This window comes from Pogona vitticeps, chromosome 1 (genome assembly GCF_051106095.1).
Source record: "Pogona vitticeps strain Pit_001003342236 chromosome 1, PviZW2.1, whole genome shotgun sequence".
In the NCBI taxonomy this organism is placed as follows: domain Eukaryota; kingdom Metazoa; phylum Chordata; class Lepidosauria; order Squamata; family Agamidae; genus Pogona; species Pogona vitticeps.
Window position 1 is genome coordinate 306,336,794 of NC_135783.1, and position 144,179 is coordinate 306,480,972.

The following is a 144,179-nucleotide window of genomic DNA, read 5'->3' on the forward strand; positions in this document are numbered from 1 at the left end:
GATGAAGACTGAAGGAGGAACAATTGCGCAGGACCTCTCAGCAATTCTACACTGATGTTGTGTAGCATTCAATCATTTATGTTGAATGTTATAAAAACTCCATCAGCGTTTGGTCACCTGTAAACCAAGATATGAACTAGTTTCCTCTTAGCTCCCCCCCCCTTTTCCATGCCTCCTTTGACTATCCCATATGGTGAACAGCTGGTTGGATAGCTCTGTGGTTGAGGTTTTTGGCTGTAGAGCCAGAGATTGAGAGTTCAGTTCCCCTCTCTGCCTCTTATGAGTAGAGCCAGCCCTGTGTGGCCTTGGGCAAGCTGCAAAGTCTCTGGGTATCCCTAGAAGGGAATGGTAAACTATTTCTGAGTGTCCTCTACCTGGAGACCCCTGAAAAGGATAGCCATGTCAGAAGTGACTTGATGGCACATGATTATTATTATTATTATTATTATTATTATTATTATTATTATTATTATTATTATATGGCAACAACTTCCAGCAAGGACAAGGGCCACTTGCATGGGATAGTTTTATTGTTTCTCCTCAACTTTTTGACAAGATAACTTCGAAATTCAACATGATAAACAAATGTTTCTCCTTTCCAAAAACATAGGTTTTTCAGAAAGGGTCTTTTTTTTGGGGGGGGAGGGATGGAATAATACCAAAACACAAGATGGAATGATACTAAAACACATGGTTGTTTAGTGTTTATGTCACACTAGACTAGGTCCACTGAACAGTGGAATTTGGTAAATCAAATTGAACACAGGTTCAATTTATTCAGATGGACCTTTGCAACTTACTGTACTGTATGTACAGAAGAGTTGATTCAGCAACTCCATGCTGATTCACTGGCCTACACTGGTAAAACATATTGTACTAAGCAATGGGATTTTGGCTACAGAATATTAAATTTAACATAACAGATTTTTGTTCTGCAGCATATATAGCAAATTCACTTTGCCACACAATGTTAATACTTCATAATTTTGAAAAGTACCCTCCCATAAGTATTTTCCTCAACTCCTTCCCCAAGAAGCCATAATAAAGGAAACAAAAAAACCTGTGACAGCTTCCTGTTTAATTTCATGATTGTTTTAATCAGGTAATTTCAGGAAACAGTGAAACTTAAAACTGTTGTATGATATTATCCAGTATGTCAACTTACAAAGGGTATGAGAACAAAACAGTTAAACTTGTATGCATATTTACATTATGTACTCAAGGTAACCAGCTATATTCATATACATAGAAAGAAATACGTCTAAGCATGGAATTAAAACTAAAACCTACAATCTTTAGTAGAGAGTTATAACAATTAAAATTTTCATGGAAATAATATACAAGTGAGGCACTTTTTGAGGTCAATAGGGGGGAAAGCAAATGGCACTAAGCAAAGTAAAGGGCAATTGCCACAAAGAAAAGATATTTAACCTATATACAGGTTACGCTGCAGCTCCCAATATCAAGTTCCCCTCTCCTTTTGGCCTTTTTCAATTCTCAGAGTTAGCCACAACTATTGCAATCAAGCTTTCAAGGAGGAAAATGCCATTTAATACTATTCAAACACTGCTTAATCAGTGCACCAAAAAGCATAGGTTTTAACCAAGCTGTAGATCTTAACAGTACTAATTGGACTATGAAATCATTTCTTTTATTCTTCTTTCACATGAGCATATGTACCACTGTCACTTCACATACAGTGTCTTATATTTGCTTGAGAATAAAATGCTAACAAAAACAATCTGCATTATTTACATGGGAACATAAGGTCTTCCTCAATGTTCACAAGGAAAAGAATACCCAACAAAGGGTTAAGAAGAAGAAAAATGGGAATGTTAAGTTCCAGCATGTAAAGTGTGTATGTGTATTCAAAACAGCTGTTATATGACTCTTAGAAAGGTCAAGAGGGAAGGTGGCAGAGTCCACTCCATCCTGGGCTCTAGATCAATGTTTCTCAGTCTTTTTGTACTTCAGCTCCATTTACTGTATTTTCAGATCACTGCGGCAGGAATGATCTGTTGTTCCACAAGTGGGAATGAAGGTACTATTTAGATAATCAAATAGCTGTTTATAAAGATGCATTCATCCATTCATTTGATTTGGATAATGGAATAAGATTTCTCTAGCTCTTTCAAAAATCACACACAGAAGAATATCATAAAAACAAAGCAACAGTTCTTTCTGAGCTCCCTGGTTCCCAAATCACACAAAGTAGCCAATATTCCTATGATTCCTGAACCTCACCTACTTCAAGTTCTTACAGCTTCAAACTAAATTTCAAATTTGACCCATTAAAGGCCTTAATAAACAATTGGTTTGCATATTTTTACCCGAATAGACTATTTTAAATTGATTTTGTGCATCAGTAAACAAATACAGCAGTTTTAGGCAGTTGTGCTGGGTGCACAAAATAATTTGAACTTTGAAGCACAAAGCCATAACTGCAAGACAGTAAATGTGTTTAAAATGAAACTTAACAATACTTTCATTTTAGCTTGAAATACTTGTGTTTCACCATTACACAATACTCAGGATAGCTCATTTAATATTGGATTTCCAACATAACACACTTGTTTATAATTCAGTGGAAAGAATTGTGTATAAAACTTACCCAAATAGTAAAAAGAAAGGGTTTTTACTTCCTTCCCCTCTGAACTAAATTTGTAACCAAATACCAGAACAGAATGTAGCTTAAATTTATGTTGGCTACACTTTGGGTTATCCCTTATGATCAGATTGGGTGGACATTAGATTTCCAGGTTCTATTTTATTTTATTTTGCTAGCTTAATATCCAATTGTCACAAATAAAACCTGAATCCAACTGTTAGCCTCAACTATAGTGGACTCTGAAAATCAATGGAATCTTGGTTAAGTCAATATTTATTTACATAATGATCACTGAGTTATTTACACATAAAATGTTATGTTCTAATAACAGATTAGACAATTATACCTGTGCTTAACAAAACATTGGCCATTCAAGACTACCGTAATTAGTATTTCAAAAGTCACTGATTCAATGGGACTATTCCAGCAATTAGATTTTCACCAAAATTAAGAAACAAGGTGCTATTGAGAACAAGTTCAGCTGAGGAAATCTTTTTAGTATCTGAGCTGGAAGTTGCAAAATTGCACACAATATAAGTTTATGATGTTTCCCACAAACTTTCTTGACTAATTTAGGAAGGGTAAAAGTCTTGTTATCATTTGGAGAAGAAAGCCATACTCATCTACTGCAAATCATGATTTAATTTCTGCCCACCACTGCTGGATGGCATAAACAAATGTCTGAAGTGTGTTAGTCAAGATTTCTAAATCATGTCCGTCCAGCAGATGGTGCTAAAGTCTTAAACTGGCCTGCTTGTGAGACCTAGCCCATTGATGCCCACATTGAAGATTCCTTACACTGGAAATGGAACAGCCTGTGGCAATTTCTTCTACATAAATTCATAGGTAAGGTATTCTGTCACAGTACCTCTTAAAATATATATTGAATTTATCTGTGTTACAGTCAATCTTAATCTGCTTTAGTTTTTAATTTCAGAAAAGAATGGAATTAAATATAAAATACTGCTAGAAGCCAATTTGGAAATACACATATTTAATCTCACTGAAATCTGAGATTAAAACAAACTTAAATTCCATGGAAGAACATGCCCAGATATAAGAATTAGTGGTTTGAATAGTAAAGATCCTATGGTCTATTTAAGGGGGAAGAGGCCATATCACATCCCAAGTTTAATGCCTCGTATTTCCATGAACACCCAACTACTACCAGAAAATCTCAGGTAGCAAAGTTGGGAAAGACCTCTGTTTAGAATCTTGGAAAGCCTGTGTAGGACCACTTAGTACTGAACAGCCAATGCTGGGATAGATGCACCAGTCTGTAACAAGGTAGTTTTGTATATTCACTAGACATGCGAGTTGCCCACAGTTAGTTAAGTTATCCTCCTAAAACACACAAGTAAACTGGTACACAAATGCAGGCATGTGGCTGACATCACACAAGCCACATAATCAGATATTGAACCAACATAATTATTTCAAACTAGTTCAGTGGAAACCTCCCCCATCATACCCTAGTATCCATATTAATTTGCATTTAAAAACAAAACAAAATAGGAATAATATTTATTCAAGAGTAAAGGATAGTTAATGTTTAGCAGCAAAGTGATTAAATACACATCAAAAATAGCAATGTACACATTCAGGAAAAATATTAAAGCATATAGGTTTTAATAGGAAATACGCTACAGGAACCAGGAATTGCACTATGTGGATTAGTGCTCTTAAAGAAATGGTTAGACTTGCTTCTTCTCATAGTATGTACATACATATGTGTGTGCACACGTGCACACATACACATGTACAAACACATGTTTCAAAGGACTTTTCTGTACAGCCAGCAAGTTCTTTTCTTGGGTTACCATGCTATATTTTTAATTAAAAGTAGAAGGTTTTAATAATTGCTATTCACAAGATGCAATTCCCACATCACCAAATGGAACGCAGGTTATTTCTGTTTCTTTTGTATTTGCTTTTCTTCCTGGGGGTAGGTGGGATGTTAACAGTCTATCTAGGCAACCAAGTTTAACTGAATATGTGAAGCATGAAAATTATTTCAAGTAGCAGCTTTCAAATACAATATAAACAATAAAAACAAAGGACTGCTGCTACAGTGTCATATTTGCTGATATAGGTTTTCCATTCAGGGCTTTTTAAAAGTACAAAACTAGAAAGAAGCTCTTTAACTTCTATACTTATCAATATATTTGTCTTCTTTTCAATGTGAAATAATACTTCAAGATGATCTATATACACAATGTCAGTTCAAGCTGTCATATAAATATAAATGTTTTCTTTAAAAAAGTATTTACAGATAGTGTTATATACAGTTGTTCAGTTTGATACCTGGGCTCTGGAAAAGGGTGGTGTGGAGTGGGGATTTCTAACGCTGAACCTAGTCTTAAGAATAAAATAAAACCAATACATATTTTAGCAGAAATGAATGTGTAGAAATTAAAAAAGATAGTGTAATATTACGTTAATAGTAAAGCACATTAATAAGTATTTTATTCCCTTCCCTTCCACTCATTAACATCCTTTAATGAATGACTGGTCCACTGCTTTAGAGAGTTTTATTAATAAAGTCTGTATGGTTAGCTATATGGTTATATCATGTAACGAATGACATTTAGGAATTCCTCAAAGCTGGTATTTAAAACACACAGCCAAATATTAAGTTAAACATTCATCATTAATATGCTAACAACAACTGAAATACGAGAAACTCATTTTCATTCATAAGAAATTAACTTGGGCTTTTTTTCTTTACTTGGACTACAGTCTGTCAAACAGAATATACTTTGCTACATGAATAAAATTAAATTAATGGAAACATTATTTGCTCCCTTAGAAGACTGAAGAAATAAGGGCTACCAAACTGAACAGGATGATAAATACCTATGTTGCAACAATTATCTTGTGGTAATTTTCCTTCCCAAGCATTTGTCATCAACATTTTTGGAAGGAAACTCAAGAATGAAAAAAAAGTCATTACACTGAAACCAAAGTCATTTGTATATAAAAATAAATGTTATGTTTTCATAGGAGCATTAGACAATTATACATGTGCTTAACAAAAACACTGGTCACTCAAGACTACAATAATTAATATTTTAAAAGATTTCAGATTACTAGAATGTACAGAGGAACTCAATACAAAATGTAATCAACGGGTAACAAGTCTGAAAGTATTGATTTGTCCATTTTGAAGAGAACTACTACGTCAACTAGTTAAATATTCAGAAATACTACCATGGAATGTGACTGGTAACATGGTCCAAAATTGCTTTGCAACTGGAAAGGAGAAGGAAGATTTAATAATTCGTACCATATATAGTCAGTGTGGTGAAGTGGACAGAATGATGGACTAGGACTCAGGAGGCTTGGGTACAAATTCCCCCCTTAACCAATGGAAACCCATTAGGGGTGTGGAACTGGTAGAATCACTCCTTAAATATCTCTTACCTAGAAAGCCCTATTAGGGTCACTATAAGTTGGTTCCGATTTGACGGCACGTAACAGCTATATACTTAGTTAAATATAAACATTTGTTATTTTTACATAAATTTGCCTCCAAAAGCTATTTATAAGCAAGTTAGTTGCACTTTAAATCAGTGTAACTTCTTGCAGTTGCCAAGTTATTCACTTTCTTTAGTTATAAATCAGCTCTCACTAGTACAGTTTTAGTTATATTTCCCACCAAAAAGATTATTTCAAAAAGCCTCCCACCACCTAAATTATAAAATGTACAAATTGCTGAAGTTGATCCCTTATAGTATGGACTGTGGTTCATACTAATTTTAACCGCCAATCATAAGAAAATGCTTTCCTTTTCACCAGAACTTCTTTGCAACTTGCACCACGCACTTAAAAGCAGATCATCAGGTGCGGCAAGCCTTCACAACGCAGCAAGTTTGGAGGCGTCTTCCACAGCAGACCTTTCATGTATGAGAGGTTTCCCTTCTGCTTGCCAGACGCTTCTACAAATTAGGTATTTCCCCAAAACAAAGACTTGTCAGCCCAAATTAGGCACCAGACTACTTCATCCTGCAGCTTTATGCTTTCCTCCACAGCATCCACAGAGCTCACCGCAGTGGTGGCATGCTCTCAAGGGGAGGTAGCAGCACATACAAGGTGCAATGAATGACAATGTGACAAGAGCTAGCCATCGTAAGCAGAACTTGTCATCGCTAGTGTCGCAGGAGCAGGGGTCAGAGAAATCTCCCTCTGAGTCTGACATGCAGTGATACAGCATGCTTTCAGCACAAAGCATGCAACTAACTTGATATATGCATCTCCTAATTGGGTCTGGTGCATCCTGGCATTTGCCCCGGCCATTTTCTTCATGATTAAATCTTTCTTGGCAGTATACACAACGAGAGCGTTCCCCATCTTCTTTCCTTCTTTTTGATTTTTTTAACTTGAATGATGATGGCTGTGTTTTAAGTACCACAGAACCTTTTGAATCTTTAAGAGAATTCAACTTAGTCCCATCTCCAGAGGGGGAGAGATAGTCTGATTTTTTATGGTCTGTCTTAGGATACTGCAGCGAGGAATCTGCTTCATCTCTATCCAAGTCATTTTTCCACATGTCTGGATGCCTATAGTCTGCATAGCGTCGTATTAAAATTTCACGAGGGTTTATTCGAACAATTTCTTCCTCATCCTGAAAACTGACATTCCTGATCGGTTTGGGGGGTATCTGAAAATGAGAGAAGTAATTCGTGTTACATGGAAGTGCAACTAGAGATCTCAACATAAGTTTCTGATTCACTACTTCAAATAAACTATCAAATCATACATTTTATTGTTCAAAGGGTACATCTTTGTTTTAAATGAATTTTAAAATTCTGCAGAGTTTGTGACAAAGGTGTTTAAGAAGTGCTTTTTCCCACCTAGTGTTTACCAGGAACCATAGACGTTTAAGCATTATATACAAGATTATTTACAAGGGAATCAACTCCCTATTTTCACATTCCATGTGGTGCAAGATGCACAAAAAGGAGAGAAGAGCAATCAACAATTGAAGGTACAACACTAAATCCACATTCATGAAAACCATCAGACAGGAATAAATCCACATAGAAAGTGAATTTTTGAGGATGCTTTGAAACTTTTTAATACAGTCTTTGAGTACTTCTAGATGACTGGGTAAAGTCATTTAGAAGTACCATCTAGAAGTTTCTGCACAGCAACTGTGACAGAATTCTACTATTTTAAGTACCATCAAATCTACCCTAAAGAATTATGGAATTTGTAGTTTGGTGAAGACCTTAGAATTCTATGCCAGAGACCTCTAGTGCCCTCCCCTGAACTACAGGAGACAATTCTAAGTACCTTGGCAAACTATAATTCCCAAGATTCCTTAAGCTGGGGCCTTGATACTTAATGTTGCATCAAACTGATGCAACTGTGTAGTCAATAAACTTTTGGACTGAAAGGTAATTAATGACATGCGGTGTTGCTTCCCTTCTAATATTAAGACTGTGGAAACAACAGAAGGTTCCTCAAGGTAACACTAGGATGGTTGAAGATGAACAAGCTTGTTTGGATGTATATAAAATCAGGGATGTCAGTGAAAAAATGGATTTTAACTCTCAAGTCTGCATTAAAATGCATAGTGGGGTTTGTAAAACAAGATCAAGCCTCCTGAAATCGTTCAGAAGTAATTAGTTCTTAAATGTAGGTGAGATTAATCAGTTGGCTTCCAATGACCAAAAGGAAGAAAGAAGGAGCAGAGATGAGAACCTTGAGCAATTCTTGCTTATGAAATCTTGGCAATAGCTGAACCTTTAAAAGCATGAATTTTAAATGAAATTGCAAAGTAGATAAGGTATGTTGCAGGCACAGAAACAAAAACCACTCAATTCTAAATAATCTCAAACTGCTTTTTGAAGGAGCAGTCCTTGATTACTGAAGTACTTGCTTAATAAATACATTAGCACTTGTGGTGGGAACTTGTAACCAGAACTAAAGAAGCTGTTCACTTTGCTGGCACCCAATGGAAATCCACAAAACCGAGACAGAAATAACTTTTCCATAACCTTCTAAAGGATTAGCTTTTGATGACAGAAGCATCTTTCACTATTAATGAAAATAAGTTTGCTATAAAGTTTTACTTTACGAGCAAAGATTAAAAAACAAACAATCCTTTCCCATCTATGCCAAGAGCAAAAACAAGACACTCCATTATAGGCTAGAGCAAACGTTTGCTGGAATATTTGAGATTCAAGATGATTTACTTGGCTCAAAGCAATAAAAATTGTAAATGGTCACCCTTGCCAGTGTTTAAAGCAGCCTAAACAACCAGAGTAGCCTAAATAGGGAAATCCTTGAAATCTAAAGGGAAGATTTCAATTAAAAACAAAGCAAAAACTACATTCTGAAATTTAAATGTAGGTGCCATGCAGACACCTACAATGCAGAATTGCAGGAAAGGCAAAGTTCAGTCTGTATAGTCAAGGAACATGCTGCATATTATTTCTTTCTCTATGCAGGTATACAGAAGTAGCAGTGTCGGTCAGTAATAGCAATTTGTGGCCCTCTAAATGCAGGCCTATAATTCCACCCCAAACCTGAGAGATTTAGCGGGCCAACAAATCTAAAGGGCTAAAAGTTACCCATCTCTAGTGTATACACAAAAGTATATCCCAATGTCAGCTACCACATGCTTAAACTTTTGAAAAGGTACCTTGCTAATTTAAATACAAAGAGGCATCTTAGTGTTCACCCTCTAAAATCACAATTAAACACCATAAAATCAAGGATCTATAGGTTCAATTTTTTCTTGCTTCTAATCCGTAATAATTTACATATACCTACACATTGTTATAAACCAAATGAAGAAATCAGAAGTATCTGTTCTGCCTTAAAACAAGCAAAATTTCCTCATTATGGTTGAACTGTAGAATTGCTGGTGGTTTCAAAAAGGCAGGTGCTCTGATCCTCTCTGCTGATGTGCAAAAGTGGGTATTTTTAAATGTGACTCTTGTCTTAGTATCATAGCAGGAAACAATGGGTTCTCATTATGTCCCAACGAGGACAATGAAATATAATCATGTGCTATCAAGCAGATTCTGATCTTTTCCAGGGTATTTTCTAGAGTGCACTATTCACCAGTCCTTTTCTTCTGTGAGTTCTCTGAAACTATGCAACTTGTCCAACATTAACAGACTGGCTCTTCTCCCATAAGGCACAGCGGGGAACTGAAATTCTGACTTCAGGCTCTGCAGTCAGATTCTTAACTCATTGAGCAATCCAATGACCTAGGAAATTGAAACACCTGACCAAATTTATGGCAGCAGTTTTGAAGATATATTATTTTGGAGCAGTTTTTCTTGTTGAAAATTTATTACCTGGTTGGAGTGGCTGTGGAAGTAGGATCTTCTTGAGTTCAAATCCTCAAAGGCTGAAGGCCTAATGATCAAGCTTTTGTAAGGATCACTGCTTACTACTGGTTCAGGCTGGAAGTGATGATCTTTCATTAGCAAACTTGATGCATTTTCTGGAATTGCCTGGAAAGGGCAATAGATTCATTATATATGTGTTTGTGTATATATATATATTGCCTTGCTTCCCCCCCCCCCAGCTAAGCTTCTCATCTGTTGCAACTTTGGTAGTATCTTTGGTTATTAGAGTATGGATTTTTAAAATAAAACAAAATAAGCTTTTCAGGTTAATTATTCAGAATAACATATATAAATAACATATATTGTCCTTTTAGAAATTTTATTATGAACAAGTATCTTAAAGTAACTAGTCACACCTATTTTGGGTCAACGTATATTTTTTGTGATTACAAATGGGTTTGAAGGTAGTAATCCATATAGCAAGATATTTAATGTACCAGTGGGAGAGCCAAGCTAGCTAATGGAAAAACAATAGCCACCCAGCCCTACAATTTGCATGATTCCACAGTATGCATATGGGACTACAAAAAAGTCACCTAATATTCTTCAGATGGTTTTATATGTAGAAAACATAGCTACTGTGGACTGTATGGTACCCGTTTTTGGAACAATTATTGTCACTAAAACAGCTGCTTATAATATAATATAATATAATGTATTGTCATTGTAAGTATATACACAGTATACCCATACAACGAAATTCACAGACACCCAGAGACCAGACACATGCACACACATAACATTCCCCAAACACTCCCCACTCACTAGAAGTCCCCCTGCTTAATTCTGAGCAAAATCTTAAACACAACAGAACAATTAGCTGAGTGTAGAAACAGAATGAAATAACTCTTTCAATACTTCTAACCTTAAAAAGTCCATGCAACAAAGTAGCAGCCATTTTCATAGTTTGTGCAAATAATAATTATTTCCTTTTTGTTTTATTGGTAACAAGAATAATTTTTTAGTTCTTGGTCTTCATCTGCAAGAGTAAGATACATGCTGATCTACTTCCCTGCCCCAAAGTTGTGTATCATAGGCATTTTTTGTAATCTTGCAAATATAAGGCTGTAGGTGGTGACTGCACCTCACTCTGAAACTAAGCCAAGCAACATATCATACTCATATGGCATCTAGTCTAGTGCCAATCTTTGCTCCATGGATTGTTGTATAATGCATCTATATCATTCTATTATTCAAACTGTACCATTCCATGCAGCAAAGCAAACTGAATACCAAATAAAACTTTTCAGTGACTTGCAAGTAGGGACAAAGAGAATTATTACAATAATCACTGCAAGGCTACACAAGAAAACAAAATGAGGGGGAAACCTGGCTGGTAACTTATGTTACTATGGTTCTTTGAGTGGTGATCCATGTATTCATACAAAATGGGTGTGTATGCCTACACCACACTGCTTTGGAAAATTCCAGAGCCTCAAAAGGAAAAGTGCCTCAGCATATACCACACAAGTGCAGCCCCAATTTCCTCAGTTCCAATTGTCCACTGCAAGAAAAAGAAGGGTGGGACAAGAGGGGAGGTGAGCAGGATTGTGTGGATATGTGAATGATCACTCAAATAACCATAGTTACATAAGTAACTGTAACAAACCCAGACCTACTGGAGGATGCCACACTTTCACTAAGCTGCCACCAACCATTCCCTGTAAGGAGTCACACAGACCAGGAATGGATTTTTAACAAATAAAGGAATAAGGTTTATTTAAATTACACACAGGGAAAATAAAATGATCAAGTGAATAAGATACAGTAACGTGGCTTAGTCTCAATCATACATACACCAGTTTGGTTCACACAGAACACCTTTAAATCAAGCACAGACCCTGAACCTATCAGTTCTGGCTAACCATACAGACACCTGAACCTATCAGGTTGGTACTGACTGACACACAGTAGTACCCTGTCTGACACACAGACTCCCCCACCAGCTTCTTCTTCCCAGCTGCTCCTTCTACTAAGCTTCTCCACACAAGCTCCACATATATATACAGTACAGCCCCTCCTCCTGATGTCCCGCCTTCCACTCCCCATAGGATGGAACTTTCCCTCCAAACCCATGACAGACAGGTAACATCAGTGCTGTATGTAACAGTAACTAAGTCTTTTTCATGGTGTTCATGTATGCACACAACATGGATGACTAGTGAACTATACCTTGAAGGTAGGAGTTATGTCAAAACTGATGATAAGACAGCTCGTCCAAACGCATCATCTTTTTGAGCTCTAAGATCTAATCTATAGTGTGTGGCAAAGGTTGTCAGATGGGACCAAGTTGCTCCCTGGCAGATCTCTTGGATGTCCACATCTCAGATGAAAGCTGCGGAGGAGGAAATTGCTCTTGTGGAGTGACTGTGGAAGGTCTGAGGTAGGGACTTGTTTGCTAGTTCATAAGTCTGTGTGATAGCCTGAGAAATCCATTTATAAAATCACTGAGAAGAGACTGGTTGTCCCTTTCTAGGACCTTGGTATGAGATGAAGAGTTTGGTTGTTTATTTAAAATATTTTGTTCTGTTTAGGTAAAAGGTCAAGGCTTGCTTGACATCCAGGGAATGAAAGGACCATTCAAGGTCATTCTGCGATAAAGAATAAGAGACAAGTAAGATAATGGATTGAGAAATGTGGAAAGGGGACCACCTTGGGTAGGAAGGTAATGTCCATGTGGATAGTAACCTTGTAATGAGAGATGAGGAGGTATGGCGAGTCACAGTGAAGGCCTATATGTTCTGCAGCTGGGCAAGCCAATGTGAGGGCCACAAGGAGGTCCATTGTGGCCAGTAGTTCGAAGGGGTGCCTAGTGAGCTGTGACAGAACTAGTAAAAGAAACCATGTGTCATGGGGGGGGGTGTTTCACATCTGGGTAGGCATTCTGGAGGCCCTTGAGGAACTTCTTAACATTTGATATTTGAAGAGTTCTGAGGATGGGTGGTTAGCTGGTTGATGCACCACTATGGCTGCCAGGTAGATTTTAATAGAAGAGATGAAAAATTCCTTCTGCTTGAGTTGGAGCAGGAAGATAAGGACAATGTAAAGAGCTGCTGATGAATGCGGCTGACCTTAAGCTAACACTTAAAGTTGGAAACGTCTCCACTTGTAAGCATATAGGCGGTTAGTGGAGGAGTGTTTTGCCTGTCTCAAGATATTCGCAAGGAAGGGGATATCCTCCAGGCAATGAGCTTCAGATAAGTAACATCTGGGTGAACTACTGTGTCATGGTGTTGTGAGAGGAGATCTGGGTGTGGGGGCATTCACCCACACCCAGAGGATGTGTAGGTCCAAGATGGGGCGTAGCCCTCTATCTCTTCTGAGTACTGTAAAGTACTGGGAAAAGAAAACATCCAAGGTAAGGTGGAGAAGTACTCTTGAGATGGCTCCTTTTGCCAGGAGAGTATGGATTTCTTCCCGGAGGAGGGAAAGGGTGGAGTGCATCAGATACAGCCTGTGAGTTGAAATATGTGTTTATGCCCATTTTCTTTGCAACTGTCTTCTTTCTGTGAAGGTCTTGAATGAAGTCATTAGTTTTATAGTTGAAGAAGCCCTCTCCGTTGAAGGGGAGGTCCTCAATGCAGGACTTGGGAGTCATCTGGGAGGCCCACAGAGCAAAGCCAGGTGTGTCTGCGCAGAGTGATGCTCATTGCTGTACTTTTAGCTGCACAATCTGCCACATGCTTGGTGGAGTGTATTTGTTGCCCAACCAGAGCATAGGCCTCTTGTTGAAAGGAGATGGCCAGAGACTGTCTGGGGGCAGGGCGGTGATGATGTTCTGCAATTTTTCCCAGATGAACTGATGGTAAGCACCCATTGTGGCTTGATAATTAGCTGTGCGCATGTGGAGTGGTATTGAAGAATAGATCTTGTGAGCAAGCAAGTGTAGTTTACAACTTTATTATTTGGGGTGTCATGAGCAGAACCCTTAGATCGCGTTTGGACAGTTTGGACAATGGCATAGTTCGGTATCGGATGTTTAAAGAGGAACTCAGCTTTGTCCTGTTAGACCCAGAAGTTCTCAATTTTATGGGATGCTGGTGGAATTGAGGAAAGTTTCTGCCAGGACTTGCTGATGAAGTCTGTCATTGCCATATCAATAGGGATGTTTGCCTTTCTGTGGATCTGGGCAAAGACTGATACTTTAGCTGGGGGTACTGGTTTAAAGACGGGGAGTTGCAATGATTTTGCCATTCTCTCTATCAGACCATTATATGAAGAGGGGGAAAGAGGGCCAGCATCCTGGACGATGGAACCAGAGAAGATCCTGGAACATGGACAGAGTCCTTCCCCCCTCCCTATCAGAATCGTCAGAGTTGTCATCCGGTTGTCTTTCTCTTGCAGGAAGAGAAGAAATTGCCAACAGCTGACGTGAGCCTGGTGGTAACTGAGAGGTAAGTAAGAAGTTCGGACTAAGAGGAGGTAGCAAGACCTCAGATGGTGGGCTGGAGAGCTAAGGCTTGAGCAGAAGCTGGGGGGGGGATCCCCAGTGGAGGCTCTGGTTTCATGGAAGGCAGAAGGCAGCGGAGTGCTGGGCCAGCCAATGTCCCCATACATGAAGTGGGGAAGACAAAAGAAGGGTGATTAATAAGCATCCTCACGATATCAAGAGTTCATTGCTGAAGATCCTGAGTAGTGCGGTCAGTATTGACAGGGTGGCAATCATAAGAAGAATTCCTACTCTTCCTATCATAGTGTCCTGGTTCTGGAGTCTGTTGAGTGAGGGAGCGGGATCTTGATTTTGATCATTGTTCATCCTCAGACAGTGGAAGCAAGGATTGTTCTTGCAGAGGACTCTGAGACAATGGTGCTCTTGGTGAGGTGGCAACACTGCACAGAGGGGCTCAAGCATTCACCCTCCGAAACTGAGACTGTATACTGGCCATTGGTAGTGTGAACAGAGTTAAACTCTCAAACCGATAACTGCAAGTTCAAAACTTCCATGACAATGATGGGGTCTACAGGCTGCCGCTTCTTCTTCTTCTTCAGCATGTCAATATCAGGGGGTGCTGGACGTTTATAGATGCTATGCTCTGATTTCTTTGTCAGTTTCAATGGCAGTTTCAAAGAGGATGAAGTGATGGACTCTACATCCAAGGGTGTCTTTGAAAGAGCTGGTTGATCCATCTGGGTGGTCGAAATCGTCCTGGCTCGGAGGGATTGTTCCCAAAGGAAAGACTGAAGCCGAGACTGATAATTCTTAAGTGTAAGGGCTGTAAAACTTACAGATTTTGCAGGATTGAACCAAATGGGCTTCATCTGGGCAAAATAAGCAGGTATTATGCCTGTAGATCCTGAAGCTGAGGCTCCAATACTTTGGCCATATCATGAGAAGACTCCCTGGAAAAGACGCTGATGTTGGAAAAGTGTGAAGGCAGGAGGAGAAGGGGACGACAGAGGATGAGATGGTTGGACAGTGTCATCGAAGTGACCAATATGAATTTAACCCAACTCTGGGAGGCAGTGGAAGACAGGAGGGCGTGGCGCGCTATGGTCCATGGGGTCACGAAGAGTTGGAACGACTAAACAACAACATGCCTGTAGGACTGGAGAAATTTCTTGGCACACTTTTTCATTACAGCTAAGGCTATAAATTGCTAGAAAAAGGAGATGACAGAGTCATGGAGGGGGACATGAGAGTAAACCCTCTCTAATCTCTCTCTTGTTTAGGTAGAGGAGAGCAAAGGAAGGAGAAGGAAAAAGGAAAGCAGAAAACTTATTGGTAAGAAGGAAGATAAAAGAAGTGAGGCTCTGGAGCAGTCCTTCATGGGCTGTTGCAGTGGCAGACAAAAAGGGACTGAGGAAAGTGGGGGAATGCTTGTGCGGTATAGGCTGAGGCCCAAGCATACCCCCACTCTGGAACTTTCTGAAGCAGTGTGGCACAGGCACGCACACACGCACACACATGGACACCATGAAACAGAAACAAGAGCTTTACATAAGATCCAAAAAATAAAAGTAAAATTTAAACCTAGACCAGGGATGCTAAAAGATCAGCACAAGAATGTATTATCTGATCAGGATGAAACAATGACGAGAGGGAAACAACATGCTAAAGAACTATACAGAGATATAGTCAATAAGATGACCGATTCTGTCAAAGAATTTTTAAATAAGAAACTACAATTCTAGAAAGTGACATTCAGACATTGAACTAAAATCCTAACAAGAATATGTCAATGAGTATAGAAAAAAAAGCAATGGCGTACAAGCTGAAAACATTCAATATACATGTACAATTCCAAAGAAAGGAGACAACAAAGAGTGCTGTGACTGTAAGACCCACACATTATTTCCTATGCAAGCAAGTGATGCTCCTGATTTTATCACAAATATTTTTCCCATAATGGAATGGCGGCTACAGATTGGAAACATTCAATTCATATTTCATCCCCAAGGAAAGAGAAAGCAGTTTGTGCAGCGACTATAGAACTATTGCATGAATTCTCTATGTAAGCAATGATGCTCTAGATTTTACAACAAAGATTTGTTTACCATATATGGAGCAAGAAATATTATGCTAGATCTAGAAAAGGAAGAGGTACTAAAAATCATACTGCAAGGGGGCAGATTAAAGAATTAAAAAAAAAAAACACTGCCTGTGTGTGGTGGAATGCCCAAGTCACTCCTGTCCATCATATGGAGCTCAAATGCAGGAGCCTATGATAGGACAAGAGGGGCGGTGTTAGAGTGACAGGTAGACAGAGAAAAAGGGAGAGAGATAGGAAATGGAAGTGAGAGAGTGAGGACATTGAATTGAGAGAGAGGTAAGACCGAGACTGGACAGCTGGAGTGTTATAGAGAATAGGAAAGAGAATAGATAGTCAAAAGAAAATTGTTAAAGTAGTTATTGTGAATAAAAGCAAATACAAGCAAATGTGTAATCAAATCCAATTGAATGAATGCTCCTCCACAACTGTGATTTACATCTGTGATTAAAGATCAATAAACCTGTTGATCAGGTTTATTGGCAAAAAACTTGTTGGCAGCCCGTGTCTGAGATATATTTGGTGGAGTGTGGATTAGATCCACTGGTGGAAGAATGAAAAGAGGAAATGAATCCAGAGGATGGACCTGTGTTTGGGGAGAAAAAACAAGGGATACTGAGGGGACGCGACAAAGTGGTGGCAAGCGATGGGATGCGATTAAAAGTCCAGTAAGTCAAAGTAAAAAGTAAATTTTCTGAGCCTAAGGGACCTGTTAGTCTGGGACTGTCGAGAAGGAGTGGGAAACCCTCTAGACGAGTTCTTAGTGAAAAGCTTAGAAGGGACTCCTGATCGCAGACCTGGGAAAAGACTAAGGACAGGAAAAGGCTCTGAGGAAAATTCAGTAGTTTAAGGTTACCTCACGCTTTAAGTAAAAGACCAGTAGGCTAGCTTGAGATCCCAAGCTCTAAGAAGGGAGCACTGAGAGGACAAGTGGAAGCCAGGGTCATAAAGATAGCTAAGGTGACTGGAACCAACAGAGGCTTGAATAAAGTAAATATTTCTGAACAATTTCGGTGTCTGGAGACAAAAAGAGAAACAGTGTCTCAGACCAAGGGACTGGCTGGATGCCAGAAGAAATATAGTAACAATCCATGGCTGCCAGTGGGGAGCTACAGAATAACTCTCTCTCTAACCCAGAAAAGGAAAAAAGTGGTTTAAACTGAGGCTTTACTATTTATATCAGTAGAATAAACCAACTTATCCAAATAAATTACAAATAAACATGCCTTCTAACAGAGGGAAGAAGGTAGCAATGGAGGTATCAGATCCTCTAGAGTTACCTCACGAAGAGGGGAGCCCTCTTGAAATAACTGACCAAGATGAGACTCAGGAGGAGGATGCCTCAAGAGGAGAAACTGGGTTAACCTCCCAAGAATTTGAAAGATGGAGGTTGCAACAAGAATTTAAATTAAAAGAGTTAGAAATAAGAACTAGGGCTGAGGCCAAACAATTAGAAATGAGAGAAAAAGCTGAGGCAGAAGTGAGACAATTAGAATTAAAAGCCAGAGAAATGGCAATGGAACAAGAAAAGAGACAACTGGAAATGAGAGAAAAAGAAATGGAGTATCAATTAGAAATGAAAAGATTTAAATCGGCATCTCTAAATAATAACAACAACAATAATGAAAATGTAAAAATAGGTCTTAAGAAATTCCCTCAATTTTGAAAGTGTGATTGCCCAGAAGCATTCCTGATCTCTTTTGAGCAAGCGTGCTCGGACTTTAACATAAAAGCAGAATAATGTATTCTGTATTAAGGTCCCAGATAAGTGGGGATTTAGCAGACATTTATTCCCAAATGCCCTTAGATCAAGCCAGAGACTATGAGGCTTACAAGAAATTGGTTTTCTTGAGGTTTGGGATCAATGCTGAACATTTGAGGCAAAAATTTCCAGCACTGATTAAAAAGCCTGATGAATCATTTTCTCAATTGGTGGCAAATCTAGTCAGATACTTGGAGAAATGGCTAGAGCAAGCTAAAGTTGAGACATTAGAAGATATGAAAAATATTATAGAGTTAGAACAATTTTATTTGGTTCTGCCAGGAGAACTGAGGTACTTAGTCAGAGACAAAAAGCCCAAGAATGTACAGGAGGCAAGTGAAACTGCTGATTGTATTATAGAAATAAAGAACCCCAAATTCTCTGAGGTGAAATTTGGTGGGAAAAGTTGGGACAACAGAAAGTCCATAGAACCTGCTATGGTTGCGGAGGGAAAGGGCATTTTATTGCCCAGTGCCAGACCTCCAGGAATAGGGAGCTGGGTCAGCAAAAATGCAGAGGACGTCAGGCCAAGAAAGTGTACTGTGTACAACAAAAGAGAGCAACCACTGAGGCAGTGGAAATGGGCGTCATAATCCCAGTAACTGCTAGAGCAGAAAGCTAGGAACAACAACAACCACCACTTCCTTTGGCAAATGTTCTCCAAGCTATTTACATGAATGATACTAAATATCTGGCTCTAAGAGACTCATACTCTCAGGTGACATTGTGCCATCCTGATATAATGCCTCAAGAAAATATTTTAAGAAATGAAAGCATCACCATAAAAGGGATTGGGACAGAGCTAATTACATTACCAGTGGCTAAAATACAAATAAAATATCAAGGGTGAAATGGAATGTGGAAAATAGGCATTACAGATCAAATTCCTACCCCATGCTTGATAGGGCTAGATCTCTCTGAGCACGTTAGGAGTGTTCTGGTAACTACTCGTTCCCAGAAACAAAAAAGGGAAGCATCTGAGGAAAAATATAAACTCTATAAAGAAATAATAAGAGGAAATGAAGCAGATGAGACAGCTGATTTAGTGGTTATATGGAATCCTCATGAGAATACTTTCTCCTCATGAGAAGATTCAACCCTAGAACAATGCTTTAAGATGGTTAGAGAAGGACCAATAACCCCTGAGAATCCCGAAAGGTACTTTGTGGAAAAAGACCTATTATATAGAGAGGTCTTAGTAGACTGGCTGGGATGGGAATTGGAGGCACTGTTTTACAGTGGTTCCGTTCCTACCTGGCTGATCGAGTCCAGAAGGTGGTGCTGGGGGACAGTAGCTCTGACCCATGGCGGTTGCATCATGGGGTTCCTCAGGGCTCTATACTGTCCCCCATGCTGTTCAATATCTACATGAAACCGCTGGGGGAGGTCGTTAGGAGGTTTGGGCTGAGGAGTCAGCAATATGCTGACGACACCCAGCTCTACCTCTCATTTTCTACCAATCCAGGTGTGGCAGTCACTGTTCTGAACTCGTGCCTGGACTCGATAATGGTCTGGATGAGGGTCAATAAACTGAGGTTCAATCCAGACAAGTCTGAAGTGCTGCTGGTAGGTGCCCCGCCAGATAGGTTAAAGGGCCATTTCCCTACTTTAGATGGGATTACACTCCCCCTAAAGGACAGGGTCTGCAGCTTGGGGGTGCTCCTTGACCCCAGTCTGACTTTGGAAGCCCAGGTGGACTCGGTGTCCAGGGGTGCCTTCTTAGAGCTGCAGAGAATATATAAACTTCGCCCTTACCTGGATGAATGGAGCCTAGCAGCAGTCACTTATGCACTGGTAACAACCAAACTGGACTACTGCAATGCACTATACATGGGGCAGCCTTTGAAGATGGTCCGACGACTGCAACTGGCACAGAACCGGGCTGCACGGCTGGTAAGTGGTGCCGCCGCACGGACTCATATCACGCCGGTTTTGAAAAATTTACATTGGCTGCCGGTTGCTGCTCGGGCCCAATTCAAAGTGCTTACTTTGATATATAAAGCCCTAAACGGCTTAGGACCTGGTTACCTAAAGGACCGCCTTCTTCCATATGAGCCTGCCCGTCCTCTAAGATCAGGCCAGGAGGCCCTTCTGAAGGTGCCATCCCTGAAAGAGGTGAGGGGGATGGCATGTCGAAATAGGGCCTTCTTGGCTGTTGCCCCCCAACTCTGGAATGCCCTCCCTAGAGAGATCCGCCTGGCTCCAACACTCTTGGCTTTCCGGCACCAGGCAAAGACCTTTCTGTTCAGCCAGCATTTTAATTAAACAATATCCCCTAGCTGGCCATATGAGCAGCAGGACTTATTAATTTTAATGTTTTAAGAATTATTTTAATATATGCTATTTTATATTGTCTTTTATAAATGTTTTAATGTTTTTAAGTTTTAATGCTGTACACCACCCAGAAGCCACTGGCAATGGTGCGGCTAAAAATATTGTAAATAAATAAATTAAATAAATAAATCCTAAAAGGGGAGGGAAAAGCCTTAATAAACAACAGATGATCCCTATTAAATACAGAGAATGAATAATAGAAAAGAGACATATATACACTTTTGCTGCTCATTTGGGGATCACACACACTAAGCAGAGAATAGCTCAGAATTTTTACTGGCCTGGGATGGGGAAGCAGATAAAATCATATTGTCAAAGCTGTGACATATGTCAAAGGCAGGGTACTGGTAACAATAAAACTAAAGCCAAGTTGTGCCCTTTACCTATTATCTCAACCCCTTTTCAATGCATAGGGTTAGACATTGTGGGACCATTACCTAAAGTTACCAGACGGGGAAACAGGTTCATACTGTCTATAATTGATTATGCCACCTGATATCCGGAAACAGTTCCCTTGGAAAATATAGAAACAGAGACAGTGGCAGATGCCTTACTGAATTACATGTATTGTATGGGCTTCGCTTCTGATTTGGGAACTTCATTTACATCTAGATTAATGAAAAGGCTGTGGCAACTTTGTGGCATAACTCACATTACATCGTCCCCATATCATCCCCAAACTAATGGATGAGTGGAGAAATTTAATGGAACCCTCATGCGTTTGATCAGAGTTTACACTGCAGAAAACCCCAATGACTGGGATCACAAAATGGCCACATTTACTGTATGCATATCGATCTGTGCTCCAGGAAAGCACTGGATTCAGTCCATTTGAACTGTTATTTGGGCAGAAAGTGCGGGGACCCCTAGATTTACTACTGCAAAATTGGGAGGAACAAATACAGTGATCCAGTATATAGATAATCGAATAGACTCCTTGAAACAATCTCATTGAGTTAGCAGCAGAAAACTTGCAGAGCCAGCAAGGGAAGCAAAAGCTATGGTATGATAAAAGAGCCAGTGAGAGAACATTCAACCCTGGAGATGAAGTGTTGATTTTAAAACCTATTAAAGGGAATAAACTGCAATTAAATTGGGCAGGTCCTTTTAGAATAGTCTTCAAAATGAGTGAAGTAAATTATATCATTCAGGAGGAGGAAGAAGCAGGTCAAAGAGTGGTCCATGTAAACATAATCAAGCCTTACTATAGAAAGAAAAACGTCTTATATGCCATGAAAGAAGCGGATAACGAAAGACAGGAATTACCCTACTGGGAAGGGAGGGGCAAACCCAAGTATAACCCTGAAGAGGTTAAAATCAGTCACACAGTATCCACAGAAAAACAAAATGAAGCAAGAGCCTTGCTGATGAAGTACAAGCAGGTCTTCTCAAACAAATCCGGTGTACAAAGGGAGTAGTGCACAAAATTGATACAAGAGATGCACCTCCACAAGCTGGCACACCTTACAGAGTGACGGGGCCATATGTAGCCAAGGTTTGCCAGGAACTAGATGAAATGCTTAAAGAAAAAAAATCATTGTTCCTTCATCTAGCCCAGTGGTTCTTAACCTTTGTTACTCGGATGCTTTTGAACTGCAACTCCCAGAAACCCCAGTCAGAACAGCTGATGGTGAAGGCTTCTGGGAGTTGCAGTCCAAAACTCCTGAGTAACCCAAGGTTAAGAACCAGTGATCTAGCCCATAGGCAGCCCCAATAGTATTAGTAGACAAACCTGATGGCAGCATCCACTTTTGCGTGGATTATTGAAAACTAAACCATGTCACGAAGCCTGATGCTTACCCAATACCCCGGTTATACGATTTAATCGAAACTCTAGGAGGATGTCAGTTTATATCCAGTTTAGAACTGACTAAGAGGAAATGCATCCAGAGGGTGGACCTGTGTTTGGGGCGAACAAACAAGGGACACAACACTGTGCTTTATAGGTAACAGTAAAGCTTTTCACTGTAAAGACTATGGATGCTCATTTGCACTGAAATTCAGATTTAGAATTTGGAATTACAGCCCTTTGGATTCATTATTTTTAAAATGTGGAATTTCTAGGTACCTGGAACTCCATTATAATCAATATAAATACTACATAGTATATTCAATATTTTTCCCTTTAAAAAAATACAAATAGGCAAAGTATTTTAAAAGGATTTGCCTATGTCCTCTGATGCTTTCCCAGTGATTGTGACAAACAAAAAAAGTACACATCAACAGCCAGCAGTGCCTAGGTATTGGGAAATGACTAAACTCTCAACAGTGTGAATGCCAGAAGAAAATTTATTTATTTAAAATATTTTACCCTGCTTTTCTCCTTTAAAAGGACCTAAGACAGCTTACATAATTAAAAGACAACATTGAAAGCTAAAAGCAGCACCAATTTATTTATTTATTTATTTGTTTGTTTGTTTATTTATTTATTTATTAATTATCCCGCCTATCTGGTCTTGCGACCACCAAAAACACATGCAAAGCATTAAGGTACAACAATCTATTTAAAAACCACACTCAGGCAGCCAGTCACAAAGGGGAGGCTTGCCTGAAAAGAAATGAACAAACACAGGTCCACCCTCTGGATGCGTTTCCTCTTAGTCAGTTCTAAACTGGATATAAACTGACATCCTCCTAGAGTTTCTGCAAAGATGGGGCCTGCCTGGCCTCCTGTGGGAGGGGAGTTCCAAAGTCCCCAGAAGCATTGGGGAAACAGGACAGGTCACACTGGGAAGCAGACAAATATCCTGGTCTGCACTGCCAGGCGTAGTGGAATAGCAGCTAGCCTGTAGTGCAGATGTGGGCAATCAATTTCTATAGGGGGGCAACATGAAAAATCTGAACTGTGTTCGGGGACCGAATCAACTTTACTCAAAAATAAAGTGAAATAGTGATGTTATGATTGTTTTTATGTCAAACTTGTTAATCTTCACAAATACTAAAGAGTTTTTTTTGCGGTATGTTAAAGATAAGCAACTGATCAACTTTAGACAAAAAGCTATAAATGGTTTTGATGTTCCAAACTGTCTGTGGGCCGGACAGGAGCGGTTTGCGGGCTGCATGTGGCCCTCGGGCCACACTTTGCCCGGGTCTGCTGTAGTGGGTGGGAACTGACAACAGCACAGGGCATGGCACAGTTGAGTAGGTGAGCAAAATCTTGGGAGTAGCAGTTGAAAGAATGACAGAGACAGAAGCAAAGAATGAAAGAGACAGCAGCAAACTTAAGCGTGGCATAACTAGTACTGTGAGCAGAGGGTATCTTTTTCTCTTTTACCGAAAGGGGACTTCAGGAAAGCCCAGCAATGGCAGGTTGACCTTAAGGAAAATAAGTTTTTTGACAGATCCAGGCACGAGTGGTGTGGACTGACAATGTCCTCTGCCTGAGAGAATACTACTCTCCCACTGGCCACACTAGCTGGTAGGCAAGGCAGCATTCCCACTGCCACCTTGGCTAGACCTTGCCAAATAGACTCCTCAGCTCAGTAAGTCAAGAGATTAGTCTCTTTTGGCTTGCAGGATTCTTGCATATATGCCTCTTCCTTGCCACGTCCTTCCTGTGGGGTGGTGTCTCTGGAGAACAGCCCATTGCCGTGAATGTCAAGACAGTGTCCCAAAAGCTTGCCATGTTGTTGCAGGGGTGAGGGACTTGTACTCTCAAATACATCTGCTGGCACTGCTGTTTGAGGTGCTATGAACATTGCTGTGTGACCCCTCAGTGCTAAGCACACCTTTTTAAATTAGCTGCTGCTGCATGAGAAGGAAAGTTGGGTGGCATTACCACCACCCCTGCTGTTGCTTAATATCTACTGCCTGCTTAATTCAGGGATCCAAGAGAGTTACTAGAACATACTTGTTCTTCCACAAGGAGACAAACCTGTAGTGACACAGGTCTTTTAGCTTGCTGGTGAGGGCCACCACTTCAGGTCAGGAAAAAAAAAACTTTTCTTCCTCTGTAGAATCCCCCATCCACCTAGATTATCCCTTCATTTTGCCTTCCATCTTGCCAACCATGCTGCAAGACATTGGGATCATCTGGTTAAGGATGACTATATCCCCACTATGTTGCATTCCCAAAGCTTTGGAGGACATAGGCCATTTGACCCACTCTTCTCTACCTAGAGGAACAATGGTAATCTCCAGTGCCAAATTGCAGTGTCCTTTGCTGCTCTATCACTATTTGAAGCAGGTTGAAAGTGAAATTCCATCAAACTGCCCCATCTTGGTTTTGGTGGTACAGTGGCAATCTCAGTTTTTCTTGATGCGGCCAAAATACCTCACTGCCCTAGACACTATGGTGAAAATACACTGTCCTCTTTTTGGCCCACTTAATTAGATTAAGTATGTATGTGTCTTCCATAACCTTGAAAACACTCTGAACTACTGTGTTTTCCCGAAAATAAGACAGTGTCTTATATTAATTTTTGCTCCAAAAATGCATTAGGGCTGATTTTCAGGGGATGTTTATTTTTTTCATGTATAACAATCCACATTTATTCAAATACAGTCATGTCATCTTTTTCTGGTTTCTGCACAATGGTGGACGGCGGGGATTCACTTAATTGGGGCTTATTTTTGGGGTAGGGCTTATATTACTAACATCCCGAAAAATCAAACTAGGGATTATTTCCAGGTTAGGTCTTATTTTTGGGGAAACAGGGTACTAGGTAGAGAATGTAGACCACATATTGCATCCCATTCATTTTTGCAGCCTGCACTACTGCCACAATGTTTGTCCCATTGTTTGTGACAATCAGATCTTCTTGCTAATGTTCCCTCTAATTTTCAGCCCCGCTGGGTGGGACTTTGCCCCTCACACTTGCGACTCTGTCCCCTCGCAGGATTCCATCATGACTGGAAGCAAAGCGCTGGAAACTATCGCTGTGGGATGAGAAATGCTGTGCAGATGGGGGCTGAATCACGCTTGCGCAGAAACACACCTTAGAGCAGTGGTCCCCAACCTTGGGCCTCCAGATGTTCTTAGACTTCAACTCCCAGAAATCCTGGCCAGCAGAGGTGGTGGTGAAGGCTTCTGGGAGTTGTAGTCCAAGAACATCTGGAGGCCCAAGGTTGAGGACCACTGCCTTAGAGGGAACCTTGGACCTTGCCTTTCTGTAGTTAAGACTTCAATGCTGCAGTATGTCCATCAGAGCCTCTTGAATGTTGTCAGCTGTGTGGCTGCCCTCCATCACAGCTACATTCAACAGGGCTCACTTGTATCCTGCCTTGTGTGTTGCCCTATCTATGCCTGATGCCTTCACCTTCCACCAGTGTAGTGTCAGGGAGATATAGGCATGGAATATACCTGTATATCAAAGAGAATATCTCACTGTTAAATGCTCATTTATTACCAACCAGCCAACCAAAATCTCTGTATTTTGAGGCAATGTATAAATACTTGTCACATCATATTTCTCTCTCTTATTATATCTGAGGAGGTGGACTTGTCCATGAAAGTTCACATTAAAATGTAACAGTTAAAATTGAAGAAGCTACCACATTTTTGTCTTTTTATCTGTTTTTTACCTATAATCTTACTATATCACTGTATCATATAGCTTCCAATTTTTTTGTTCTGAAGTACTAATGAAAAACATCTTGTATTCACAATTAAATCACAGAATGTGTCTGTTGTGCAAACATCAGTTTTTCATTTATTCATTCAAAACACCCCACTGAATGGGAAGAGCCTGATTTTTTTTTTCTGAGACTGTGCAGCGAGGCATCCACTACTTGCTTACACAAGTGTAAAGTCTGGTATTCTGATGGAATGATCTTGCAAAACAACAAACCAGACATTTTGTGGAATGTTACTTTGGCAGGACATTATCCTCCATAATCATACACTGACCTTAGTATTTCACTATGGCTCTTCGTATGTTTCATGACTATGCCATGTTTTAATCTAGTGTAATCTTCCATGGATTGGTTACTAATACTAAGCAAATACATTGAAAACAAAAGAGGCCCCCTTAAAAATGGCAAAATGCTATAAGACTGAATGGAAAATAAGACTGAATGAAAAATATTTCTGCAACAGATGAATGTGCTACATTTATTTACTTACACATATGCACGCAGACTATCTCGCATAAAACACGCACACAGAGAGGCACAAGTCTCTACTTTTCTACTGCTAAAGCAATTATGCACTGCTCACATTCAATAGGTTTCAACCACAGGCCTGGCATAGGCTAGCCAATATCATCTGTAAAGTAACCTACGCCAGTTTTTAATGCACAACGGAAATCTGGTTTGCTCCCAGCTGCTGGTATAATAATTACTGTCCTATGGTTGCTAAGAGATACTCTGACTTTTTTCCAACACTATTAAAACATTTCTGTGTGCACAAGCAAAAGGATGCTGGGTAAAAGCAATAAAGTGACTCTAGCTGTAGCAGCCCAGTAGAACTCAAAGCCAGATGACAGCTGTTGGGAAAATGAAAACCAGACTGAGATTTGCTCTTCTTCAAAGCTTCTCTCATTGTTTTTCCCAAGGACAAAGCTTGAGGAGGAGAATGCTGTGCTGCTCTTTTGCAAGTATCATTAAAACAATTCTCTAATAAACGATCTGACAAAAGGAGTAATGTGACTATACTTTCCACTTCACTCTATTATATGTATTTTCTAACCTATTGCTCATTAGAATTCTCCACTGGACTTATATTTAGACAAGGTGCCTTCCACTTTACATTTGAATTACAAATACAATGGTGCCTCACTTGACGATTACCTAATTAGACGAGGAAATCACTTGAAGATGAAGTTTTTGCAATCGCAAAAGAATGTTTTAATAGGCAAAAATTGCTTAACAACAATCAGTTCCCTGCTTTGAGAACCGATTTTTCGCTTAACGACTATCTTTGTATAGTCGGGTCTTCAGAATGCCCACCCGCTGTTTAAAATGACTCCCCACTGTGTTTTAAGATGGATTCCTTGCTTTACAGTCACTGAAAATGTCCGCCCTATGGAGGATCTTCGCTGGACGCTGAGGTATTTCGCCCATTGGAACGCATTGAACCGGTTTCAATGCATTTCAATGGGCTTTTTCGTTTCGCTTGACGAGGATTTCGTAATTTGAACGGAATGAATTATCCTCGTCAAGCAAGGCACCACTGTACAGGCGTAAAGCGCAAAACAACCTCTATTTTAAAGATTTTCCAAAATAGAACAATTAATTCAAATTATAACAGCTATTTCCCTACTATTGGTTGTATACTTTCTTCCTTGTATCTGAAATATCTTTCAGAGGCAGGCTAGAGTTTTCTAGACATCTAAGACTGAATGTTTTGCATATAAAGCACATCCTAAAAGCACAGCTGAATTTTGATACAATGGTTGAAATCCAGTGGTCAGTCACTACTAGAGTGGGTCCATTGAATCAGTGGGGACATGGTGAGTCAGCTCCCTTGTTAAATTCTACTTATTCAATGAGTCTACTCGTGACTTACTACTAGATTTCAGCCAACATTTCCCTTTTTTAAAAGATCTCAAATCAATACCAATTATCAAAGCAAAACAAGCACAAAATTTATTTTGAAGCAAAGCAAAAAAGGGACATAGGCTGCAATCCTTATCCAGTTCATTCCCAGTAATTATAAATATTATCAGTTGATAATATTTTTTGGAATAAGGATAGCCAACTTCAAGGGAACATGTGAAACTGCAGTTCAATGGTGTGTTTGGTAAGTTCAGTCAGCAACATTCTACAAATATGGACAAACTTTTTGATTCTGAAGAGCAGTGACTAAATACCGACTTGAACTGCCTATAACAGTTGATATAAATATGGAAGTACCATCACACTGTATGCCAATTTACTCTGTCATTATGTTTTACAGGCAGGAACTTGCTTTAGGAAGCCTGAAAAATGTGCAACACCAGTGAACCTGCTCTCTAAGGCAGAGGTCCCCAACCCCCGGCGCGGTGCCAGTCCACGGCCTGAGCCGGACCGGGCCGCTGAGACAGACCTTCAGCCCCACCCCCCCACGCACTCATCCCTGCACTGCTTGTTTGTGCCTGCATGCGTGCTCCAGCACGCCTGTGCGAATGCTGCGCCGCCGTTTGTGCATACGCACGAGTGCAAGCAAACCCAGACAAGTGTGTGCATGTGCACGAACGTGGAGGTGCCCCGCCTTCCCCTGCCGGTCCGTGGACCAAAAAGGGTTGGGCACCGCTGCTCTAAAGAACTGTGACATGCTTTTAGGGAAAAATAGCAAAAAAATTTACCTCAAACGTTACTGAAAATATCAAGACCTAGAACAGTGATGGTGAACCTTTTTGAGCCTGGGTGCTCAAACTGAAAAAAACAAACAAAAAAGAAAAACCCAGCGGGCAGTGATGGAAGGGGGAATCCCTGGCACGGATGTGCCTCCAGATCCCACTCTGGATCCGCGTCCACTCGTGCCCGACCCCACCAGCACCAGCTGCTCTGGATCCTGGCCCGCCGTCAGTTGGAGAGCTAGCACCGTGGCTGCAGCCGCCTCCTCAGGTTTGGCTGCCAAGGCTAGCGATCTGGTGACTTATGGCTCACATGCCCACAGAGAGGGCTCTGTGTGCCAGCTGTGGCACATGTGCCATAGGTTCGCCATCACTAATCTATAATAAACACTGTTCTGGCCCTTGACTATTTATGTAAAGGGACTTTCTTCCCTTCCTCAAAGCCCAAAAATTAGTTGCAGAAAGTTTCCTTGCCCTTTAGCTTATTTTGAGCTAGAGGGGTGCAGAGGGGTGGATTGTTTCCCTTGCTGGGTCTATCCATCATATATAGCTTCTAAGAGGTCATAAACCATGTAATCTCTCTACCACAACAACAGGCACCATGATTTCTTTTCTTTTATGGAACTGTGAATAAAAATGCAAAAATACCCTTGAGAATTAAAAGTCCTATCTGTCTACAACAAAGATAAGCCAGTCATTAACACAAGCATTTTATTGATGTATTTTGGCAAAAAATAACTCTTGGGCCAATTCCTTAGAGGAAATCACAGAAAAGCGCATCCTTTTCCTTTCATGGTTTCTGTGCCAAATCTCTACAACAATGCAGCAGAATGACCAGTAATTTTACTCAAACTGTCCATTATATTCTGAAATGGATTATGGTATTAGTTGTCCCTATTTGGGCATCACAATCAAGTGGAAGGACAAACACGCTCATAGCTCCAATTCATTGTAACCTATATGGGAGGAGGAGCATACTTCCGGTGCAAAACCTGCCTTATTAATTTAGCCTGCCCGCAACCTGGCATAAATTTGATTGTGTAAGGTTCCACATCATGAGGGTAGGATAGGATTATACAAAGTTCCAAATCATGCAGGATGGGCTGCCGGCTATATTGACAGCAGGACCAGCCATGTGACAGCAGAGTTGAGGTTTGAAGGCATTGCCCTGCTTCTTGTGACTTTTAATCATGGGATCTGAATATTTCAATACGCATATTGCTGCTTCCAAACATGAGCTAGGGAGGAAAAAGAACCATAAGTGTCAATGTACAATTACAGAACATAATTTGTAAATAGTCTTACGAAAAAGAGTTGCCAAAATATCTTGACTTGATTATCGGATAAAGAGATTAAAGTTCCTAATTAATCCCTCTACTTTTGTTTTAAAGTTCTTAATCAGTTTAGTTACACCAAGTATTTTAAAAACCTGCTGCTCAAAATCCTAGGGAAAGGATTTTCTTTTCCCAGTGCACTGAAATGCTTATAACAAATCATAAGCCTTTTGGGTTTTGATGACAGCTTCCTCCAGCCACCTTTCCGCTGCAATAGCAGAAAGTTTGCAATGCTTAAGTTAGAGCAACAGACCATAAATGGTGTGGCACTGTACTGTGTATGGATTGTTAAATAAATACCAAGGGAATTTTTAGAAAACAATTATATTTTATGCTAGATAAGAAAATTCTTTCACCTGTCCAGCTACTGAAAGTACAGGGGAAGCGCTGCTTTTAATTTCTTCATCAATGCAGGTCATGCCTGCTAAAGCATCATGTTCTTTAAGATGGTGTCTTCACTTGGGAAACATCAATCTTCCCAAGAAAATATTTGCCAGACACAGTCTATGGCAATAGTTCTCAAACCTGGGTCCACAGATGTCCTTGGACTGCAACTCCCAGAAATCCTGGCCAATATAGCAAGTGATGAAGGCTTCTGGGAACTGCAGTCCAAGAACATCTGGGAACTCCAGTTTGAGAACCACTGGCCTATGGGACCCTTATAAAATTAACATAAACACTTATTTACTGAAGGCCTTCTACTGCTATTGAGCTAAGTGCTTTATTCAAACTGTGAAAATGATTTTGATTGTTCGTTTGTGTAAAACAAACTTCTGCTCCCTATGTAATGAACAGAGGTAGTCATAAGAAGTGATAGAACATTCTGCAGAAGTCTGCATAAGTAAACTTCCATTCACATAAAGGAACATCTTTTCCCCGGCCCCCATAGCCCTCTTTCCACTATGTTCCACAGGGTTCCTAAAATCTCTGGAGTAGAGGTGGGGAGGGAGTGTGTGAGAAAGAAGGAGCTGTTCTGTTTCTGATGGTGGAAGCCTTCTGTCAGTGGACTAATATTAATAGCCTTTCGCCCATTATTTGCTGTCCTGCTCTCTAGACAGATGATGGTTGCTTCCAGATAAGTCTTCAGCTGAAAACAAAAATGTTTCTTATCAGTGCAGCCTTCTACTTGGCAGGACTTAGTTTCATTCCATTTCTATTACTTGTGTAATTTCCCAATCCTTTTGCTATATTAATAATGATTCCAAAACTAATGTAGTCTTCTCGAAGGCTCTTTGTTTCAGAATTCCTACTTCTCTTTAAAATGTTTTAAAATATTTAAATCTTTAAATAAAATCAGAACTACGTAGAACTAATAAATGGGAAAGAAGCATCTAATGAAGTTTGACATTTCTTTCAGCACAATCCTTTAGCAGCACAATTGTAATCAGTTTTTGAGGTAACTGTTTTGATTTCCATCTTTTTTCATTTTATTTACTGTGGCAGATTTTATTTTATAAAAGCAGTAACTTATTTAACTAACAATTCAATTAACAAATATTACTTAACTATTTGCTTCCACATTTTATGTATTCTTTTCCTTTTTTGCTTCAACTTTCAAACCAGGCCTCAACATAAGAACAAAAAACAGTCGGAACGGATTAATCGGGTTTCAGTGCATTCCTATGGGAAATGCTGATTTGACTTACAAACGTTTTGACTTACAAACATCTTCTGGGATGGATTAAGTTTGTAAATCAAGGCACCACTGTATTTTTAATGCTGAGGTAAGAACTATTCCCTTATTCAGGCTTGTACCTCATCTTAACATACAAAGTAATGAAACCACATAACTAAGCAATACTGATCTACATGCATGCACTTAGTGCATTTATACTCATCAAGACTATTGGGTCTTCCCCAAAGGATAAAGATGAAATGAAAAGATAGCACCATCCACGTTCAGGAATGTCATAAGTGACATGATATCCCTAGACCAGTGGTTCTTAACCTTTGTTACTCAGATGCTTTTGAACTGCAACTCCCAGAAACCCCAGTCAGCACAGTTAGTGGTGAAGGCTTCTGGGAGTTGCAGTCCAAAACTCCTGAGTAACCCAAGGTTAAGAACCAGTGCCCCAGACCATGGGCAAAGAACCTTCAAATTCACCACCTGGTTTCTAGTGTAATCTGCAAGGAACTATGATCAATTTAATAATCTAGATTAAACTGTTACAATTTATGATACGTTGCATGTGTGATCGTAATGACACCATTTTCTAAAGTTCTTCATGATGGACAACTCTGACAGTAGACAAAATACTATATTAACCATTGGCCTGAAGAGTGAAACAGACATCACTGGGTAAGTTAATTTGGTCTAAGTTTGCTATTAGTTCAAACATATACATTTGATACTCATGTTATAGGAAAGGAAATAATCATGCTAACCTGATCCATTCTAGCAATTATTATTATTATTATTATTATTATTATTATTATTATTATTATTATTATTATTATTATTATTATTATTATTATTATTATTATTATTATTATTAATTTATTAATTTACTTACTTACTTACTTACTTACTGGCCAGGTATGTAAACCATACCCGGAATTTAATATGGCTGCCGGCCACACTTAAAAACACTACACATGGCCACACTTAAAAACACTACACACACACACACACACACCATAAACAGTGAATACACAAGACAATAAGAGCAAATTTCTACAAAAAACCATTTGCCTCAACTCCCAGTTGCGTCAGATAGTTACAAATTCAACAATTTGATGGCACAGGGAAAAAAGCTATTTTTGTGCCTCGATGTTTTAGTATATAGCGTCTTGTATCGCCGACCAGAGGGGAGAAGATTAAACAAGTTGTGACCAGGATGCCGTGGATCTGCTGCAATCTTTTCCGCTCTCTTTTTAACCCGTGCAATGTACAACTCTTCCATTGATGGCAAATCAGCTCTGATTATTTTTCCAGCAATTCTGACAGTCCTTTGAAGCCTGTTCTTGTCCAGTTTGGTTGCCGAACTGAACCAAACAGTTATGGAAGAACAGAGGACAGATTCGATAATGCCTCTGTAAAACTGGACAAGCAGCTCCCGAGGCAGATTGAATTTCCGAAGTTGTCGTAGGAAGTACAGACGCTGGTGAGCTTTTTTAATGATGCCATCGATGTTAATTGACCATTTCAGATCCCGAGAGAGTACAGAGCCCAGGAACCTGAACGACTCTACTACAGAGACCGTGCTGCCTAAGATGGAAAGTGGGAGTATACAAGGGGGGTGTTTACGAAAGTCCACTACCATCTCCACCGTTTTCTGTGGGTTGAGCACTAAGCTATTACTGTTGCACCATGCGACAAGATGCTCAACTTCCTGTCTATATGCCGACTCGTCACCGTTCTTAATAAGTCCAATGACCGTCGTATCATCTGCAAACTTTAGAATCTTAACAGAGGGATTCCTAGAAATACAATCGTTCGTATATAAGGAGAAAAGCAATGGGGAAAGTACACACCCTTGGGGGGCTCCTATACTAATTGTGCGGATATCGGATGTTATTTTCCCCAGTCTCACTTGCTGTTTCCTATTTATCAGAAAGCTATATATCCATTTACAAACAGAGATGGGTACCTTTAGTTGAATCAATTTAAGATACAATTTAGATGGTACAATTGTATTAAACGCGGAACTGAAGTCGACAAAAAGAACCCGTGCATAAGACCCTGAGGAATCCAGATGTTGTAGGATATAGTGCATAGCCATATTGACAGCATCATCTGCTGATCTGTTGGGCCGATATGCAAACTGAAGAGGGTCTAACAAAGGATCAGTGATGTCCTTCAAGTGGGTCAGCACCAATCTCTCAAAGACTTTCATCACTACAGATGTTAAGGCGATGGGTCTGTAGTCGTTCAGTCCGCTAATAGAAGCTTTCTTAGGTACTGGGACAATGGTGGAAGTTTTAAGACATATGTGACCTACCATACAGAATCTGAACAAATGCATATGTTTTTATATAGAACTGAAACACCCATTTGAAGAAGTGGTTGCACAGTTATACAAATTTCCAAACAAGTAGACAGGAAGGAAGCACCACTCACTGTAGATGAAGGAAACACCAATCAAAAACATGTAGGGAAAAATACCACTCTAAAACTACAAGGATAATTTGCCTGCTAGAGGTTTCCTTTATAAAGTTGTCTAGAAGTGTTTTAGTGGTAGCTTGTGGGAAACTGCTATAAAAGAAAAGGCACTAAGTCTTAGTTGTGGTGGAAAAATGCTTTATCATTCTTCACTAGGTCTTTGTATTGTAAGTTGTGTCACAGTTGAATCAACTGCCCAAGTGTTCTCTAGTCTTCAAGGTCACCTTTCAAAAATATTTATTTTGTGCAAAGAGCAAGACAAGGAAGTCTGTTTGCTTCAAAACTATTTTATCTCCTTCTGGTTGACCTACCCAAGGTAGTTCATACAATTAATACTCACTCTTTGAAACTACCTCATCAGAAAACCTTTGTCCTTGTTTATGAAGGCAATTTTGCACTATAAGCTCCATCCAGGACTCCCCTGAAATGATTGCTAGCTGGTTTGACAAAATGTGATAAATGTAACAGTTTAAACCCAAATTTCTAGTATTTTGAAGACATCAGGACAAAGAGAAGTGGCAATTACAGGAACAGCCCACTGAACAAGTTGAATCGTATAAATATTAATAGAATTATTTTCACAATTCAACAGAGGGTGGCCCATAGAAATTTTTCTATTTCTATGCTTTATATTCTATGTCTGCAAGCTATTGTTCACTTTTCTCTTTCCCAGGGTAGTATTTTTATATCTACTGTCATTCAGGTTTCAGTTAATGGACCACTCATTTGCTGCTCTCTACAGAGGCACTGCAGGCTACTTTTCTCAGTGAAATTTGGAGCTCTCCAAATTGCTGGGAATGTTTCAACATAAGTAAACCTACTACCTCATCACTTCCTTGATTAGTCTGTCCTGTTCCTCTAAAATACTGTCTTTGTTCCATGCCAATTAATACCCTTATTTAACATTTACAGATACATTTATTTCTTCTTAGAAGAAAGCTATTTTATTAAAGATCTTCAGAGTTTTCCCCAGCATATAGTTATTCAAAACACACATGAAAAACCTGAGTTTAGAAAATGCCAGTCATGCAGATTGTAGTGAAATTCAATTTCATTCTCTAATACCAGTGAAAATGAATCTTTTAATGTGCACTTTAAATTGGATTTTTTAAAAAATAATTCCATAATAGAATGCTTGCTCTTTTCCTTAACAGGGACATTTCCTATTACATCAGATGCATTTCTACATGATTTCAATTTTGACAGTTCATATATGTCACTTCCTTAATAGTAAAACTCTTGAATACTGTTAATACTTGCCTTCCCAATTCCTGCCTGTGATGGCCAGCCAAGTAGGAAGAAAGCGGAGCTCTGGGAGCCATTGGCAGGATGAAAGGGACAGTCGTTGCAGCAGGACATGGGAGTGGACGGTCCAGTCCCGGTGCCTGGACCCTCATTAGCGTCAGCTGCAACAGGGATAGTCGTATTCATATACGAATATCCTCATTTCCATTCAAAAGCCAGAGCCAATTGCTAGTCTCAACCAACTGCTGAATCAACACTTGTGCAAACCCCACTGATTCAACTGGATTACCAATTGGTGTGAGCCGCCAAAACACCATTTCCAAACTCTGGTCTATACACAGAGAGGTAAATAAGACATATGGCTCCTGTCCATACTGTCTACATAATTATGAGAAATGTAGTCCAAAAAAGTAACTTTTCCACAGTTTTTGCTGTTACTGTGTTTTCCTGATCCACACAAATATGCTCTGGAATAGGCACCAAACACACAGTTAGAAAGATATGAATGCTACCGCTGTCATTTCATATGTAGTGGGACAATTCCAATTCTTGAAACCAGTTCCAGATCTAAATCCTGAGGAAGCCTGCCAGATATTAAGCTCTGTATTCAGCACATGATCAACGGCTCTATTCTTTCTGACTGTTCCTTTTCAAGTTTGCTTTGCAATGAGTCCTGGCAAAGAGCAATTTCTTTGCAGGACTTAACCACTGCTCAAATTAGAGAAAATGTGGGAAAAGCAACTCACTCACTCACTCACTCACTCACTCACTCACTCACTCACTCACTCACTCACTCACTCACTCACTCACTCACTCACTCACTCACTCACTCACTCACTCACTCACTCACTCACTCACTCACTCACTCACTCACTCACTCACTCTATCTATCTATGCCACCCACTCTACCCAAAGGTCTCTGGGCGACTTACAACTATTCTTATTCTTATTCTTATTCTTATTCTTAGGACTATAGAGGCTATGGTGTCCAGAGGGGTTTGGGAACCTATAGGCCAAACAAACAACTTTCAAAATCTAGAAATGAGGAAATGAGGCTGAAGCTCTCTCACTATGACTCATGCTCAGATTCACTAAAGCAGGAAAATGAAATGTTATTCAAAACTTAAAATGTTTTACAACCCTGAGAATAAAACATGGCCACCCCATAAAAACAAAGTCAACTAGGCCAAACTCTTGATTCAAGTCAGTTAGCTATACATTATCTTTTCCAAGGACGAAAATCTCAAAATGTCTTAATGAATCCCTAACAAGCCATGATGGGGATGTATAATCCCCAGGCTTAAAAGGAAGGTACCTCCAATTGCCAGAGGAAGCGGAGGGGTATCAGGAGATAGGTATCTAGTTGTCTTGAGTGCTCCCAGAGGCATCTGGAGGGGCCACTGTGAGATACAGGAAGCTGGACTAGATGGGCCCTTGGCAGGGCTCTTATGAATGCAAGCATGACCTCCTTCAGTATCAGGTAGTTCTGTCATTTCCTCCAACATAATTAACATAATCAAAGCCTAAAGCACTTACTGGAAAACCATCTGCAGGCACTTCAGTTTCATCTTGTGATGTCAGGCAACCTGTAGAAGAATAAGACAAATGAAAAGAGAGGTTACTTACCTGTAACTCTGGTTCTTCGAGTGGTCATCTGCGAAGTCACACTAATGGGTTTCAGTGCACTTGCATAAAGAATCTTAGAATATCCTAGAGCTTAAAATGCATGTTGCTAGGACTTCCCTCACATCGCCCTTGGTTCCACCCATGGCACCAAGTGCCTCAGTTCTGAAGAACAGCCCGCCACTGCCCAGCATGCAAAAAGGCATACATGACAGAGGGGAGGATGGGTGGGAAGTTTGAATTCACAGATGACCACTTGAAGAACCAGAGTTACAGGCAAGTAACCTCTACTTCTTCTTTGTGGTCCCTGTGAATGCACACTAATGGGTCACTAGCAGCTGACTTTCCAGGAGGCGAGATATCATGATAAAGCAGAAGCCAGCACAGCAAGGCCAAAAGAGGCGTGAGCCTTAGCACGGACATCCAGCTGATAATGGGTTGCAAATGTAGATGGCACAGCCCAAGTGGTGGCTTTGCAAATGTCAGTCAGTTCCACACCTCTGAGGAATGTCGTAGAGGCTGCCACAGCTCTGGTTGCATGGGCCCTTACAGAATGTGGTAAATACATTTGAGCTAGCTGCTAGTCCATAAGCCAAACAAGTGGTGGAAACAATCCATTTGGAGATGGTATGACAGGTGACTTGGGAACCTCTGGATCAAATCTCTGGATCGACCATGACAGCTGAGGAAAAGCTTTTGAGACTTAGAAAAAAGCCGGAGCGTGAAACATAAGCCTGATCGCGTCTAACATCTAATGAATGTAGAGAACAGATGAAGGTGAAGGGAAGAACATAGGTAGGAAAGTTGGCTGCCCCAGGTGAAAATTGGAAATCACCTTAGGAGGAATGTGAGGTCAGGATAGTGTGTGACTGAGTCAGGGTGAAACTGAAGGAAAGGTGGATCCATGAAACGGGCAGAGAATTCACTAGCTCTGTGGGCCGAGATGATCGCCACAAGGAAAACAGTCTTTAGAGTTGGCAGCTTTTCTGATAAAGTTGCCAAAAGCTCAAAAGATGGCCGCATAAGACGGCTGAGTACGAGCTGGAGAGACCACTGTGGAGTAGGAGTCTTATATGCAGAACGTATATTTTTAAGACCACGTAGGAACTGCTTAAGCGTGGGATGTCGAAAGAGAGATGTAGCTTCCGAACCTTGAGGCTGATGGGCTACTATTGCTGCAATATAAGCTTTCAAGGTGGAGTGTGGAAGGCCACGATGGAAAAGATGGAGGAGTAAATGGAGAATGACCTCCAGTGAAGTAGGAAGAGCAGGTAAGTGATGGGTAGATGCAAATGTGGTGAAAACCTTCCACTTATAGGTATAAAAAATGTCATGGAACACTTATGTGCCTGATTCAATACTTCCATTACTGTGGGGGGATCCTCCATGCAGTGAGATGCAAATTGTGAGGGTCCGGGTTGAACATCGTGCCCTGGTTGAGGGTTAGCAGACGAGGAAACATTGGAAGGTGGAGGACGTCTATGGCTATGGCCCAAAGGGCTGGAAACCATGGTTGGCGAGGCCACCATGGAGTGGATCAAGATGGTGTTCAAACTGTCTTGGCAAAGTTTGATGACAGTTCTTTGCAAGAGTGGAATGGGTGGGAAGAGATATAGGAGGCTGACAGTCCAGTTGGTCATTAAGGTGTCTCCTACTGAGTGATATCCGACTCCTGCTCGTGAGCAGTACTGATGGCATTTCTTGTTCGCTGAGGAAGCAAATACGTCCACCTGTGGGGTGCCCTAATGCTGGCACAGAAGGCAGAATACATTGTTGTTGAGAGGCCACTCATGACTGCAGGAGCGCAACCTGCTGAGGTAATCTGCCAGTGTGTTGTCCTCTGTTGAGATTTGCATCACCACAGGGAAAAAATGTGATGGGCGTAGCACCATTCCCATAGGTGTACTGTCAGGTATAGCAATGAGAGGGAGTGTGTCCCTCCTTGCTTGTTTATATAGAAGAGGGCTGTCATGCTGGTGGCAACCTGAGCTGCATGTCCTGTGATCAGTCCTTCAAAGGCCCAGAAGGCCTTGATGCCAAGAAACTCCAAGTGGCTGATACGAAACCTCACTTCCAAGTGGGTCCACAAGCCATGTATGGTAGCATTGTTGCAGTGGGTGCTCCAGCCCATGAGTATTTCCCCACCATGTCAACTGGGATGCCAACTCTTCCGATACATGAGCATCTTTGACAGAACATGAATCAATGGGTTGAAGAACGCAAGGTACCAAGCTTGTAACGACTGCATCTTTAGGCGAGCATGCTGGACGATTGCCTTTGTAGAACCCATAAGAGATGCTGGATCAGGTGAGCAGAGATGAGTGCACTCAGTAGGAAGAACTGAAGCATCGAACAAAGCTTCTTCCTTCTCTCCTCTGGTAGAAAAGCCTCAAACAGAGTCGAGGACTGCTCCTATGTAGGTGGACTTGCTGGGTTGGTCGGAGAGTGGATTTTGAATGACTGACTTTGATAATAGGGAGCGAGTTTGTTTGACATCTTGTTTTGCTTTGGTTCCAGATGGAGTTACCAGAAGCCAGTCGTCCAAATAAGGGAAGACAGTGATGCCTTGGAGGTGGAGATATGCTATAGGCATGAGACATTTTGTGAATAAGGAGAGAGTAGGCCCAAGGGAAAAAAAGGGCAAGAAAGGCCATTAGTGGTTTTCTAGTCTGCCCCCCCCCTTTTTTTTTTACTCACAGAGGAAGGTCCGTTAACCTAGTGATTCCAAGCCAAGGTCATAATGCCAAAAAGATTGAAGAAAGTATAATTTCCAGAAGGAAAAAGAGAAGCTCCAAAACTGGGGTGCTGCTGCTGCAACGGCAGCAAAAAAGGAAGTGAGGCATTCAGTGCCATGGGCGGAGCCATGGGTGATGTAAGGGAGGTCCTAGCAACATGCGTTTTACGCTCCAGAATATTCTGAGGTTCTTTGTGCAAGCGCACTAAAACCCACTAGTGTGCATTCAGAGACCACGAGGAAGAATCTGAAGTTTCTTTATGTCTGGCCAAAACAATGTACTAGGATTCCCATTAACTCTGTCACCTTGATTTTTGCAAGGCATAGTATTTACATCACACATGATTAAACATAAAGTAACACAATATTTGAGACACCACTTTAGGGAGCAGCAGACTATATTTTTGATACTACTCCCCGGTGTTTATAGAAAACAAGTGTGACAGTTGAGTACACTGGAGATGTAGAAGTGTCTCTATAAGAACCCCATTCTATCAATTACTGTATTTTTCCATGTATAAAATGAATTTTTTTCTAAAATAATAAGAGGAAAAATTGAGGGTTGTTTTATACACAGAAGGCAGTAGCAGGAGGCAGAGACTGAGGCAAAGGAGCAGCAACGCTCGCCACGTCTTGCGACTGCCCACTGACTGCCGCCGCCACCGTCCGATCAACTCCTCCTGCTGCCAGGGCTTACCTCCGGCTCACGTCGCCGCCTTGCCCCCTGCTTGAAGGAGATGACTGCTGGAGCAGATGATCTGGTGGCAGCGACAGCAGTCAATGGGCAGCAGCGAGAGGTGGCCGAGTGCGGCTGCTTCTTTGCCTCCGCCTCCACCTCCTCCTCCTGCTGCTGCAGTCTCCTCCAGTGCCACTTGTGGACTCAGCAGCAGCAGCAGGAGGAGGAGACGGAGGGAAAGGAGGAGTCGCGCTTGGCCGCCTCTTGCTGATGCCCGTTGACTGCTCCTCCGCCTCTGGCAAGGGTAAAAATTAGGGGGTCATCCTATACATTGGGTGGTCGTATACCTGGAAATATTACCAGCCCATTCTATCAATTCTGAATGGCAATGGCTTTTCATTGTTCTCAGGCAGAGATCTTTCACATCATGTTCCATCTTCACAAACTTTCAATTGGAGATTCCAGAGACTTTTTGCATCCAAACTAGTGCTACATTTAGTACATTAGGAATGAAACCTCTTCCCAAAAAATTATGTCCTGAAAACCCTTCAATGCTATGCTTACAGAAACTCGGAAAGACAAGTGATCAGTGATTTAAGAAAGAGAGTGAACTTTTTCCAGTGGGAGATTCTAGATTCTCTTTGGTCACTCTGGAAGAGATTTGCCATCTCTGTTATAACCACTGTTCACTAGTTCTTTTCCACAGTGTTACAGGAACTCTCCAATGTACTATTTTACACCCATTATTTAAAGAGGTACTTGCCATTTACATTTCAGCGCAGAAGAAAATATACATGCACAGTAGCTATACTTCTTTTCTCCATTTTCTTCACTGGCTATAAATATGTGGTGAGGATTTAGCAGTCAAAGGAGAGATTACATCCCTCCTTCCACCAAAAAAGGAGGTGTCATTAAGTAACTAGGGAAAGAAATGAGCAAGCAGCCCCTTAAAAATGTCATCAACTCAGTTGTCCCCAACCTAGGGCCTCCAGATGTTCTTGGACTACAACTCCCAGAAGCCTTCACCACCACCTCTGCTGGCTAGGATTTCTGGGAGTTAAGTCCAAGAACATCTGGAGGCCCATGTTTGGGGACCACTGATCTACACAATTACAACAACACTATATATGAGCGGCACTTAAAAAAAATTTTAAGTAACTGAGGTGCATACCTTGAGAAATATCTTCTACTGCCCTGCGGATGCCTCTATCAAATGCTCTTGCATCAGCAGGACTCTGAAATGTGAGGCCAAATTTTTTGTCATCAATCTTCCAGTGGTGAAAAGTTGGTGTAACCTTATTGTAAATGAGGTCCTTCTTTAATGTACACTCCAAAACCACCTGAAAAGTAGCCAAGTTAAAGAAAAAATTTAGCATAAGGGACTTCTGTATAAGCAACTTGTTTTAAAAACAAATTCTACTCTCAAGCATTGTATTTAAGATTTTTTTATCATGCCTTTTAGATCTAAAAAATTCTCTCAACAATGCCAGCAATCTGGAAAAAACATATATATAAAGTGATAGCACTGAATTACTGAAATCATGAGTAAAGTATCCAACATTAAAATTATCGACATAAACCCAAAAGCTAAAAAAGCATAAAATGCATCATATTATCAGACTAATAACCAACCAAAACATTCCAAACAAACAAACAACAGTTATTTAACCAAATGCAGACTGAAACAGAGTTTTCAGATTTTGTATCTTCAGAAAATAAAGGAGCCAATTACATTTCACTATAGAATGAGATATCACTGATAATGCTGCATACTGCATCTATTGATGACTCTGTTAAGTGGGACCTCTGTAGGGATCAGTAGACAGAAGTGAGAGACAGATCTGTATGTCATCTGCACACTGCTGACAATTTACCCTAAATCTCCAAATCTGGTTCACTCCTATTCATATAAATGTTAAACATATAATCACATAATCATAGAATCATGAAGTTGAAAGGGCCCGTAAGGCGATCAAGTCCAACCCCCTGCTCAATGCAAGAATATTAATCAAATAATGGTCAAGATCTGGTCTCACTCCATCCCTGAAGTATTCCATTTATTTATCTGAAATATACATCCTATACTAAATAAGAAAGAGATCCCAAAGCCCCCCCTTTCACCCCTGAAAGCAAAAAGTTATGCAACTGAGGCTGTCATAGTTTGAGCACATCATGTGAAGACAAGACTCACTGAAAAAGACAATAATAATAAGAAAATCTGAAGGCATGACGAAAGACCAAATATGAGATGGATTGACTCCATAAAGGAAGTTATAGACCTGAGTTTGTAAGAGCTGAGCATGGCTGCTGGGGAGAGGACATTCTGAAGCTCACTCATTTATAAAGTTGACATAAATCGGAGGCAACTTGGAGGTGCATAATAATAACAACAGCAGTGAAGAGCAGATCTCCCAGAGCCACTGATTATGTTCACCTCTCAGAAAGAACCAGAACCATCTTGGCAGGGAGGACCAGAGAGCCACTTTGTCTCCCAAACCCAATCTACCTGAACAGTCAGAGGAATACCTATAAAATGATTAATTATATATTAAACTAGTGCCCTGCTTGTGGGATCCCCATAGGTATCAATATGGCCACATGTGGGAAAAATGCTGGAGCTGGACTAGATGGCCCTTCAACTTGATCCAGCATAGCTCTTCTTTTGTTTTTAATGTTATTTCCCCAAATCAAGCAATTTCATGAGAATCACTATTTATATACAATATTTGCTGGTGTATAAGGCAACTGGGTGTATAAGACAACCCCCGAACATTCCCACTCAGAATGTAGAGTTTGTTATATACTTGCTATATAAGACTACCCCCTCTTCCGCCTGCGTGATTCTGCTTTGGCTGCATCATGGGGAGAGTTCCTTTTGCCCCTTTTGGTTCCTTTTCGGAGAGAGCCAGGGTTTGCTGGAAGAAGGAACAGCAGAGAGGCGGCAGCCATTTTGGAGAGGCGGCAGCCATTTTGAGAGGCAGCAGCCATGTGGTTGCATCTCAAAATGGCTGCCGCCTCTCTGCTGTTCCCGACAGTCAGCTGTTCAGTGCTAGAGTCAGGCTGTTCCCAGGCTAGGAGCAGGGCTCTACTCGGTCTTACCACCAGGTAAGTGACTTCGCTGGGAGAGAGGGTTTGCTAGACATGCACCCGGCGTACAAGATGACCCCCCCCACTTGGAGGCATGTTTTTCAGGGCCAAAAAGTCATCTTGTACGCTGGCAAATACGGTATAAATCATTTGGAAGAAATAGAGTTTCTGTTTTCTTCAGTTGTCACTAAATCTAGGCTGGATTAAAAAAAGTTAATTCATTTTACCAGTTAAACTGTCTGCACAGTTAAAACAAGTGAGGCAACAGCAACTCAGTTATCGATAACAGATTGATAATATGTGAAATCTATCACTTCATGCTTGTGCCTTATTCCAGAACAAATTGATAAGTTTTACTTTTGTTGTGTATATACCAACTACTTCCATTTTATGCTCAAACAAATCAGAGAGGTTAAAAAACAACAAAAAACGACCACTGGTTTCTTTGGACATATGCATGTGCAATGGAGCTCCAATTTGTATTCTTGAAGGCTTTCACGGCCAGGATCTGATGATTGTTGTAGTTTTTTGGGCTGTTTCGCCATGTTCTGGACCAAAACAAGGCCAAACAACCCGAAAAAACTACAACCATCAAGTTCCAATTTGTTTTATTCAAATAAATCAAATTCTAGAGAAGGAAATGGGAGACCAGAATCAGTATGTGGTTTGTCTGTGCTTGCTCTTTTACCAACCGTTCTATGTCCCATGCTAGCCTTCTGCAAATTGTTTTTTTCTTTCAGAAGATTCCAATAATAATCATATGCTGTCAAGTCAATTCTGACCTATGGTCACCTTTCCAGGGTTTTCTATGTAGAGAGTACTCAGTAGTTGCTCAGTCCCTCATTCTGGGACTGTGATCCTTGTCCAAGGTTACATAGGCTGGCTTCTCTAGGAGGCAAAGTAGGGAATCAAACTCCTGACTTTTGGCTCCACAGCCAGAAACCTAATTCACTGGGCTAGGATTCGAAACACTACTCCATTTTCCCTAACTTTAAATAATATCCAAATATGTAGATAGCATTCTGTCAGCAATCAGAGAAGAACAGACTATGCCTTTCAATGAACAAGGATTGTGGCTTGTATCTTTTTCAGCTTAGCTAAGTCCAATTTCATTATTTCTTGCTTTTTCTTTAAGGAGTTCAAAGCAGTATACACAATTCTCCTTTAACCATCCCAACAACCTTATCATATGAGATATGTTAGACACAGAGAGGGTTACCAGGGAACTTCATACTTGAAACCAGTCTTGACTGCACCTCCCTAGTCCTAGAACAATACTCAAGTTTATGCTCTTCTCTTCTTCCTTATTGTGTCAAGATTCCCAATTCCATGAAAATTTGCACTTTGGAAGGGGAATGCTGACAATCAAAGAAATGCAAAAATATAGTGTGGGTAATTTTTTAAAACAGCTTTTGCTCTGAAAGCCCTAATTAATGCAGATTTTCCCATGTCTTCTGACTTTATTTGCCCTGCTGTGGTTAAGCAACAATACTAAACAATAAGATGTGCAACCCTCAGTTAAGTGTCTCTTTATTAAACTAGACAGCAGAAGAAATATCAGTTGAAAGTCTACAACATTTCAAAAGCTAAAATACCAAACCTTGCATGTATGCATAATACCACATATTAAAGGAACTCTCCATCTATGTTTACATAACTTAAAACAGCAGCAGACCTGTCCAAGTTAGAATGGAAGGTAATTGTTCAAACTAGACTGGCTGGAGCCAGATCTTGGAAAAGAAGTATAATAAAGGAGGAAGTGTGCAATTATGTCAAGGGTGCTTTGTGAAGAGAAAGGAAAAAATTGTTTTACATTCCAACAGAGATCTAAACAAGCTGGGTAAACAAGTCCAGAAATAGTCTCTGTCACTCTAAAGTGAAATCCATATCCTGGGTGCTATCACTTTTCAAGTTATCTGACAGGCTCTTTGTCAGTAACATGTCAAGCAAGCATTCTTATTCATGAACTTATATCCTGTCTTTTGCCACAAGTATCTCCAACTAAAATGAAGTGTTTAATGGATTTTACTGTATGTCATAACATGACATGTCTTCCAGGCTGGGCAAGCAAATCTTTTGCCTAATTTTCTATTTGCTTCCTTCCTAACATAAATCCTTCATAAATGTCCAGAAGCTTATACTAGGAATCAGCTCACCTTATTTTTGGCCTTATTTTTCTTAAAATGTTTTCAGCTACCATAATGACAAAGAAAAGTCAGGTTACCTACATGTAACCATGGTTCTTCTAATGGTCCTCTGTGAATTCACACAAATGGGTTTATCCTGCGCCTGCACAAAACATTCGGAAGATTCTAGAGCTTAGAAAAAAAGAAACAATTTAGTTCCCCCCCCCCAGGGTATAGGCTCTGCCTTCTTCACCTTCCTTTCAGTTCCTTCGTCTGCCATTACCATATGGAATAGGTATTAAACAACGGCATTGTGACGAACAGCGGGGAGGAAGGGACGGATGTGTGAATTCACAGAGGACCACTAGAAGAACCATGGTTACAGGTAAGTAACCTAACTTTCTTTGTAGTGGTCTCTGTGAATGCACACAAATGGGTAAATAGCTAGCAGTACTCACCGGATGGAGGGCCGTCACGAAAGAAGAAATGACAGGATTACCCTTCCAAATGCAGCATCATTCTTGGCCCTGACATCGAGGTGATAGTGCTTTGCAAACATCAAGAGGTTTGACCAAGTAGCTGCTTTGCAGATATCTTGTATCTGGACACCTCTGTGTAGAGCAGTCAAAGTGGAGACTGCTCAAGTAGAATGGGCCTTCAAGCATTCTGGTATTGGCTGACCCTCAAGTTGATATGCCAGCTGATACGGTTTGATATCCACCTTGATATGGTGTGTGGAGAGGCAGGGTTACCCATACTGTATTAGGTCCATGGTAGCAGAGGAAAAGACAAGGAGAGCTTCGAAAATGCCTTGTCCTGTCAAGACAGAAGGCGAGAGTCCTCCTAATGTCCAAGGTATGGAGTTTACGTCCAAGTTGTGTGGACGGTAAGGGAAACAACGTTGGCAGAGATGAAAATCCGACACCACTTTGGGAAGGAAGGACATGTCCAGCTATAAAGTGACTTTGTCGGGATGGACTTTGTAAGTATGGAGGGTCTGATCTCAACGCCGAAAGTTTGCTAGCACGCTGAGTGGATGTTATGGCCACAAGAAAGGCAGTTTTAAGAGAAAGTACTTTCTCATTACAAGTTGCCATCAGTTTGAATGGTGGTTTGGTAAGTGCTTCAAGTATCAGCCGAAGTGACCACTGTGGCACAGGTTGCTGCGAGGGCGGTCTGATGTTCTGCAAGCCCTTCCGGAACTTGACCGTAGGATGAGAAAAGAGTTTGGCAGAGGCCGAATGGGGAGGTTGGTGGGCAACTATAGCCGAGATATATACCTTAATGGTTGAGTGTGCAAGTCCCAGATTAAAGAGATGCAGTACTAAGTTAAGTACGGTCGAGAGGGAGGCTGGGACTGGAGTGAGTCCTTTAGCAGAAGCAAACTAGGAGGTGGGGCTTTCCTCCTTAAATGAGGGTGTGCATATGAAAATTTTTGTAGGATATATATTGATTAAGGTCTCTCAGGTCCATGATGGGTCGGATGCCCCCATCCTTCTTGGGGACCGTGAAGTATAGAGAGAGAAAAGCCCCATACGAGTCAGCAGGTGGAACTCTAACTATCACCCCTTTAGAAAGTAGGGACAGTATCTCCTGTTGTAACTGTGTGGAGAATGGGGTAGCCGCGATTGAGTTCAGCGGAGGGGGGTTTGCAAAAACTCTATTAAATAGCCCCTCTCGACAATGGAGAGAACCCACTTGTCCATAGTGATTCTGAGCCATTCCAGAAGGAATGGAAACAACCTAATCGAGTTTTGAGGGTAATTAGGAGTATTGCTTACCCCTATGGATAGGCTTGGGAAAAGGCTGTTTCGACCCTTGATATTGCTGTTTGGTGAGTGGAGGGTTCAGCTGCGACAGTTGATAGGACTGGTCGTGTTGGTGCTGTCTACTGTACCAAAAGGGCTGGTACCGGGAAGGCGATTAATACGGTGTTTTCTTGTATGTCAACCTTTGGTACCGATACGGCTGGTATGGTACATACTACTTGGCTGTCTTCCTCATTTTATGGATATTTCCATAATATCCTCGGTTTTGGAATTGAAGAGACCTGTAGCATCAAATGGGAGGTTTTCGATTTTAGCCTTGGTATAATCAAAGATGTTAGCAGCCCTAAGCCATGCATGTCGCCTGAGGGCTATGGTCATCAGCATGGATTTAGATGCGGTGTCAGCTGTGTGCTTCGCTGCCACCCTTTGCTGTCTGGTGAGGGTGTTAGCCTCCTTGTAGGTACTGAGCACTTCGGCTTTTGAAGGGTCAGGGAGAGATTGTAGCATAGGGAAAACCTTGTCCCACAGGTGCTTCTGGTACACACCCATCACCGCTTGATAATTCAAATTTTTTAGCAATAGTGCAGCTAGTGAGTAGAGTTTTTTAGCAAGGAAGTCAGTCTTTTTTCCTTCTTTGTTAACTGGGGTTATTGTGGATCTGCTGTGAGACCTGTATTGAATGGCCTCAACAACAATGGAGTTAGGCATAGAATGTTTAGTAAGAAAATCGAAGTTTGATCCGTGAGTTTTACAATGATGTTCAATTTTGAGAGGGACTTGGAGAGTAGAAGGAAACTTGTCCCAAGAAGTCCTGACCAGTTCGAAAAGCGCTGGTATGAGGTTCAGGCTGGGGGGAGAGGACTTGTCCTGCTCCATATCATGAAAAATAGTCCTTTTCTTGTTGTGGTATCTGTGCATCGAGGAGCAGAGTTTTTGACATTCTGATGATGAGTTGAGCATAAGACAAAGTCCTCCGTTGGGACTTGGGAGGAAGTTCCTGCAATGCCTTCGTTGGCAACATCAGAGTCAGTGGAGACTGAAGAGCCATCATCATGAAATGACTCAGAGGCGAGAGAAGGAGAGCGATGAGACAGTAGGTCTCTCAGTACCGGTTCAGCATCAGATTGAGTTGACTGAGAGAAGCGTTCTGTATCGTGCCCTTCAGGACCGGAGTACAGTGTAGTGGTTTGTACCATAGGATGGCCCCTACTATGTTTAGTGCACTTCAGAAGCAAGGAAGGCGCTGCGGATGATGGTCTTTTCCTAGAGGGAGGGACTATAGATGTAGGTAGGATCCTTGATGTCTCGAGCATACGTCTGACGGTGGGGCCGTGGAAGGGTACCAAGACGGATGTAGGCAAGCTGATCCACTGTAGTTGCCAGGATATCCGTATATCTGGTATGGATAGGGCTGGTACGGAGTGAAGAATGGGTGGCTGTATGGTGGTGAGCCTTGTGGATCCTCAATGTGCTGGTAAGGGAAGACATGCTCGTGTTTCTCCATACACTTCTGAGGAGCACCTGAAGCGAACTCCTGTTCCAATTGAGTCTCCGTATCTGCCCGTCCTGAGGATCGAGGGCTGAGAGGGGCAATGGTTGCTGGAAGGTTCAACAGCCCCAAAACAGCCTGAGCTTGGTGACATGTTCACAATATCTTGAGACATTTGAGCTGGAGGAATAGCCTGTTCCTCCACATCTGAAAGCCCGACACCCTTTCTCAAAGAGTCATCCAGCAGTATGGGAGCTACGGGGAGAGGCAAATGAGTGGATATGGATGTTTTCTAAGGCTTCTTAGCCTTTTCCTTGTCTCTTTTCTTCTGAGTAGGAACAATGGTCCGCGATGGAGTCTTGGTAGAGACAGACTTGGCCAGCAAAGGAGCCGAGGTAAGGTTGTTCGACCATACTGGGAGCAGATTTAGGCGTCTCCGAGTGTGGAGTCGAAGCAGGGAGAGTAGCAGCTTCCATGGTAAGAATCTTTTCATAGAGAAAGGAACGAAGCTGCTGGAGCTGAAGTTTAATAGCCTGTTTGGAGAGGCTCCTGCACGCGGTGCACGACTAGGTGTGGTGGGATTCCCCCAGACAAAACAAACACTGGTCATGCCCGTCTATTAATGGTATTTTTCTTAAACAAATGGTGCACTTTTTGAAGTCTCGAGGGACCACTAAAGGAAAAGAAGAAAAACGAAAGGCAAAAAGGAGAAAATGGCGGGGGAATCCGTTGCGGGGGGGAGGCGGGAATTAGTCCGCACCCAGTTCTAACGCTCAAAAAGGAAAGGATAAAAAAAAAAAACCAAGGATTTTTATGGAAAAGAAAGCCCAAAAGGGCTAAGAACTTTCCTTAAATTTGCTCTAACTATTCCAAACGTCCTACTGAAATGGCAGAAAAAGAGGAACTGAAAGGAAGGTGAAGGAGGCGGAGACTATACCCTGGGGGGGGGGGAACTAAATTGTTTCTTTTTTCTAAGCTCTAGAATCTTCCGAACGTCCTGCGCAGGCTCAGGATAAACCCATTTGTGTGCATTCACAGAGACCATTACGAAGAACGCTTAGATATGTAATGTCAGGCGTGTTTGAAAGTCTCAGAAGAGAAACAGCACTCCTTAACTAGCTAATGATTTTGAACATCTTAGGCTACCTGCAAGGACAGAGTGTTTAGTATACTTTCTCAAAGCACAAAGGTGGTTTATCTTATAGATATGCAGAAAATTTATATACAGTATTGGACAAAACTGTCACTCACATTCCAATAAGACTTATAACAAGTCTAGCAAACAGGGCTTCAGAGAGTTGCATCCACTGAGATGTCCACAGTGGTCTTATGAAGCCTCAATCTAAATCACCAGCCCACCAGCTTCCTTTCTGTTGACAAAAGGATAATGAGAAGGGCTGCTTAAATCACAAACTGTACAACAGAAATCACCTATTCCTCATTACTTAGTTTCTCTCTTGGTCCTTTTGATAACCTAAGCTGGGAAATTGTAAAAAGCCTGAGACAAGCCAGATTTGTGGGTTTGGACTTCTTGATAGCCTATGGTTTAAACAAGCCAGAGTACAGCAGCTCCAAACATGGGTTCAAATGGTGGTCCGTGGCTGGTTAAACAGCCATACTGTATTTGATTAACAGGCATAGATTCACATATCGCAACACATAGGATTCAATGAAAGACACGAAAGCTTGCTTTAATGCATAAGCATGGCTATTTAATGCAGATTTAGATCAATTTCATATGGGAGAGGCAACTGCCAATAATGTTATTTTTATGCTGTTCTGCTGCTTCAATAATCCTTTTGGCTCACAAGCTTTGGTAAGTACTTCTAAGAGCATTTGAGAATTGAAAAGTGGTAAGCAGATACAGTAAATAAACAAGGAAATAAATACATGTGGGTGGAAGTCTGGTTAATTCACCCTGTATGACTTAAGCAGTCTTCAGGGCAGTGTAAGCTGCAGCAGATGGGATGGTTTATGTCAACTACAAAGGGTGGGAAAACAAAACAAACACAAGTGATCAGCTGAGCTTCCACATTATCCCTTTTTTAAGGTCTTTGGTCCACACCTTTTTGTGCTACTTTGTTCTGGCTGTTCTGTGCCTCTTAGCGCTACTAAGTCCCAATGACTGCATTTCTTTGTGAGTTTGCATGCATGCACACTATCAGAAAAAATGAGAACTGGAACAACAGCAACTACAAGGCAAAATAAGTGCCCAGACAAGGCTGTGGCCTTGATGGCAGAAGGCATATGTGATAGTTTGAGCTCATCTTAATCTAAAAGTTTGCTCTAGTGGTAACAATAAATAATATTTTCTAGGACAGTGTGATTACATTTTAAGAGTGAGTGGCACATACTCAAAAGAACTGATAAATTACAAATACAGTATACAAAAATATGCTGTCTAGAACATATCAGGTATGCCTGGAATAAATCTTCAATTTTGTTATTATCATCATCTTCATAATGTTCATCATCATCATGGTCTGCGGTGAATGGATTTGTTAAGTGTTATCTGGAAGGCATACACAGTTTTGCTGAGCCCCACATCTCAGCACGGAGAGAAGCTTTAACTGTTTATCCCAGATACCAGCAACATCAAAAAGGCCTTACATCAAAAGTAACCAAATAACTGCCCCAGCTCCTCCTTTTGTGGGTGCTCCATTTTTCTTTGTGCTTCTCACAATTAGCTGTTCACGTAAGACAAACTACTTCCAGAAACAAAGAAAATAATGAACGAGGAGAGGGTCCTCCTTGTTCTTCAGACTAGAAGAAGCAAAATGCTGCTACCTAGGGACTGTGAGATAACACTCAGCTGAAAGGAGTGGACTTTGTGGAACATTTTGGCTCACTGGTTGTGTGCACAAGTTGGCATTCATCCTGGTCTGGGAAGCTGTGGATTGCCAGGGGACATTAGAAGGAAGGCATCTAAGATGGTGACCAGCCTCCTTTGTGCAGTGTAAAGGTAGAAATCATGGACAGTGGAGATCACTACAATTATCCTGATGGACTATTAGGCTGGCATGACTGGAGGGAAAGTTGAACTTTCATAAGTTGACATCTGCTCAAGCTCAAAATGAAGATTGTCCCTGGTTTGGTCTTTCACCTGGCATTGGAATTGCTTTGTCTCCCTGTAATTTATCTTTCAATTTATCTTCCAATTTTATTTTTTAATTTATTTGGTATAGTGCAGTCAATTCTTTTTGGTGTGCGCGTAAGTGTGAACTGCATAATCTCTTCTCTTGGGTGGGGGGTATTACTATTTGCTATTTGGGTTTCTTATTTATGCTTCGTGGGGATTGTTTTTGATGTAGTGGGAGTGTGGGGAGGGTATTCTGTGCTGCCTTGTTTATATTCTATTCTTCTTGCCTTGTTTACATTCTATTATTCTTTTTTCCTGGAGTGTGCATATTAGAATTGCTCAGGAATTTTAGCCTTAATTTTTGTATTATTTTTCTTATAATTGTTATTATTACTATTATTATTATTTGCTAGGGACCTTTTTTGAATATTAGTGCAACCTGGCAGTTTGGTTTATATCTATTTATTTTATTTTTGTTTTTCCGTCCGTGTAGGTTTGGGTCATTGTAGGTGGAAGTCTTGTCTCAATGAACAACTGTGCCATTCAGGTGGTGTTGGGCCGAGAAAGCACGCTGTGGGAGGCAGGGCCTCTCATTACAGGAGACCATGTGCCAGGCAACTGCTGCCTGTCACGTGCTCTGACCTTGCCATCCTCCAACAAGTGGATGGGAACCAGCTCGGCCATGCCACCAATCTGACTCTCCTACTTATTAATGCCAGTCTGCTAATAATGAGTTCCATCTGATCCAGGACCTCATGGAGGAAGAGAATGACCTGGCCTGTATCACGGGGACCTGGGTGGGCGGTCTGAGAAGGGTGGCCCTCTCTCAGATGTGCCCCCCCAGGTTATACTGTACAGCATCAGGGCAGATTGGAGGGGAGGGGTGACAATAGAGACTCTATATATGCCAGTAGTACCACCTTGCTTTCGAGCCAGTGCCTAGAGTGTTTGCACCTTACTCTGGGGCATAGAGGTAGATCTGGAGTGGTGCTGGTGTGCCGTTCTCCCCGTGACCCAGCAATAACCATGCAGGGCTGGCTGAGTTCACTGTGGCCGCGATGTTGAAGTCACCCAGACTATTGATAGCCGGGGTCTTCAACATTCATGCAAAATTAGAACTATTTGGCCTGGCCATGGAGTTAATGGGTGCCATAACAGTCATGTACCTATCTCAACATGTCATCTGCCCTACACATTCAGCTGGCCACACTCTGGACCTGGTGTTCTTGACCACAAAGGTGGATAGTTATCTAAAGGTAGACACTGTGAATTGCCACCCTCTGTCATGGACAGTTCACTTCCCATTGAGATTCAACCTGTCTATCGCGACCCCCCATGGGGAGAACGGTCGGGCAGAAGCCCTCCCAGAATGGTTCCAAGAGACTCTGTGAGGGCTTCTGGCCGACCTGATAGATGACCTTGTTGAAGTCCAGGTCAATAGATGGTATCTGGAGACGACCCAGGCAGCTGACATGATTGCCCCCAAATGCCCTCTTCACTCCAGAGCTTGCACTGTTCCTTATTATACTGAGGGACTGTGAGCTATTAAGTTATCGAGATGGCTAGAGAGCAGGCAGAGAAGAGATCAGTCAGCACAAAGCAGGACTACATTCAAAACTATGGCCAATAATGCCATTAAACAGGCAAGAAAGACTTTTAACATCCAGAGGATTGGTGAGGCTGCGAACCAAAAAGTGGAATTGTTCCAGGTGGTCCATGACCTTCCCAGTTCTGGCCATTCAAGGCATTGTTTTGAGTTCACCAGTGATCGGTTTGCAGCCTTTTAAAGAACAATATTTATTTATTTATTTATTAAATTTATACCCCGCCCATTTAGACCCAAGTCTACTCTGGGTGCCTAACAATAAAAAATGGCATAAACGCGATAAAATAAAATAGAGAACAACAATAGTAATATCGTTCAAGATGGGGCCATTCGTGCCGATCTTGACTCCACCAGCAGTTTAACTGATCCAGGGGTGACCATTGCTGCCCCATTTCCCATTGCCCAGTTGGTTCAGTCTGACCCTGTAGTAAAGGAGGAAGCGTCCAGGGTGATGGCCCACCACCTCCTCGCTGGACTCTTGCCCAGCATGGCTGATCAGAGCCATGAAGGGGGCCATGATTGATTGGGTTATGAACATTATTAACTCATCACTGAGTAAATGCTTCCCTCCCATTTAAAAGAATAGTCCGACCCATCATCAAATGTCCCCAGTTAGTGTTGGAGAACCTTAACAATTTCTGTCCAATTGCTAACATACCATTCCTGGGCAAAGTGACTGAGAAAGTGGTGGCGAATCAGCTGCAGTCATACTTGGAGGAGCAGGTTTGCCTTGATTCATCCCAGTCTGGATTCAGGCCAGGACAGGGTACTGAGACATCACTGGTCGCGCTGCAGGATGACCTTTTAAGGCAGTGGTCAGAGAACAGGGGTAAATTGCCCCAAATGGGGTAAAAATGAAAATCCTGGGGGTAATGAGGACAGTCGCGGCAGGCATTTTACCCCCAGACATTTTATTTCCGACAATGCTGTGTGTAGGCGGGCATTCCATCACAGAGACAGCGAGCCCTGGCGAGGAACTGCACAGGGCACCCAGTTGTCCTCTTCGCCTCCAAAGTGAGGGGGAGGGTGGCGTACCAGGCCAGCTGGACTCTTTGCCCGGCAGAGCCCTAGCCAGGGCTCTCCTTCCTGTCCGCACCCATCTGCCCAGTGCACTGGTGAGGAGGCCCCCTTCCCACCCTGCCTCACCTGAGCTCATGGCCAGTGGACCTGCCGGACCTGTGGCGCCCGCCTCCCCTCGCCAAGGACGCAGTTTCCCAGCAGTGTGGCAGCTCCAGACTGGCTGCCTGGAAGGTGGCCACAGGTCCCGGGCGAGCGCAGAGGCGGGGTCGGCCACAGACGGCAAGAGCTGGGAGGGGGGGTAATGTCAACGTAAATAAATTTTTTTTTGGGGGGGAAGGTAAAAAAGTTCCCTGACCCCTGTTGTACAGTTGTGTTCAAAATTATTCAACCCCCACTGAAATTGAATGTTTTGGCCATTTTGACATTGATTTTGATCATTCAGTCATCTTGCTTACATTTACATGAAAGAGGCACTTGTAGGTCAGAGAAATATAACCTTAAGTTTATAATGAAATAACCACAAATGTCTTTTCTGTGCTCACATCATTATTAGTTTTTATTCAACCCCCAAGTGACATTCAATCTTAGTACTTAGTACAACATCCTTTTACAGTTATAACAGCTTTTAAACGTGAAGCATAGCTTGACACAAGTGTCTTGCAGCGATCTACGGGTATCTTCGCCCATTCTTCATGGGCAAAAGCCTCCAGTTCAGTCAAATTCTTAGGCTTGCGCACTGCAACTGCTTTCTTTAAATCCCACCAGAGGTTCTCAATCGGATTTAAGTCTGGTGACTGCGATGGCCACTCCAAAATGTTCCAGCCTTTCCTCTGCAACCATGCTCTAGTGGACTTGGAGGTATGCTTGGGATCATTGTCCTGTTGAAAGGTCCAACGTCTCCCAAGCCTCAGGTGTGTGACGGACTGCATCACATTTTCATCCAATATCTCCTGGTACTGAAGAGAATTCATGGTACCTTGTACACGCTGAAGCTTCCCTGTACCTGCAGAAGCAAAACAGCCCCAAAGCATTATTGACCCTCCGCCATGCTTCACAGTAGGCAAGGTGTTCTTTTCGTCATATGCCTTGTTCTTCCTCCTCCAAAAATAGCGTTGATCCATGGGCCCAAACAGTTCTAATTTTGTTTCATCAGTCCACAGAACAATATCCCACAACTTTTGTGGTTTGCCCACATGACTTTTGGCATACTGCAGTCGACTCTTCTTATTCTTGTGAGACAGCAAGGGGGTGCGCCTGGGGGTTCTGGCATGGAGACCTTCATTACGCAGTGTGCGCCTTATTGTCTGAGCTGAAACTTCTATACCCACATCTGACAAATCTTTTTTCAGTTCCTCAGCAGTCACACGGGGACTTTTCACCACTCTACGCTTTAGGTAGCGCACAGCAGTCAAAGTCAGCATCTTCTTTCTTCCACGACCAGGTAGCATTTCAACAGTGCCCTTTGCCTTGAATTTGCGAATGATGCTTCCTATGGTGTCTCTTGGTATGTTTAACTTCTTTGCAATCTTCTTATAGCCATTGCCCTTCCTGTGAAGAAAAATCACCTCTTCTCTTGTCTTCCTGGACCATTCTCTTGACTTCACCATGTTTGTAACCACACCAGTAAATGTCTAGAAGGAGCTGAGTATCACAGTCATTTTAAAGCTGCCTAATTGGTGCTTATTATGCTTGATTGGTGCTCGGTGACATCCACAGGTGTTTTCAATACCTGATCGAAAACACCTGAATGAACCTCTCTTCTTCAGAGTGGTAGTCTTTAAGGGGTTGAATAATTGTGGCAATGAAGAAACCACAAAAGAAACATTTACTACTATATTACATAAACAACTGATGTTATTTTAGTTGCATTTGGTTCTTTAAAACGTCCTTGTAGGATTTCATTCTGAATACAATTCCAAATGTACACTATAGTCCCTAAACCCCTTTACAGCATTGGGGGTTGAATAATTTTGAACACAACTGTAAGGGAAGCTGACGGGGCAGATTCACCCTGTTGGTACTCCTAGATCTCTTAGCAGCTTCTGATACCGTTGACCACAGTATACTCCTGGACAGTGTCCCTGAGGTTGGGATTAGGAGCTTAGCATTGAGCTCGCTCTGATCCTTCCTCGAGGACTGTGTCCAGAGAGTTTGGCTAGGGCAGGTGATGTTGGCATCCTGGGCTATTCAATGTGGTGTTCCTCAGGGATTGGCACTATCCCCAATACTGTTTAAGCCATTGGGGGAAGTCATCAGAAGTTTTGGAGTAAGGTGTTATACTATGCTGATGACATGCAACTCTATCTCTCCATTACCACCTCTGCAATGGATGCCATTTGGATGCTGGAGCATTGCTTGGTTGCAATACTGGAATGGACAAGGGCTAACAGGCTCAAACTGAACCAGGACAAAACAGAGATTTTGCTGCTGGGAGGGAACCTCTGATAGGTTGGGGGGATGGTCCAAGTTTAGAGACCAAGTGTGTAATTTGGGGACTCTTCTGGACCCGGCTCTTTCTTGGGAGTCCCAGATTGCAGCCATGTCCAGATCAGCCTTTAACCAGCTTAGGCTAAATGCCCAACTTTGCACCTACCTAGATGAGGACTCCCTCAGGACTTTGGTGCAGGCCCTGGTCATCTCTTGGATTGACTACGGCAATGCCCTTTATGTGGGGCTCGCCTTGAACCTGATCCAGAGACTTCAGTGGGTCCAGAATACGGCAGCCAGACTGGTGGTTGGTGCAAGCAAAATTGACCACATCACTCCAGTTTTGGCTCGCCTCCACTGGTTCAAGGTTCTGACACTCACATACAAAGCTTTCCACAGTTCGGGCCCATATTACTTGTAAGAGCATCTCTCTTTAATGTCATCTGTCTGACCCACTAGATCATCCCAGTCGAGGCTCCTCTGCGTGGCTCATATATCCTCTACAAGAGACAGGCCCTTCTTTGTGTTGGCTCCAACTATGTGGAACCAGCTTCCAGAGGAGCTCTGGCTAGCCCCCTTCCTGAGGACTTTCAGGAAGCAATTAAAGACACTGCTTTTCAGGGAGGCTTTCTACATTAACCCCAGCTGACCACTTTCTTCATCTTCTTTTCTCTCCCTTCCTCTTCTTCCCTACCCTCTTTTCTTCTATCTGCTTTGAAATTAGTCGATGCCATCTGTTTTTTTTTTAGGGTTATTGTTATCAGTTTTAATATTTCTGTTTTCATTTTTCCCCTATTTTAAGAGTTGTAACCTGCCAAGAGTAGTGCTGTGACACTAATGGCAGCGGGATACAAACTGAACGAACGGACAAACAAACGATAGTGGGAACAACACTTGCTGAATGCACAAGTGTTGGAAATGGTGCTTAGGTAGCCATATGTGAATGCTAACCAAAATCAAGACAAAGAGTGGAGCAGAAAGATAAGCCTGTATTCTCTCATAACATGAGTGTGGAAGCCAACAGTATCAAGGAGGGAAAAAAAGCTTATTTTTAAAGAATGTCAAATCCTTGATTATTACCTCATATCATCTCTAAATACACAAGACACTGTCACTGGATGGCATGGCTTAATCACTTATTTCATTGTTCCCATGCTAAAAAGGAATCTTTTTATATCTATATTTATAGAAGTTTTGCTTCACATCATGGGACTCGATAAGCTACTCATTCAAGTATCTCAGAAGAAGTTTAGCATGAATACAAAAATGACTAAAACCATATCCATGTAAAGATTTTATCATTTAGCTGAAACCCAACCAACAACATGAACACAGGAGAAAGTTTCACTAAACTGTCCGTATTACAATGAAGATGTATACACCTGTTTTTAAGTTGCCCTGAACATTTTTTGGGGGTAGAAAGACTGGACATGGATTTCACAAACTATTAATATTTATCCTACTTAGAATAAAGTTATATAGAGCTGAAATAGTTAATTCTCCCATGTGCTGGGATTAAAGTCTCATTGTTGCATTGGCCATGCCTCCTCCTTGCACAGCTAACACTAAATGGCCCAACTACACAGGTGGGGACTAGCAGCCAAGTTGAGATTCTGTAGTTCGGATTTGTATGTTTTGCCCTGGAATCTGCAGTGAGACTTCTTAAATGTAATCTTAGCTTTGGGTGAGTACTCAGAGAGAAGTGGCTAGGATAATATTAAAAAGGCTCTTGGTTTTCTAGCAATTTTATGGGTAGCTGTATTTAACTGGGGTAAGTACAGTAGTAAAATGTCCAAGGAAATGTTACCAGGGTCATACTGAAGAACAATTCAATATTAAAGCAACATTTGGCTGGGTGAATTTAGGGTACTACTAATTTCATATTTTATTCTGGCACAAAGTTTGTTTCTACAATTAATGTCACGTTTATTCACTCCTTCCCACTATGTACCATTCTTAAAAATGGGGATTATTTTAAAGTTCTCCAAAATTATCAAAACTCAACTTGGAGGGGCTTAGCCTTAAAAATCTAACATAATGTAACACTATTCTAGTTTATCATTACCTTTGACTATGTTCCATTCTTTTTCTTATTATTCATGTTTGTTACTGTGATGACTTTTATAAGCCATTTTGGAACATTCTAAGGGCTGTGAATTGAGAGATAAATGTTTCAGGCAAGTATATTCTATACAAGCTATTCCTTGCATTCATGATTGCTTCTCTTTTCTACTTAAAGAACAGTAATATGGATTTTCATTAATGCTACAATACAGATACATTTGTTTTTACCGTTTTATCCCTGAGACGCTCCCCATGTACAAGAAAATCAGGACAGCCATTTTCTTCCTGGTGAACGACTTTGAAAACGGTGACGCAGCTTAGTCCACCCCCTCCAAGTGGTAACCATCCACCACTTGAGTCATCACGGGTCATCACCACAGCTCGCACACAGGCATAACTATTACTGAAATAGATAAAGGAGAAAAGATAATTAATATCTCCATTCATTTAGTGTACTTTTTACCTAAACCAAGTCACAATGTAGTCATTTCCATAGTTCAAACTATTCTGAATGTTTTATTTGCATACCATAATTATCCACAGAAGATTGGTTCCCAATCTTGGGTCCCCAGATGTTCTTGGACTACAACCCCCAGAAATCCTGGCCAGTGCAGCTGGTGGCTTCTGGATGTTTTAATATACGAACATTTGGAAACCCAAGGTTGGGAATCACTGGCTTATACTTTCCAGGAAATTTCCTGCACAGCATTCCTAACTGGTCCAAAATTGTTTAGGAAAGTTCTGTGACACTGTAGTAAGCCCACAGCTAGACAACTAGGTCCTCAAGAAGACAACGGGTATTGAGAGCTGAGGCCCAGAGATAGTGTCAGGAATTACGAATGATACCAATTTGACAATGGATGCCAGCATGAAAACCACGCCATTTACTGACTGAGAAAAAGTTCAAATTTAACAAATCTTGTCTTCCCAAATTCAATGCACAAAGTTGGCTGTGATAGTCTCACATCAGAATGTATGGCAAGAGAGCAATGTTCAGTTCTGGTAACCATGACAACACTTCAGCTGAAATACTCCTGTTTGCATTCAACTGTATATTCTCCAGTTTGGTGAGAAAGGAATCGGCACGGACTGGACAGCAATACCCTACTACGGAAAAGAATAAAGTGATAATAATGCCCACTCATTTGCTTTTTAAGAAGATCCACTTAACTGCCCAGCAAATGTGTGGCTAACTGTTATGAATTTTTCATTAAGTGATTATGGAAGGTCAATATTCAGGGAAAAAAATTAAACATCACTTGGATTAACATCTTATTTAGATTCTTTCCCTATGACAGGTTGATATCAAGGGCCCACTGGAAGGAATTAATGATTAGATGAATTCCTTTCCCCCATGGCTGCTTTTGAGCCACACAGCCTGTCAAACTCACTGCGAATCCTATTCGCTATGCCAAGATGCGTCTCTTCAGCTGCCTTGCATTTGGAGGTGGCCTTCAATCGGTGGAATGTCAAGCCTGGTTGCATGCATTCCGATTCTGGTTGAAGGTGGTATATGCTCCCACAACCAGTTGGTATTTAAACTATTTACAAAAAGATGCCTTTACCAACTCATGGCACAAGGGATTTACTGACAAATTACATCTCTTAGGCTTCTCTATGGACTTCTTCCTGAGTCAGCCTTACGACAACATTAAGACAATGCTTGTGCAACGCATTAAAGACATAGATCTCCAGTACTCACTAGCAGGTGCAGACAGGACTTGCTCACCAACGTACTTTGGTATAAATTTTAACTTTCCAAAGTTACCAAACTATCTATATCAAATCAATGTACCAAGGTATCGTTTTGCCTTCTCAAGGGCTAGGTTCAATTGCTTTCCCTCAGCCTTGTTAAAAGAGCGCTTTAATAACATTCCTTATGGAGAAAGGATATGCCCCTGTGGGGAAGAAACAGTTGAGTCCCTGGCACACACCATTCTACAATGTAGTTTATATGAGTCTGAACGTACCCGTTACCTCTACCCAATAATGTGTAAATGCATTAGTATACCTCCTGCAGACTACCTTAAGTTTCTGCTGTCCGGCGAGAATCAATAAATATCACAGTCAGTGGCTAAGTTTCTGTTCTCAGTTTTAAGAATTCGTAAAGTGTTGTGTTAAGACAGATGCAATTCAAGTTTTATATTCCTCTTATCTTCTAATATCTAACTTATTTTGTATATTTTATGTAATGTTTTTTATTCTTGTATTTTTGGGTCTATGACCGTACAATAAACTCAACTCAACTCAACACTTAACTTGAACGTCTTATTAGGGTTGCTGTAAGTAATTTCCGACATGATGGCACATTACAACAACAGGGACTCACATACAATGCATGGTTACAGAGCGGTTTCAGTATCCTCTGACAAAATGCTGTGCTTTGCATGTGCCTCTGTCACAATAAATCTAAGAACTGCTGAACAATCCATAAGAGCAAAGACATGAATAACTGAGCCAACTAAACGTTGAGGGCTTTTTCACTACTAAAATCCTACTAACTAGACCCAATACTATGTTGAATTAGTTTCCTCTTCAGATTTGTGCTTCCATGATGGGAAAAAATCCACATATTCTCCTGTCATTTATAAATAAATAAAATGAAATGATCTATAGTAAAATTTCAAAAAATATCTGGGATTGGCAGGACAATTAAAAGGCCAAAAAGAGTTACAAACTAGTACAATTGCTTGGTTGAGCTTTAAAGAAAATTCTAATTTATATTGAGACAATGAACCCTATGTGGTCATCGCAAATTTCCTTTTGCTTTACTTGTCAAAGAAGAAACTATTTTCTGTTCACCTGGCTTCTTCTGACTTCTATATAAACCATTCCAAATTGTGAAAGATTGTATATAATAAATCTTGTATATAATAAATCTCTCACAGTGGTTGAGAGATTAATTACCATATTGCCATAATCAACTACTTTCAGCTATATTTTCAAAAAAGTCCCTCCCCTTCCCAAGAAAGAAGCTAACTAGAGATGGAAATGAACTGCCAGTTTAGCAGAGAGCCAAACATATCAAAACAGGTGTTCCATGGTTTGAAGCCCCAATGTATTCTTAGGGCAACCTCTTCTATTAAAATGAAATAGCATAATGCTACATTTTTCAAAAATTACAGCTGCAACAAATAAAACACATATTTTCAGTTGCCTTTAAAGCCCTGTTAAAATTAGCCAAAAGGAAACCAGCCATATCTTATTTAGGAGAGACTTCACTGTGGTTGGGGTGATTTCTGAGAATGTTCATCCTCTAGTGCTTGCAAGCCTTTTTAATTTTAGTGGCAGTCAGAGAGAAAGGCTTCCAAAGATTATACTAAAATTCACAGAGACCATGAAGAAGAACCAGATTGCATTTAACAGGGCTTCTCCAGTTTCCCCTCCCTCAATCTGCTTTTGGAGGACTGCTGAAAAATAGGGTAGGTAGCACATGGTATTAGGAGCTGAAGATGCAAAGCAGAGTTGGCTAGAATGGACATGTTGCATACCTGTAACTGCAGTTGTTTGAGTGGTCATCTGTGAATTTGCACATGGGAGTTCATTCTGTATCTGCACAACCACCCTCAGAATCTTTTAAAGCAGTGGTTCCCAAGCTTGGGTCCCCAGGTGTTCTTCTACTAAAACTCTGAGAAGCCACTAGATAGGATGGTTGGGAATTCTGGGAGTTGTGGTCCAGGAACATCTGGGGACTCAAGGTTAGGAACCACCAAGAATGTTATGTGTTATGACACACCTTCTCTACTATGCATGTTCCCCACTGGTATGAACTCCACAGCATAGTCCTACTGGACTACAGTCAAGACTCAATTGATGTTGGTGATGGTGTGCCAGGTGCTGATCTATGGCACTAATCAAGTGGTGTTGAAATGCTGAAGAATTATAGGGCAGTAGATCTTAAGGCTGTGAAAAGTCAAAGCTGCTGCTTGGATTTCTTATCATCAGAGTGCTTAGAAATATTAGTTTATCTGTATCTGGATTGTTGGGCAGACTGTCTAATGTACAGAATGATGTGGGAGGTGGCTTTTGTCCATCTAAGGAGTATCTGGTGGATGTTGAAAGGTATGGACATCTCCAGTAGGGATGGTAGGGCCTTTGGTGAGTTTGTGAAAAAAAGACCATACATTTATCTAAAATATCTATAATTCTTTTGTTGTAGAAGCTATCCATGATATTGTTAGTCCTGGTGTTCTCTAGCCTCTGAGAAAAACACCTGAGATGTTCTCTCAGAGGTGGTTAGAAGGCAACTGAGGGTAGCCCTCAGGGCAGGGAATATTTGTGTGTCCTAACACTTCTTTAGGCTCTAGAATAGAGATGAAGATATTCATATTTGCATACAAATATTAATATCCCTGTGGAGCTGGACACAATGAGGTCTGATTGTCCACTCACACATCTTGCTGCAGCGCCATGCTTCCAATAGTGCCTGGAGACTTCTCTCTTCCTACTTGGCTGGCCACTCAGCAGCTGTGCAGAAGACTTGTCCTCCCACCCCCTGCCTGGAGTGGCCAGCCAAGAAGGAGGAGAGTGGAGCTCTGGGTTCCATTGGAAGGATGAGCAGGACTAGCGCCACAACAGGACACATGAGTGGATGGTATGGTACTAAGGGTCGGACCTTCGTTAGGTCCAGCTGAGTGGGGATATTGGAATATAAATATCCCCATCTCTATTCTAGAAAATTCTGAGGACTTTAATGAAAGTGCATAACGAACCCACATGTGTGATTTCACATGTCCCTGCTTGCATGGAAGAGAAACTAATGCCCAACCCGTAATAAATAGAAAGGAAAAATAATCAATGGTCAAAATCCTGTAAACTGGATTAAAAATAAACCCACTGAATCAATATGGATTTCACAAATCAAGTCCTTAGCAGTGGTCGCCAACGTTGGACCTCCAGATGTTCTTGGACTACAACTCCCAGAAGCCTTTACCACCACCTCTGGTGGCCAGGATTTCTGGGAGTTGGAAATCCAAGAGCATCTGGAGGCCCAAGGTTGGGGACCACTGCTCTATAGGTTCCATTGATTAAAATGGATCTACTCTGAGATTTACTTTAGCATAGCAAATGTAAACTAAGCAAAGCAAAAGGATTTAGCCAAACATTTCCTTACAATCTTGGCCTTGTTAGATCAACTGGATTTGTCGGGTTATTTTCTTTCAGGTTACAAACTTGTTACGCTCTTAAATAAAAATAAAATAAAATAAATAAAAATACATTTTTGCTATTATTACCACTATTCTGTAACACTCACAGTGTTAAAATTGATTATATATAACTTGGACATTTTAGCTTATTTGTCCTCACCCACCAAAAACTGTCAATTACATTAACTTCAAAATGCTAATGTGAAAGCCAGTTTGACGCAATGATTAGCGAAATAGATTTGGATTTGGGCACTGTTCTGAGTAGCGTTTGTGACAGACTCTTTAAAAGCATTTGCCTAGTCTCATTTCCTTATCTGTAAAATAGAAATGACAGTCACTTAACTCTCAAGACTGGTCGACGAGCAATTAGATAAACAATTTCAGTATTTAGGACATTAATTTGCAAAATGTACAAGGTTGTATAGAACAACATTCAATTCCCAATACACACTACTCACAGTTCCTCATTTTAATATTGTTCAAGTCAACTAAGTCAAGTAAGATGTTAAGTCAAGCATTAGTGCTTATCAAGCCATTGCCAAAACATTTGTTTCCTTAGAAGCTGATCATGTATGAAGAATGGTCTCACATGTAATACAATGCCAAGCCAGCATTTCTGTTTTTCAAAAGTGAGCATGCACCAGCACACCTGCATACACACAAGTTAATTTATTTTTCTCCTAACAGTTCCAATACTCTGGGTATCATGAAAAGCTACCTACAGCTATTCAACTCTGAATGTTTTGCTAAAGAAATCAGTAAGCCACCATGGGTAGTCTTCTTCTAGTTTTCAATCTATACAAACCACCAAGAAAACCTTTTTCCAATTACCTGTTTGCAGTCCTGGATCACATGTTTGTAAATCCATGAGCTTCTGTATCACTGGTGTTTATCTCAATAAGACAGTTGCTTTCAGGAGCACTGTGAGTGGCAAGGATTTACTGTATCAAACAAAACACCACTTGCCAAGTTAGGCAATATAGTTTCTACCACATAATGCAAATGCCCAAGATGTTATCTTCAGTAGGCAAGTAAAACAGACCAATGTACACACCTTAGCAAACATAGATCTGCAATCTTGAAACAGTTAAAAAGCACATAATTTCAGAAAATCATAGCCTATCTGATGTGTTCGTTATTGCAACAAAATGCCATCTGATCCAAGAACACTGGACACAAGAAAGTCTATATATTCACTGTGACTACACTACAAAGTTACAGCAGTCTGACAACATTTTAAATGTCATCACTGCACCTTAAGCAATCCTAGATCCACAATACAGTGAGATATTTAGAATTCCCATGGCGTAGTTTAGGGGAAAGCACTAGAACATAATTCATTGAATTATAAATCCCACAATTCCTTAGGATTCAGCTGAAGCAGTTATGGTGGAATCAAACTGATATAGCTGTGTCATGTAGGTAAACACAATACTTTAACGTCACATGATTTTAATCTGGAAGATAACACCTGATATCACTTCTTCACAATAAATGCCAGACTTTGGCTCATTCCTTCCATTCTGTTCAGTTACACTATCATTTTATGCACAGTATAACAGCTGAAGAAGGTTGTAGCTAAAACATCTTACCTTTAGGTAAAGGTAAAGGTTCCCCTTGACATTTTTAGTCCAGTCGAGTCTGACTCTAGGGGGCGGTGCTCATCCCCGTCTCCAAGCCATAGAGCCAGCATTTGTCCGTAGACAGTTTCCGTCATCATGTGGCCAGCGTGACTAGACACAGAACGCCGTTACATTCCCACTGAGGTGGTACCTATTTATCAACTCGCATCTGCATGCTTTAGAACTGCTAGGTTGGCAGGAGCTGGGACAAGCGACAGGAGCTCACTCTGTTGCGTGGATTCGATCTTATGACTGCTGGTCTTCTGACCCTGCAGCATAGGCTTCTGCAGTTTAGCCCGAAGTTACCTTTAAGCCTTCAATATTCCATTACATAGACTTTTTTTCTCTCTGCATCTACCCACATATTTTTAACTAGCTTATGCAATGGTAATGTCAGCTCCATAGTAGCTGACATATAGACCAATTCCTGGATGCCTTGAGGCTCTTTTTACTATACAGTCTCTCATTTTGTATTGTTCCATTCATTTCTGCTCTTAGGTTGCATTCCAGCCTGTACTTACAAGGTTTTGGTAGCAACCTAACTGACAAGAAATCACGGACTATTTTCTAACCTATCCATGTAGGACTTAGAGATTTGATCCTGCTCAGGTTCTGCACTGAATCTATACTCCATACAGACAATTTTTGGATATGTAGGACATAAGCAGACTTCCAGTCCATCCTAGGCAAAATACTGCAAATTAAAATCAAGCAAACTGGTCAAGTACAAGATGTTCCACTATCTGCAGACCAAATGTACTTGCCAAAGAGAAATTCTAACCTCTATTCACATAAAACAATGTCCTAAGAGCAGTCAAGATAAACAAGTCTACTTTTATTTAGGGAAACAGGAACTTTATTTAAGCAAGATGAAGGACTCACTCACTGCCAGCCTGCACTAAGGGATGTAAGGTTACTTAGAATTCCATACCTTGGAACAGAAAATCTTTGTCTTGTGTGTTAGACGGCAAACTGTTGACAAATGAATTCTTGCAGAGGTTTTAGTGCAACATCATATGTTTTATCACTAATTTCTTTTTAAAGAAGTTGCCATGATTCAATCACATTCTAGAGCAGCGATGAACCTACTGAACACATGCCACAGAGGCACGCGTAAACCTTTCTGCTGGCACCGAGCTATAAGTCGCCAGATCGCTACTCCCCCCCCCCCCGCACAGCCAAACCTGAGAAGGTGGCTGCAGCCACAGTGCTGGCACTTTGGCAGGCAGATCCGGAGTAGTTGGTGCTAGCAGCGGATCCGGAGTGGGGTCTCAAGGCACCTCTGTGCCGGGATTCTCTGTTCTGCCGCCACTTCCGGTTCCGCCACCACCACCTGCTGTTTGGTTTTTTCCTGTTTGGGCATGCAAGCCCAAAAAGGTTCGCCACCACTGCTCTAGAGTGGGCATTAGCAACAGAACAATGGGCTGAGCTATGTGACAATGAATAGGTGGGCCTCTGCTCTTGTACAGAAGATTGCAAAAGGACCAGGTAACATTGTGTCAGATGGGGACACACATCCGAGGGAGCAAAACCAGAATTATCAAGTTCAAGCTTCCCATAGTGGATGTGAATTTCTACTTTTATGTCCAGCTCACATTAATAACTGACTACCCTCATTCCTATAGGAAAGGTACTGAAGGAAGGGTGACCTGTGGTGGTCAGAGGGACCTAACAGGTTGTGCCACAGATCTAATTTAAATACTGAATTTCACTGAAATAAAATGCAACCTCAGGCAGATATTTGCTATTAATGTTCCCTTCTAAGCCACATGGGATTGCGACACTCCATTAGGTACACACAGCCGAGCAAGTGTATCATCCGCCCATTTGCTTTCGTTTCCGGCTGGAACACCAAGTGCAGAGGGCAGATCATTCGTGTAGAGCTCCAGTAAATTAGAGGCAACATTGTTTCCTATATGGAGAAGCAACTTGGTTTTCCTGAAATGGCTGTGTTTTGGTGGTCTGCAATTACTGTTTGCTCTTTCAGAAGCCTTATTTCTTTCTGATTTTAAAAAGTTAATATTTTCTATCTAAATCTCCTATAGTAACATGTCTAATTGCCAATGTAACATACAAGAACTAAAATTATCTGTGTTACCATCAAATGATAAAGGGCTGCAATTTTTACTACTTTTCTGAATTGGAGAAGATGATATAATTATGAATAAACACACTGAATAAACACTGAATCAAAATGTCAGTATAAATCTATTATACGTATTGATCAACCAATTAAAAGAGTTCTTAAGTAACAGTATGAGAAATTTAATATACTTTCATTTTAGTTAGTCTTATTTGTAGGCTGCCTTTTCCTCAACAAAAGGACTCAAGGTGCTATTATTTTATATTTGAAATAATTAACATTAATATTAATAATACTAATATCAATCATAACACTGATACCAGTAACAATGACTCCCAGAAGGGAAGCTGTGTTTGTAGTCTATTACAACAAAATCAACTATTAAAAAGTAACTATCAACCAGATAGGTGGGGCATAAACAAAACAAACAAACAAACAAACAAACAAACTAGTTTTATTTGATACAAGATTCGTGGTTAGTCTTTACAGTGCCATATGACTTTTCATTGGTTTTTGTCACAAACAACTATGTTGATCACTCTGAAGGCTAAAATCCTCTTACTGTGGTTAACAACCAATAGCACTCGCAGGATGATATTCTACACGGGATAATTAAAACACCAAGAGCATGTCCTATAAGAAGACTCAGTCCTTCTCCCTACTCCCACATTCTTAGAGTATATCTGTGTACTTAGCTGGCTGCATAGTGGTTTAGCCTTCTAGGTGTGGAGCCAGCAGTTGGGAGTTCAATTCCCCACTGTGCCTCCTGTGAGTAGAGTCAGCCCTGAGTATCTGGAAAACTCTGAAATAGGTTGTTATAAGTCAGATTGTCTTGACAGCACATGATGATGACCTATATTACATAATTTTAGCACTTCGATGCCACTTCAGCCACTGTCCTGAGAACTTTTGGGGTTCTCCCCAAAAAGGCCACCTTGGGTTCTTTTGGGGAAAAAGGCGGGAGAGAAATATTTTAAATAAATAACTGGGATTTGCATTTGGTAAAATACTTAGAATTTTGCACTTGAGGCTCTGCTGCTGTTGTTAAGGGAAATGGACAAGATCTTTCTGGTAGGGAATTTTAAGTACCTCATCAAACTACAAATTTCTAGAATGCCCAGGATGAAGCTACAATAGTTGAGGTGGAATCAAAGTGCTGCAACTTAGTCCAAGAATCATAATACCCAGGTCAAAAATAGCATAGGACATTAAAGTCATGGCATATGATAATGTTTTTAAGCAGGTCACTGTAATGGCATTTCCACTATCTGCAAGTTTCATATCACTTAGATATGTCCTTATGGTGAAGCACCTGAGCCCTGTTCAGGCATCATAAACTCTGACAGTAGCAATATGTTTAGCGTCTCGACATGTCTCCTCTCCCATTTAGCTTCTTCATGCCTTGCCTTCAGTGCCAAGTTTGAAAATGAGAGGTTCCTGCTTGTGATCAAAAACTTGCTTCTGATTTAAAAAAAAAACAACAACTAGGAACCCAGCCCTTTCAAACCTCACAATGAAATCATAAAAAGTGACAACAGAGAGAAGAGAGCTAGGCACTTCTCTAGAATCGTGTTCACGATGTCAGAGTTTGTGATGCCTGAATAAGGCTCTGGATAAATTTAGGGCTATAATGAAGAAAAGAAAACCTATCATAAATCTTTTGTGCACACCACATAAAACAGCAGAGATTTATGTTTTTGTAGTTTTCTAAGTATGTAACTTTTCCAGTCAATTTAGAAAACCTGGAACAAGCACAACAAAGTATCGTTAGGCAGACTTCACTGAAACAAAAGAAACTTAATGCTTAAAAATGTAATCAAAGTACACACAGCCTGGAAAAAAACCTGTACAGTATTTTCTAAAAATATAAAATAATGATATATAGGATGTCAGTTGTTTTCCCTCTCTGATTCTTAAAACAGGATTCACAGCAAGTTACTGAATGCTGGCTTAACACAAAGCAAGTTTTCAATTAGCATCCATTCATGAAAAGGTAAGTTTTAGTCATTTATAATTATTTCTTCCCATACTAGAATCAGGCATAGCAGGAAATTCAAAAGCTCTCTATCCCTTAAGTCAACTCCTCCCTGATGACAGAGCATAAAGTCCTTAAAATACTCAATGAAAGTTGTTTGACTACTTGTTCAACGAATGCATTTATAGCCTTATTTTAAATTTACTTCAGTATGATAGCCACTCTGATTCCACAATACAAAAACACAGAATAGAATAGTAAGTCAAATTAAAAGGGGCAAAAAATTTAAGAGAAGTAAAAAAAAAGAGGAGGAGAAGCCAATCAACCAGAAACAGCTTAGAAAAAGTTTTCGAAGAGGTGTTAGTATCTTATGCCATGTTAGTTTGTGCAAGCCTATCAGGCCAAAAGCAAAACAAAACAATAAAAAAATGAAGACAAAAATGTGGCACCTTTAAGACTTACTGCTATATTTTATTGTGACTGGTCTGAGGAAGCAGACAGTGGCTCACATTAAATTATAGCAGTTAGTTTTTAAGATGTCCCAATTTTTTTGTCTTCTTCATTTTTATTGTTTTTGGCCTGATACAGCTGGGAAAAATACTACTTTCTCAGGAAAAACTTTGGTACCTGTGTTGTGGTACGTATAAAGGTTATGGTCTAGTAGGCAGTATTTTACTAACTAACCGGAAGGGGTAGCCTTGGAACTTGTTCAGCAATGGGCAAATTAGGTCATTCCTGATTTGTCCATAAAATGGGGAGTATAAAAGCATATGCGCAAGAAATTTAGGGGATCTTTTTCCACATGAGTGGAATCTTTCTTGGCATTGGATTCCCTGAAGTCTGCCCTGAAGTTTTTCCTAGCTGCAATGCGTAACAGGGCGGAGCGGAGTTTGTTCTAATTACCAAAATCTCTCAATGAACCTATCTCCCCGTAATCCCTCTCATTGTTCTTACTTTACACTCTTTTTCTGTATGGGTCATATGACCGTAATAAAATTATCTGTAACTTTTTGTACTTTTCTGTATTTCCCTGAGCCCTATTGTTTTGTAACAATTCATTCCTATGCAAGGACATCAGTATGTGACAACAGAAAGGGTACAGCTACACCACTGTGCAATATCACTGCATTTGCTGCACTGAAAGCTTTTGTAACCTGCTACTTTCCCTTACATTTTGTAACTTCCTTAAGGTATCATCAAGCTGCATGGATTTGCCTATGAACAACAGTCAGCTTTTTCCTCAGATCATAGCAAAACATGCAGAGGTTGGGGAGGGAAGTTGAACCACAAAGGATGTGAAGTCCAAGGTGGGGGCAAGGACCTCTCCTGTTCTAATTACTAGGAGGCACTTCATAGAAGTAATGCATACACTCTTGCCATTCTTCTGCCAATACTGTTTCACTTCCTTTCCCCCCACTTATGAGTGCTGTAGAGCAGTGGTCCCCAACCTTTCCTGAGTTGTGGACCAGATGGGGGGTGGGGCACCCCCATGCTCATGGGTAGGCGGGCCCCACTCTGCGGAGCGTGCATGTGCTCGCTTGCAGAGGCAAGGGGTGCACTCGCAGGTGGGAGGGGCACCAGTGCATGCAGGGGGTGGGTCGTGCATGCGGATGGGCGGCGGGAGATATGTCTCCGTGGCCCAGTCCTGCCATGGCCAGGGACCAGCACCGGGCCGTGGACTGGGGGTTGGGAACCTCTGCTGTAGAGCACCAGAAATAGATAAGCAGTAACCAGTAACTAAATAGTTCTAAAGGCTGAAGATATATGCTTATTTATTAGATGTATATCCTACTAATTTGTGTAAGGTCTTAAACAGATTATACAAATTGAAAAGCATGTAATATATATCATGGAGAAGGATTATGTTTATCCAGTTGCACTTCTTCTGGGGCTAGTTATTAAGGGTGAGCTATCTATTTTTTAACCTCCATAAGTCACAGAGCAATTGCTTGACATAACAGTGGAGCTGGAAGGGATCTCTGAGACCACCTAGTCCAACACTCTGCCAGTGCAGAAACTGACTAGAATATTCCTGATAGATGGTCATTTAGCTTCTCTTTACAAACCTTCAATAAGGAAGGTCTAACACTTTCCAAAGCAATCCATTCTATGAAAGACAGCTGCTTCTTACTGTTAAGAAGCTTTTCCCAATCTTTAGTCAGAATCTCTTTTCTTGCAATCTGTGGCAGCAGAGTTATTACTGGCTGATTGCACTGCTGTTTCTAGTTATTTCAGAATTGTACTTCTAAAAGAAGCAGACATTTAATCCCTATCTTCTCTGTCCCTCCCCCATATTTATTTTATTTAGTTGTTTATTTAAAATATTTTTACCTCGTCCTTCTCCCTAAAAGGACCCAAGGCAGCTCTCATTGAAATCAGCCACCCGGCCGAGGAGGAAGCAGCAGCTTTTAAAAGTAGAGAAGTGGAGAGGGCAGGGTGCCAGCAATGGGGGCAACACCAAATGGGGAATTGCCCTTTGGAGGAGATGCCTGGGCTGGGCTTTTTGCATAAAGGTACTCATTTTTTATTTGCCTGTCTGCTGTTGTCTATATGATTTGCATTAAGTATAATTTTTATATTGATAAGCTTCACTGTCTGTGTTGGGAGGCATGTATTTTTGAAATAGGGAGGGTGGCAAGGGGGAGCAAGGAGCTGCCACTGGAACAATATAGGGTAGAGGGAGATACAGAGAGGGGAGACAATTAAGGGAAGAGTGGGGGAAGGAATAGGATCCTGGTTACCCTAAATTGTCTCCCAATTCATACAGCCTGGATAGCCCTGGTAATAATCCGTCTGAGTTAAAAATGCTGCTGCTGCTGAATGAGAGCCCAGTGAAAGAGAAGCATTAGCTATCGAGGACTTGATCCTGGATGAACATGCTAACCTGGACTGCATTACAGAGACCTGGTTGTAAGAAACTAGGTCAAGCAGTTTTTGTAAGGAAACGACCATGGGAGTATGGAAGGTGCTCCGAACACCTGAAAACAACTAAATATGGTATGTCATACTTCTCTTTTTCCACATGTCAGCCTTGCAAAGCCTGCCTACCTAACAGTAGATAGTAATTTCCTATTAACTACTACATGATCCAAGTAAAATGTTGGCTGCCTGTTGCTGGCTTGTCTAGGCAGGCTCCCCCCCCCTACACAAGTGAGCAAGATAGGCTGCTACAGGGAAAAGGAAGGTGTGAAAAAAGAAAACAAAGGATTAATATTGCTTTACTTTTAGCACAGAAGTAGATGCGCAAATTGTCAATATTTGTGCAGGGTGGGGGAAAAAGACATTTAGAAATGGGTGGCAAGAGTTAAATAGCCTGAGCAATACAACTTGGCTCAATATTTGAATACTGACACTATTACTTATGCAAATTGTTTAATCTCCTCTAGTAATTTAGACAAATGTACAGTGGTGCCCCGCTTGACGCTTACCCCGCATGACGTTGAAATTGCTTTATGATGAGGTTTTTGCGATCGCTATTGTGATCGCAAAACGATGGTTCCAATAGGGTTTTTTTGCTTGACGTTGATTAGGAGCCTGCTTCGCGAACCGTTTGTTCACTAAATGACAATTTTTCCGGCTCTGCAAAATGGCTTCCCTTTGTAAAATGGCTTCCCTCCCTTCTCAAAATGGCTGCTTTCCAGACCCCTGCTTCGGAAGACAGCGTTTTTAAACAGCTGATCGGCGGTTCTCTATGGGCAATCTTCGCTGGACGATGAGGTATTTCCCTATTGGAATACATTGACCATTTTTCAATGCATTCCAATGTTTTTTTTTGCTTGACGACATTTCACTTAACAGCGATTTTCCTGGAATGGATTATCGTCGTCAAGCGGGGCACCACTGTATTTTATATGCAGATGTCAAGGAAGCATAACATTTTAAGGATAATCAGGTGCTCTGATTTAATATATTTCTGTAACTTTTTGTTTACAGAGCTTAAATCACTCTTTGTATGAACTTCCCACACACCGAAAAATATGTACCATGCCGAGCAGCTCACTGCAAATAATTACATGTAAGAAGGAATGACAAGATCATAATGTCAGCACCTACTGTGGCAGCGATTACAATTATGTCATGTACTTAGTTAAAATAGATTTTAGAGGTCCTACAGATGAACAATTCAATGGCACAGCACATGTTTTTCACATACTGTAGCAGACTGGGGCTGGGAAAGATGACAAGTATCTGAAACTCTGGAGAGTGACCGACAGCCCATCAGTATGTACAGACAATTCGGTCCTACATGAGATGGTGACCAGACTCTGTAAGCACCATCCCACATTCTTCTGCATTTACAGTGTAAAATTTAGGTGTATGTATAGATGTATATGCATAAATTTATGCTGAGTGGCTCATGGAAACTCTTCAATCACTTTTTAGTAGAGTTTATCGGATTTATAAAATCCATTTATGTACTTTGTTTAAATGAAATACAGAAATACAAGGAAATGGAATGGGGCTGTGACTCCAAGTTCCTACTCCAGAATTCCATATTAAGCAGGAAGATCTGCAGGGAACTTCCAGTTACATTTACCTGAACAAAAGCAGGAGCTGCTACACACTCAGTTTATCTGCTTTATTACACTTACACTCAATGCAAATATCTCTGGGCTAAACAAGGAGAGGGACTTAGAAAAGGATGGGGTTTATATACAAAGATGTTGAGGATTTGGACAATCACACACAGCGCTGTGTACCTGGAGATTTAAAGTCCATTCTGAAGCACTACAAAACTAGAACTTCATTGTAACCCAATAGTTGGTGAAATTTCTCTGCATAAGTGTAGCAGTGAAAAACAAATATACAGTGTAATGGCAAAGAGTATAAAGTATGAAATCATGGCTAGATCACACACCTTTCCATAGACAGATCTTGTGGCACAGTGGTTAAACTACAGTATTGTAGTGAATGCTCTGCTCTTGACTTGAGTCTGATCCCAGGCTGAAGGCTGATTCAGCCTTCCATCCTTCTGAGATTGGTAAACTGTGTACTCAACTCACTGGGAGGGCGGGGACGCAATGTGTAGCCTGCATAATTAACAACTGTAAACTGCCCAGAGAGTATGTAAGCAATATGTACTGTAAGCAGAACACTTTGCTTCGTTACCTTGTTACAAAATCTATCCAAGAGCAACTCCCTCAGCCAGCACTGTTAGTGGAGTTGTAGTCCAAAAACCTACCTTTTCTAGGCTCTGGCGACAGAAACAAGTAGGAGGTCACCTCACATGAAGTCAGGGCACTGACTCAGCTAGCTCCATATTGTCCCAATGGACTTGTACCAGTTTTAGACGGCCTAAACTAGAAATACTAGCAATAAAATCTGGGTTTCCTTGGCTGCAAAGATTGGGTTCTATTTTTTAAAAAACTGTGTTCATCTTCATTTGCCTCACCAGGCAAATCATTTATCGTCCCTGACCCAGTCTCGCACTTAACCCCTCAAAGGGTTTATTTTTCCTCGTAGGCGAAGACTAAAATATGTTTTGTAAAACTAATTTTGTCTATCAACTCTAAATTCTATATGGTTTTGAAAGTAGGTATTGGCATTTTATTAGGGACTTGGTGGCACTGCGGGTTAAACCGCAGAAGCCCCTGTGCTACAAGGTCGGAGGACCAGCAGTCGTAGGGTCGAATCCACGTGACGGGGTGAGCTCCCGTCACTTGTCCCAGCTCCTGCCAACCTAGAAGTTTGAAAGCATGTAAAAATGCGAGTAAATAAATAGGTACCACCTCAGATGGAAGGTAACGGTGTTCCGTGTCTAGTCGCTCTGGCCATGTGACCATGGAAACTGTCTTCAGACAAACGCTGGCTCTACAGCTTGGAAACAGGGATGAGCACTGCCCCCTAGAATCGGATACGACTGGACTAAACCTTTAACTTTATTAGCATTTTATACATCTGCAGATAGAATCTGCTATCCTGTCCATAATTTAATAATTAAAAGCTATAGGCTGTTGAGAAAAGCACAATGATGTCTATGTAGCCTAGACATTACTCCATCTGCATTTAGTTTTGTTATTTTGCAGTGTGTCATCTTCTCTAAAAAGAAGATATCACTTCACTTGTATAAATATACTGCATGGGCCACCACCAGATATCCTGAGGATGTTTTACTACAGTGTATCTACTATTTCAGCTGGAAACATGTTATGTATTACAGTGGTGCCTCGCATAACGAGCGCACCGTTTAACGATGAATCCGCATAGCGATGCGGATTTTGTGATCACTAATGCGATCGCACACTGATGTTTTAATAGGGCGAAAATCGCTTTGCGATGATCGGTAAGCATTTCGCTTACCAATCTTCGCATTGTGATGGGGGAACAGCTGTTCGGCGGTTCCAAAATGGCCGCCGGAACACCCAAAATGGCCACCGGAACACCCAAAACGGCTGCCGGAACACTAAAAATGGCCACCGGAACACCCAAAATGGCCGCGGCTGGATGGGGAAACATTGCAGAACGGTGAGTTTTGGGCTTTTCCATTCCGTTTAGCGATGTTTCCCCATAGCGAAGGTTAATCCAGAACGGATTAACCTCGCTATGCGGGGCACCACTGTATACAGGAGTAAGGAAGGAGCTGAATATAAGGAGTCTGCGATTCTGAATTTCAAAAACATAAGTGTCCAAATGCGAATGTAACTATTAAGACATACAGTGGTGCCTCACATAGCGACGTTAATCCGTGCAGCAAAAATCGCTGCTAAGTGATTAAATCGCTATGTGATTTTAAAAAGCCCATAGAAATGAATTAAAACCTGTTTAAAGCGTTCCTATGGGCAAAAAACTGACCTTAAAGCGAAGATTCTCCATATGGCGGCCATTTTTGCTGCCTCTAAAGCGAGGAATCCATCCCTAAACACAGCGGGCGGCCATTTTTTTTAACCCGGTGGCCATTTTGGAACCGCCAATCAGCTGTTAAAAAATCATTGCTTTGCAATGATGGGTAAGCGAAACAGGGAACCGATCGTCGCAAAGCGAAAAAAACCATTTAAAACATCACAATACGATCGCTTTTGCGATCGCAAAATCTTCATTGCTATGCGGTTTCGTCGCTAAATGGAGTGCCTGTTAAGCGAGGCACCACTGTATAGTTATGAAGAAACCATAAAATACAGTACTTGTTTTTCTTTTTTTCTCTTGATGCAGTGAAGGCTAGAAACAGATGCGAGAGGTAGCCTGGACTGGAACAAGGAAATTCTTCACAAATGTAAGAACCTGAGTGTCACTGCATAGCTTCTTTAATACCAGGATTATGCAAATAAGCTTGCTTTATATGGTGACTTCAGTACAAGATTCATTTGATTTCCTCTGAGTTGTCAAACATGAAAAAACTGCCTTAACCACCTCCCTACAACTTTAAGGTGCTTTCAGCTCTAATTACAGGCTACTTTCAACATCTGTTTCTAGCCAAAGCAAGGTAAATTAGGTGTATCAATGTATCAAGTTCTGGAACAAAGGCTGTCTCAATTGCTATGGTGGATGATCTTCTCCAAGAGATTATTCAAGTCCTATCAGGCCATGTTTATCAACATATTTGGAGAGCAATTCTAGTCCTGCCCCTCTGTTGCCATTCCCTCCCCCACATTCTTTGAGTCAGAAGGTAACACATGTAGGCTTAGTAACAATCCAGATCAGTAAGGGTTGTTGCTCACGTGTAGAGCATATACAAGAGCAGGAACATCTGTTTTTCAGAACTGTGGTTGACTGCATAAAAAAAGTTAAAATGGAGGAAGCAGTACTCGCACTCCCTCTATGTGTATTGACAAACCCAGACTCTATCATAACTGGGTAGGACTTGAATGTTAGGACATACAGTATTTCATCTCCTTGGTAGTTTTTAATACCACTAACCATTGTCTTTTTTGAGTTGCTGGAATGCAAAAAGTGTGGGGTTAATTTCCAAAAATGATTTCTGTTGTTCTTGGAGGACAACTCTTGGAAGAGATAAAAAGGGTGCCTGAATAAATATTTTTAAAATATAATTAATCAATTAATTATTAAAATTTGCCTCTTCAGTACTATTTGTGGCTGTGCTTTCTTTTATCTGAGTTACTATCTTAAAGTGCACTTCAATTTAAAGAAGGGCTAAATCCTAATGTTAGTACCAGCTAGAGCAGACCTGTTAAATAAATGACAAGTTTCGTGATACCTTCATTAGACCACTAAAAAATCACATCCAAAAGCCAGCTTGGTCTGCCCAGACTTTGGAACTCCCTCCCACAAGAAGCCAGACTGGTCCATCTTTGCTGTCCTTCCACAAGCAGGCAAAGACCTTTCTCTTCAGGCAAGCTTTCTCTGAGTGACTGGATGCCAAGTGGGGTTTTTAAAATGGATTTTTGTACCTTACTGCTTTGAATGTTTTGGTGTTGCTTATATGTTTTGAATATTTATTTGATTCTTTTAAGTATTTGTATACTCACTGTTGCTAGCTTGTATATTATCTTTTAATACAGTGGATCCCTGACTTACAGACGGCTTGACTTACAGACTTTTTGAGTTACAGACTTCTCTGGCTGCAAAATTTAGGTTTGACTTGCAGCCTGAGATTTGACTTACAGACCAGAAAAAAACCAAAATGGAACAAAAACGGCCTGTTACGGGATTAATCGGTTTTCAATGCACTGTAGGTCAATGGAGACTTGCCCTACAGACTTTTTGACTTGAGAACCGCCTTCCAATACGGATTAAGTTCTCAAGTCAAGACCCCACTGTAATGTAAGCTGTCTTGAGTCCTATTAAGGAGAAAGATAGAGTAAAATATTTTAAACAAACAGTCATCAGGATAGGCATCACAGAGGTGCAGAAAAAAACATGAAAATCATGGAAATTCCAGATATGCATTCCAGGCTGCTTTTTTCAAAAGCTGCAAATGTGACTGCAAGTCTCAAGTCAGAGGTGGGGGATTCAGATCTGCTGGTGCTGGATTGGAAAGTCTCTCCTAATCTTGTTAGAGAGAGGGTTGTCAGTCATTCAGCATTCTCCTTTCTCAACCCCTGCCCTTGCCCTATATTGATTCAAAACTTTGGCTCAGAGCAGTGGTACACAGAAATGTGGCGAATGCCTTATCAGGTAAATTGGAATAAAATTTAGTCTACACACTAGGTGTGCCAATTACAGCAAAATTAATGAAATTATCTAGTAATTTGGAGGAATGTTATAAAAGAATTTACACTCCATGGCATATATATCTAATAAGTTTTGTTTTTTACATGTCTGTGCTTAGTTGTAGAAGGTGTTCTGCTTGGCTATTCAGAGAATCTTCTACAGTTGAACAAGAAAGAAAAAGACTTTGGAAGGTACACTTAATAGCTGACTAGAGCACCATGTACATGTAAGCATAGTTTTTTTCTTCATTTTTGAAATATCATAAATTCTCCATTGAAAAACTTTGCCATTAGCCATGGAAGTTTTTAATGTTTTGGACTACAAACAACACAACTCTCCATTCTGGGAATTCTCCAACAGACCCACACCTACAGACACATGATAAAAAGCCTAGATGAGAAGGCCTCGGGACCTAGTTCCTTCATAGCTTCCTATGTTGAAAGGAAGTTGTCCCAGCAAACTGTCTATGTGCCGCTGCTTCCTGTCTCAAGACAAGGAAAGGCAGCTCCACAACCCGGATGATACAGACACCCAAGTAGTGTTTCTTCCATACAGTAGGTGCAAGTTTTGCAGTGGTAGGGGGGAGGAGTTCCTTTTATGGGTACTCCCATGTGGTTTGGGGCTTCTCAGAGTACCCTCTTGCACTAAGAAGAGGTTCTATAGCAGTGCCAGCATAAGTACCAGTCCCCAGCGAGTCTAATGGCCTTGAAGTACCCTTTGTGTACGAAATAAAAATAGGCAACTATTTATATACATGCAACTAAAGAAAAATACTGTTACAGTGGGGTCTCTACTTAAGAACGTCTCTGCTTAAGAACAATCCAACTTAAGAACAGCTCCATTTGCTAAATTTTGTTTCTACTTGAGAACAGAAATCCAAGATAAGAACAGGAAAAAAAAAAAACCTTTCCTGCTCTTTTTTTAAGGTCATCTTAGGTTAAAAAAAAATTCTCCCCCTAGTGGTAGAGTACGTATTAACCAGCTTTGCATTAGTTCCTATGGGAACTAATGCTTCAATGTACGAACGCACCTCTACATAACAAAAAACAAACAAACAAACAAACAAAAAAAACACCAAACAAACAAACAAAAAAAAAACAGCCAGAACGGATTAATTGGTTTTCACTCCATTCCTATGGGAAATTTTGCTTCAACTTAAGAACGTTTCAACTTAAGAACACCATTCCAAAACGGATTAAGTTCTTAAGTAGAGGTTCCACTGTAGTTTCTATGGACGGAAAAGAGCAGATACAGATTAAATGGTTTTCAATGCATTCCTATGGGAAATGCAGATTCAACATAAGAACTTTTCAACTTGAGAACCACCTTCCAATACGGATTAAGTTCTTAAGTAGAGACCCCACTGTATGTTTCTACTCATAACAGGAGTCAATTACTTTCTTATTAATACATAAACTGAATAATGGTATGATTATCAAACTGAAACCAATGATAATAATCACACTGTCCTTCTCTGGGCCTTCCCAGCCCCCCCAAAAAACAAAACAAAAACAACAACAACAAAAAAACACGTGCAGCCAGAAGCAAACTGCATAATGAATCATATACCTGTCTAATGGTTACCTTATAGTACTCCCTATATCATGGCCCCTGTTAAATGGCTGCCCTGACATTAATGGAATTGTCAGAAGAAGAACGATCTTCTGGTTCTGTTAATACTTTTTGACTCTGAACCATTAATTTCCTATGGTTAAGAAGAGTGCAAATTTTTAACAGGAAGCTTAATACAGACAACTCTCTGTTTGCTTAGCAACTAATATGAAAACCTACCTATCTAATAGTTAACAGGCTGCATCATATTGTTAAATAACATTTTTAGAGTTGTGTTACGTTACTGAAACATTGCAGTTAAGTGCTAATATATACAGAGAGTTAGTTTTGCTTTTGACAATTTTAACATATTAGATCTCACAAATGTCTGCAACTCAAGTACACATTTTTCATCTGTCCATTCACTCTTATGATAGACAGCCAGCCAGAATGATGTACAGAGATAAACACATATATAGATTGATACAGATAGTTATGAACAGGTATAGACAGAAAGACAGACAGAGAAGCTGAGACATAAAATACCACTGACACTTAGAAAACAAAACAAAACACTTGATGTTCTTAAGATCAGACGACTTCCACCATTTCCACAATAAGTAGCAAGAGACATTAACCTGAAAGTCTGGCTAGTATACTATATATTCTAAGCACTGACAAGTTATCCTTGTAAGCTGGTAAGAATTCAAAATATTCTGGACATAAGCAGGACACATTTTGATGTAAATGGTTTCTGTGTATCTTACCTACCATCAATTTAAAGAAAGGACAGACATGCCTGCATAATTCAGTATGCAGGTGGCCCAACTATGCTTAAAATCTAAATTTATCATTAAACTTCCTGTCTGGACCTTTTCACCATCACTGATTTCTAATCTTTTTAATACCCTAAGTATAAAGCTCTTTGTATCATACTAATAATTACACACTGTATTCGCAAAGGCTTTCACGGCTGGGATCTAATGGTTGTTGTGGGTTTTTCAAGCTCTTTGGCCGTGTTCTGAAGGTTGTTCTTCCTAACGTTTCGCCAATCTCTGTGGCCGGCATCTTCAGAGGACAGCATAACCTTCAGAACATGGCCAAAGAGCCTGAAAAACCCACAACAACCAATTACACATTGCTTTACTTTGAGAGCAGCTGTTCTTGATACAGTATGACTATTAATTTGAATTTAGACAAACATTAGCACCTTGCCTTTGAGCTCCAAAAGATATCTCCCCTGTTCTATACCAAATTTTCAACACTGATAGTGCCAACAGAATCTCAGCCTTTCACAGCTTTGCTCATGCCTCTGGATCGGTTTTTCTCAGGCAAATTACATGTCATACAGAATTACTCTCAACATGATCTTATTGTAGTTACATTAGGAGTTTCAATAAATAGACAGCTATCAAATTTAGGAAAGAAAGTGGTCTGATTATGGATATGTGTATTTCCACATACTTGGCTAACAGCAGCTTCAACAGGATGTAATAGATTTTTTCCCCAACTCAAGCAGGAGAAATTACTGACTGTATTCTGTATCAGCAACCCACGCAAGCTGACTAATGGAGTTATATTTGTCTCTATGATAGTTAGTTGCCCATGCTATCTAATGGCTGCAAAATGAAGCATGAATAGCAGCAACTGTGAGGGTGAACATAAAGATGTTCTGTTCAGCAGCCATCCACACTTACAGGACTCCCCCACCCTCCGGGATTAATTTTATCTGCAAATCTAAATGTACTCCAATATGCAATTTAAAATATGAATAAATTACTGCGGAGAAGATTGAGGACTAATTTGTAATAACAACAACAATAGTGATGATGATAGCAATAACATCAACAGCTTTCAGGTAAAGAAAGAAGCCATTTACGAATCTTGTATACTGCCCTTTTAAACTATGGATACATTTCAAAACTTACATTATTAAATGTGTTACCTTAATTTTGTTATATGCTGTAGCACATTGTTCCCATCAATGTATGATGCCCAGTAGCACTGCTCATTTATCTTTCACTAACTTTTGTGCAAAATCTTGAATTTACTCTGCTATTACCATAGCACCTTCCAGACCAATGACAAGAACATATGTTAATATTATTCACTGGGACATTACTTTGCAAATACATATTTATTATTACCAGTTGCATGGTTTTAATTGAATCCATACAACTCAGTGATTCAAGTACCTGGCTACTGAGCTAGAGGTCAGGAATTCAGTCCCTCACTGTGTCTCTTGGATGGAGAGCCAACCTCTGTAGCTCTGTACCCCTGTAGTTAAGTTGCACAGTCCCAGAACAGGTCGGGAAAAGGGAATGATAAACTACATCTGAGTATTTTATACTTTTAAAACTTGAGAAGTCAGTGAAGTTATGGTTCCTCATGATGTATATTATCTTAAAATTATTATTACTCTTGTACCACCATCTCCCTCATACTATTCCCATTCTCAACCAAAAATCAATAAAACAAGTCCAGCTCTGTTATAGATACTAGGAAGTCATGCTGTATTTCTATCTCAACAAAGTATTTGAATTGAAACAAAAGAAGATGGAATGAAAACAAAAGCTACTGTATAAACGAAATATTTGTGCACACTGTGAATAGAAGAAAGATGTATGGAATACCTATCCAAATGTTTCAGAACAAGCACATCATTGCTATCAATGTGCAGTACAAAGATATATCATGAACAACCATATATATAATCCCACTTCCTTACCTGGAATTGAAATCAATTCTACTGAAGCTGAAGGCTTACAGTTTCATACTTTGAACAGCACTTCTTTTCAGCTGGGCCTTACTCTGACTTTCTTCTGCTACCTAATTCTGGTATGATTCCTTAACATTTTTATGAATGATGAAATATCAAACTGAATGAATTAATATCTAATGTGTATACCAGATAGGCAACATTAATTTCACTTGGTACACGAACAGTGAAGATGCTCTGAAAGTTTTCATAGCAGTCAGTCCAGATTGGGAAAACCTTTCATTGTGCACATTCTATCCAAAGTATTCCTCTCCAAGACTAAAGGAAGAGGGTGGAAGAGAAAACACTCATGCAAACACATCTAGGAATAAAACAGTGCGGATGTAGTAGTACCCTGTGGTATCAACCAAGCAGCCTTTCCCTGATCACTGAGCAATTTTGCACTTTGAAATTATGAACATATGTAATTGCTAGGGAGTAAGCTCATTAATACCATACAATTGCACTCAATTCACACACTAGCAAGGTTATGCTCAAAATCCTCCAAGGTAGGCTTCGGCAGTATGTGGACCGAGAACTCTCAGAAGTACAAGCTGGATTTCAAAGGGACAGAGGAACTAGAGACCAAATTGTCAACATGCGCTGGAGAAACCAGAGAGTTCCAGAAAAACATCTACTTCTGCTTCATTAACTACGCAAAAGCCTCTGACTGTGTGGACCACAGCAAACTATGGCAAATAAGAGTGCCTGACCACCTTATCTATCTCCTGAGAAATCTATATGTGGGACAGGAAGGAACAGTTAGAACTGGATATCGAACAACTGATTAGTTCAAAATTGGGAAAGGAGTACGACAATGCTGTATACTGTCTCCCTGCTTATTTAACTTATATGCAGAATACATCATGCGAAAGGCTGGATTGGATGAATCCCAAAACGGAATTAAGAAATATCAGCAACCTCAGATATACAGATGATACCACTCTGATGGGAGAAAGTGAGGAGGAATTAAAGAACCTCTTAATGAGGGTGAAAGAGGAGAGCGCCAAAAATGGTCTGAAGCTCAACATCAAAAAAACTAAGATCATGGCCACTGGTCCCATTACCTCCTGGCAAACAGAAGAGGAAGATATGGAGACAGTGCCAGATTTTACTTTCTTGGGCTCCATGATTACTGCAAATGGGGACAGCAGCCACAAAATTAAAAGACGTCTCTAACATGTCCTCTGTTGGCTAGGGCTCTGCCTCACACGACTTTGCTCCTGAGCGTGTGCATGACTCCACACGCAGGGTGCCATAACGACAAGAACCTAACGTGATTGCTGCGCGGAGGTGGGAGACTCTTGTGCGGAGGCAGGGAGAGGCATGCGCATGCCCAGCTTAAATGGAACCTTGTCTGGGACCTTTTCTATTTCTATTATGCTCATCCTTAGTGTTAAGTGATGAAAACTATACCTCAAGACAGTCTTGACAAACACATCAGAGAACATTTAGATTGTTATCTTTAAATTAAATTCAGCATCTCTATATTACATAGCATCACAAGAGCTTGATTATCAGCTTGTGTGAATAATATGAAAATTTCCCCTATACCCTGACCTTAAAAAAAAACAGACTTGCCATCGTCTATATCAAGTGGCTGGCTAAGTTGCTGCCCACAGCGAAACCAGGTGATAGTATAAAGGCAAGAAATTTCTGGTAAACATAGCACCTCCCATCTGAAGCCCTAGCAGTCTAGTCTAGATCAGGAACTGGAATACCAACACTTCTCGGAAGATGACAGACAGCCCTAGACAGTGTCCACAGTAGACAGCCGCCTGAAAGTCTCCAGTCAGCTCCACATCTAAGACTTCCTCAAAAAGCCTTTCCACAGGAAGTCTGCACCAAACTGCAGATATCTAACACAAAACCTTTTGCTAGTTCTCATGGCCTCGCCATCTGAGCTAATACTTACTCAGAACTCACATTTAAAGTGCCATTCCTCAGCCAGGCAATCTGGAAAAATAAACTAAATTGCTTTCTCACTGAGTAAGACAGTAGTGACTGTAGACACACATGTCCTCCATACTTTTCCAGTCCCCTCCCTCCTTTGCCTCACTCAGTTCATCCCACTCTTGTGAATGGGAATGGTATAAGTTTCATGGATGCAGAACACAGTAAGACAAGAAGCTGCCTGGAGAACTTGTATTAAGAAACAAATATCGGCTCATCTCACTTTATATAACCTGGACTGACTGGGCAGCATTTTTCAAGGCTTTCAAAATGCAACCCTATTGGATGCCAGTACTGGAACCCATGATTTCTGGTATGGAAAGCTTGTATTTTATTACAAAGCTGCAGCTTTCACCAAGAACCTTTGGTGTATATAAAAAAGTGAGGTATGGACCTATAGACACTTTCATTCATATAATCAGATTTATGGGAAATGGGTGTAAGAGTGAAAGAATCAGAAATACATTTAGGAAATGGATTTCCCTTGTTTCTACCTCTAACAGAGATTTTCCATGAAAAAAGGAGCAACCACCAGGAGCCTGACACATTTGGCACCTTCCTCCATAAATTCAGTTCTTGAAAACATTTGTAGAGCAGTATCCTTCGCTAACTATTTACCCCAGTAGAATTCTACTGAAAGCAAATGTCATTCAGCAGTTATGAGACAGAGTTGGGGATCTAGAAAACCAGGTTTTGCTGCCACCTTGGGCATACACTTACTAGGTGACCTTTGGCAACTTAGTTTGGCAACTTTTTCTCAGTCCAAATCCTGCAATCACAGTACATGAAAAATACTTATATTGACATATCTAACACACAGTAATTGTTGTTCAGGACTCACAAAATGAATGCTGTAGCAATGTTTGTAGGGATAATGAAACTTGAAATGATGTTCTACTTTTGCAGTTAAATGTGCTTCCTGAAGAGAGCAGGAAATATTGTGCCACTTTAAAGATTAACAGAGTTGTTTAAATGTGGGCATTCATGGATCAAAATCTACTTTTGCAGACAAAATGAATACAAATACAGTCATGCCCCGCTTAATGATTACCCCGCATTACGATGAATCCGCTTCACAACGATGTTTTTGCGATCGCAATTGCGATCGCAAAACAATGTTTTAAATGGAGTCTTTTCGCTTTGTGAAGTTCGGTTCCCTGCTTTGGGAACCAATTCTTCGCATTATGACAATCAAAGCAGCTGATCATTGGGTTTTCAAAATGGCTCCCTGCTGTGCTTAGGGACTGATTCCTCGCTATACAGGCACCGAAAATGGCTGCCGTATGGAGTACCTTCACTGGACGGTGAGTTTTTAGCCCACTGGAACACATTAACCGGGTTTTAATGCGTTTCAATGGATTTTTTATTTTCGCTTTACGGCGCTTTCGTTCTACAGCGCTTTCGCTGGAACGAATTAACGTCGTTAAGCGAGGCACCACTGTACTATATTCTATATTATTGTAGCGGACACCCTGCCTTCCCATATATGTAATGGTATTATCCTGCACCAATGGTAGCTGTTGGGAGGTGGAGCTAGAGAAACCAGAAGGGAGGGGTGAGTCACAGAAGAGACATTTGGTTGTTTTTAGTGAGTTCAGTCAGAGAGAGTCAGGGATGAGAATCTGAAGTAGAAGTTAGTCTGTGGTAGTTAGGTGGGGTGGCAGAGTTAGGAGCTAAAGAGGCAGTTAAGAGTGTGGAACTTATAGAGAACTAAGAGAGTTAAGAATAAAACAAGTTATTACCTATCTAATGAATACATTAAAGTCTGTGAAGAACCCGTTTAAGCAAACTGTAATCAATAAATCTGTGTTCAAATTTATACTCAGCTTGGACCTCAATCTTTCTAATTAAAGGGTGTTGACAGAGGTCAATTGGTGGTACCAGAAAAGAGAAAATGCCGTGGGCCTCAGGATGGTAAAACAACCTGGGGACACGTGAGAGGCACATTACAATTGGTGTCAGCTTGTGGGATACGTAGTTGGAGCCCTTGTTTTGGTGAAACAAGCAGGGGCCACTAGGAAAAACATCACAATTGTTACATACAGTATGTCTATGTAAGACTCATGACCAGGCGAGGATACAGCAGTAGACAAAATGGTTCATTAACAAGAATGGTACTGTTGAACTGTTAATTTGTTGAGGTTGTAGGTCACTAGAAAAGGTGATACAATGTATGCAAGGTGAATTTGGCTGTCAAAGAAAAGCTAAGGGTTGTTTCTGGGGCAGAAGTCGGGGTCTGTTGAGGGAGACAACAGTTTGTACCTGTAAGATATTATAGAGAGATTGGTTATTAATATATGCAGTGCACTAAGAAGCTTTGATCTCTAGTGAGGTCCTTAGAGATGCACTGGAACTTGTTTATGCAGCCAATTTTTGTTGCCTCCCTTTTGTGTCTTCCTCAGTAATTCCATTTTTCTACAATAGCCACTTTTAGATTCATAACAAAGTGTTCTGGGAGGCCGAAGTGTTCCAAAACTGGTCCTCTGTGTTGCTATTTCTGATGTCAGACTTGTGTGTGTTCATTCTTTTGTACAGACTTGTTCTATTTATCCTATGCAGAGGGGCAGTGTTGGCAGAAAATATTATAAATTACATTAGAAAATGAACAAGTAAATAAACCACTGATGTTATGGCTGAAATTACTGAGACTTTTACCAGTGTAGCTATGAGGCATAACTGGCATCTACATGTGACATAGTCCTAGTTCTCTCTCCATCCTTATGCTGTGCTGCCTGCTGTATGTGTAGAGTTAAGATTGGGGGTTGTCTGTTGGTAAGTACTATATGGGCAAACCTTCCAAGCCTAGAAGAGATATGTATAATTGTCCAGTACAAGCCTTGATCATACTTCTCAGTAGCCTCAGCTGCAAGCCGTAGGTAAAGAATAATGGTGTTCTTTCTATTGGGCCTGTCCCATACAGGCTGTTCCAGGGTACTTGTCTGGCTCTGTCAATGTGGTTTTTCATCACATTGAGTGGGTATCTCCGTAAGTGCCGAGTGTCTGTCCCATGGTTCTGAGCAAATTTTGTTGTACCAGGGAGCTTGGCTGTAGACAATGGACTTGGTGGCTCATTTTGGGTGGAAGCCAGAGGCAAATAAGTACAGTGGTACCTCAACTTACGAACTTAATCTGTATTGGAATGGTGTTCATACATCGAAAAGTTCGCAAGTCGAGGCAAACTTTTCCATAGGAATGCATTAAAAACCATTTAATCCGTATCTGCTGTTTTTGTTCATATGTCAAGGGACTGTTCGTAGGTAGAGGCATTAGTCCCCATAGGAACTAATGCAAAGCCAGTTAATCTGTACTCTACCACTAGGGGATAATTTTTTAAATTTTTTCTTCTTTTGACCTAAGGTGAACTTAGGTCAAAAAAAGGGCAGGAAAGGGTTTTTTCTTGTTCTTTTGGTTCGTAAGTCAAGGCTCCGTTCGCCAGTCGAAGCAACTTTTTGCAACCGGGGAGCCCTTCGTAACTGGAATTATTCGCAACTAGGGATGCTTGTAAGTCGAGGTACCACTCTACAGTATAGGTAACAGTTTATGGATTTTCCAACACACAGAGATAAATTAACATGGCTCTTTTGAAATAATTGTCACCAAGGGTCTCTCACTGGAACACATTAATAAAACTTCCTGTCACTGTATGCTTCAAAATGAACTTTATATAGTGCAAGATAAATAAACATTTTTTGGGGGGAGAGCAATGAGCGATTACAAACAATACAAGCCACACTGCTACTTATTATCTGCTATTCAGTTTCATAGCAAACATGGATTCTTGTATGTTAATCCTGAAACATTTTTATCTCATACTATGTCTCAGCAATGTTAATATGATTTATTTCTAATTACACACGTTGACAAGCACAGTCTGAGGCTATCTGAGCAATAAGAATGAACCATGACTTTTAAACATGCTATTTCCTACATTTCGTTTCGTTTAGTCGTGTCCGACTCTTCGTGACCCCATGGGCCAGAGCATGCCAGGCCCTCCTATCTTCTACTGCCTCCCGGAGTTGGGTCAAATTCATGTTGGTTGCTTCGCAGACACTGTCCAGCCATCTCATCCTCGGTCATCCCCTTCTCCTCTTGCCATCACACTTTCCCAACATCAGGGTCTTTTCCAGGGAGTCTTTTCTTCTCATCAGATGGCCAAAGTACTGGAGCCTCAGCTTCAGGATCTGTCCTTCCAGTGAGCACTCAGGGGTGATTTCCTTTAGAATTGATAGGTTTGTTCTCCTTGCAGTCCAGGGGATTCTCAAGAGTCTCCTCCAGCACCACAATTCAAAGGCATCAATTCTTCGGCGGTCTGCTTTCTTTATGGTCCAGCTCTCACTTCCATACATCACGACAGGAAAAACCATAGCTTTGACTATTCGGACTTTTGTTGGCAAGGTGATGTCTCTGCTTTTTAAGATGCTGTCAAGATTTGTCATCGCTTTCCTCCCAAGAAGCAGGCGTCTTTTAATTTCGTGGCTGCTGTCTCCATCTGCAGTGATCATGGAGCCCAGGAAAATAAAATCTGTCACTGCCTCCATATCTTCCCCTTCTATTTCCCAGGAGGTGATGGGACCAGTGGCCATGATCTTAGTTTTTTTGATGTTGAGTTTCAGACCGTTTTTTGCACTCTCCTCTTTCACCCTCATTACAAGGTTCTTTAATTCCTCCATTTCCTACATTATAGAAATAAAAATATACTGTATCCTTTAAACATACTATTTTCTACATTCTTCTTCTCTCCCTCAAATGAACCCAGCTTCTATGAAGATAAAACTGACTTTGCCACTTGCTCTTATATAAAGGGGAAAAACCTGTGCAAGCCCTAGACTGAAGAACAAGCCCCCACTAACCCAAAATATAGGGAAGGCTAATAAGTTTTATGTTTTTATGCCACTTTAAATGAAATGAAAACAGAGCATGGCTGTACTTGGAATTTTAGAAACTGCTTACGTCATTTAAATTGGGTAAACAAAAACAACACAAGAATACCAAATTCAGTTCCCCTTGTGAAACTAATTCACCACTCAATACTCACGACAGTTTTGAATAAGGGCAGTATTTCTGTCTTTACTTTAAAAACAAGAGAAAAAAATCATTGATTGCCAACTGCACCATTCTAATGTTATTTGTTTTATTTAAACACAGCGCTCATTCTGTTCTGTTGGCAAAAGGAAAGGGAAGTTCACAGAACAACTTTGTGTCATTTTAATTGGATTTTGCCTTTATACTTGTTTTCTCTTTACAAAACATTTGGAGGGGTATGGAATCTTAGAAAATGTTTTAGTACATGTTATAAATTAATTTCTCCAAACCATCAGCAACATTTCGTTGTCCATTTCTGAGGAAGAATCCATGGTTTGTGGAGGAACCAGAGCTTGGAATCATAACTCAAAAAAGCAACATGTTATTTTTTTCCTGAATGATATATTACTGATGATTAATGAGCAACACTATTGTTAACCCCATAACCTTTGACATTTTTTAAAAAAAGGTTCTAAGCATGGGGGGATGACACCACCTGAACCCCATATATCCCATATGTTTCTTAAACAGAAAACAAACATTACTTGTTATTTTTTTAAGGTCCAGCAATGTTATTGTTGTTAAAATAGTTTAAAGGGCCTTCATTGTAATTTTTTAAGAAAGGTAAGCTCCATCTTAATCTCTCTCCCCCCAAGTCTGGAAGGAGCATACTTAAGCCAAATCCTAACAATGAAAACTAATGCAGTGACAAATCAAACAATTAGCGATGCCCCCTCACATACACATTATATTTAATGACAATAGTAAAAAACCTTGACTGGCAATGCCCCCGAACAATTTGATATATATAACATGTATGTTGGGAAACAGATGCTATCCCTTCCCAAGCCCTTCACAATACACTTCTCCTAACATAAAAATGTGCTGCATAACAGACTGCATAAGGAATAATTATTAATTCCAGGGACATATTTTCTGTTGTAAATACTGATCCACAAATATGGACAAGAGGCAATTCTACCTACACTATTTGTCTTTTTCAAGGCCTGGGAAATGCATTACTAAAGCCTTAAAAATTTATTTGCGCTCCCTACAAGTAACATAAATTATAGACTATGCCTCCTGGCAACAGTTCTCACAAATTCAGCTGGACTTACATTTTCTCCCCGCCCCCAGTAATATACAAGATACAATGCACTCTCTCTTTGCCTAAATCCAAGACTATCTTGGCAGTTACAGCCCTGGTTTCATTTCATTTTTGTCATTTGTGTACAAAGGAAATGAATACACGAGGTAAAATCTATTTTCCCCTAAAGTATGTTGAACTGAGGCTACTGAGGCTACTTGTTAAACACAACCTCAGTAGCTTAAGTTCAAACACAATTTAGCAAGAGATTGTATGTGCAAGGATTTATTTTATATTTGCCATCTTTCAGTGTAGGTGGCAAATATTTTAAAATCCTTGAACATGTAAACAAACTTTTTTTCTATCTTGAAAATGTTCACTTGCCAGGACAAAGAGAACTCTGAAAGCAGAAAAAGTTGTAGGGCTAAGTAGTAACACATTCAACAAACCACCATCACACTACAACTTCTATGTTAATTTGAGAGAAACTCTATTTCATCAAATATTTTGGAACAGATGTAAGGTATGCAACCTTGTCTAAATTTGTGCTTTTCTTGCAGATTCAGTTTTAGGTGATCATCCTATTTCAAGGCTATTTTGCTGTTGCATTTGATCACATCAATCATGAACTAGCTTTAAGGGTTACTCTGCCATTTTCATAAGCCAACCTGTTTGCCAAATGGCAGTTTCATTTGCCAAATGGCAATTTGGTCTTCAATCTCAACTGTTAGTACAACAGCCAAAACCAAAACGTAGCTGCCAGAAATGAAAATCCAATAGTTTTTGCTAAAAATGCTATCATCAGTAGAGTAACTCCTGACCTTAAAGAATTGTAGCAAGCCAAAAGGCAAGACAAATGTCATGCTGTGGGAGGGGGGGGAACAAATCTTCACATACTTCCAGTATTTTAAAGCAGTGCTTAAAAGATCTTTTAAAAACAGCCTGGTTAAGCTGCATAGACTACACAAACTTGTACTGATTCTCCCTGGCTTTCCCCAATTCATTATCTACAGTCATAGGTAATTAGGCCTGCAGCTTTCAAAAGGTGACAACATCACTCTCATCCCATTCAACTGCCCAATAGTATCATGACCCACTTATTACTGGCCATGGTCGCTTTACTATAGGGTGGACAAAAATCAATATTTATCTAAAATCAAACTGATTTAAATCACAACTTTAAAAAATGATGTTTTAAATCACTGAAGCAAATCCACCCTGCTTTAATATTACCAAATATTACCAATATCTCTCCTTATTTATTTGATTCCAAAGCAGGTAAGACTGCAACCCTGACTAGAAAAACAAATATGGAACAGGAAGGTACTTTCTAGACTTACTGTATTTTTCTGCGTATAAGACACCCTCATGTATACGACCCTCCCCCACTTTTCTAACCCAAAATGTCTTTCTTTGCAAAAAGTGGAGGGAGAAAGCAGGAAAAAAAGCACTTTGATCCCTGCCTTCCCCCTCCACTTTCTTGCGAAGAAATTTTGGGTTAGAAAAGTGGTGAGGGTGTCTCATACATGGGGTCGCTTGGATCCCTATCCCTCCTTACTTCTGTGTATAAGACGGCCCTCAATTTTTAATCTAAATATTTTAGAAAAAAGTATCATCTTATACGGCATGTAGGAATTCACAAACCTTCTTAGATAATAAGCATATAATGTACAGTGGTGCCTCGCAAGACGAATGCCTCGCGGCATGAAAAACCCGCTAGACAAATGGGTCTGGCTAGGGTTTTGGTGCCTCGCAAGATGAATGTTCCTATGGCCCTGCTTTGCAAGGTGAAGCCCCGGGAGGCTTCTGAAAGCGGCGCTTTGCCATGGAGAGGCAGGCCCGCCCCCTGCCCCCCCGCACCCAGTGCCGTTTTCAGAGGTCCACCCCCAGTCTCCAAGCACCATCAGAGGACTGGCAGGGGACCTCTGAAAGTGGCGCTGGGGTGGGGGAGGAGGGGCAGGCCCGCCCCCACAGCAAAGCACCGCTTTCAGAGGCTTCCCTGGGGGCAGGGGGAAAGCACCATTTTTTATTTCCAGCTCTTTTCCATTGCCTTTTTCGGTGCTGGGCAAGCCCAGGGAAGCTTCTAAGAACCAGTGTCAATCAGCTGTGAGGCGGGGGGTAGGAGCGGAGAAGAGCACAAAATGGGTGCTGCCTCCCTGCTGGGTCTGGGCTCCCAGCTGTTTGGCTCTCTTTTTCTGGCTTTTTGGGGGCTACCAAGGCACTGTGAGGAGCCAGGCTCAGTCTACAGTACCTGGTAAGTGACTTTATTTTAATTTTTTTTTGTTTCTGACTTCCCCCCCCCAGGAACGCATTAATTAAATTTCAATGCATTCCTATGGGAAAACATGCTTCACAAGATGAATTTTTCGCTGGACGGCATTAACCGTGGAATGGATTAATTTTGTCTTGCGAGGCACCACTTATTTTTTAATTTTTTTTGCAGTCTCTCACCTTAACAGATTTTTCCCAATAATTCACACCCATGGAACTATTTGTGTGGGTGTGTGAATGGGGTAATGTTAATAAACACACATAAGAATTAAATATACATATACAACAATCACAACACTATAGCTGTGTGAACTTTATCAGAGACTTACTTTGATCACAGGTAATGGGCAATCTGATGTACACATGACACAGAATTAAGTAAACATAATACAAACCACAAATTCAACTTCAGCATGGTGAAATAAGTTTAGAAGTGCAGTCATTGTTTAAATGAGGGCTCTGAGACCTGTCTTAAATACGTGAAACAGTGCTGAGTTTTGGTTTTGCTGATTACAATGCAGTTACAACAAGGCAAATTATGGTTCTAGGGCTTTGAAGAATGATGACAAGACAGGAGAAGGGATGGGACTTTCACGTTAGGACAAATGAAGAACAACATAGAAAAGCCTCAAATTTTTTCACTGTATTACTCTAGGGAACCTCAGACATCCTAATACATTTAAATGAATGCTGTTTCCCTCATTCAGCACCTTCATTCACCCTGTGTATGTAAAATTGCCTCACAATGATACTTCAACAAACAGCCCGCCCACCTTACTATTTTCCTTTCCTCCCCTTTTCTGAGTAGCTGCCAAAGTTGCTTGCCTTTTTAGTGAATCTGCCCGCTCTGCTCTTTCCCTTCCTTCTCCTTTTGCCTCTCTGCAGCCAATGAATGAAGAAAAAAACAAACACAAAATGACCCAAAAGAGGTGTTCTCCCAAAAAATGGACACAAACAGAAATTGAAAGTTTAAGCCATGCATATTCCTAGTCTAAACTGGAATAAGGCAAAAGTTTCCAGCATATTAAAAGGCTTTCCTAAATTCAACACACTAACACATTTTTCAGCACCATATGCACTGTTCAGGTTCTCCTGGTTTTCTACTTGTTCCAATGATTATCTTGACAAGGGTGGATAAAAATTTTAAAAATCCATCCTGTTCTTGCCTGAATTCAGCTCAGTTCATTTAGTAATTCTACCAGGTTTCTAGACATTCATTCTGCACCAAAACAACCATTAAAATTAAACAATGAGCAAGAGCAAACAAAATATCATAAAGATAATCATGAGGACTCACTCCGTTACATCTAACAATGTCATCATTTTAAAAAAGTTAAAATTATGACCCACTCTAATTTGTGCAAGTCAGTCTGCTTGTGTGAGAGATTTTACCTGCCCTTTTCTCTCCACCATGCCCCAACCTCCAAATCCACTCTGGATCATTTCTCCACTCCAGACCAAATCAGGTATAGGGGGGGTTTCATCTGAAGATTACATACTGACATGTAGCAATATCTAAATAATTAGCAATGTTAAGTTTCTCTTAGTACATTGGCCAAATTAAAGGGGAAAAGGAGAGGAAAAGGAATAAAAGGTTGTGGCACATAAACAGATTTATTTCAATGTGAGTGTTTGTGGATCAAAACTCTTATTTATATACAGTGCTGCCTCGACTTACGACCATCCCTGCTTACGACCATTTCGAGTTATGACCAGCTATGGCTGCAAAATTTTGCTTCTACTTGCGACTGGAGCTTCCACTTAGGAAAAGAAAGAGGCGGGGGGAAAGCCAGGAAATTAAAATTGCTAACTGTAGGTGGCAACGAGGCTGCTCCTTCGTAGCTCTTTCACCCCAGCAGTTAGAGTGTGCATCGGAGGAGGCTTGGGACTGCCTCACTTCTGCTTCTGAGTGAGCATGTACGTGAGTTTGCAGGGAGGCTTTGGGCTGCCTGGTAAGGTAAAATGCTGTATTCTGCTTTTTAAAAATTGTTCTGGGTATTTTTGCAGCATGGTTTTGGGCTGGGGGGGGTTATGTTTCTGTGCTGTGATGGGTCTTGGGTTTTTTTTTGTTTTTCCCCCTCCATTTCCGATGGGTCTTGGGGTTTTTTGTTGCTTTTTGGAGTGTTTTTCCCATTTCCGATGGGTCTTGGGGTGTTGTTTGTTTTTTGGCTTGCCCCCCATTTCCGATGGGTCTTGGGGGTGGTGGTTGCTTTTTGGGTTTTTCCCTCCCATTTCTGATGGGTCTTGGGGGGATTTGTTTCATTTTTTGCTCCCCCCATTTCCAATGGGTCTTGGGGGTTTGGTTGGTTCCTGGGGGGATTTCCCATTTCCTGCATGCTTCCCTTGCTTTTTCTTTTGTTTTCTTTGCATTTCCGACCTGCCCTCTTTGTTCTCTGTGCATTTCCGATGGGCTCCGTTTGTTTTCTGTGCATTTCCAATGGGTCTTGCACGCTTGTTTGCTTTTCTTTTTTCCCTTCCTTCGGCCGGAAGGGATTAATTGCATTTCCAATTAGTCTTGCAGTGATTTTTTTTTGGTGATTCTTTTCCTTCGGTTGGAACGAATTAATTGCATTTCAATGCATTCCTTTGGGAAATGATGCTTCAACTTATGACCATTTTGATCTACGTCCATCTTCTGGAACGGATTATGGTTGTAAATTGAGGCACCAATGTACCTTGAGAAGTGGCTTGATTCGCAACAGCAAACACTGAAATAAATATGTTAGTTTTTTAAAGTGTCACATTATTTTACCCTTTCCCATTTTTTTGTTCCCCTGCCTTTTAATTTTGCCAACATATTGATATGTACACATACTCTAAACTAAACCAGGGTAAGAGCCAACCAAACCAATAATCAGTACAAATATTATACATCTCATCTGCATAGGCCAAATGTGTATGGATATTGCATTTCTGAGAATGATTCCCTAGATGACAGTGTGTTGTAAAAACTTATTTAATCCTCAGCTTATATTGTTTACTGTATTTACTCTCTTCCCCAACCCAAGGATAAAATTGCTGACCATTTCTGATATCTGATGAAGTCAGACCAATGTTAAATCATTTGGAAGGACTAACCAAAGTTAAAAACTTGCAACATGTAGTTTCAGCTAGAAAGTTTATAGAATGTACACATTGACTGAAATTGTGAAGGTGTACACTTTGTGACCAGGATTGTTACTCAGACTTATTGAAACATATACTAAGAAACAGACAGCTTGGTAGGTATAAGTAAGAGGGCCTTATTTACAGTGGGTAAGATCTACATCTCTGGAATGTGTTACCAAGTGAATAGGATACCATCCATCCAGCTCCACTGCTGCAACCTACAGGAAAGCCTTTAGGACTCATTTTTCTTGTGTTTTTGTCTGTTTATACAAATATAAAAATAAATAATGGGGCTGGATACAAGATGAAACAATAAAAAGAGGATGACATGTACTGTTAAAATGACAATGGTACCAATAATTATCAGTCAAAATGATGTATACAAATCCTTTTACTAGTACCTGAATGGCTATGAAGGATAAATTTTTTCTACATTCATTTGTAGGAAGTCAATTCTAAGTTCTGACAACTTTTCTCATGGCTTTCTAGGTATAAAATATGCAGAGCGATTTAAGCACTCCTTTCTTCTAGGGATAAATTATGACTGTGTAGCTTGCCCATGCCTACACAGGCTGGCTTGTCTCCCAGGAGACACACTGGGTGATTGAACTCCTGAACCCTAACTCTACAGGTAGGTGTTTTGACTCCAGCCAGCTTTATATACAAGACTGTGGAAGTGTGCATGGATGCTACTGATTTCCCAGATGAAGTAACTGAGCTGTTTACATCTGAAAACCAACTCCACCAGAGCCCCAGCTAGTTTGACTGATAAATAGCTTTTAGCAACACTTGACCACAAGTATTTGGAGGACTCTTCTATTAAGCCTGTTATATAAACTACACGAGATCCTTTTCCTCTGGCTACAAATTGAGAAGTTCATCTGCTCTTCACTAGGCTTTTGTGAAATCTCCCTCTTCCAGTTTATTGCACAATAATGTGTCTTGTAACTGATGTTTCAAACAACTGGCTTCTGTTATGATATGCCATGTTGCAAAAAATAAAAAACAAAACAAAACAAAAAACAACACATGTACAGTGGGGTCTCTACTTAAGAACGTCTCTACTTAAGAACAATCCAACTTAAGAACAGCTCCATTTGCTAAATTTTGCTTCTACTTGAGAACAGAAATCCAAGATAAGAACAGGAAAAAAAGCCTTTCCTGCTCTTTTTTTAACCTTAGGTCATCTTAGGTTAAAAAAAATTCTCCCCCTAGTGGTAGAGTACGTATTAACTAGCTTTGCATTAGTTCCTATGGGAACTAATGCTTCAATGTACGAACACACCTCTACATAACAAAAAAACAGCCAGAACGGATTAATTGGTTTTCAGTCCATTCCTATGGGAAATTTTGCTTCAACTTAAGAACGTTTCAACTTAAGAACACCATTCCAAAACGGATTAAGTTCTTAAGTAGAGGTTCCACTGTAGTTTCTATGGACGGAAAAGAGCAGATACGGATTAAATGGTTTTCAATGCATTCCTATGGGAAATGCAGATTCAACATAAGAACTTTTCAACTTGAGAACCACCTTCCAATACGGATTAAGTTCTTAAGTAGAGACCCCACTGTACATATATGCCTTCTATAGACTGAAAACATTGTTCTCTTGATTGTAATAATACAAATGCAGAAACAGGTGATAACTTTAGTCAACCATTAAGAATATAGAACAGAAAAAAACAAACAAACAGCAAGCTTTCAATGACACATCGTCTTCTTCAAGGCTGTGCATCGTGTTCTTTTGGGTAGTTCAAAATTTACGTGTTGTTATTTATTTCCCATGTACACATTACTGAAACAGTGATGTCTATGTTGGCTTGGGCATGTTGTGAGAATGGCTGATAATCGGATTCAGAAAAATCTCCTGTACGGAGAATTAGTGCGGGAAAAGCACCCCAGAGGAAGACCACAGCTGCAATACAAGGATATCTGCAAGCGGGATCTGCGGGCCTTATGAATGGACCTCAACAAATGTGACGTCTGAGCATTCAGCCTGGAGACTGGCGGTATAGCATGGCCTCTCCCAATTTGAAGAGACACTTTTCAGCCGGCTGAGGCAATGAGGCAGTCCCGAAACCAGCAAAATCAGGGAGCAGGACAGAGGACAGATTGTCTTAAGTATGGAAGAGATTGTCACTCTTGAATTGGTCTTCTCAGCCACACTAGACGTTGTTCCAAGTCCTCTATTCAGAGCACATTACCATAGTCTCTCGAGACTGAAGGATGCCTACTAATGTCCCAGATTCACATAGCTGGTGATGTTCAGGCCAGGTTCACTTCTTAAATGGAGAGAACTGCAATATGGAGTGTTTCAAAGCTTCTCTTCAGCTAGCAGTTTGAAATGTATGGGCCATCTCTTAAAACAGAAGACAGTCAGCAATCTGTCCCACCCCCACTCCCCACTTTCTGCCTTTTTGAAATTCAAAGAATTCCTTTTTGGCTAGGGGAGGGAAGAATGCTCAGGAGCATGGGCTTCCTCTAACAGAGCTGGGATTAGGAATTTACTTAAACCACCAGGAATAGTCGATTTAAACCAAATTAAAGCCAAATAAATGGTTCTACCTGGTGGATGTGTTCTTTAGCATGAAGTGCTGCTTGTCTGGTGCCCAGCTGATGCCCTGATCAGTCATTCTATGATACCTTAAAGTTCATTTGTATTTTACATTTCATTTGTATTGTTTCCATGATCATGTGGCCTTTCCTGATTTTTCCTGCACATTCAGATACTATAGAATGGCTGATCAGGGCATTCATCAGCTCCTCCTTCTGGTAGTGATATAGGACTGTGCAGACTACACAAGACTGTCCAAGGCTGCCTGGGGTATAGGGCATGTAACCTTGTTAGCCACACATGTTCTAAGTATTATGGCTGGCCCTCTCCTGGGAGGAACACTGGGGATTCAAACACCTAGCCCCTGGGTCCATAGCCATGAACTACAATCCACTGAACTATACCATCTGCATTAAAAAAAAGCCCCAAAACAACTTGGGTGTTTGTTTTAGCCCCACTATTGTGTAAGTTGATCTCCATGCCATCATACATTGCTGAAGGCCCATAATCTTAGGAAGTTATGAACAAACACATTTTAGTGAGTACTGCAACCTGTTTAAGTCTCAGAATTGTCAGAGAGAACAGAATTACACAAAAGCCTTTTAAAAACCACATTACTTTGTAATATCATAACAAATGCAATATTAGCGTATTTAGATTTTTTAAAATATTTCCATTTACCAATGGTAAGCTAGATCTACTTCATCAGAAGTTAGGAAAATCAATCAACAGGACTTGGAAGAAAACTACTGATTTAAACCCTCAAAGTACTTTTATGCCAAAATATGAATTTGAATTCATCCTTCCCACACATTATTTAGTGAAAAAAACCTGCATCAGTTCATGTGAAAAGTAAATCATTATCAAAACTCCAGTCTTTCTCTGCCCAAACTGTGTATCTAACATTTTGGTCTCTCAACTACAGTTGAAAAGATCAGGAGCATAACCATGTACAGGGCTTGTAAAAATTTAGAATGTCTCACAAGTCAGTCAAAAATTTCACCAGTCAGCATGACCGGACTATAGCCTTGTAATTTATGTTTAAACTTAAATTAAAATTTAAACGAGGCACTTTCTACATAACAATGCGTACAAACCCAAAATAAATATACCCTCAGACTTGGGTTGTTTTATTACCTGCGTGTCTGTGAGGTCATTAAGCTTGTATTTTGAATGCCTTTTTTTGAATGTCTCCAGCAAAAATAAAACTGAAAGCAAAAGGCTTGGCCTCTTAAGGAGCCAGGTCATTCGGTTGGAATTGGGAGTAGGGAATCTTCATATTCTCCAGCATGGGACTACTCTACATTCTCCTGAAGAACTATAGAGTGGTGTGGTGCCTCCACTTACGACCATAATCCGTTCCGGGAGATGGACATAACTCAAAATGGGCATATGTCGACGCACCATTTCCCATAGGAATGCACTGAAATGCAATTAATCCATTCCGGCTAAAGGGAGGGGGAATCACCAAATAAATAACTAAATAAATCACTGCAAGACTCATTGGAAACACGATTAATCCCTTCCAGCTGAAGGAAGGGAAAAAAGAAAAGCAAACAAGCGTGCAAGACCTACTGGAAATGCACAGAAAACAAACGGAGCAGATCGGAAATGCACAGAGAACAAAGGAGGCAGGACGGAAATGCAAAGAAAACAAAGGAAAAAGCAAGGGAAGCATGCAGGACCCATTGGAAATGGGGAATCCCCCCAGGAACCAACCAACTTCCCACGACCCATCGGAAATGGGAAAAAACACTCCAAAAAGCAACAACCCCCCCAAGACTCATCGGAAATGGGGGGGAAACCCAACAAACAAACCCCCCAAGACCCATCACAGCACAGAAACATAACCCCCCCAGCTCAAAACCATGCTGCAAAAACACCCAGAACAGTTTTTTAAAGCAGAAAGCAGCATTTTACCTTACCAGGCAGCCCAAAGCCTCCCTGCAAACATACACACACACACTCATTCAGAAGCAGAAGGAGGTAGTCCCAAGTCGTCAATGCACATTCTCTAACTGCTGGGGTGAAAGAGCTACAAAGAAGCAGACTTGTCACCACCTATAGTTAGCAATTTGAATTTCCCGCCTTTTCCCTCTGCCTCTTTCTGTTCCTAAGTGGAAGCTCCAGTCGCAAGTACTGTAGAAGCAAAATTTTGCAGCTGGAGCTGGTCATAACTTGAAATGGTCATAAGTAGGAACATTCATAGGCCAAGGCACCACTGTATATCTATGTGCCGCTCAAACTCTCTTCTCCAGAGAAGAGGGCTGCTTTTCCTTTTGGAATGGGAAGGGGAGGAACTGCAGGATGAGGGAGAGAGACTGAGAGTAAGGAGGGAGGGAGGGAGGGAGCTGTGGCTCATCAAGCAGCATTTTTTCACTTGTCACATACGAGTGGCTTTTTCAAGCCCTGACCATGTACCATTCCATTGAACACCCACTACCCAGTAGGGTGCACTCAGGGAAGAGGAACAGTTAAGATGCTAGACTTCCCTCTTATCAGGCAGAGAAATCCACCAGCAGAGATTCTCTCATTGTGGCAGCAGCAACTCCATCATGCTGCTGCTGCATTGGCGGCAGGGGAGAAAGGGGAGCCTTGGAACCCCCCCAAATCTAAGAGTTGCCTTATTTCTCAGATGCCTCCAAAAGGGCAGAAAGGTTTACCAGCCTTTGAGCTGCTGCATTTGTTTGCTGTCCTATTCAAACAGTGCTCTGATTGCCTACTTGCTTTTGAGTTCAAAGTTTTGTGGTTAACACTGCATCCAATGGGCATTCACTCACTGGATTACTCTGTCCTCTTGTGGTCCAAGAGGCTGGTACTTTCTTCTCTCATTCTTAAATATCCACTGAAAACAGAACTGTTTGCACAGACTTCCCCCATATAACTACTCTGATTCCTCTTATGGTTTGTGCAGTTTTTATTTGTTTGTTTTATAATATTTTTATAAAATCTTTTTATCTATTAATAAAAAGTTCACAATTCTATAAACAAATAGAAAGAAATGGGAATTAAAAAGAAAAAGAAACAATAACTGGTAAAAGCCATTAAAACAGGAGGTTAAACACCTGTCCATATTTTGGCCAGCACAATCCCAATAGGCAGGATCTGGTGGTTCTTTTGCAACACTCCCCCCAATCTCCATAGGGCAGCTCTGCCAGACTGTATTTTCACGCCTGGCAATGCAGCATGCCAAACCTTCTTGCAAGTGAAATGTAGTTAGCCTTAACCATAGTTATACTGTTTAACCATGCCCAATGGCATCAAGCACACATTTTTGAGGAAACACAGCATCGTATTAAACAATTAAGAATATTGTGAACTGTAAGCATTCAAAAATTTCCCATTATCTTTTGTTTGAAATGAAACATACATCTGCATGTACATTCAAATGTTTGTAGTAACCAAATGTAACTGCAAAACTATTTTTGAAAACTGAGTTTTCATTTTATTATTGTGCACTGCTAGCATGTAATGAAGCATGTTGCATAACACTTCTTTAAGGTAGGAAAGAAATAAAGACTTCCAGCAGCAATTCCCCCACCTCAGGTGTTTGCCTACTGAGGAACCTTCCAGTCTAATAATATCAATTAGCACATCAGAAGATGGCATAAGTGGTATAAATCTAATTCCATCAAAAAGAGGGTGAGTTTTTTCAGGTATATATGTATGTAGCTTTTATGGGCAACTTGTTTTTCAGTGCCTTAGGCAAATGCTTAACTGAACTTCTTTTTACAAACCCTCCATTACCTGACACTGGCTTGTTAACTATGCAGAAATTTTTCCATTACCATAGCAACATTACATGAATACTTAAAGGTACATGTACACAGTTTAAAAAAAAGTTTAATCTTATGATAGTAAAAATGGCAGTTTTCAGTTGATATTAGCTTAACTAACACACTGGAAATAATCTAGTTTGAGTTTTCTATGCTTAACTTTGAATATTTGATCTATTCCTCATAGATATAATTCAGTTACACGGGAAAGTACAGTCAAAAACTATTAATGCAATACTTCCCCCATACTGCAGGGTTTATGCATCTTAAGCATTAAGTACTTTGTTCTCATTTTCTACTGAATATCACTGTGCTCAACAGTTTTTAATTCAGCATAAGCTGGGTCACTGACTCCCGTATTTTGGCTCCTGCCCTTCAAAGAGCCAAATATAAAAAATGCTATCAGTCATAACTTGCAATAATAAGCACAATTATGCCCAAAGCTAAGCACATTGTAGAACTATATTGAGCATGTGATAAATCTCTCCCACAACTTTTAATGGAACTTAATTTGCTTAAACTAGCTAGAAAATACATTTTCCCAATACAGGCGAACAGAAGAATCAGCAGAAGCCTGCAATATGGTACGAGAGCAACTAGTAACAAGTTTTAAGTTTAGGGCACATACTCAGAAACCACTTAATTTTAGGTTTTATAACTGGCTTTGTGCAACATTTCAGTACCTTAGTGTTCTGATATTTTTTGATATTCTTTGGCTGCTTTATTTGTTGTTATTGTAATATCTGTAAGTTTTACTACCTATATCTGTCTACATATTTGTAAACTGCTCCAAAGCCATTGCTAGTTGGGCAGTGTGTAAACAAACTAAAAAACTGAATAGATGTAAACAGAAATTGTGAATAATCTCAAAGACCACAGCCCTCAAAAGGTACAAAAGTACATGAAGTATGTGAACTGATCAAATTTCATTACAAAACCAGACTGTTCCTAAGCATTGAGAAGACCTCAGTTCTAGGTGGAAAGATGCTTCCAGCACAAGCCTGTCCAGAGTACAGAAGATTAACTATACAAAAATAATGGCTGGACTATGACTATGGCTTTGTGCTAAGGCATATATCTGAGCCTGCTCACCAACTATGCTTTCAGGAAGGCTGGGACATAAAATCCTTCTCTTCTCACAAGGAATTAAACATCTAAATTATCAAATGTGCTTTCAGAGTGGCAAAAATGCAGTGGGAGAAAGACCTCAAGTGGAAGGATATTTGTATAGCAGTTTTTCCTTCCTGCTAGCTCCCCTTTACATAACACACTGCACTGTGATCCTGCACCTGATTTTGCAACCAAGTACATGAAGGTGAATCTGCATGAGAGAGAATACATATGCAATTGCATAAACAAGCAGTATTCTGGTCACACACACACACCCAATCTATCTTCACAACCAGATGTCTAAAACAATAAACTGCCTACCATAATGATCACTGACAGCATTAGCTTGCCAAAGCTGAGGCCAACAGCACAAGTCACCCGATGCCGACAAGACTCATGCCGAGCTTAATGATAATATTTTTACTAATGCCAGCCTTTAAATGTAGATGGCTGCAACTAAAACAAATGTAATATAACTCCAGAAGGAAAAAATCAAGCTGTTCCAAACAGTGCAAACTGAATACTACATATGCCTCTAACTCAATAATTGGGTTCTTTCTTTATAAATAAATGCATCTTTGTATTTAAGGAAATGATTCTATCCACAACATCACACTTCTAAAAAAAAGTCAGTGAGATTAAGGTAAGAAAAACAAGAAAAATTTAGTTTATCACATAATAAAAACCACTGTTATAGATCATTCATTAAAAGGACAAAAGAAAAGAACACAAAGTTCTTCCATTCACCAACAGATTGCTACCATTGGTTTATAATATATAATTTAAAAAAAAACGAAGCACAAAGATGTATCTCACTTAGCTAGACTTTTTACAATCATATAAACTACAAACTAGGGGTCCAGATGAAAGATCTTACAGGTGATCATGTCATTTCCAACAAAATCTTCAGTGCTCTCCCTAATTCCTCTCAATGAGGAATATTTTGAACATTCTGAGTTATTAAGACTGATCCCAAAATACTGAGAAATGTAACTCTTTTTAATATCAATACTATTAACATTTACAAAACATATAATCTTTCTTGCAGTATAAAAATAAACATCATTTCGTTTATTTATGTACCACTCTTCCTATAGGAATGTACATGGTTCTCCAAACTCCTATTTTAAGCTAACATTCCTGTGTAGACAGTTTGGACTAATCACTATACCTAGCCTAAATTTACTTAGTGAAATGGATTACGTGTACTGCAATCTTTTAAACATTTACTCAAAAGTAAGTCCCACTATTCAGTGAAACTATCACTTTTTAGGATTGTTTTAATGGCAAGACATGTTCAGGATCTCTTGCTGCTTGAGAAAACACAGTCATTGGTGCTATTTTTCTCCAGTCAGTGTAGATAGCACCATTGGTCTGTCAAGTTATTTTGGCATCTAAAGCAGAAAACTTCAGATATATCTCCTAACCCTGAAATAAAAATACAGTAACAACAAAGTAAATAATATATATTTCATGCGTCTTCAGAATATCTCAAACATGCTGCCTGAGGCATTTGTTCCACTTCCTTAATGTACTATTGGTCCCATTCATAGCCTGGTGTGCAAAACCAACACTTGTCGTCGTCGTTGAGTCGTGTCCGACTGTTTGTGACCCCATGGACCAGAGCATGCCAGGCCCTTCTATCTTCCACTGCCTCCCGTAGTTGTGTCAAATTCATGTTGGTTGCTTCACAGACACTGTCCAGCCATCTCATTCTCTGTCGTCCCCTTCTCCTCTTGCCGTCACACTTTCCTAACATTAAGGTCTTTTTCAAGGAATCTTCTCTCTAAAACCAACACTATACTCACAGAATTTGAAATAACCTATGTTTAAATGGGCATACGTATTTCAATTTATACCCCTATACAGGAAACTCGTAAAAATACACACATAGACTCTATATAAAGATTTGAAGCAATCTATGGAAATAATGTATTTGCCAAGAAATAACAGTCATGCAAAATAACAGGAGTGGGCAGGGATTCCTATATCTTTACTTCCACTTCATATACCTGAAATCTTCTTCAAATGCCAATTTTATATCTGTAACATTTCATTGGTATATCTGAAAGGTTTGTGCATTCAGTTACATATGTGGTGGGGTATATGTGCTAGGGGACCAACACTGGAATACTTCATTGTTTAGTCATTAAGTCGTATCTGACTCTTCGTGAACCCATGGACCAGAGCACGCCAGGCCCTCCTCTCTTCCACTGCATCTTAGGGTTGGGTCAAATTCATGCTTGTCGCTTCGATGACACTGTCCAACCATCTCGTCCTCTGCCGTCCCCTTATCCTCTTGCCTTCACACTTTCCCATCACCATGGTCTTTTCCAGGGAGTCTTCTCTTCTCATAAGATGGCCAAAGTATTGGAGTCTAAGTTTTAGGATCTGTCCTTCCAGTGAGCACTCAGGGTTGATTTCCTTCAGAACGGATAGGTTTGTTCTGCTTGCAGTCCAGGGGACTTGCAAGTGTCTCCTCCAGCACCACAATTCAAAAGCATCAATTCTTCGGTGGTCAGCCTTCTTTATGGTCCAGCTCTCATTTCCATACATCGCTACTGGAAAAACCATAGCTTTGACTATGCAGACCTTTGTAGGCAAGGTTATATCTCTGCTTTTTAAGATGTTGTCTATGTTTCTCGTCATTTTCCTCCCAAGAAGCAGGCATCTTTTAATTTCGTGGCTGCTGTCACCATCTGCAGTGATCATGGAGCCCAGCACTGGAATACTAGCCAACACCAAATCATTACAAACCTATGAATCATATGATAGGGCAAATTGTAAAGTTGTAGGTATTATCTGCAAGAAGGGCTATTTTTCAGAAAACCATGATTTTGTGCATACATATCAAATTTGTTTCCTGAAATTCTTCTAACCCTGAATTTTCCACCAGATCATGATATAGCATGTGGTTATTTTCGCATACTGCATACAAACATCCATGGAATATTGGAAGATTATTACTTATATTTAATATTTCTACTTATACTCACAATTTACAATTTTCTGATCATTATTCTGTATTTCCAATTACATTAACTACAAGCCATCATAAAACTGCATAAAGCCTTATCAAAATCCAACAGACTGAGGCCAATGTTTGTAAATTGTTGTTTATGCCACTTGTTCACTTTCCGATAGAACAATTTGCATCCTAAATTCTTTTCTAGACAATTAAAAATAATAATAAACCTGCCTTGAGGTTTCTCTGTTTTCACTGTCTCAGCTATTTAAATATTATTTCTAAAATCTTTTTCTAATCTCCATTTTTCATGTCCTTCTACTTCAGCTACCACCTCCCTGCTCATCATCTTCTAATGAATTCTCTCTCTGTTTGCTATTTTGCATTTACAATTCACTGAGTGAAGTTCTTTTGAGAAACAATTCTTCGTCCTTTGTGAGCTGCACTAAACAAACAAGCAGGCAGGCAAAACAAGCAAGAAAACACCCGTCAGTATCATGTATGTTTCAATTTATTTAATGCTGACTCCTTTTATATATTGAAAAAGAGATTCCAATACAATTAAAATAGTTTACTATTACAAAGACAAAGAATATTATTATACACCTATTATTTGTATTGTGTTAACATATTGAGAAATACATTATTTCCTCACAGAATGCAAATTCTCCATGTATAACATTTAATTCACAGATGTTTCATTACAAAATGCTCACATACTGAAGATGGATCACTGCTTTATCATGGTGGATTTCACACATAAGTGATAAATGCAAACATTTTTTTCAGCGTTTTCACATATTTTGAACTTGATTTAGCTACCTCCAAATCGTCTAATTCTGTTTTTGTTATAGTTGTGTCTGTATTCATTATATATGTATTTATTATATCTATTTATGTTCCTGAAATGTATTGAGGCTCGAAAAAATAGAATATTTCAGTGCCTGAATATGAAGTTATTACTTTATGAAAAGTATATTTCAATTTACATTTCATTATTAACAATGTCCCTGTAGTTTCACAAAACTGATTTTTCTGCAAATATACACTAAGCACTATTCTGTCTTTACAAAATATCTGCAGCATTAAGCCAAGAAGAAACCCTGGGCAGTCAACATGAGAAAAGCAGCCTACGAAGTGAAACTAGCCCCAATCCAAGTAGCAAGCCACTGAAAAGCTTGATTTACCCTCAGAACCTGAAGCTCTCATATTTCTTCGCCTGCTTGTAGTCTTACCACTACAATACAAGCACCAGATCTCTGACACTGCACAAGAGAATCTAGCGTGTTTCTTCTTGCAGGAACAGATAGGAAAGCCACATTTAACTGAAGGCCAGATTCATCTGCCTTCTATCCTATGAGAAATATAAGGCAGTGGTCAAGGCCTGTCATCATGCTCATCCTGAGCAGAATCCCAATGGCTAAATTTTCTCTATGTGGTCTACAAAAGTGTAGAGGGGTAGCCTGCATGTGGAGAACAAATAGCTGAAGTGGCACTCTCATGGACTAGCATAAAATCATTTTACTGTTAACATATATGAAAGCATATGGGCATTTTATTAATTAATTTAAAGCAACTATCTTCAGGTGGCACCTTTTCTGTGATTATTATGTAAATGACTTGAGATCAGAACAAGACCAGAAACACATTACAGCTATCTTGAGTCCCAAAGCAATTTCTCATAATTTCTTCTACTAACTAAAGTCTGTATTTTAAAATAATGCAAAATACTATGACAACATTTAGTGTCATGTCAACAACAGAAACCAAAATAGTCAAATTTGATGTGCATTTGGAAAAATATTGTGTTCATTCACATTTATAGTTACCATCTATTCATAATAGTTAAGTTCTCGTAGTTATCTATACAAATAAAAACATTAGTAGTCCTTTTACTCTACCAACCAAGCAACAGAAGGCATTAAGCTGCCTAAAGCCTAAGACATTTAAAACAAGATAAAAAACATGCTAAGCAAAGTTGATCAGTTGACCTTGCAACTGCTAGCAAATGATGTATACTTTCACATAAGCTGTTAAACTATTTTCAACCATTTTTACAACAGATAGATGGGTGGTAGAACTTTGTTATTTTCTGATATGATAAAAATAATTTCAAGTTGTGAAAACTGAAAATAAATGAGCTGATTAAGTGAAAATAATTAAAAAACAAAACAAAAACCCAACAAAAAAACAATGTACAGAGTCCTTACAGGGAAACATACACCAAGTGTGAATGACAAGCCAAAGTTATCTCTGGCACATGCAAACATGTGTATAATGCACTGAGACCTAGCTCTCTTAGAATGCCTCTAGAGTTCTAATTTCATTGCTGACAGATCTATATTTCAATGACAACTTGTGCCCAATAAGGACAATATATTTCACATTTCATTAGAATAGATTTTCAGTGTGAATATTGTGAATTACAGGTTGCCATATTTTAACAGAAAGCTATGTTAAGCATGGATAGAAGCAACTGTAGCTGCAACACTTTACTGCATTTTCCAATATACGGTATAAAGTTAATAAAAATCATTTTTAAACGTTCAAATGCTACACAAAACAGGGAATACGGCTTTATAATCAAGAAAAATATAGAAATTGACCAGCAACTAGAATGGGACAATTCCTGAAGGAGAAACCAAATCTGTAAGAATGGGAAGAACTGTTCGAGCATTTTCCTCTGTTATATTTCTGTATCTTGCATATACACAAAACGGATGAACAATTCATTGAAGAAAGCCCTTTGAACAAAGCAGAGCATTTTAAATACCATAAACAAATGTTTTGTTAACATTTTCTCACCCTGACCTTTGAAGTTCACAGAAAAACATGCATTCCTATTTCCTGTAATGTCCAAAGAATACCATCCGTTGCTTTTTGTTCAGAAATTTATGATCAGGAGGCACAATAAAGCCTTCTACTAGATTCAGTTTGGTTTTGTGACTAATCAAGATAATTTATATCATTAAGATCACATTTATTAGCTTTTGAATGCTGAGTGGAAGGTAACAAGGGCGTCTTCTAAAATTCTAATCTACGTATTATATTATTATTTTTCAATTAAAAGATGAGACATGTACATACAGAGACTATTAGCAACAGGATGTAAATTAACACAAGGAAATAGGACAAACTATTTATTCTTCTTTTCAGCTAGATTTTCCCATCATCTGTCATCATTTTATAACTACTGCTAGTCTCTGATGTGCCATCTTCTACTAGAAAATTCTACAGTTTTGTAGAAGCCACTATGAGATCCCACAGTGACGCTACTGCTTCCTTAAGATATGTCCTCTGTTCTTCTTTTAAATGCACATTCTTTTTATACACTGGCTAGCAAGGTGGTGTTTCTCTACACACCCTGCTTAAAAATCATGCCTTTCTTAGCAGCCAAGTCTAATATGAAAGTTGCTTGATACAGACACAGTGTACTGCACTGAATGGCCAGACAGGTATTTTATGAATGGAGTGCATCACGTGCTCCCCGCACTTCCCCCCCACAGCCGATATTTCCCACATAACAGTGTCAACAAGCAGAGAACAGTATTTTTCAACATAAGAAACCAGAAAATCCTAACATTCAAGGCTACTGACTTTTTTCTGTTGCCGTGCAAAAAATTCCATTCCTTGCAAGTCAGGTTCCAAAGAATGTGAAAGGTGGCGTAGGTTTAATTTTTTTATGAATGAAGACTGTGGTATGCAAATTAGAACGATTCACAAAAAAGAAAATATGGCGGCTGCTTCCCTTTTGGTTGCACAGTACTGCAGCACTTCACAGTAACAAACCAGCTCAATGCAATGTTTTGCAATCTGACTATTGCAATTCACAATTTATCCATGTTATATTAGCACCTTCTAGTTCAGGAATGAAAACATTAATTTTAGAAACACGTAGAACCTTGCTCCTTCTACCGATCCTTCTTGAGGACTTAAGGTTTTATTTGGAGGAATGTATGCAAGTGACAAGTGTTCCTTTCCCCATCCAACAGCAAAAAACTGTGCTTTCCATTCAAGTTAACTACTAGAGATAATACTAATACCTTTGCTATTAATAATAGTAATAAAAGCCTTCTAGTTCCACCTGAAAAATTCTTCTGCACTATAATTTGAGCTACAATTACTGTGAGCTATATCCAGGGAAATGACTAACTGGCAACTCATTCTGCAGAAAAGAATAACCACTGACAGAGCAGGATCTGGGCGTCAAAGGCAATATCCACGTTTTTAATTCTTTAGTAGAAATCAGAAAGGTCAGGACCATTAACCAGGCTAGTATGATGCAGAAATGCCATATATGTCTATATAAGATTTGGGACTCCATTATTCCCAGTTATTTTGAGATCTACACAACCCTGTAGATATTAAAAGGTATGTTCTCCGTGGATTTCATCCAAACTAAGCACATTAACTATATTAAATCTTCGCTTCATTCCATCCTCCACTTAAAGAGAAAAAAACCCTAACAGCTCATTAAAACATTAAGCTTTGGAGGAAGGTTTAGCACTGTATTTACACGGACTGACTCACCCAATTAAAATTCAGGAGCAGTTTCCTACAGGATGAAGCTCCCACACGCTACTTGCAATTTGAAACATCCATATGAAAAGTGGACTTTTCTAAAACGTAGGATATAGACGACTCCAAGTCCGGGAGAAAAGGCAGGGTGCGTTTCATTCGCTCTCACCCACCTCCCCAACCGTCGTATATTAGGTCTAACGTGATGTCCCAAAGCCACAAAAGAAGACCAGTTCTCACGGGAGAAAGACAGAGAACCCCTCCAAGGTGTTTACATAACCAGAAGCACCGACGCGCGTTAAAACACAAACCTACGAGCCAGCTGTGTAAGACCGACAGAAGGGAGATCTCTAGACCAGGTCCATTCATGGAGGCGATCAAGCTCCCCCTAGCCCCACCAAGCAGAAATGAAAGCCAACTTACTCGTTAGAATTCGCCGTCTCTTCGCTCATTTTTTCCTCACCGTGATCCGATACGGAGATGGACCAGCACCGAGGCAGCCAGGGCGCAGCAGGAGCTCACCAGAAACCTCACCATTGTTAAAGCCCCGATCTGCCCCTACTTCACACCCTACCGCTGGAATGGCCTCAATCCTTTGGAGTGCCCCCCCCCTCGAAACTAGCAGCTTGACAAACAGCTTCTCTCCCCCCTCCCCGCCGTCGCACACGTCTTCTTCCTCCTTGAGCACGGAAGCGAAGGGGACCGGGTTTGTGTTTGTCCAAGAGTTGGCTTGACTAGTTCCTGCTTGGCGGCGGCGGCGTCAGCCAGGGTAATCCCAGTTCCTCTGTTCCCTTTCACCGGGAATAGGGTGGCTGTTGCTGCTGCCGACGGTGGCGGAGCCCAGCAAAATCTCTCCGCGGCAGCCGAGCTCCCTGGTCGCGTCCTGGCGCTGCAGCGGCACGACAAGCCCACATCTCCCGCTGCTGCAGCATGCAGCGGCTCCTCAGGCTGGCCTTCGCTTCCTTTCCTTTTCCTCCTCCTCCCCCCTCCCCTCTCTCTCCCCCCCCTCCCCTTCGGTGCCAGCCCCGGGGCAGGAAGGAAAGAACAGCGGCAAATATATATATAGTGTATATATAGATATATTCCTTCAGACACCAACAGCGTCCGTAAAAAAAAAAAAAAATCAGAAAAATAAAAGCGCGGGGCGGGGGAGAGAAATCGCAACGTTTTCCAGGAGCAAGCAGAGGCAGCGCTGAGAGAGGAACTAATTCAGCCGCGAGCAGGCAGGCGAGAGGAAGAGGGAGGAGGGAAGGTGAAAAGGAGAAACGCAGCGCGCGGCGGCGGCGGCGGCGGGGGGGGGAGTGCTGGGTTTTAAAGCAGCCCGAAGGTTAGGAGCCGGAGGGCGGGGGCGTCCTGGCTTGGTGGCTGTGGAGAGGAGAGGGAAGGAAAAGAACAAGGCCAGAGGTGCCCTCCCCACACACACACACCCAAAAAGAAGAAGAATCTGAGAAAGACGAGCAAGTTTAGTAGCATCGCCCCACCCGCAGCATGCCTGCCTGCCTGCCTCTCTCCCTCCTTGCGGGAAAACTGGGCGGAAGCGTTGACTTCAAGCTCCTTCCGCCGCTAACTCTGGAAGGCGAGGAGGAGGAGGCGGCGGCAGTGTTTGCCAAATTGCCCCGTTCGTTGCCCGGGCTTTCGGCCCTAAGGCGCTCTCGAAAGGCTCCGAACTTTCTTTTTGAAGAAAGGGGAAGAGGCCGGGACGGGGAGAAGGGAACCCGGGACGCTCCCTTTTCCTCACAAGGAGGGCCCGGAGGAGGCCCTTCGCTTCAAGGAAAGTGCCTCGGAGGAACACGGCGGCCGAGGCGCCTGGCCCGGCCGGTCTGCGGTTCTCGCTGAAGGCAGGAGGAGCCAGCAGCCTTAATTAAGCGCGCGGAGGGGGGGGTACGTTGGCGACGCGCGTTCTCCCACTCACACGCAGCCACAGGAGGGTGTCCCCTTTGGCTCCCCTGAACCCGTCACGAATAAAAACCTCAAACAGGCTTTGCTTGCAGAGCAAACCATCCTTGGTTGGGGCAAAAAGAAACCCCCAAAGCGGTAGCAAAGCAACAAGCCGGCCTCCTCTTCCTGCTCCTGTGTGAAAGACGCTGCCGGCCACCCTCGGAACTTGGCGGCGCGGGCTACCTTCGGAATGAACCACCCAAAACGCCAAAAGTTGGAGCAAGCCTAAGGAAGCGCGCAGTCGGCTTCACGCTATTGGCCCTGAGAGGGCTTTAAAACAACATTCCCTGACGGTTTGAACCTCTATTGGGATTTTGTTTCGTTGAGAGACTATCCTGAAGGGTGTGTGTGTGAAGGGGAAGGGAAGGGACACCCAAATAACCCTGTGTACTCTCTGCCCCAACTCCTCAAACTTCCCCCCCTCCGATTTGTCTCCACCGCTGCTTCTACTCCAGCCAAGCACAAACGAGTTTTCTAAAAGTAGTTCCCTTCTCGGCCACTAATTTCGAAGGGTTGAGAGAGAGAGTCCCTCACAAGCGCGCGCGCAGCCACAGCGGAGGGATATACAGTACTGTATATGGGATTCTACGCGAGAAGCTTGCACGCTTTATTTTGGACTGTGTGGCGGAAGAAGACAAAATGAGAGAGAGAGAGAGAGAGTAATCGGCGTGAGGCTGTCCGCGGAGAGCGCTTTGCGAGCTTGCTTCCAAAGGGTGGGATGCGTGCGCAGGAAGGGAAAGGGGAAGGCTGGCCGGTCGGCCGGCCGACGGCCTTGCCAGGAATAATAGTGAAGGCATGGAAGTCTGCACGGCGCCGGCAGTCCTTCAGTTGTAGGAACTTGGCGCTCGCTCTCCTTTCCTGGCTTCCTACTCCCGCTCGTCGCCCGCGCCCACGAAGGCTCTGCTTTCCTCCTCCTTGGGGGCACGAAGCAGGCGCCTTCCTCCCTTCCTTAAGCGTGATTGGTGGGTTCCACCGGTTGGCTTTCACGTGTAGAGCTCGTCGGGCGCGTAGAGTGGGCTTGTGCTGCGCAGGGAAAGGGATTGCAGCGCGGAGTTGTCGAGGGTGAGCGCCAGAAGCCACCAGAGATCTGGCGAGGTCCCGTTGCGAAGTGCCCTGTCTTTAGTGTTCAGTGGGACACGGGCGCTGGTGTCCCTCTACAAAAAAAAAAAAAAGTTTTTTAGAAAAGCTACAAACTTTTCTCGGTCCCTGCACAAATTGCATAGCAATCGGTCCTCCCAGCGTCCCAGGTATATCCATTCAAGACTAGCACTTCGTACAGAAGTCGCGCGTCCCGTTGTTTGTTCAAGACACCGGTTGCTTTTTATCCGGGATCCCTTCTCTCTACGGCTCAGTTCTAGAAAAGCGCCGTGATGGCGCAAGGTTCACTTATGGGTGGGGTGGGGGGTCTCCATGTGAATGAGGGGTAGTGAATCTCCCTTCACACATTTTCATAGAAGCCTTCTTTCCGTTCGTTTGAACTGATGATGGATGGGTTACTAATAGAACCACATGATTTTATTCAAACATCCCAAAGGGACCACCAGGCATGAAACACCTTGAGGTCCAGAATAGATTCAGAGTGCATTCTTGCATTCTAACTTGTGAACTTCAGTTTTCTGAGCAGGTTGATGCACCAGTTTTCAATCAAGGAAATTCCACTGCATGAAATGGGACTTGTTACCTGCTGTCAAGTCACTTCTAGCTGATGGCAACCCAGTGAATTAGTGGCCTCCAGAAAGTTCCAACAATAACAGCCCCGCTCAGGTTTTACAAACACAAGGCTGTGGTTTCCTTCATCGAGTAAATTTAATTCTTATTTGATCTTTATCTTTTCTTATTGTCTTCAACTTTTTCCAGCATTACAGTATTATGTTTTCTAGTGAGTGTTGTCCTGGGACTTACTCCTTTATAAATTCAGAACAACAGTCCAAACAGCCTGCAAAGTGCTTCTTGAAAGACACGTTTATATTGATCAGTTACACCTTGCCTTTGAAGACCCTCCCCTCTTTGATGTCACTTTTGGAATTTGCCCTGAGGGCAATGGAATGAATGTGCTTCTATTTCCTGCTGCTCTTTGGGTGTAAAAATGGAAAGACATTGCCTGCTTTTGGCATGAATCTCACCCTTATTACTTTGTTGATACTGATTGCTCTGTTGAGGCCAGACTGTCATCTTTGCCATCCTTTGCAAAGGAAGACTTTTCTCTTTAGGCAAGCTTTCCTTTAAATGGATGAACAAGGAGGTTTTTTAAGGGACATTTTATTCTTTTGTTTTACTTGAGTTTTTAATATTTCTCCTATTTATGAGTTTTAATATATGTGTTTTGTTTTGTTTTTACATCCTTCAGTCTCAAGAGACAAACGTGTTCTGAATAGAGCAGAGGTCCCCAACCCCCGATCTGTGGCCCGGTGCTGGGCCGTGGAGAAAGATCTCCCCCTGACCCCCACACTCACTCCTCCCTGCACAGCCCATTTGCACATGTGTGCACATATGTGTGCCCACATGAGCGCTCCCCCCCTTTGCGCATGTGCACAAGTGCCCCCGAGTGCCACACCACCCTTTGAGCACAAGCACGCCCACACAAGGGCTGTGCCACCCTTTGCGCATGTGCACGAGCATGTGTGGGCCTACACAAGCGCCCCCTGCTCCTTCGCACCTGGGCAGGGGGGTGGCCCGCCTTCCCCAGCTAGTCCATGGGGCTAAAAAGGTTGGGGACCGCTGGAATAGAGGACGTGGAACAACGTCTAATGTGGCTGAAAAGGCCAATTCGAGAGTGACAGTCTCTTCCACACTGAAGACAAGTACAATCTGTCCCCTGTCCAGTTCCCTGATTTTGCTGGTTTCTGGACTGCCTCTTGGCCTGCTGGACAAGTGTCTCTTCAAAATGGGAGAGGCCATGCTGCGCTGCCTGCCTCCGGTTTCCCATCTGTTGAGGTCCATTCCTAAGGCCTTCAGATCCTGCTTGCAGATATCCTTGTATCACGGCTGTGGTCTCCCTCTGGGGCAATTTCCCTGCACTAATTCTCCCTACATCTTTTGGAATCTGATCATCAGCCATTCTCACGACATGCCCGAGCCAACGTAGACGTTGCTGTTTCATTAATGTATACATGCTAAAAATTCCAGCTTATTCTAGGACTACTCTATTTGGAACTTTGTCCTGCCAGGTGATACCAGAAATGCGTCAGAGACAGCGCATATGGAGGGTGTTCAGCTTCCTCTCCTGCCATGCACAAAGGGTCCAGGACTCACTGCAGTACAGGAGTGTGCTCAGAACACAGGCTCTGTAGACCTGGATCTTGGTATATGCCGTCAGCTTCTTGAGACATACAGTCTTTGTGAGTCTAGAAAACATGGTAGCTGTGCCAATGTGTTTATCCAGCTCAACATCTACAGAGAGAGTGTTGGAAATCGTTGAGCCAAGGTACACAAAGTCATGAACAACCTCCAATTCTTGTGTGGAGATGGTAATAGAGGGAGGTGAGTCCACACCCTGGCCCATGACTTGTGTTTTCTTCAGGCTGATTGTTATACCAAAGTCTTGGCACACCTTACTTTATGTTTAATGGTTTTTAAAATATTGTAATAATTTATCATTTAGCTTTTAACTTTTGTTTCTTTTAATACTGTAAGTAGAGATGGTTCGGAGGTTTGTGTTGGTTTGTATTTGCGGCACCACAGGTTCCCTTCCCCCACCTCCCTGGTCAATGACCCACTCACCAGTTGGAATGCAGACCTCTCCTCCTCTTCAGCTGTTTGACCTGTCCCTGGCAGGAGCACGGGTTTGCCTGTCCTGTGTCCTTGTCTGAGTAGGCAATCAGCTGAGTAGGTGGGGCAGGCAACCCATGCTCCTACCAGAGACTGGTTGAACAGCTGAAGAGGAAAGAAGTGGGTGCTGGCTGGAAAACAGGGGGTCCAGCTGGGGAAGGGAATACATGGCACCTGTATGAATCGGTGTGAACCTCTGAACCGAGGTTTGTGCCCATCTCTAACTGGAAGCCACCTTGGATCATTTAGGAGAAAGGTGGTATATAAATATTTAAAATAAATAAATAACTTATTCTACATTCTTGTTAACTTGGCTGTACACTTGTTAACTTGTCTTAAATGTGAGATGTCAGGAATCAGTAGGGACGTGGTGGCGCTGCGGGCTAAACCGCAGAAGCCTATGCTGTAGGGTCAGAAGACCAAGCAGTCGTAAGATCGAATCCACATGACTGAGTGAGCGCCCGTCACTTGTCCCAGCTCCCGCCAACCTAGCGGTTCGAAAGCATGCAAACGCAAGTAGATAAATAGGGACCACCTTGGTGGGAAGGTAACAGCGTTCCGTGTCTAAGTCGCACTGGGCATGTGACCACGGAAGATTGTCTTCGGACAAAACGCTGGCTCTATGGCTTGGAAACGGGGATGAGCACCACCCCCTAGAGTCGAACACGACTGAACAAAAATTGTCGAGGGGAACCTTTGCCTTTACCTTTACAGGAATCAGTAGCTACAAAAAAGATAAGAAAAAACCTTAAAGGAGTACTGATATTTCTCGCATATTGAAGTTGGAAGTATGCATCAAGGTAAATGTGAAACCATAAAGTGAGAAATGGAAATTTTAAAAATTGCAATAGTTGTTATATTGCAGTATCAGCCAGACAGTTGTAAATTGTTTTAATCTGGAAATGATAAAGTCAGAAGAAAATATAGGTGTCATAGTGAGGCAAGATGTAGCATACTGCAAAATAAGCAAACTGCATACTACAAAATAACCATCCTTATTGCAGTTTCCAGCAAACTGCAAGATAACCATCATTTACATCCATGCTCCAGTTACACATGCTGAAGAAGAGATAAAAACATCTATACAAGTACCAAGGAGGAAATTTACAAACAGAAAAGAAGAAAATAAAACATGGTCAAATATGATTGGAGAATTTGGCCTAAAAGTCAGAAATGAAGCAAGAGAATGACTTTCAAGAGTTCTAGGTGGCCAGCAATCTCTTAATTTCAAATACATGCCTCTAGCAACTGAACAGAAAACTATAGACAGCTCAAAACTATAGAAATCAAATAGACTACATAATCAGAAGTAGTAAACAGTTGCCAAAACAAAACTAGAAGGATGCTGTGTTGCAGACTATGAACTGTTAATATAAAAAAGTAAAGCTGAAGAAGACTAAAAGTATTATAGTGCCAAATTTTAATTTTAATGGTATTTCTAAGTAATCTCAAATCAATATCTTTGCTAAACACAATTGGCTCCAAACCAAAAGAACTGTGGACTGAAAACAGCGAAGAATGCAAGAAGACTATTCCTGTTGTCAAAAGAAAAGAAAACCCTAGGGCTGATGAAACTTGTAAAATTGTTAGGCATTGATGAAAAGCAGAGAAATAAATTTGGAATCCTGAATGCAACCATTCAGTGATTGACACGTAGAGATAAAGAATTGCTACAATAATCAGGTCAAAGAAATAGATGAGACCATAGATAGGATATCAATGATAGTACAGTATAAGTTATAAAGACTGAAACTAACACAATTCTAGCACAAATATGTCAGCAAATATGGAAGATAAAACAATGATCTACAAACTGGAAATGTTCAATCTGCAAGAATGTTCAATCTGCAAGCCCAATCTGCAAGAAAGGAGACACCAAAGAGTACAGAAATTAAAGGACCATTGAATTAATTTCCCATGCAAGTAAAGTGATTCTCAGGATTTTGGAACAAAATATATGGAGCAAGAAATGCCTGATGTTCAGGAAAGATTCAGAAAAGGAAAAAGCACAAAAGACCATATTGGAAATATTCTGTTGGCTAGTGATGTGTATCAAAAATTTCAGAAGAAAATTAGTTTATGCTTTATAGATTACAGCAAAGCCTTTGACTCTGTGCATCTTAAATAGCTATGGATTGCTGTAAAATAGGTATTTTATAACATCTGTTAGTTCTGATGTATAACCAGAACGCTGAACAAGAACTACTGTACTGCTAGGACAGTATGCAGAATCAGAATGGTTTTCAATTGGTAAAGGTGGTGATGATCCTCCTGTTGTGTAGCTTCAGCCATGCAGTGATAGCAATGTCTTCAGCCGTGGAAGATTACCAGTGATTAAAGATTTCCTTTTCTGATTTTTGAGGTACATATGACTTGCACACAATCCAGTGAAGTTGCATGCATCCTAAAATAGCAAAAGGAAACATTTATTCAGTGGCAATCTGCCATTGGCAATTACATAATTTCTGTTGTCTAGGAAGACCACACCCAAAAGATTTCAGCTTATCTCTTCAATATATATCTATATCTATATATAATCATGCCAGAAGCTAAATTTGATTCAGATGGAGTGAAAATTGGTGCAAAAAAACCCCTCAGTAATTTAAGATGTATAGGTGACACTATTACTGGCAGGAAGCAGCAATGACTTGAAATGATTTCTGATGAAGGTGAAAGAAAATTCAAAGTAGGACTGAGGTTGAATATTAAGACAAAAAGAATGACTACGGAGGAATTACAAAACTTTAGTGTTGGCAATGAAGAAATCAAAATAGTTAAAGATTTTCAGTACCTGGATTCAATCATTAATCCAGATGAAGAATACGGCCAAGAGATCAGAAGACGACTTTGGAGGGCATTTATGAAGGAATTAGAAAAAATGCTAAGGTATAAGAATGTGTTTCTGAAGACCAAGGCCAAGATTATGCACACATTGGATCGCAATCACTACATAGGGATGTAGAAGTTGGATTATAAAGAACTGACAAGGAAAAAAGATTCATTTGAAATGTGTTAAGATGAGAAATTACAAATATAGATTATCAGAAGGAAACATTAGTGGGTGCTAGTTCAAACCACTCCTTCATGGACTGCTGCCTTGTTGTGGCAAAGGGGCTTGAGTACTTCTGAGAAGCTATGGGCTATGCCATGCAGGGACACCCAAGATGGACAGGTCATAGTGGAGAGTTCTCACTAAACGCGATCCACCTGGAGGAGGAACTGGCAAGCTATTCCAGTATCTTTCCCAAGAAAACCCCATGAACAGAAACAAAAGGCTAAAAGATATGACACTGGAAGATGAGCCCCTCAGTTCGGAAGGCGTCCAACATGCTACTGAGGAAGAGCAGAGGACAAGTAACTCCGGTGCTAATGAGGTGGTTGGGCCAAAGCCGAAAGGATGCTCAGCTGCGGACGAACCTGGAAGTGAAAGGAAAATCCAATGCTGCAAAGAAAAATACTGCATCGGAACCTGGAATGTAAAATCTATGAACATTGGTAAGCTGGATGTGGTCAAACAGGAGATGGCAAGAATAAACATTGACATCATCGGCGTCAGTGAACTATAATGGACAGGAGTGGGTGAATTCAATTCGAACGGTTTTCATATCTACGATTGTTGGCAAGAATTCCGTAGAAGAAATGGAGTAGCCCTCATAGTCAACAAAAGAGAAAAACTATAATGGAATATAATCTCAAAAATGATAGAATGATTTCAATACATATCCAAGGCAGACCTTTCAACATCACAATAATCCAAGTTTATGCACCAACCACCATTGCTGAAGAAGCTGAAATTGACCAATTCTATGAAGACTTAGAACACCTTCTAGAACAGACACCAGAGAAAGATGTTCTTCCAATTATAGGGGAATGGAATGCTAAAGTAGGGAGTCAAGAGATAAAAGGAACAACGGGGAAGTTTGGCCTGAGAGTTCAAAATGGCTAATAGAGTTTTATCAAGAGAACAAATTTTATCAAGAGGACAAAGGCTAATAGAGTTTTGTCAAGAGAACAAGCTGGTAATCACAAACACTCTTTTCCAACAACACAAGAGGCGACTCTACACATGGATATCACCAGATGGGCAGTACCGAAATCAGATTGATTATATTCTCTGCAGCCAAAGATGGAGAATCTCTATGCAGTCAGCAAAAACAAGACCTGGAGCTGATTGTGGCTCTGATAATCTACTTCTTAAAGCAAAACTCAAGCTTAAACTGAAGAAAGTAGGAAAAACCACTGGGCTCCTCAGGTATAATGTAAACCAAATCCCTTATGAATACACAGTGAAAGTGAAGAGCAGATTTAAGGAACTCGATTTGGTGGACAGAGTGCCTAAAGAACTTTGGATGGAGGCTCGTAACATTGTAGAGGAGGCAGAAACAAAAACCATCCCAAAGAAAAGGAAATGCAAAAGAGCAAAGTGGCTGTCCAACGAAGCCTTACAAATAGCAGAGAAGAGAAGGGAAACAAAATGCAAGGGAGATAGGGAAAGTTACAGAAAACTGAATGCAGACTTCCAAAGAACAGCAAGGAGAGACAAGAAGGCCTTCTTAAATGAACAGTGCAGAGAAATAGAGGAAAAGAATAGAAAGGGAAAAACCAGAGATCTGTTCAAGAAAATTGGAGATATTAAAGGAACCTTTTGTGCAAAGATAGATATGATAAAGGACAAGAACAGTAGGGACGTCACAGAAGCAGAAGACATCAAGAAGAGGTGGCAAGAATACACAGAGGAATTATTCCAGAAAGGGCTGGATGTCCTGTAAGTCAGCAGTTACTTGATGGCCTACTGTATAACAACAACGCCTGAGAGGGCGTTTAGGAGCGATCGTGTCTACGGCCCTAGTGGCAGTGACGAATCAGCCATCAACCAAAGCTTTGACAGGAGCGCCAGACAGATCAGCTGGAATCCCTGTCATGGTATCCTGGAATCTCAAAGGATCCAGTAACCTTCGAGGGTGGACCATTGAAATAGGTCCGTGCTCCCTGAGGGGGGGGAGTGCCATTGAGAGGTTACATTTTATTAGATGGTGATCTGATCATGACAAGGGGACTGAGACCAGGTCAGTCACCATCAGACCACGCTCGCTTCGCTCAGTGGAGAAAACCAGGTGTAGCATATAGCCGCCCATATGTTTGGGATCGTTGACATGTTGGGACATATCCAAGGAAGCCATGGTTTCCAAGAACTCAAGAGCTGGACCAGAAACCTCTGCCTCCGCATGGATATTGAAGTCACTCAGGACCAGAAGCCTCGGGGACTCCAGCAATGCCGCGGAGACAAAGTCCGCCAGCTCCAGTAGGGAGGTGGCTGGGTCGCGGGGAACGCGGTAACCCAGCAAGATCCCAATACCATCCCTGGCCTCAATCCACACATGAAGGGCCTTCAAGCCCGGCTTCACCACCGAGGAGTGCCTCGTAACCTCCAAGGTATTTCTATGGACAATGGCTACTCCCCCCCCGCCCCTCCAGTCTACCCTGGTGCTGGACTACATAACCCGGAGGGCAGGCAAGGGTCAGAGGAACACCTCCTTCCCCACCCATCCAGGTCTCTGTTATGCATGCCAGGTCTGCATTCTCCTCCAGAATAAAGTCTTGTATAAGCTGGGATTTATTGGATAGTGTTTTTGAGTTATGCAAGATGTTCAAGGAGTGGTTCTGGCCACTCACCTGGGAGTTTCCATGGCTGAAGAGAGGTTTGAACCCAAGGTGTTCAGAGTCCTTTTCCAATGTTCTGTTCATCACACTAGTTCTCACAGGTGATGATGTCATATAATCCTTACCTTGTGCATCTAATTATGTATGAGTTCTGCAAGAAAAGGTGACTAGAAAACTAAAATATACCATCCTGATGTGAGGATTAAATAACAAACAAGCATCCAAGTTGCAGTGACCCCAATAGGATTTTTAAGGTATGTGAGATATTTAAGGAGTAGTTTTATCATTACAGGTCCATTTGGAGGTCTCTTGTTCATGACATTCCTGTCATGACATTCCCCATGAGTTTCCATCCACTACACTAAACTGGACAATTAGAAAATTAACAGATATTGCCCACTGCAGAGCAGTCTATTGTGGTACAGAGGGAAGGAGGCTAGAAATATATGTTTTTATATCCCCATTCTTCAGGATCTCTGTACACATTCACCACTATACCAGGCAAAGGGTAAATGCCAAACGAGGGAGGTTACTAGTTCAGTAACCTTACCAGACAACACCATAGTCCAGGAACAGAGGCTTGCATGAAGACAGATCCCAGGAAAAGGTCCAAGATCCACTGTGGGAACAATGCTTTCATGAAGTATTAAGAACATTCACAGAAATAACAAAGAAAAAAATATTGAAAATTATTTTTTTCAGATGAGTGTCAGAGACTTATGTAGATTTGTAAATTTCCTTTATTTACAACTTTATAAGCAAAATACATTGAAACTATTGATCTGGAGGATTGTGTGAGCAGATTGCTTTGTTTAGGGTTTTTTTTTTTTTAAGAAACTTTCATATGGACACCCCCTGCAACTGAGTGCAGACCCAGATGGAATTCATGTTGGAAATCTATACATTTCCAAAGCTTTTTTTTGTACTCCATTAAACAATAGGCATCATTTGGAGGGGCGTCATGGTGCAGTGGTTAAACTGCTATAGTGGGCCAAAACCCATGACCTGGGGTTCTATCCCAGGTAGCCAGCTTAAGGTTTACTCAGTCTTCCATCCTTCCAATGTTGGTAAATTGTGTACCCAGCTCATGGTGGAGGGCGGCAAAGTTTACTCTTCATGATTAAGTTGTAAACTGCCCAGAGAATGCTTTAAGTGCTATGGGGTCATATATAAGCAGCACGCTTCACGTTTGGCAGTTTCTAAAAATGCAGGAATGTGCTTTATTTAAGTGATGCATTTTTCAAATGCATATAGTTTTTTAAAAATGCACACATTTAGAAAAAATGTGAATCATGGCAGCTGTGAAAAACAAAAGCCCAATAGGAGTGTGATTGACTTACTAATCTAGATCCAGTTTATACACTGCTCTTCAATTTAAAAAATCTCTATTTTTTTAATGTTGAAATTCAGTGACTATGCTGGCTGGGGATAAGTGATATTACAAATCCATTACATTTGGTGAGCAGCCCATTGGAAAAAGCTAGTTTACAATTTAAGGTCAAATTACACAGTGGCTAAAACCCTGATGCTCAGTGTTATAATTACGATATTGTTCTGTGTATAAGACAGCCCCCCACATTTATAAGATGTCCCCCACTTTTCTAAAGCAAAATTAAGAAATCAATATTTTAATTATTTTATTTATTTATTTATTTATTTATTTATTTATTTATTTATTTTATTTTATTTTATTTTATTTTATTTTATTTTATTTTATTTTATTTTATTTTATTTTATTTATATCCCGCCTATCTAGCCACTTAAGGCCACTCTAGGCAGCTTAAACATAAAACAGAACACATTTTTATTTGGTGAGTGGGTAATATTTACATACCAGTACTATCATATTATGCATCACATTTTAACTTTATTCAGCCTCTGGGCTCAGAACTCTCGGACAGTAGGAGTCCCTATTGCATCTGAACACTGTTGCAATTGGTTTGTTCAGCATCAGCTGACATAACTTACATAAGGCTCATGATTGGAGGCAACCAAAGCTCCTGACTGAGGCAAGGTATGGGCTGTTTTGTTCTCTCCTAAGCTTACTTTGTGTATAAGACCCTCAATTTTTAGTTTAATGATTTTAGGAAAAAGCAGCTTCTTATACATGGAAAAATACAGTACCTTACTGATGAACAAGGTGTGACTTTCCAGATGTCGTTAGACTTTAATGCCTATCTTTCTTCCCTGTGCAGACTATCATAAAGTACATTGGAAGAGTCACCTTGTCTAATCCCCTGCAAATAAAACAATTCACAGCTAAATCATCCCTTATGGTCACCCAACTTCTGTCTGAAAACCACTGATAAAGGAAAGATCTTTGTTTTAGTAGGTGGTCCATCCTACTGTTTTAACAGGTGTTACCATCAATAAATTCTTCCTAATGTTTAATCAGAATCTCTTTTCTTGTAATTTTAATCTTTTAATTCTTGTCCTGGCCTGAGTAGCAGAAAACAAATGTGTTCCATCTTCTATGTGATAAACTTTCAGATACTTAAAGATGGCTGCCATATCATCACACAGATGAGGAATTAGGGATGTGCAATGTTTATCAAAGACCCAACCATGAGGCAGAACTAGGAGCCCAGAGCTACTTACAGGGAAGAGTAACACTTCCCAATCCTTCATATTAAATTTGGCATTTGTGAAGTTAAAATGTTAATATAAAAATACAATGCAGTTGAAAGAGGAAAAAGAGAATTATACCAAGGATGCTGAGCTGGGACTGACAGAGCAGATTGACAGTTCTCCCACCAATGTCACTTGCACAATTACTTAAGGTATTTAAGTGAGGTCATCAAACTAGTTAGTACCTCTCTAGATTAGTGAGGTTCTTCTGGTGCAGCATATTACCTGGGCTTTGTGTTCTTGAATATTTCATAGAATCATAGAAAAGTGAAGTTGGAAGAGGCCTACAAGGTATTGAAGTCCAACCTCCTGCTCAATGCAGGAATACAATCAAAGCATATCTGCCAGGGGATTATCTAAGTTTTTCATGCCTTCAGTGTTGGAGCACTCACCAGCTCCCAAGCTAATCGATACTACTGTTGTACTGCTCTCACAGGAAGCTTTTCTTGATATTCAACCGAAATCTGGCTTCCTTTAACGTGAGCCCATTGTTGCATGTCCTGCACTCTGGGATGATTGAGAACAGATCTTCCCCCTCCTCTGTATGACAGCCTTTCAAAGATTTGAAAAGTGCTATCGTATCACCTCATAGTCTTCTTTTCTCAAGGCTAAACATTCCCAGTTCTTTCAGTCTTTCCTCATAAGGCTTGGTTTCCAGACCCCTGATCATCCTTGTTGCCTTCCTCTGAACATGTTCCAATTTGTCAGCCTCCTTCTTGAAATGCAATGTCCAGAACTGTACACAATACTCAAGGTGAGGCCTAACCAGTGCTGAATAGTGGGGGACTAGCACCTCGCAGGAGTTGGAAACTATACTTCTATTATTGTGGCCTAAAATAGCATTTGCCTTTTTTTGTAGCTACATCACACTGTGGCTCATATTTAGCTCGTGGTTTTGGAATTGTGACATTTCCAAAATCCTTCTTGCTTATAGTTTTGCTGAGCCAGGTAACTGTGCAATTGGTTTCTTTTTCCGAGGTGCAGTACTTTGCGTTTATCCCTATTGAATTTAATTCTGTTGCTTTTGGCGCAGTGCTCCATCCTATCAAGGTCATTCTGAATTTTGTTTTTGTCTTCTATCTAGGGCACTGGTTCTTAACCTTGGGTTACTCAGGAGTTTTGGACTGCAACTCCCAGAAGCCTTCACCACCAACTGTGTTGGCTGGGGTTTCTGGGAGTTGCAGTTCAAAAACATCCAAGTAACAAAGGTTAAGAACCACTGATCTAGGGTATTAGCTATTCCACCCAATTTAGTATCATCTGCAATTTGACAAGCATTCCCAGCACTCCCTCATCCAAGTCATTAATAAAAATATTGAAGAGCACCAGGCCGAGGACTGAGCCTTAGGGTACACACTTGTTACCTCCTCCCAGTTAGAGAAGGACTCATTAATCATCACTCTCTTGAGTACTATTCTGTAACCAATGGCGTATCCACCTGACACTTGATCTATCCAGCTGACATCTAGTTAGCTTGCTAATCAGGATATCATGGGGCACTTTGTTGAAAGCTTTGCTGAAGTCAAGATATACTACGTCTACAGCATTCACTCTGCCTATCAGGGAGGTGCCTGATCAAAAAATTAGATCAAATTAGTTTGGCAGGATTTGTTCTTGACACATCTGTGTTGGCTTCTATTTCCTGCCTTCTTTTAAAAGAAACTAGTCATGCTACTAGGATTGGGTGTTTTTGTGTGCGTAGATGAGTACCTGCATTTCTGTACAGATTCTGACTGGTTCACATTTGAATGTTAGGATCTATCTCTCTTATCTCTTCTTGTTGATGCAGTGGTGTCTCTGAAAAAGTTAATAACAGCTATCTTCTGTTTTTCTTCTGTGCTGTCAGTGAGCAAATAATTCTGCAGAAATAATTCTGATGTTGCTGTGTAGCCCACTGCAAAGTCATAGCAATTTATATTTCTCCTGTTGTGGAATTGCCCCACCCCCACCCTGATCTGAATACAGAAAAACTAGTGCACACCCACATTTTTGGGTTGGAGTGGCTCCAAAAGGCACAGGATGGGTTGGCCAACAGAGTGTTTACCCTTTATTTAGACACAAACGAAGTTGTGGGGAGGGCAGTTGTACATCAGTGTGATGAATCCTGGAAGTTGACATCCCATAATGTCTTTACCTACCATCCCTTACTTAGGTGTGAGCATTGACTGCTCTGATAGCATCATATTCCAAAATGTGGAGATTTACAGTTACCAGGACATCTATTAGTAACTCTTATTGATGAAATCAACCAAGCATCTCAGATTAATAGAGACCTATCAGTCTAACAAAATTGTAAAAATTAATTCTATTGATATAGTGATACAATGGGCAGCTCCATTTTTTGAAAGATACATAAGAAAGAATGAACACTTAAACTAGCATGTGATAAACATTCAATTGTACTAAAGGACTGATGGATGAGACTGAATATTTGTTTTCCTTCTATCAGGCAAATGCCATCATATCCAAATATGTTTCCTTTATTAATCTTACTATTAGCTTCAGATAATGTACATTTGTGACATCATCTGGTTTTTGAGAACTGTGCCAAATAATTGTTACGATGCTGTACATGGTTAGGCAGCTAAACTCCATATGACCTTAGTTAGATTTAAGCCGCCTAACTTGAATTCTTAGTATTACTTATTTTCTATCGTCACAATCCTTTGGCTGGTAAAAACAGAGTGGTCATTGCCCAGATTTTGCTAATACGGATTTAGCTCACTTGAGCTGCTTGTATTAGTAATTCAGTAACATCTGATCTTGCCAATTTCTAGACAGGATTCCATGTACAAATTTCAGATGGAGAAAATGCTATGCATGATAGAGTCGTGTACTTTTGCTACACAAACCTCAGATTCAAATTTGAAACAATTTATGTGGTAGAGGCTAGGGACACAAAATTATTGACTATGTACATTCATTTTCACAAGTGATGCTAATATCTCTTAATTTTTTTACTTCATGTTTTTATTAAAATAATTTAGATGTCACCTTTCTATTCCAGGGTAGTATTCTGAGTGTCTAGCAACACATTTATAATTAAAAAATAATAAATGAGATCAAGCAGAATGCTACAACTGAGCCACATGTCTGAGGTAAAAAGTATGTCATAGAATCGTATACTAAAATTGCTTCGATGTGGCTGGTTCAGCAGTAGTCCATTATTGTCTGTTCTGTCGGACAGTTACTCTCCAGGATTTCAAGCAACAGTCTTTCCTAGTTCCACATGGAGATGCTGGGAATTTAACTGGTGCTTTCTGCACACAAAGCATGCCACTACAGAACCATTATCCTTTTCCTGCGTTTCTCTTTGACTCTGAAATACCATGACAGTAAGCAGTTGGGGCCATTCTTTCTGCTAAGGGGAAAATCAGCCCTTTAAAAATTGTGCCTCTGGTCAATGGACGTTACATGGGAAATGTGTGCCTTTCCAGATTTTACAGGACTACAAACATCATTGGCCCTAGTCAGCATGGCCAGTGGTGTATTATCACAGGAGCAGCAGACCAACAACATTCTTGCTCATTTAACATTCCTTTTTTAAACCAGAAACTGGCACTAGGGCTATTCATAACTAATGTCCCACCTTTACTTTCATGAAAGCAAGGCTGGAGACAGGCTGATACTGCCATGGCAAAACATTTAATTCAGATTTTTCAGGTTCTTTGGCCGTGTTCTGAAGATTGTTCTTCCTAATATTTCACCAGTCTCTGTGGCCGGCATCTTGAAGCCATGGGGAGCCCCCTCAGCCCAGTTATAGCCAACTTCTAGGTGGAACATTTTGAAAAACAGGCCCTGGCTTCAGCACCCTTCACACCCACAGTCTGGTTCCGATACGTGGATGACACCTTCGCAATTTGGAACCACGGCGAAGAAAAACTGGAAGAATTTCTAAACCATCTTAACAATATCCACCCAAATATTGAATTCACCATGGAAAAAGAAATAGAGGGCCAGCTCCCATTCTTAGATGTCATGGTCATACGAAAAACTGACCTCTTATTGGGACACAAGGTCTACAGAAAACCCACCCACATGGACTGGTACCTACACAAAAACTCCAACCACAACCCACGACAGAAAAGAGGCATAATCAAAACACTGGTAGACCGGGCAAATCAGAACTGTGAAGCTCAATTTCTCAGCACCAAACTCAACCATCTGAATTGGGCCCTACAGACAAATGGCTATTCCAAGAATGAAATCAAAAGAGCCATCAAACCAAGAAACCAACACCAAACTGAAGAGGAAAAACAGCCACTCACAAATAAAGTATTTCTGCCATATATCAAAGGGGTGCATGGGGAAACTTTTGAAAAAACACAACCTACAAATAGTATTCAGATCCACCACAAAAATACAACAAATGTTATGGTCAGCAAAGGACAAAAGGGACCCCCTCACCACTGCAGGAGTATACGGGATACCTTGCAGTTGTGGGCAGGTATATATTGGAACCACAAAATGCATCATTCACACCAGAATCAAAGAACATGAGAGACACTGCAGACTAAAACAACCGGAAAAATCAGCAGTAGCTGAACATGCCCTAAAACAAGCTGGACATGAAATTCTATTTCAAAATACTGAAGTACTGGACAACACCAGCAACCACTATGTTAGACTCCACAGGGAAGCCATTGAAATCTATAAACATCAATAGAATTTCAACAAAAAGGAAGAAGGCCTAAAACTAAACATGGCCTAGCTCCCAATATTGAAAAATACAGCCTGTAAAAGGTCAATGAACTCTACCCAGCCACAAGGACCAGGGATCATTGCACGAAAAAGATGAGCTAACGACACCCATCAATCACAGTAACAGATAATTTCCCCCTTCTTATTACAACAAAAAACACACCGATCACCCTATCTCCTGAAAAAAGACAAAAGCTGTTCCGACAGCTATAAATACTGAACTATCCAACAAACAGCAGCAGAGCATGGACAGAGTTCCTACTCCAGTCCTCTGAAGATGCCGGCCTCAGAGACGGGTGAAACATCAGGAAGAACAACCTTCAGAACATGGCCAAAGAACCCGAAAAACCCACAACAACCATCAGATCCTGGCTGTGAAAGACCTCAAGAATACATTTAATTCATACTTTTGCAAAGCTTTTATGAATGAGACTTCCTTGTGTGTAGGTGTGTGAAGATCATAGAGCCACAGGGAAGAGTATTGCTAGGTGAAATTATACTATATAAAATGCTTGGATGAACAACTCACATATTCTCTGTCCCTGCTATAAGCCTTTATTGAATATATTATATTATTAATATTTTGTTTTAGGTATCTGACTTTGGAGCCAGAGGTTGGGAGTTTGATTCCTCACTGCGCCTTCTAGAAGAAGAGCCAGCCTATTTAGCCAGCCTGTGTAAGCTGAGCAGTCTGAGGATGCTCCCCAAAAAATGGAATGGTAAACCCTAAAAAGGGTTGCCATAAGTCAGAATTGACTTAATGGCACATGATGATAGTGATGTTAGTAGGATTATATTTTTAGCTTCTGTATCAACGTGAACCATCTTGGAATCAATATTTGACAGAAGGCAAGATGTAGGCATTTTAAGTAAATATGAATAAGATGTTGGACTATTTTTTAAATAATTATAAATTGCCCAGAGATCATTTGATGAAGGACAGTATTCTTATCTTAAATGAATGATCGAGGAGCTGTCTAAACCCATTTGTTCCAATTTCAGCTCCACCATTCCATCTTTGTCACATTGACTTAAGCCTATGAGTCCTGTATTCTAGTAAAATGCTTTCAGAAATTAAAATGTCTTGCTATCTGCAGTAGATGTGACCTACCAAAATTAAGGAAGTAGTACATCTTCAGGTAAACAAGTAGGATCCCACATAATCAACCTTAGTGAATGACAACAAATCAGTTGGAACATTTGTAGGAGAACTATTGAACAGCAGTTCCCTTGCCATTGCCTGTTCTGGTTAGGGATGATTGGACTTGCAGTGCAGCAATATCTGAAGGGTCATATATTGCTCACTCCTTCCATAGAACAATACATGAAATAATACAGACATCTGTGTATGGAGAGGAAAGAAATGTAATTTATGTAACTGTGTTTCATCAACTATAGTCACCAAAATATAGTCATAATCATAATAATGTGCTGTTGAGTTAATTCAGGCTTATGGCACCCTTTTCTGAGGTTTTCTTGGAAGAGAGTACTGCAGACATAATTTAATTTTTCTTCTGGGGGCATTCTGTGAGTGTGCACCTTGATCAAGGTTACACAGGATGGCTCTCTCCTTTAAAAAGCGTATATGGTGAAATCAAACTCCTTACCTCAGAAGCTCCAGCTTTACTGAGCTGTTCAACCAGCTATATATAGAAATAGCAATTTCTAATTTAATTCTGTTTATCAAAACATAACTAGTCATCAACAGTATCATAGGCATGTTTAATCAAAATTCAACTTAGCTACATTTTGTAAGATAAACATTGAGGTTCATATTTACACAGCTATTTATCACTCTAGATTTCAGATGCCCATTACTTCCTTGTGATATTTGTCCCATAACATTCCACTGAAAATAATTTTCAGATACTACTTTATAAAATGGGGAAACTGACACTTAAAGTAATCCCTCCTAAGGCAGCACAGGGAAAAAACATAAAACCTCAAAATACAAGAAAATAAAGTGCAATAATAAACCAACATTAACAACTAGCTAGCTAGCTAGCTAGCTAGATAGCTAGCTAGATAGCTAGCTAGCTAGCTAGCTAGATAGATAGATAGATAGATAGATAGATAGATAGATAGATAGATAGATAGATAGATAGATCAAATAGTAGCAACCCCCCATGAGCTAATTTAGAACTATTTTTAAAAATAGTATTGGGGCAGTATGTATATAGTTCAAGATGGATGAATAAGTGAAACTGTTCATTTTTTGCAGTTGAAGAGTACAGGTCGAAGTTACAGTTTTGCAAGAACTGTACATCTGTAGCAAGGTGAAAGGACTGGTACGTATGGCAGCCATTTTAAGGACATTGTCAATTGGCCACAAATCAGATTTGTGCCCTTTTTTGTGGAACAAGCATAACTGGTAATATTCTGGCCATGGAGAGTGGGCAAGAAAAAGGCAATTACATACCAGCTGCCTTAAAATGTTCTTGTAAATTATTTTTAAATATTCACTCTTTGTTGTGATTTAGTTAAGTGAAGAGTGGGATCATAGCCATGCAGTAAAAGTCAGAATAATAATAAAAAAGCCTGGAGCAGTTCCTTTAGAATAAAGAACATTATATACAACATTATATGCATTGAGAATGTGCACTGTATAGAGCTATACGTTCTTGGTTTGCACTACCTGGCATGGAACTGTGGATTTCAAACAAGGTTAAATAAAAAAAATAGTAGAAGCATTTTAAATGTGGGTACTAAGAATTTATTGAATCAAGAGAGTAGTCATTGACGACATATAAAGGCCAAACAATTCTAAAACACATAAAATGCAGAAAGCTGGAAGACTTTGGCCATGTAATGAGAAACAAAAAGTACAGATTGCTACAGCTGATTATTTCAAGTAAAATAAATAGAAAATAAAAATAGGAAGGAAAGGAGTTTACTTGCTGAAGAACAGGGGAGAGTGCTTTGGATACAGAGTAATATGAATGTTTAGAGATGCTGTGTCCAGAATCAGATGTCCAATGCCTGGAAGGACAGGAACAAGAAGAAAAAGAATCTGGAGGGAATATGCTGTGAGCAATGGATTAATTAATAGAAATAAAAAAAAGTTTGTTTGAATTTAAAATACACATTTCATTCTTTATTAGGGTTCTACTAGATAAAACATTTTTTGGTTCCTTTTTAAATCACTGATGTTAAAGGAAACGTCCCAGTCTTAGTAACAACATATTAATGACATTCCCCTTATCTTGCTTTGTGATACTTATTTGTAATAGATTCCCAAGCCTGGTAGTTCCTCATATGTCTGAGGTCTGCTTAGAATCTACCATGTTTTAGTTTCCATCTTGTGGAATGTCCTTCTAACTGATTATACTGACACTTTGGTGAATGAGGGCTTAATCTAGTGCAGTGACCATATTTCTAATTCCAGAAAGAGGTAAACATTGGAGTATACAGAGACATTATAACATTTAAAAACTCCTATAGACAAACACAGTGCAGAATCACTGTCTTTGAGTCTTTAATGAAAGTCTTTTAAAAATACACAGTTTAAAGAAAAGTTCTCCATCTGAACAACTGTGCAGAATTAAAAGTGAGGTAACCAAGCCTCACTACCAGTTGCATCTGTAGGTACAATGACCGTATTTTAGGCCCAGAGCCAATGTGATTACAGGGACAATCTCCGAACCGTTGTAAAAAAATAAAAAGTAAAAAGTAAAATAACGTATTAGTCCTTAGCTTGACTAGGGACATAATTTATGCATTAGACTGATGGTATTAAACAAATGTTTAGCAATATCAAATTTTTAAAAACCCACTGAAAACACTGGCTTGGGGAGCTGTCACACGTTAATGGGTCCTTCAAGCAGTTTTTCAGTGAACCAAAAATAATAGCAGTGCACACTGCCAATGTTGTAACAGAAACTCTGAGCTATGAAACTTTCATGAAAGGTTATCAGCAGAAATACCCAAGTGTTTAACATGGATCTCTAAATTTGTTTATTCTAAATGAAATGAATGTTAGCTATTTGGCAAACCTGTTTTTCTTTTTCTTTTAAAGTAATTGTTTTATTCAGAAAATGCCTATAGGATTAGGTGTTCTGGGTCAGTGAAAAAATCACTCCTTTTGTATTGCAAGGAGGCCTCTGAACAACTTTCGGGGAGAGGCAATGGTTCACTATAATTTATGCTAAGCCAGAAACAAATCCAAAGGGTATCTGCATTATTCCTGTTTATCATTTTGATGTGACTCCTGAGTGCTAAGGGATTTGAAACTTGTATATTGCTCATCCTTAGCGCTAGGCAAGGAAGCCATTTGCCCCAAATTAGGAGATTGAAAAATGAGCAAAACCAATTGCTCCAGTCCACCTGATGAAATTATAGCTGAAAAATAGATTTGTAATTATCTGCCTTTTAACACCCCTTCCACAGATTGCTGCCTTGTTGTGGCGAAGGGGCTTAGGTAATTCAGAGAAGCTATGGGTTATGCCGTGCAGGGATACCCAAGATGGACAAGTCATAGTGGAGAGTTCTGACTAAATGTGATCCACCTGGAGGAGGAATTGGCAAGCGACTCCAGTAACTTTGCCAAGAAAACTCCATGGACAGAAACAAAAGGCTAAAAGATATGACATTGGAAGGCGTCCAACATGTTACTGAGGAAGAGCGGAGGACAAGTACAATTAGCTCCAGAGCTAATAAAGTGGTTGGGCCAAAGCTGAAAGGATGCTCAGCTGCAGACGTGCATGGAAGTGAAAGGAAAGTCCGATGCTGCAATGCAAGAAAGCAAAGTGGCTGTCTAGCGAGGCCTTAGAAATAGCAGAGAAGAGAAGGGAAACAAATGCAAGGCAGATAGGGAAAGCTACAGAAAATTGAATGCAGACTTCCAAAGAATAGCAAGGAGAGACAAGATGCCTTCTTAAATGAACAGTGCAAAGATATAGAGGAAAATAATAGAAAGGGAAAAAACAGGGATGTGTTCAAGAAAATGCCAACAAAGGTCCGCATAGTCAAAGCTATGGTTTTTCCAGTAGCGATGTATGAAAGTGAGAGCTGGACCATAAAGAAGGCTGACCGCCAAAGAACTGATGCTTTTGAATTGTGGTGCTGGAGGAGACTCCTGAGAGTCCCCTGGACTGCAAAGAGAACAAACCTATCCATTTTGAAGGAAATCAACCCTGAGTGCTCACTGGAATGACAGATCCTAAAGCTGAGGCTCCAATACTTTGGCCATCTCATGAAAAGAGAAGACTCCCTGGAAAAGACCCTGATGTTGGGAAAGAGTGAAGGCAAGAGAAGAAGGGGACGACAGAGGATGAGATGGTTGGACAGTGTCATTGAAGCTACCAACATGAATTTGACTCAACTCCGGGAGGCAGTGGAAGACAGGAGGGCCTGGCGCGCTCTGGTCCATGGGGTCACGAAGAGTCGTACATGACTTAATAACTAAACAACAACACCACCTTTTAACAGATTAATTGATTATGTGTTGAATGCAAAGATCCAAATCTGCAGGATATGGCCTCCTGTTAGACAGTCTAAGACAGTTGATATAAAGGAGCAGGTTTTGGCTATGATGAAAAATCAGCCAAGTGCTTATTATTGCTGCTGTTGTTTTTTTCAACACCCTGGAGAGAAATACTTGTGAGATTTTCTGCTTCTTATTGCCTAAATTGCCGAAATAACCTGGCAGGCCATGACTCTGGAGTAGTTGCTGGGCCATAGGCAGCAAAATATACCTGGATGGCCCTGCAAATATATCCTTCCACTATCAGAAAATCTCACCTGCTCTAGAAAGCACAGTTTCCATCTAGTGGAAGCATCTTGGAAGAAAGATGCCAAATCCAGATAAGTTCTTTGACCTGTGAAAAGTCTTTTACAAGTCCTTTGTAGGACTTGAGGTTTATATGCTCCAGTCCTCAGCATCTTCTTGAGTCACTACCCTGCTCTTCAATCCAGCATGGCTTGGCAGTACAAGAAACTCTCTGTTAACATTCACACAAGAATCTGTAGACCAGCACTAATATATTTGTGTGTGTGTTTGTGTGTGTGTGCATTAGTCTCATATTGCTTTAAGTCTCTTCAAAATGTTTCAGATTCCTTTTTAAAGCTGACATAGTTTCATAAAAGAAAAGACATCACTTAGAGCTGGAAATAAGGGACATATTTAATTTCAATTTTGTGCTTGTCGCATAATAATCTGCAACTGTATTAAACCTTGTAGTCATGCTAAACAGGAATTGGAATTGCATTACAGCAGTTCCTAGTACTGACGTTTCTAAAATCCATGTTGTCTCTAAGATTACAACACTGAACACTAATCGTGGAAGTAAGGTCCACTGAACAAAGTTGGGCATCCAGTGTATATAAAAAAAATTGGACTACACAGTTCACCTCTTGACTGTTCCTCTTTTGCTTATTGGCTCAGCTTATAGAATTCACTTCTTCCTGGGTACAGAAAATACAGAATAGTTATGCTCAAGTGTTATTTTCTGGTAAAATAGCACTGTTCAGGTGTAAACTTTCTGTAGGTTTAGAGAATTCCCCCTTTCAGCTAAGCCCTAACTTAACACTATGGTGATTCATTCAAACAGCCTATTCTTATTTCAGAAATGTGGGTCAGTCAAAAAACATACTACAGCTGTTGTGATGTGGGATACTGACAGAGTGTTTCCAGTTATTCATTTTAAATAGGAAATTTAGACAAGTATAACACAGAACATGTGGTTGGAAAGGTGCTCTGTTTTTGGTGGAATTCTTCCATTGCTCGGTCGTCCATCTCTTAAATGTCTGCAAAAAGCCTTTTTTGAAAGCTCATACACTAGGCTCAATTATGCCTTATATCTGGCTGTTAAATTTAGTGGGCAAGTATACATTTACATAGCCAGTGTAGAAATACTGTAATTACAAGCTAGTAGAATCCATGGAGAGGCATTAACGCTAGAACAGTTGCATTACTAAGGGGCTTAAAAGGTTTTGCCAATACTATGCATTCCCTCTTACTGGTTTTAGTGTTTTTAAACTCATCCATGGCATCTCAGATGCAGGCACAGGCTGCTTTGAATGTGGCTAATTTCACTATGAGGCATTGATGGAGATGGGGATAGAAAGGAACGAAGGGGGGAACTATCATACAATAAGAGCAGCAACATTTAAGGCTACTATCTTATATACACTTAGAAACAAGTGCCACTAGACTCTGTGTAATTAGTTTTCGGGTAGACATGTACAGAATTCCATGGCAAGGAATGTCTAGGGTCTGTGCTTGTTCTTGTGAATGGGATCTGGCCAAATAGAAGGGAGCATAATCCCCCCCTTTTTTCCCTTTTCTGTGTTTGAGGGAAGGGAAGGGTTGTACATACAAAATCCTTAAGTGTCATTCACTTGCCTTAGATGAAAGTCAAACAAAATGAAGGTCAGTTGAGACAAGACAGAAGTGGTCCTGGTGGAGGAGGGAACAAGGGTTTAATTTGACTTGGAGAGAGTTGCATTCCACTTCAAGACTTAGGCTTGTTGTTCAGTCCAGTTCTGAAACTGGATGCCAAAGCTTGGCTCATCATCATGTACAATTTAAACAGTTGGGAACAGTGTGCCAACTATATACATTCTTGGTGATGTCAGATCCAAGTGTTGCAACACATGGTTTAGAGGCAACTCATTGCTGTGTAGAGTGGTCTTGCAGGAGTGTGTAGAAAACTCAAGTCATAAATAAGCGGCCTTATGCCCCCCTGACAATTTGGGCTACAACTCACCTTACGTCTCACCACTGACTTATGAACATTGTAATCCAAAACATTTCAAGGGCACCTAGTGACCTGTTCTTAATTCAGGTGAGAATGCTGCAGCTGATCTATAGACTGGAGCTGGTTATAGAGAACATATAGGTCCCATGTTACCATTGGTTCATTTCCACATAGGTTACCAGCAAGTTAAAAACAACTGGGGAGCAGGCTACCTGAAAAAATGAATTTTTTTCATAAGAGCCTGCCTTCCATTTAAGATCTTCATGAGAAACCTTTCTGTTTCTTTGCCAAAAATGGTGAAGTGCTGTAGGCAGAAACCTGAAAGAAGAAGACTGGCTAGACCTAATTTTAATTATCATCTCCCAGCAGGAAAAAATCATTTTATTCAAACAGGCACTTCTATGGAGAAACTGTGCCACAAAAATGCCTTTATCATGAGGAGGCTTTTTCCTATGCACACTATGTGTGGAAGGTATATTGAGAAAAGCCCTCCTGGCAGATCTTAAGACATTGATTGAACTCCTATTGTATTCGTGGGTGAGATGCTGTGGCTAATTGACAAAGTGTTGTACTGCACCCTGGTTATGCTAATGAGTCTGTGACTAGGCACACGAAATGGAACCTCATCAATTAGCTGCAATTATCTAAAGCAACTTACATAACACTAACACAAACAACAATATGCTTTGGGCCATTGTTTAATTTATTTAAGTAGAAGGTTAGAGTATCATCAAATAGATATTTTCCTGTACATATAGAACAAGCAAGGGTGTAAATGAGAGTGGCAACCTGTAGAACTCCAGATGTTGCTGAATTACAACAGCCGTCATTCGTCACCATTGGCAGTTTAGATTGCAGTCCAACAACATCTGGAAGACCATATGTTGCCCACCTCTAGTTTAAATACATTCCAAGAGCCGTATTGTATGTTCAGTTTATCAGCAAGAATCTGATGTTTTTCAGAATCATTAGAGCCAAGTGCAACTGAAATCTTACTTTACTTTTTGGCACTATATACTGCACCCACACATCTCTGTGTATGGTGGACATATATTTACATAGCTGGATCCTCTGGAACCACACTGGGCCTTTCATGTGCTTTATAATGTAATGTCTAAACACAGACTTTCATTAGTCTTCATTGTCCCCTTCAACATGATAATAAATGACCAGGTGCTAATGGAGTTGCAAAATAATTCTACATGATCTGTAATTTGAGGGCTGAGATATACCCTGCATATACCAAATATCAGAAGAGAAGTTCCTGAACTGTTGAAAACAGCTGAGTGTCACAGCAGGAGATTTTCACATGTCCTGTATTTCCCAGGTTAGTTTGCTTTGTTTTGTGATTGGGATCTGAACTGTAAGTACTGCCTTATTTTGCAAGTGTGATTGCTCAGGCATGAATATTAGCCTGAATTGTGCTTCTGGAATACTAATGGATTTGAACTTCTAGCTATAACTTACATGTTGGCTGTCAGATGATATACCAGAATCTCCAGAAATTTCATCACAGATCTCTTCCAAAGTCTGGAACCACTCCAGAATCGGTGACATGGTTGTCAGAAAAGTTAGAAGGTACTAGTTTCAATTTTGCTTGAAAATTTGTTGGTTATGAACGAACCAAGCCCTTTCTTGCAAAGATGTGGGTAAACAGAACATTGAAATACATAATCATTGGCAAAGTCGAAATGGCTCAGTTGTACTGTGAGTGCTTAATATTGCGTAGTCAGTAATTTGTGTGTAGTGTATCAGCTGTTGTATATGAGTTTATGCCTAAATGATGGCAGATTTCCAGCATGTAGTGGAAAGTACATTCATTTTGTCCCCAGAGTACTTCTTTCAATGCTAGTCTGGATGAGATTGTCCACATTTCCCACAGTGCTCCATCCACTTGTCAAGGAGTAGCATTGAATGAAATATAACCAACTCTAGTCTTATTTCCTTTGGGGCTAAGTCATGAAGTCTTGAGAGCTTTCCTTGAAAGGTGGGATATCAAGTTTTAAACTAAGTAATAAATATAGCACAGGAAAGCTTAAACATATTAAACATGCAAAATATAGCACATAAAAGCTTAAACATATTAAACATACAAAACGTGTGGTGTCAAATAGTCTTACCATGGAGAAGCATTTCTAGAACCTCACTATTTGTATACTATTGGTTTAATTTTAAAAGTTGTCTTGCAGTTGATTGGTAGTGAATAATATTTCACCATCTTGGCTAATGTTATTCTTCAGCAAAACAGCAAGTTGTTTTGACTTGTTCCAAGGTACAAAAAGAAAACATACTGAAGAATCAGCTCGCCTAAATCCTTCATGCTTAATGCAGAGTTATGGAGTCCATTAAGTATAAATGATCTATTTGGAAAGGCAGAATTCCAGCAAAGCTTCTAATTTTTCCACAATGACTAATGGATTTGGAGTATTTTTCAGGGCTGGCTGGTAATGCTTAGTGTTTAGTGCTAAGCATTAGCTTAGCCAAACTACCCACCTTACATGAACTTAGTAATTATCTGGATTTTTACGGCATCTTCAGAAATGTCTTGAGTAGTCTATGTATAACATAAATAGGCTCCCAAAACGTCAGCCCCAAATAGCAAGGCAGGCAAAGGAATCAGACAAACAAGTCATGTTCATTTATTTAAGCTTATGTCAGCCTATCTAGGGGTGCTGGTACTGAAAGATTGCTGTTTCTGAATCATGACTCTTTCACAATATGGTAGACAGAGAACTGCAGTAAGGATTTACATGTGTTTAAAAAAAAAGAAGATAAACAAAACTGAGATAGGAGAATAATAGATGGCATGAATCATGTTGTGACTATGCCTTAAAACATTTGGGAAGCACTACCCCTTAATTTCTTTACGTTTTGTTTGGTGCTTGATTATTCTCAATGCTACTTCTCTGCACACACACCTACATTATCCTCAAGGACATCCTGTAGTCTGAATAAGTTGAGTCCACAGCCATCTAGAGCTTGATTTACAGGAATTGACTTCTTCCCTAATAATTTCTTTCAATCCACAGTTCTTCTGGTTTATGGTCAATTGAATTTAGTAGTGTAAATCTGCTATTTATGTGGACTTTTCATAAGAAATGTTATTTAGATTATATTTTAGCACTACAATTGCTCAAAATCCTACAAGGTAGGCTTCAGCAGTATGTGGACCGAGAACTCCCAGAAGTACAAGCTGGATTCCGAAGGGACAGAGGAACTCGAGACTAAATTGCTAACACGCGCTGGATTATGGAGAAAGCCAGAGAGTTCCAGAAAAATATCTACTTCTGCTTCATTGACTATGCAAAAGCCTTTGACTGTGTGGACCACAGCAAACTATGGCAAGTCCTTAAAGAAATGGGAGTGCCTGACCACCTTGTCTATCTCCTGAGAAACCTATATGTAGGACAGGAAGCAACAGTTAGAACTGGATACTTTGGCCATCTGATGAGAAGAGAAGACTCCTTGGAAAAGACCTTGATGTTAGGAAAGTGTGACGGCAAGAGGAGAAGGGGACGACCGAGGATGAGATGGCTGGACAGTGTCTGCGAAGCAACCAACATGAAATTGACAGACCTCCGGGAGGCAGTGGAAGATAGGAGGGCCTGGCGTGCTCTGGTCCATGGGGTCACGAAGAGTCGGACACGACTAAACGACTAAACAACAACAACAACAACAACAATTCATCTGGTGTTGAATATTAACCATTCAGTACCACAATCTGCTCCTGGTGTTGTTTCTGCTGAAAGCTTCTCTATCTTCCGCTTCCAATTATGTAGTCTGTTTTATTTCTATATTGACTATCTGTGATGTCCACATGTACACCTATCTGTACAACCATCTGTTCAGTTATTCAAAGCATTTATTTGCAATAAACAGATTGTTGGCTTCTCAGAACTCTATAGGTCATTCTCCAGCTTCATTTCTGTCCCTTTGTCCAAATTTTCCAGCAGCATTTGGTTCTGCTTTGTTCCCTACTTTAGTGCTCAGTCACCTATGATTATCAGCATGTCTTGTTTTGGTGTGTAATCAATTTCCTCCTGGCTGCTAGCACAAAAGCTTTTAAGTTCATCTTCAGTATCAATAGCTGAAGTATAGACGTGAAGAATGGTTATGTTGATTGGTTTTGGTCAGATCTTGCATTATAACGGCTCACATTCCACCTTCCAGTTGTATGTGTTGTCCAGCATCGGACTTTCCTTTCACTTCTTTGTGCATCAGCTACCGGATGTCCTTTCAGCTTTAATCTAGTTGTGTTATCATTAGCAAAGAGATATTTGCACTTGTTTTTTCTCTTCTCCAGTAGTTGATTGAGTGCTTTCTTGACTTAGGATCCAGTTCTATCTCTTGTTTAATTTTGGACTGTTTCATCACACGATTTTCATGGTAAGGAAAATTCAGCAGAGGCTTACCATTGCCACCATCTGCACAGTACTAACAAAAGTTAGTTTGAGTGTCATTACCAATGCCTCTTCCTATTAGCAGATTATGGTGCTGCTGCTAGGAAATATATCCAAGATCCACGTGTGGACCATGAAGGTTTAGGTCTTCCTGGAGCAGAGGCTTTCTCTCATGGAGACTTTTTGCTTGTGAGGAAGCTCCTGCTTAGGAGGATGCCTTCCCTGAAGACTGGTATTCTGTCTGAAGGCCTGATACATAGCCTGCTGTTGTCCTGAACCATGGAGGTTCTTGGGGCTATCAGTTTCATTGTGATTTCTTCTGGGATTTCCACTTCATCCTAACGTTTCCAATGTAGGCATGGCATTTACACATATTTTTCAAGAGCTAGCACATCTTACATCGAAGAATCTATAGCAGAATATAAGATTGGAGGAGATATATTTGCTGCATATTCATATTTGGGTCTCCATTTGAATACCTTCAGTTAGGTTGCATGCCAACTCTTTTAGCATGCTAGTCTAGATTGATGGCTAGTTATAGCATGCCCAGTACAGTAGAACTGAGACATGATGCTTTAAAACTGTATTATTTCCTGCTGTTAATCAGGAAGCATGTGGTTAGCATTGACACTGTCAGTAAATGTGGAGGCACAACCACTCATTCTGCTTCTTAGTGAAAAAGACTTTTTCTTTATATATTTTCAAGTACTATGCCATATGATGCTTAGTAATAAAATCACCCCTCAGTTCTGGCACTCAGATATGTTATCCATCATTGCCAAGAAATCTTATGTCTGCTTAACACTCAGCATTTTTTTGTCTATGAAAATATGGATAAATTTGACTTCTGGCATACAGGTGTTGGCCGTGACTCTAGGATATTGGCATTGCATATTCCTTCTAGCTTCTAAAACTAGCATTTTTGCCATTTATTGTAAAGTAGTTTCTATCAATGTAAAAAGTTGATTTTGTAAGTTGCCTTTTAAGCTGTTATTATGTACACTCATGTTGCTTTTATCTCATTGTGATCCACTAAATCAGTGGTTCTGAACCTGGGGTAACCCAGGCATTCTTGGACTGCAATTCCCAAAAGAATTCACCACGAGCTGTGTTGGCCAGGATTTTTGGACCTGCTGTCCAAGAACATGTGGGTTACCCAAGATTGGGAACCACTGCTCTCAAATGAATACCCTGCTGACCTCTTACAATTTAAAGACTATGGCTTCCTTTATTGAATCATATTTGGTGACCCACTTTTCCTCCTGCCATCCACATTTTTGACTAGGGCTTTCCAAATCCCCATAGTGGGGCAATAGAGTGTCTCAGTGTTTTAGTTTAAACAGTTCCCCCCCCCAGGTTAATAATGTTATGACATCAATAAATTCACTTCTACAAGGGGAAAAATGGTTGCCAGCTTGGATAGCTTTGTTATTGTGACTAGACAAATTCACAGAAAACAAAGTGTCAATAGGTATAGTCTGCTGCCTTCTTGCAAATTCCAAGGTGACTTTACTAAAGATGAAATTCAACCACAACATCAATAGGTGATGTTGTCTATGTATTATCTTTGTCAGAGAAAGTATGTAGCTGAAAACCAGTTGCTAGTGAACATATGTAGGAAA

The 144,179-nt window shown here is 40.6% G+C and overlaps 1 protein-coding gene across 3 annotated transcripts; it reads right to left on the minus strand.

The window, feature by feature from the left end:
* Window positions 1-1,076: 1,076 nt before the first annotated feature.
* Window positions 1,077-112,657, minus strand: SPRED1 (sprouty related EVH1 domain containing 1). 3 transcript variants are annotated; one of them, XM_020806170.3, is made up of 6 exons: window positions 112,188-112,657; window positions 59,385-59,559; window positions 41,661-41,829; window positions 36,993-37,042; window positions 9,922-10,080; window positions 1,077-7,268 (listed from the first exon to the last, which is right to left on the minus strand). In XM_020806170.3, exons 1-6 carry the CDS (start codon window positions 112,214-112,216, stop codon window positions 6,609-6,611), a joined length of 1,242 nt encoding a protein of 413 aa, XP_020661829.1. In that variant the 5' UTR covers window positions 112,217-112,657; the 3' UTR covers window positions 1,077-6,608. The 3 variants fall into 3 exon arrangements, with proteins under 3 accessions (XP_020661829.1, XP_078247948.1, XP_072842405.1); XM_078391822.1 differs by lacking the exon at window positions 112,188-112,657 and adding an exon at window positions 111,777-112,172; XM_072986304.2 differs by lacking the exons at window positions 59,385-59,559; window positions 112,188-112,657 and adding an exon at window positions 54,304-54,441.
* Window positions 112,658-144,179: the final 31,522 nt, after the last annotated feature.

Coding starts and splice junctions, on each gene's coding strand:
- SPRED1 (XM_020806170.3), bottom strand. CDS start 112,216: ATGAGCGAAGAGACGGCGAATTCTAACGA. Junction 37,043..41,660: donor AGTAGAAGATATTTCTCAAG/GTATGCACCTCA, acceptor ATTCTTCTACAG/GTTGCCTGACATCACAAGAT. Junction 7,269..9,921: donor TCCACAGCCACTCCAACCAG/GTAATAAATTTT, acceptor TCTCATTTTCAG/ATACCCCCCAAACCGATCAG.